This window comes from Mercenaria mercenaria, chromosome 1, assembly GCF_021730395.1.
Source record: "Mercenaria mercenaria strain notata chromosome 1, MADL_Memer_1, whole genome shotgun sequence".
In the NCBI taxonomy this organism is placed as follows: Eukaryota; Metazoa; Mollusca; class Bivalvia; order Venerida; family Veneridae; genus Mercenaria; species Mercenaria mercenaria.
The window spans coordinates 99,779,955-99,924,133 of record NC_069361.1 but is presented as its reverse complement, the minus strand read 5'-3'; the positions used below and the strand labels follow the sequence as shown (position 1 = coordinate 99,924,133).

Genomic DNA, 144,179 nt, shown 5'->3' with positions numbered 1-144,179 from the left:
CCCCCTAACTCACCTTAATTTTTGCCAATTAAAGCCCCCTTTTAACTAAAAATCCCCGGTTAAAGTTTTGCATCAGTACACAGCCTACATAAAGGGATAAAAATTAAGATTTGAAAATATTTTTTTTATTTTTTAGATCAATTTCCAACCAATGGGGCAAGCCCCTTTTGGGCTTAAAAAAACTGGTTTTAAAATTTACACGCAAATTAAAATTTTTCATGCAAGTTTTCTATCTCCAAAACTAATGCAGATATTGAATTTAAACTTCACATTTCCTTTTAGTGTTATAAAACTATTGATAGCCTAAGTCCCCTAAATCTGTAGTATTTTTGGGCAAATTATTCCCCTTTAAAAATTTTAAAACTCTTTTTTAAAAATTTTAAAATTTTTGGGGAATATTTCCCGCGTCTGGGACAATATTTTGAATAGTCAGCTGGCTGTTTACGGGCAGCTTTGTTTCCTTTTACCCAAATAGCTTTTTTATTTGCAACTTAACTAAATTGATAGGCCCCACCACATTGCAGAAAAAATTAAAATTTTTACAACAAATTATTTTTAAAGTCTGAATAATGCTTATGATTATTGATAAAAGCTGTGTTGTTTTGAAAAAAAATTTTAAAATAATTTCCCTTTTTTTTTTCCCCTTTTAAAAGTCTACCTTAATGTACTATCCGCATCGGTTAGCAGACTGACTGTTCACGACGTCCTTTTTGTCCCAAATTTTCGAACATGCAGGTATAAAAAAGTTTATGTTTTTATTGTAGTAATAGCATGAAAAAAAAAGCTTTTTCAGCACATCCCTAACTTTTGTAAAACTGAAACTCAAAAAAATTCTGATATAGAAACAAACTTACAATAAAAAAATTGAGTTTTTATAAAAATTTTTTCATTTGCTGAAACATTTTTTTTAAAAAAAAAAAAAAAGTTGGCTTTCTTAATATGAAATAGAAGATTTAAATTTTTTTGAGACAAAGTAGATTTTTGTGCTTAGTTTAAAAAAATTTACACATCAGTGTAGTCCTGAATCAGTAAAAAGCCAAAATAATTTGCTCTGTTTTTACGACAGATAGATTAGGGAGGGAGAAAGTTCCGCATGTTTTAAAATTTAGTCCAAAAAGTTTCCAAGAACTTTTTCCCTTCTGTATTTTTTGTTTTGGCGGCATGGCCCTTATAGCAGGGAACCCCGTATTCTGAAACTAAAACGACAAAGTTCAAATTTTTTTTGTAAACTTTTTGGTATCGGAGAAATTCCTGGTTTTCGGGGGAAAAAAGAAATTTGCTGATTAATGTCAAATGGCAAATGGATCATTTTTTTTGAGGTGTTTAACTCTTGCTAAACAAATCTACACATCAATAGTCCCTTTTAAAAAAACCAAAAAAAAGTTTGCCTGTCTAGGATCAAGCAGCAGTTTGGGATCCACAACACATTTCAATACTTTCCCCCATTCTTACAGTCTGGTGTAAACTGTAAAACATTCTCAACCAGACTCAAACACAACACACTTTCCCTTATTTTTTTACAAACTCCCTTGCAATTCCAACTTGGTCCCTTATAATTTCCAAGAACTTTCCATTTCTTTTCCCGTGAGATCAGTCCAAGTTCCCGTCAGCAACAAAAATCTGGAACCCTCGTACTGACGCTAGACGAAGGGTTTGGGGAAAAAGCCCCCTACAGACGGTCCGTGTTGAACGCTGCAGCTTGCGCCTGATACAGTATTATTTTACGATGTTATCGAAATATACAAAAGTCCAGCACATAAGCTAGCCCAAAAAACAAAAGTGGTCATTTTTTTCTTTTGGGTTTTTAACCCTTTTCTTCCCAAATGAAACAAATGAATGTATCTACTAAACCACAGTGACAGCAACTTTCCCGATTTCTGCTTACAACTTTGGAAAGGCCCCCAAAAAAGTAGTCATGACAGGTATGTTAACTGTCCAAGTTTTATTTATGTTGCTATTGTCAGCTAAATTTTGGTTTCCCTCACAAGGGCACAGGCACTGAAAAAACTACACTCCTTTGCGATGGATTCTTTTGTTTTATTTCTTTTGTTTTGACATTAATTTAAACATTGGAAACTGTTTGTGTAGCAAACAGCTTGCATTTACTTTGGTACTTTTTACTTTTTTTTATCAATTTATACCGTTATAAGACTTCGCCTGGAGCACTTCTTCTCTTTTTGTGTAGTACTGGCAGCTTTTCTTCTTTTGCTATATTGTGTACTTTGTTGGTTTAAAATACATTTTACATTTCATTTTTAGACGTTTTTCCCGGGATCGTCTCCCTAAATGACCCCAAAAATAAGTTTTTGTTAAAAATGACATTAGATTTTTGGGTTTTGATACAATTTTTTCCCTCCCTTTATTTCCTTTTTATTTCAGCCAGAATTTGGGGTTTCATTTTCGGCAACATTTTGCCTTTCTTTGTGGACAAAAATCTGGATTTTTATTACCTGCAGTTGATAAGTCATCTTTTCTGATGATATTTTCACCTTGTTTTTGATTTTGGCCATTTTGTTTTCCCAGTTGTGCAGCTTTGGGTTTTTATTTTTCTTCTACAGCTTTACAGAGTTCTGCTCCAGCACATCAAGCCTTTGGGGTTTATATCTTTTCTATTTTTTTTACTCCCCAAAATAGGGTTACTTTTTTAATAGGTCTTTTTCCTTGTTTAAATTTTCATGTTGGCTGTCAAAATTTCTCTGAGGTTTCTAGTTTCGATTTATAATCTTAGTGTGACGTTTTTTGTTGTTTCGCAGATAGTTGGTATATAGAATTACTCGCAAAACCTGAAAGCAAAAAAAGGTTTATAATTTCCATAAACAGACAAAAAACACAAATAATCCTGATTTGTTAACATTTCGACATGCAAAAGACATAATTTTTAATTTTATAAAAAAGATTAACAAAAAAAATTTGAAGATTTTTTGGCTCGGATTTTAATAAAATATCTGCAGTACTTAGGAATGGTCTGTTTATAAGGGACAGTTAAACACAAATAAAAAAAACAACATTTCTTTGTCTTTCTCACTGTACGTCTACCTTTCTGACAAGTCCTAATCCCGTATGAAAGAGATCAACAACCTTTTAATTTTTTGACTGAGATATGTTTTACAATATGTTATGATTTCTCCAAAAATTAAGTATCCCAAAAGTCTAAATTTCTACGTAAGACATTTATTTGGACAGAACAAATATAGACATGGACAATGAATGCATATGATAATTCAGGATTTAAAAGGACCGACTTTTAGGCTCTTTAATTTAGTCTTAAATCTTTGAATACCAATTTTCAATTAAGGATTAAATTGTTTATTTTTTCAATTTTTGGAACTCAGATTGTGGGTGGGGGGGGGGGGGGGGGGGGGGGGGGGGCGTTGTGGGTTCGCTCCCTGGTCGCATCATAGCAACGACGTGAGAAACTGGTACTATAAAGTATGTCCTTAATTTCAGACCTCCGATAATTTATGTATATTGCTTGTAAAATTATCAAAAATAGCATAAAGGTCAATATCTCTAGGCATGTTTTTTTTATTTTTTATTTATTTATTTATTTATTTTTTTTTTTTGGAAAGTGCTACGTTGTGAAATGACTCACGTCCGAATCAAGATGGCGGCGTTCCGCTGCACCTTTACTGCTTTAAGCTGAAAATGTAGATTCTATTTTTAAAGCTTTTCGCCCACAGTAGAGGTACATGCCAGAGGCGTAGCTGGCCAGAAAATCACCATACGCACACATGAATTCGTTGTATTTCTAGGGGGTGGGGTCCGGGGCATGCTCCCCCTAAAAAATTTTAAATTCTGTATCCCATTAGGTGCATTCTGGAGTATTTTGAGGCAAAATTCTAAGTAAATTTTTTAACAAGTTTCAAGAATTTTGTTACATCTAAGCATATTTCTGAGATAAAACATGGTATAGGTTTACATTAAAGGTATGATGTATTTCCTGATGAAATTTGCAGTAAAATTTGGTCGGACCTAGTCGAACTAATCCGACGTATACAGTTTGTTTTATATTGTGGCGGTGGCTGCAGAAGTCAGAAATTAATCAAAGTACTGAAAGTACAGAAAGGCTGGCTACCACAAAACACTGGATGAAATCTGTGCGGGAAAGATGTTTGCAAAATCTTAGATATTATGGGTTTTCCATATCAAACTAAGGCGATCATAGGGTATTGATGTGATGAATCTTGATTAACTTGTGAAGGTAGTGTAAGGATATTACAGACTACAAATGGTGAAAAAATACACTGTGTTTGCTTCATTGGGGATAACAGTATTAGTGAGACAAACGGCACATAATGCTCACTTGGGAATCTGAAACCACCAAAATTAATATCTTACAAAATAGTCAGGTTCCGAGAACATAATCCAATCAAACCACATAGGATAATGAACGAAATTTATAGTTTATTCGAGAAACGTAGTTTATCAAAATTAAACCATGGTTTACGGTCGATATATTAGGATTAAAAAATCAACCATGAATTTCGGATGTGAACCTGCGTTTACGAATCTTGAACCCCTGTATTGTACCCCGCCTAGGTTTATGATCTAGAACCATAGTTTACAGACGTGACTTGTATGGAAATCGTCCAATAATTAGATGAACCCAGGTTCACATTCGAAAAACTAGGATTCACGATTGATAAACTAGGTTATTCAAACTTCAAAGCATGTAAACCTATTCTTTCAAGCGAAAACAAAGGATAACGTCGTAAACCATAGTTCACACTCGTAAACATATGTCCCATTTGTAAACCCAAGTTAAAGTTCAAACGAGAAACCTAGTTTATCGAACGTAAACATGGATTCAGCGTAAACTATGGTTTACGCCTGTTGTCCTATGTTTTCCCACGAAAATATATATTAGTATTCGATAATCCTAGTTTTTCGACCAAGAATGTAATTATTAGATTGCCGCGAACCATTACTTATGGGCGTGAACCTATGTTTACAACCATGAACTTGAGTTTACGAGATGAACCATAGTTTACGAACGTGAACCTAGGTTTACGTTAGTAAAATTGGTTTCTCGAACAAAACTATAATTTTTGGTCGTAATCCTATGTTCACGAGCCAGAACCTATGTTTACGGTCGTAAACCCATTTTCACGGTCGTAAACTCAAGTTCTCGATCGTTCAGAAACTGGTTTACACTCGTGAACCCTTGATTACGCCCGTAAACATAGGTTCACACTCATGAACTTAGATTAACGACCGAAATTCATAATTCAGTTGAAAAAAAAAAGCTAGTTTAAACCTAGGTTCACGGGCGTAAACTATGGTCACCGCCCGTTATCTTATGTTTCGCTCGAAAATATCGGTAAGTATTCTAAAAAAACTTGGTTTTACGTTCGAAAAACCTAGTTTGTCGATTGTTGACTCTAGTTTTTCGATCATGAACCTGGGTTCACGTTATTATTGGGCAATTGGCGTGCCATATCCGTTTATATATGTTTATATATGTTTATAAAGAAGCAATAATAAACATTGAGGGACATAATATCAGATAAAGTATAAAGGTAGCAAACACAACATCTATACTTCGATATGCAACCCCCCTCCCCACCCACACACATACACAAACACATTTATGAATGTATGAACACTGATCAGATGGGGTGATTTTCTTGTCGGTATGAGGGAATACCACTATAAACCAGACTGTTAATGATAATGGTCTAGTCCTGTTCCTTCCCTAATATGATAATTAGGAAAATTGCCGGACCCGTAATAGTGTACCTCCTTTTTTGAAAAGTATTCCATTCCTACCATAGGCTGCTTTAACTAACTTTTTCAGGAAGGCGTAGGTTCAAGCACCACTAGGACCAATCTTTGTTCATTATATTTCTTCTTTCTAGTAAGAAAAACTGTTTTTTTTACAATTATATACTTATTATCATTGATTTGTCGTACAAAAGCTGACATTTTTTCATTTGATTAGCCATTTCTTGCTGTTTAAATTAAATTTAACCTGAAGAGTGAATGTTTAGACATCTTTGAAAATACTTTGTTACATTTTGCATAAGTTCTTGATTTTGCATCTATTCTTTTGTTTACAAAGTTTGGAAGAAATGTAGGTAGGTTTTACTTCTGCCCTATGGTTCTTTTTGAATGCAGAGAGCAAGGCTATAATTCTTAAGAGTTGGAGCTTAATTTCTATCCGATTATATTCTCTTACTCGAGGCTCCCAAGAAAAATTGTTATCGACAATTTTATTTTGTGTTTTATAATTGTTACGCAATACTTTGAGGTTTCATTTAGAAACATATGAGGTAAAATGACTTCTCTGCGATCGTTTTGCGCAATGCCTATCACTCTGAAACTTGTCTCTGTTTCAGCTGGAGGAAAAAACATAATTTATACAAGATTTACAAATAAAAGAAACAATCAAACAACAACGACACAGTAAAAGCCGTTTAAAGATGCAACACAGTGCGAAACAGTGTTAAATTCAGGACTGTATCAATTAATGCATTTGTTAAACATTACCGTTACGGGTCCACTATCTTAATAGAACCTGAAATACAGCTGTAAACGTGTGTTTAAACAAAAATCGCTTACATCTACGCCCTTTAAACAAAATGGTGACAAGGCACTTTTTGCAATATATCTTTCAGCATTCGCCAGAATGTTTCTAAAATGAATTTAGTATAGAAATAGCAAAAAAGAAAAAAAAGAAAGAATGAAAAAAATATATAGCATGGTCACTCTTTAGACATGCAACTCGTAGAATATGGTCATTTGTTCCTTCTCACGTTACTGTGGCAATTCCACGCAGCGATTACGTCCCTTAGTACCTATAGCAAATGATTTGAAAGAATAGTCTTACACATTTAGCCTTAAATATAAGACCTGACATAACTCGTATCACTATAAGTTCATTTTAATTGATATTTCATATTTCTCATTTTCCATGTTATGTCAGGTCGTCGAATAATGCGCAGTGTAACTCAAATCGACAATAATTATTGTTTCTCGGAACCAGCGTTTGTTTAATTAGCTATTTACAGACCGGGGTCATAATCTATAACGAAACGGTCAACAGTGTTGGGTTACGAAAAAGTTCCATTCATACAGACATTTCATTCATAGGGGCGAATTAATTTACCATCATTATGTAATATTTTCTAATATTATCTTTCAAGTATTTACCGTTAGAAAAATAAAACATTAATATAACATGTTAAAGCAAATAGATTTACTGAAACAGGTAAGTTTAACAATCTTTATACAACTCTGTGGCAAAACTGATAAACGTGGCAAACTATTTGAATTGCGCATGAAATGGTTTTGTGTTGTCAGTCTCAGCACCTTTGAACTTTTGTTGAACTTTACGGAATTTCGATTTATGGTTATAGTTGTCCGCTCAGCGACAGTAAGCTTGTCTAGGTCGGACCCTAATTATAGCTTTACTACAGGTATACCAGGAAGGTCCAATACGTATCAATTGTTACAGGGTATATCAAGAGGGGAAATTGTACAAATGGACATTGCTCACTTTCTGCTGCTTTTTTGAGGTCCCTTAACGCTTCAGGTTTATCTAATATCGTTTTTGGACGAAACAAAACTGAAAATGTCAAAATATGAAATCGTTCGACATCCCTGGAAAATGTAGTGGGATCCTAAAACATTTCTGCCAGCATGAAAATAGCACGATTACACCACAGGTGCCCGTCCAGTCTTGGTGCCCATATGGGTGCCGCCCCCTCAAAAAAAAAAAATAATAATAATTAAAAACAGTTTTAAGCCTAAAACGAAAAAAAAAAATTTTTTTAATTTTTTTCCCCCTATATATACCCATATATACCCATATGAGTATATATAGGGGAAAAAAGAATTTTTCCAAAAATTTTTTTTTTTCGTTTTAGGCTTAAAACAGTGTTTTTAATTTTTTTTATTTTTTTTTGAGGGGGCGGCACCCATATGGGCACCAAGACTGGACGGGCACCTGTGGATTACACACGTCTTTATCGAGTGGCATAAACGTATATAAGCTTATGAACAATATAAAACTCTTACTTATGATCAACAGCGATGCATGTAGAACAGCCAACATCATCATGTTTCAGACAATACATGTCTACATGTTTGTGACTGTGTCTGTCACAGAGTTCTGTAGGAACCATTTGTAACACCTGGCCAGGCCCTGGTTGGAACTGACTCATGTCGAGAATCTTGTGTCTGGATAAAGCAGGAACGTCATCATGAAACTTCACACAAGTTGAACAATAATAATCTTGACAATTCACACAAAACTTGGCAGCTTCCGTAGTTTTGTTTTTCTTTTTACACACTGAACACAGTAAATCAAAAGTTTCATCAGAAAGTATGTCTGTATCTGTCACTCCTCCAGTCGCCATTTTCTTAACCCAGCTAAACTATCCTACTTAATAACTTAGTAACACACTATCAATATCAATCGTGTAACTAACAAATACTTTGTTTACACTAGATAACAAATCCGCTAACAAATACTTTGTTTACACTAGATAACAAATCCGCTACGTTCATATATCTACACAACATAGATCTAAATCTTTAACCCACAGGGTATGTTTTTAAATGACAGGATAATATAAAATAACTAGTGCATAGGGTCTATATTAACAAAACGCGATACAGTTCGATTACTAGGTCATACGTGTTTACATGTTTTCAAACCAAAATTTCTCTACTTACAAAATGACCTTTCTACTTTTTGATCATGTTTTGTTTTAGCTTTAGCTCACGTTTTTCTTATACATGAGACACTAAAATATGGAACCCTGAGTTTAGGTTACAAAACACAATCTTTAATGTTTACAAACATCATGTTTACGAAAACGAACTGTAACTGTGACCTTTATTTACTAATACGGGATTAACCCATGACAACGAAATAGGGAATCTGGTGGACACATTATATGACAAATATAAATATTGCAAAACCGACGTAAGCAGCAGTGTGGTCTAGTGGTTAACACGTATGCAGGCTTACGGTGCTGGTTCGAATGCAGGACGAGCTTTTTTTTTCCAGCATGTGTTTACCTGGAGAAAGAATACAGGTAAAACTATTTCTATCATGATTTTCGCGTTACTTATACGGAGTACTTATCGACATTTTTCAGAGGATCTCATATTAGAATAGACATTGAAGATATTAAAATCGCAAAGTGAATAAAGAAAACTCTTGCAAGGAAAATAAATTAAAGTTGTGATCGTTAAAACATTATGAAGGTTAATAAAATGTTATGTTTAAAACATATCAGTAACATATTTATAAATACTCATACAAATATATTTTCTCTGTTTGCAGGTTTGTGAAAGAAAAAAAATACAAAAGACGATATAAAAAAGACCTGCAAAAATAGAATAAGTAAAAATCATTAAAAAAAAAAGAAAGGCTCGACCATACACCATTATAACGTAAACAGAATTAAAAGGTTCGACACACTATCCACTAGACTACACACCTGAACGCATCCTATTAAGAGTCAAGAATACTACAATATACAAATTAACACCACTTAACGGATAACACACCTGCTTTACCTGTTTTTGGATTTTACCAAGTACCGTTAAAATAAAATTATCGCGATCCATTAATGAACAGAACAGAACAGAACAGATATTTTATTTGACTTGTACCACAGGCACATCATCATAAAACAAATTTACAAATACAATACATATAATAAAGTCACATTTCAACAAGTGTAGATTATAATTATAATAATATTGCTCTAAACTTCTGAGAGGATGGGCTGCTATATATAAGTAACAGATGTTCTCAAAGACATAGCGTGTTTAATATATTTTGCTAAGTTTGATAAAATTGCTTTCTTATCAGTTCTTAATAGTTCAATGAATTTAAACATGCTCGGTCTAATATAGTAATATTTCTTAATATACAATTTTCTCAAATCAGAGTAACATGGGCAAATCAAAATGAAATGATATTCGTCCTCAATGTCATGCTTATCACAATATATACAATAACGCTGATTTCTCTCGCTTCTTATTATACCATACCGGCCTGTTTGAATTCTCAGAGAGTGAGAGGACAGCCTTATTTTGGTCAAAGAAGTATAAAATACTTTTATTTTTATAGATCTTTGTTTTGGTTAAATAACTTCTTAGACTACTTAATACTACTCGCGCTAGGTATTTGTAAATGTTTGTTATTATTGAGAAAAGGGGATCGGAGAGTGAAACCATTATCCGTGACAAAATAGTTGTATTGTACTATTTTATTGACCTGTCAAAACATGATTCTGGCTTTAAGGTAAAGGTCCATGTTTCGAAGAAAAAAAGTTCGAATGTCATCAAATCATAGAAAGAAAACATTGTTTTAAATTAACATATAACAGCATATAAAACATTTATATTATTGTACAAAACCATTGTCAATTTGTTCATATATGTATTGAATTCCGGAAAGGGACTACATGAAGGGGCTACACTTCTGGACAGTCCAGCGCCTTTAAAAACTCACCATTTTTAAAAAGCTGTTACATGTCTACGTTTTGATGCATTTGCAACATCGTGCGAGTGTTTAAACTTTACATAACTAGGTAAAACATCGTTTTGACAATTGTTTACATCTATTTCTTTACAAATGGCATTCTTATACCAGCCTCCTTCAAACATTGTTTGTGGGTTCTAAATATGAAGAAATACTACAAGAGCATAAGAAACGCCGATATTTTATAAAGAAGTCACTCACAAACAGGCATACAGTCTTTTTACCAAACTCGCAAGCACTTTTACAGTAATTAAGCAAGCGTGCAAACAGTCAGGAAATAACACCGAATGTTATTTCATTTACGGTTATAAACAAATTGGAGAATTTATCAATGATTTTATTTTATTTTATTAAAGAAGTATTGTTTCTTTATTCATGAAACAGTGGAATTTACATGTAGGTCATTCTTCAAGCAAGAAAATAAGTACTTTTGACGCCGACAATGTACAATTTCTGGACAAAATCAGTGATCAATCGAGTTTTTTGCTATATTTCTACCTGTCATCAGACTAACACATTATATACAGAAACAAATCATGTTTAGCTTCCAATAAAATGTAAATATATATACCTTCAAAGCAAATCAGTCACTTTAAAATGCTGTTTTTCAATTTTTAGCTTTCAGTTTATTGTTTTGATCACTCGCAAGAGGAAGTGGGGGAATACAGTCGTTTATAGGGTGTGTGCATAATTTCTTCATTTTAGCAGTGTATTACAACGGAAAACTTGTTTATTGGTATTTCGAATAAAGAAAAGATGAAAAAAGTCATTTTTAGAAAATACATTTAAAGCGATTATCGGAGTTTTCACACTTGAAACATCATTATTGTAAAATATCATAGTTAAGTATTATACGACAAGTTCAAATATTTTAAAGTTTGTAATTTCAGACGTATGGCCATTGACCAACACTGCAGTAAAGATTGTTTGAATTTTTTATCCATGCTTTTTATTATCCAAAACCCTTCCCAAGCACGCGCGCACGCACATCCCATGGTCATACATTTTTACTATTTTGTTTCTTACTTCTCCAGCCTAGTAACATCTGACCATAAGATTAGTTGCTATGGGCGTGTAGGACCACATTCGTAACAGATCGCAATTGTAACAGGTGTTACATATGCGATCTCAGTTTTAACAGAAATCAAGTACAAATGTAACAATTTTTGAGACGAATGTGATCGATGCCGAAATTTGATGTGACATCTGGTCACATTTGTCACATGTCATTTTCCATTGGGAAAATGAACAAAAAAATTCAGTTTTACATCTGAAACACATTTGTAACATGTTTTAGCTCACTTGTACGAAGTGACAAAGTAAGCTATTGTGATCACCCTTTGTACGTCGTCCGTCCGTTCACATTTTTCTAGTGAATACGATAGAGACAACATTTATTATCTGACTTTGACAAAACTTGCACAGAACTTATATATATCTATGATATCTCCGTTCCTTTTAAAAACCAGCCATATCACCTTATTCGTCTTGGAGTTATGGCCCCTGAGATGGCAATAATTACTGATTTTAGCTTTGTGAACGCGATAGAGACCACATTTTTTTTGTTTATTATGACTAAACTTGCACATAATTTATATCTCTATAAGATCTTAGTTTCTTTCAAAACACAACCGTATTGCACCATTTGACTTGGAGTTACGGCCCCTGAATTTGCTAAAAAATGCTGATTTTATCCTTGTCAACACAATGTCAAATCTAAGTTAAATGGGGAGCTGTGATCTTGATCTTGGATATTGCAACATGTATCATGATCGCAACACACCTTCTGTCCATGCTGATCATTTGTACCAAATAATTTGAAAATCTGACTATGCATGGGCAAGTTATACCAAGGACAAGAACCTATATATAACTGTATGAACGCACAAACTCCGCTATTTCACGGCGGGATTATAACAAGAGAAGGCCTATTATCTCACAGGCTGGCTCAGTGGGGTGAGGGTAATTAAAAAATAAGATTAATTTCTTTAAATCTCATAGACATTAGTTCGCAGCACAAGGTCGGGCCCTCCTAAACTTAAGGCTAACGACTCCGTCCATGACAAGTTGTATATAATTTGTCCTAGGACATGGCAACTTCCTGTTTGTCACCCTTCTTGAAACAGTTCTGGACGACGAAAGATAGCTAAACATGTATGCCGCCACCGGGTTCGAACCAGTAACCCGAGCATGTGGGTCTACATTTCAGCTAGTAGAAGTAACAGTAGCGGTAGCTGAAGTTGTAATCATATTATAGTGGTAGTGGCAGTGGATGCAGAAATGATGATAAAAACTGAGCCACGTCAGGGGAAAATTGGCATTTGGACATTTTCGTGAATTTCAGGAAAGTGTATATTTAGGCTGACCTATGCATTTATGCATCTGAATTAGGGTTTGAAATTTTCATATTCAGGTAGAATAAGCCTTCTTTGAAATAACCGCGAACGATGTGAGCCCTGAACAGACTGCGCGGATGCGCAGGCTAATCTATATAGGCCCTCACTGGTCGCAAAGCCTCGAAGATTCCCGAAGGCCCATTTTCTCATGATGCGGCTCAAATAATTTAATGGCGTCATTGACGCCGACAACGACGACGCTAACTTGTGATGGCGCTTATGGCAGTCCGATGACAACCAACTGATTTTACATTATGTGCTTCTCATGTCAAATACCATGTTGGACAAACATGATATAAGACATACTATCCCAAAATTACATGTACGCGTTAGCATATACATTGTAGTTTCTATGAGTGTACTGCTAAATTGTTTGACAAGTGTTACATTCTGAATTTTGACATCTCAGATGCTTATTAAAATAAAAAGTGAAACCTTACACATATACATATACTCGTACAAATCCTAATATCTCGTAAATACGAAAGCAGGGGTTGCAAGTTTGAGCCTCCGGTCCTCCGTACAAACTTACGAATCTTGAGTCGCATACATGTATAGATAATGGCAACATAGAATTACACATGTTTAAAATTCAACCGCTGTTTCAGTCACAACCGCTGTTTTCTTTCTTTCTTTAGCCCACCCATTGAGCTCAGTAGGAGTGCAGATCTATGAATCGTGAGTTCGATCCCCGGGTAGATCGTGACAAATTGATAGAAGGCACGTGTCCGAAATCATTCATCCTCCACCTCTGAATTATATGGTGAAGTTGGAAATTACTTGTTGAGAATACAGAATCCTGGAACACTGGCTAGGTTAACTGCCCGCAGTAACATAGAAAACAGCACTGAACCCAAAACAAATTTCTTTTTTTTTTATTTCACTGGAACATCTAACAGTTTAAGCAGAATGTTTTCTCGTATTTGTGATGTTTGATAGGTTTCTGATGTTAGGAAAATGTCCATGTATTACATAATGAAATATGTTTCTGTTACGTGCCTATGAATACAAAGATAACCTTTCTATATATGCACACTAACTGGGGAGCTAAGACCTCTTTGCCAAGGATGGTGTTTCTATCTAGCCAAGTTGCTAAATGAATTAACATTTTCAGAGCAACAGCCTCTGTATAACAAATATACTTTTTCCCCTGCGGGTATTCGCAGAGGATGCACTTTATTTGAAATTGGGTTGTCCGACTACACTCCAAACAATCGAAATATTTCCCGAACGTAAAATTTGTAGTAAAGTTAAATAAATAAATGAGCCATGCCATGAGAAAACCAACATAGTGGCTTTGTGACCAGCATGGATCCAGACCAGCCTACGCATCCGCGCAGTCTGGTCAGGATCCATGCCGTTCACTAACAGTATCTCTAATTGCAATAAGCTTTGAAAGCGAACAGCGGATGACCAGACTGCGCGGATGCGCAGGCTGGTCTGGATCCATGCTGGTCGCAAAGCCACTATGTTGGTTTTTTCATGGCACGGCTCAAATAATGTTTATTCGAACATGATGATATTGATATAATTACATGAGGGCTTTTTAATTTTTCTATAAGTTGTATTATATTTGTTTGCCTTCTGATAAAGGATTTTAATTATATTCTGTCGTTTTCTTATTTATTTTTGTAAATGTGCAGCGATACATGACTGTTCATGTATTGTCATTAACTTGCGAGATAAATCAGTTCAATTTTAACGTTGAATGAAATCATTGCAGTGTTACAGTTGTAAAAGGCTCCGCTTATAATATACTCGGTAAAAAAAGTCCTGCACAGCTGGATGTTTTCTTCATTATATCGAAAATTAAAAATTACGTGCATTTTTTGGATTTACCAAGTCAACAGATATCTGTTACAAGGACACTGGTCGGAACAGAATGAAAATCGATACATAAAAGATCAAGTTATAATAGTTTATATGCACTGAGGTTAAGCCTTCAAAAATGGCAAAATTAGCAGTAAATTTGAAAAGTGCTCAGAATAGTCTTGCTTGCATTCTTTCCTCACACACTGACCATACACACTGACAAAGTTCTGAATATGAGTAATTTATTCTATTGTTGATCAATCAAACACCCAGTAACTTAATTACCTAAAGTGACATTAAGCGCACCTTACTACACTGTTTTTGTTGAATGTTTTATAAAAGCAATTATTACATACTCGTTTCTATTCCCCGTAAAATTATACTGCCGGGTAGCGGAAACGTCAATCTTTTTCCATACACTGACGCTTGAATTTCATATCGGGTACGTGACGTAATTCTGTGTTTGTTGTTGCACTATTTTTTAATCCCCTACCACAATTGGTGGGGGGTTATAGGAATGGTCTCCGTCCGTCCTTCCGTCCGTCTGTCCGTAACACTTTCGTGTCCGCTCCATATCTCCTAAATCCCTTGAAGGATTTTCATGAAACTTGGGTCAAATGATCACCTCATCAAGACGATGTGCAGAACCCATGAGTCAGCCATGCCGGCTCAAGGTCAAGGTCACAACTCAAGGTCAAAGGTTTGAGCCTTCCATTTTGTGTTCTCTCTATATCTCCTAAACCCCTTGAAGGAATTTTATAAAACTTGGGTCTAATGATCACCTCATCAAGTCGATGTGCAGAACCCATGAGTCAGCCATGCTGGCTCAAGGTCAAGGTCACAACCCAAGGTCAAATGTTTGAGCTTTCCATTTTGTGTCCGCTCTATATCTCCTAAACCCCTTGAAGGATTTTCATCAAACGTGGGTCAAATAATCACCTCATCAAGACAATGTGCAGAACCCATGAGTCTTCCATGCCGGCTCAAGGTCAAGGTCACAACAGAAGGTCAAAGGTTTGAGCCTTCCATTTTGTGCCCGCTCTATATCTCTTAAACCCCTTGAAGGATTTTCATCAAACTTGGGTCAAATGATCACCTCATCAAGTCGATGTGCAGAACCCATGAGTCTTCCATGCCGGCTCAAGGTCAAGGTCACAACTGAAGGTCAAAGGTTTGAGCCTTCCATTTTGTGTCCGCTCTATATCTCCTAAGCCGCTTGAAGGAATTTTATAAAACTTGGGTCATGTGATCATCTCATCAAGACAATCTGCAGAACCCATGAGTCAGCCATGTCGGTTCAAGGTCAAGGTCACAACTGAAGGTCAAAGGTTTGAGCCTTCCATTGTGTGTCCGCTCTATATCTCCTAAACCCCTTGAAGGATTTTCATCAAACTCGGGTCTAACGATCACCTCATCAAGGCGATGTGCAAAACTCATGAGTCAGCCATCTGGCTCAAGGTCAAGATCACAACTCAAGGTCAAATGTTTTAGTCTTCCATTTCGTGTCAGCTCTATATCTCCTAAACCCCTTGAAGGAATTTTATAAAACTTGGGTCAAATGATCACCTTATCAAATTGATGTGCAGAACTTACGAGTCAGCCATGCTGGTTCAAGGTCAAGGTCACAGCTTAGGGTCAAAGGTTTGAGTCTTCCATTTTGTGTCCACTCGGTATCTAGGAACCTTTGAAGGATTTTCATCAAACTTAGGGTTTGTGGTGAGGAATGGCAAAAAATATATCCGGCAAAAAGTTAAGAATGCTAATAAGAAGCAAATAATTTCATTAGTCAAAATCAGTTTAACAGAAAACAAATGTTTAATTAAAGAGTACATAATAGATGTATGATACTTTGATCCTGACTAAAGAATTTATTTTCAATGGGATATGCTTACTGTAATAAGCTTAGCTTTTAAAATTAAATGCAATTAATTGAAATGCGAGGTGGGAAAATGGTACATCTTGCATGTTAATAAATATTCATGGAAGGTTTGAAAAAAATCTAAAATAAGGCATAATTTTTTTTAAAAAAAAATAGCGGGGGTGGGGGTGGGGGTGGGAGAGGGGGGTTGGGAGGGGGAGGGGTGTGACCAAGGCAAGTGGGTGACCAGGTGTGAGTGAACAACTTCACATGTTAATAATAAATATTCAGGGAAAAGAAATGAAATTCTGCCAAATGGTAAGTTTGTTATGTACAAATATGAGGATTTTTAGACAATTGAAGGGCAATAACTATAAAGTTACAAAAGAAATCAACACGAAATTGTGTGTGCACAACCACATTATATAGTGCTCTTAATTCTGTTTAAGTTTCATAGTTCTAGGTCAAATATATCAAAATTTATGATGCAGAAATTGCCATATTTATAGTACCCTATATAGTTATAACACTAGAAACTTCTAAGGGCCATAACTCTGGTGTTACTAGAGCAATCTGACTGAAACTTGATGGGCCCCATAACCTCATAGTGGTGAACATGTATATGACGTTTGAAAAAAATCTAAAATAAGGATTTTTTTTTTTTGGGGGGGGGGGGGGGGGGTGGGGGGGGGGGGGGGGGGTGTGATCAAGGTAAGGGAGTGACCAGGTGTGGGTACACAACTTCACATGTTTACAATAAATGTTCAAGGAAAAGAATGAAAGAAATTTAATGAAATTCTACCAAATGGTAAGTTTGTTATGTACAAATTTGTGGATTTGTATACAATTAAAGGGCAATAACTCTTAATTTACGAAACAAATCTGAGCAAAATTGTGTGTACACAACCACATTATGGTGATCTAAAGTCTGTTCAAGTTTCATAGTTCTAGCTCAAATATATCAAAAGTTATGATGCAGAAATTGCTATATTTATGCACCCTATATAGTTAACACTAGAAACTTCTAAGGGCCATAACTCTGGTGTTACTAGGGCAATCTGACTGAAACTTGGCGGGCCGCAAAACCTCATAGTGGTGAACATGTGCATAAGTTTTATATAAATATTCCCAACCATTTCCTAGATGTGGCTCCGGACGGACGGAAAAACGGACGGAAGAACGGTTGGATAGACGGACGGACAACGCCAAAACTATATCCCTCCGACTTTTGTCGGGGGATAACAAAATGTCGAAACGGAACCCAACAAGTACATTCTACCTTAAAGTTATTATTGAGAAAAGGGGAATTGGGTAGTTAAACCATTATCCGTGAAAAAATAGTTGTATTGACTATTTTACCATGAAGTTAACCCTGAATTACCAATAATTGACTTTTCCGATTATGTTTTCGTTATTGTTGCACGGCGCATCAGCGCCGGGCTTCTTGTCAGCAGGGGAAACTTCCCGTTCGGGAAATCATTTACGGGTTTTCCCCTACTTCCTGAACAGGAAGCTTGTTACTTATTATAGTAACATGCTTCCCGTTTGGGAAGTAAAACCACCATATTTTATGTAGGTTCGTTAAAAATGCCCGGTGCATAAGACTATACATGAGATCTTAAAATTAAATATGCCATCTTAAACTTAAAAGATATATCTAGATTTCTACCGTTCAGATTTCTTTTAAACGTCTTAGTATTGTTTCAATTTCACATTGAATCTGCCCTTTTTCTGAATGAACTGCAGAAAAGCAGGGTTTCCCGATATGGAAACCTAACTTCCCAATCAGGAAATTCTTCTTATTCATGTATTTGTGAAAAAGTGTGGTACATCTTTTTCTTATACTAAATGGAATATCAAGCCAGACGAAGTCATAAGAATCAGAAGAAACATTTCAAAGGATGATCTGGAAAAAAAACTTGATAAACTACATAAATATGAAAATCACAAAACTACAGTATAACAAAGATTGTGTTTCCTACATGGACATTTTTTTTATACAGAATGCAAAGAAAATAAAATCAAGCAACACAGACCGATACTATTGAACACATGTATACAGGTACAATAATTGATACCAAATCTTTCTTTCAGTAATAAATTTACAGTATCTTGCTTGATACAAAGTGGTATTTAGAAATACCAAAAGCAGAATGATGTTTGATGCTAGCTAGATGTTTTTCAAGGTAAAATTCTGATTTTGTTCACGAGGAATACTTAATGCTTTTCCAGATTGTTTGTATTCTTCACATGAATATTTAACAAAAAAAAATCAATTGTCAAGGTGATATCAAATGTATTTTTCAAAATGAATTTTTTTAGCAAACTTTTGAAATTCGAACAAGTAGCTTTAAATCAACTGACAGGAAAACAATTTGACATATACTGTCATACACTAGAACCAAAAATATTATTAAATTAAAGTCAGTTCTTTAGGTAACTTATTATACATGTTAATATAAAAGTATTACAAAACATAACGATAAAGTATGAAATGGGTTTACTTATAATGACATAGAAAAGATAGCAGTGACAAGTCCCTATAAGCTCATGGTTTAGTTTCAGAGTATATATTGTTTTGGAATATATGCTTTGATAGTAACAGAGATATTTGACTTTATCGAAAACTTCATTAAATCAAGGGTGTCGCCATCGCCAGCTCTACTTTTTCTTTATTATTTTTGAAGAGCAGAGATCCGTATTTGTTGAATGCAATATCTCTTATAGTATTGACAATGATAGAAACTGAACAACAGAAAAGTAAAGAAATAACATGTGTATTATGTAGCAACACATACAAGAGATCTTAAAAAGTGTGATGTGTGTAAAGTAATCTAAGGGAAACACAAAAAGGATTCAGTGAGGACAGTGAATCAGGTTGTTCAGTTCAATAAGGTGAAGCAAAGAAAAGAACATGAGCATCGCCTACGGGTGCCATCGCTCGTCTGCAAGTGCTAGCCGATATGTAAGAAAAGAGTTATAGTTCAGATTTTCTAAGTACGAAAATGCCTGTAATTTTGACAAAATGCAGGTTACAGTTATGGTTCTTGAACTATATAGTTCATAATAAGTACAATGGCTGAGTATTCCCATTCTATCCGGAAATATTGAGGGAAGATGTCAGATCAACAACAGAGCATGTCTTCCACGGCTCACTCGCAGCCACATCAAACTATATAGTTCCTAATGTTGATAAACAAGTGTGCAAAGTTTTATAGCTGTAGGTCTTATAGCTTTTGAGAAAAGGTGACCTAAACCAAAAATTTAACCAAGAAACTCAACTTTTCCAAGTACAATAAAGGGCTATCATTTTATCAATATGCATATCAGAGTTATGATTCTTGGCATACATAGTCCCCTAATCATGAAAAACATGAGTGCAAAGTTTTAAAGCTGTAACCCTTAAAATGTTTGAGAAAAAGTGGATCTAAACAAAACTTTTAACCAACTCAGACACCGACGCCGACGATCAAGTGAAGAAAATACCTCAAAGACTTTTTTTTTTAAAACAAGAGCTGTCAGTGGACAGTGCGCTCGACTTTTCTCAGTGCTTGATAGTATAGTATAAGCAATGAGTAAAACTTTAGCATTACAATAAGCATATTCTAAGTCAAGAAGGGGCCATAATTCAGTCAAAATGCTTGATAGAGTTGCCCCCTCCTTTTTACAGACTGGAGTTATGATGGTAAACAAGTATGCAAAATATGAAAGCAATATCTCAATGGACTTTGAAAATATTTGGGGTGGTACGCAAACTTTAACATTTATTCTAAGTCGAAAAGGGGCCATAATTAGTCAAAATGCTTGATAGAGTTGCCTCCTCCTTTTTACAGACTGGGGTCATGATGGTAAACAAGTATGCAAAATATGAAAGCAATATCTCAATGGACTTTGAAAATATTTGGGGTGGTACGCAAACTTTAACATTTGTGTGACGCTCACGCTCACGCCGACGCCGGGGCGAGTAGGATAGCTCCCCTATTCTTTGAAAAGTCGAGCTAAAAATCAGACAAGCTAAAAAGGAAAAGTGAGAAAGAGATTACGTTTACGTCAGAAACTATGCTTGAGTTACACAAGACAAAATCCTGGAATGTATCTAAAGAAAATATTCAAATTATTGACCCATTGCCTTTGAACCCAAACTCGTACAAGTCTGTTAAAATTCTGGGGCACCAGACACACCAAATTACGGGATCAAAACTCCATGAAAACCTGAAATTTAAAATTATTGCTCTTTATAACAAAATAAAAGAATGTCTGCTTTCAGTTTCCTGTGAAGTAACTTAAAGGCTAGGTTTCCCGATTGGGAAGTTAGGTTTCCAATTTGGGAAACTCTGCTTTTAAGCAATTTCTGAATAAAATGGTCAATTTCAATGTCAAATAAAAAAAATCAATAAGACATTAAGAAAAATTGTGAACGGTAGAAATTTAGATATATCATTCAAGTTTAATGTGGCATATTTAATTTGTAGATCTTGTGTATATTCTTATGCACTGGCTATTTTGAATGAAATGGGTCTAAAACGTGCGATATTGCTTCCCGAACGGGAAGTATGTTACCATAAAAAGTAACAAGTTTCCCGTTCAGGAAGTAGGGAAAAACCCGTAAATGATTTCCCGAACGGGAAGTTTCCCCTACTGATTATCTTTCAACACTCCTGAACTTATTTACCCAACTGCTACATTATCAATGTTTATTAGAACTTCCAATAAAGCGGAGGTTACAATCACACAAGGTAACCCAATATGTTCGGCGCAGGATGTTATGTTATTTCGGTCTATAAAAACAAATAACCAGTAAAATCACTTTACTGGTCTTATCACGTAATAAATAAAGTATCCAAAGCCAATTTGAAATCCTGAAAAGATGCCAGTTTAAGCCAAAATGCCGGAGTTAAATGTTAAACTTTACGCCAATTTCAGCAGTTATTAAGTTTATAGTCACATTTCTTTGAAAATATTGCAAAACAAAGACAATATCTTTATGGGCTACATTTATCAACCTTTTCCTTGTCATCCTTCCAAATTATAATGTATAAGTCGGTGTTTTGGCGCTGGATAAAAAAAATTGCGACGATGTTCGGGAGCAGGTTATTGTATTGTAACAGCAGTTTGATGCTAGAATGTGAAACTAGTATCACGTCAAACAGGTCTCTGATGACGATAAGATACATGTTAGCCTAATCTAAAACGATAAAAGTGTTGTAATATTATATATGCGCGTTCCGTGGCAAAGCGTAAACGTATTACGGCCCAAAACGGATAATTCAAAACGAAATGATGTCAACGTGAAAAACAACGTAGACTTAACCGCGTATTTCATTGAAATTTAATGACGTTGATGGACAATATATTCTAATATGCTTTTCTCTCTTAAAACATTCTTATACTACAATGACGTCACGTTAACGTGCGGTGACATCAATGTTTTTGTTGCGACGAAGAAAGAGGGCTACTATATATATTTTATCTATAGTTTGCGATAAAGGACATAGATCTATTAGAATTGAAATAATTTATAGCAAAACCGTGTTTTAACACTATTTATACACTCGGGCGATATCACGTAATACAAATAATTTCAGTCGGGCTGCGCCCTCTTGAAATTATTACGCCCGACGTATATCCGCCCATCGTGCATAAATAGTGTTAAAACACTCTTTTGCTATAAATCATTCCTTATTCTAATATGCTTGTCTCTGTAATGGCACGCTTACGCTAGAATGACGTCAGGTTAACGTGCGGTGACGTCAAAGTTTTTGTTGCCACCAAGAAAGAGTGCTACTAGATCTATATTTTATCTGCTCTTTTAGATTAAAGGCGTTTTGTGCTACAATAGCATTAGCGCATTTATTTGCGTTATCCCTACATTATCGAATAATTTTGTCAGATACCCCAATTGTCAAGTACAGTAATCTAGTTTCATTTCCTTATATTTAAGACAGTCACATTGTGACTCTCGCCATAAGTGATATATGCCAATACTGAACATTTTCTGCATAAGCGTAGGCCTATATCTTTTAAAACGTAACATTTCTTTTAAAAAATAAAAATTCATCTGGATAAATCTTTACATGCTTCCGAAGTCTGAAAATGATCAGGGCCAGGGAGCAGGTCTTAAAAGTTTGTATAATAATAAATGGTCTTGCTAACTGGCTGACACAACTCTTCTTGTCTCTTATTGCTAGGGGGCGTGAGAGGTGTTGCACATTTCATTAATACCTCTCATGAACAGGCTCAATCAAACCGAGTGTGCTATTATTCTTCTTATTTGCATTCTTTGCTTCCAAAGGATCTTTTTACAGATTTTATTAACTATCACAACAGCAATCTTTAAGTGCTGTAAAAAGTCTCCCCGTATTTGGATTCAGTGTTGTCTTTGGGATCATGGAGTCCATTCAACATATGTGTAATACAGTTCCGCTTAAGCCGGTGCTTGTGGGGTGGGGGTGGGGGAGGGGGGGGGGCCTGAATGAAATCACAAGAAGAACACCAGGTGCACGACTTCACATGTTATAGATCTATAGCATTCTTCTAATGTTTTATTACTCTTATTCAAATACTTTTTGAGATACAATCTTCCATAACTGTTTATGCATATTTATTTACTAAGTAAAGGGCCATAACTCTGGTCTGGCTGAAATCTCAAACAAAACACAAGGTGCACAACCTCAAATGATATTAATATTCCTTTTATGTTTCATAATCCTGAGTCAAATACTGTCTGAGACACATGTGACAAAATCTGTTAGGCCCTTTTTATGCACATTTTTGACTAAGTAAAGTGCCATAACTCTGGTCTAGCTATGTGAAATCCAAATCAAAACACCAGATACATAACTTCACATGCTGAACAAGAGCTCGTAAAACACGAAATCCGCAACCCCCCCCCCATTGATGCATTCAGTAATTGCACAAGGAACAGAAATTATTTAGTCACTGTGCACAAAAGTTCTACTGTTCTTGGTCAAAGTTACCTTGACCTAAAAATCAATAGGGGTCATCTGCTGGTCATGATAAACCTCCCTATTAAGTTTCGTGATCATAGGCCCAAGCATTCTCAAGTTATCGTCCAGACACATTTTAACTGTTCCATATCACTGACCTCAGAATCAAAAGGGGTCATCTGCTGGTCAGGACCAACCTTCCTATCAACTTTTGTGATCCTAGTCCTTAGCGTTCTTGAGTCATCGTCCAGAAACTGTTAAATGTGACCTTGGCCTTTTATCTACGGACCTCAAAATCAATAGGGGTCATCTGCTGGTCATGACCAACCTCCCTATGAACTTTCATGATCCTTGGGATCAAAGCGTTCTTAAGTTACACCTGGAAACTGTTCCGGGTCACTGTGACCTTGACCATTAGCCTACTGATCTCAAAATCAGTAGGGGTCATCTGCTGGTCATGACCAACCTCCCTATCAACTTTCATGATCCTAGGCCCAAGCGTTCTTGAGTTATCATCCGGAAACCGTGTAACTGTTCTGGGTCACTGTGACCTTGACATTTGGCCTACTGATCTCAAAATCAATAGGGGTCATCTACTGGTTATGACCAATTACCCTATCAACGTCCATGATTCTAGATCCAAACGTTCTCGAGTTATCATCCAGAAACGGATTGGTCTACATACCGGCCGACCGACAGACATCTGCAAAACAATATACCACTACTTCTTCGAAGAGGGGTGGGGGCGGTGCATAATTACAATCCTGTGAGGTTTGATGACTCTGGGCCAAATACAATCAGTTACTCATAACTCAAGTTATTGAGCAGCAACAGAAAGTTGACACTGCCCATCTACATTCACCAGTCTAATAAACAGTTATTTTTGAAAACCTGGTTGACAAGGCAGATGGACAAATGAACAGACAGAGAGATAAATAAATACATGGTGCACCTAGTGTCAGGGCCCTTACTAGGATAATGTGATCTTGGTCAACAACATTATTATGTAGGAGGGGTATATTGTTTTGCAGATGTCTGTCGGTCTGTAGGCCAATCCGTTTCCGGATGACAACTCAAGAACGCTTGGGCTTAGGATCATGAAATTTGGTAGGGTGGTTGGTCATGACCAGCAGATGACCCCTATTGATTTTGAGATCAGTAGGCCAAAGGTCAAGGTCACAGTGACCCAGAACAATTAGACAGTTTCCGGATGATAACTCAAGAACGCTTAGCCTATGATCACGAGTTGATAGGGTGGTTGGTCATGACCAGCAGATGGCACCTTTTGATTGAGGTCAGTAGGTCAAAGTCAGTGGATGATAACTCAAGACCGCTTTGGCCTAGGATCACGAAAGTTGATAGGGAGGTTGATCATGACCAGCAGATGACCCCTAAGATTTTGAGGTCAGTAGGTCAAAGGTCAAGAACACACGGGCCTGGAACAGTAAAACCGTTTCCAGACGATAATTTGAGAACACTTGGGCTTAGGATCACGAAAATTAATAGGGAGACTGATCATGACCAGCAGATGACCCCTACTGATTTAGGTCAGTAGGTCAAAGGTCAAGGTTACAGTGACCTGGAACAGTTAAAATGTGTCTGGACGGTAACTTGAGAATGCTAGGGCCTAGGATCACGAAACTTATTAGTGAGATTTATTACGACATGGATGACCCCTATTGATTTTGAGGTCAATGGGTCAAAGGTCAATTTCACTTTGACCAAGAACAGTAGAACTTTTGCGCACAGTGACCATATAATTTCTGTTCCTTGTGCAATTACTGAATGCATCAAGGGGGTATTTCGTGTTCTAAGAGCTCTTGCAATACTAAGCGGCTGGGGGGAAATTGAAAGGCAGAAATAAAAATAAGAATAACAAGTCTTTGGCTTAATTTATTTCCAGATTTTTAAACTGGAAAACAACAATAAATAACATTAGAAATAGAAAAATATAATGCATGTATGAAATTGTCAAAGTTACACAAATGAATGGGTAGATTTTCACTTCAACAAGAACTAAAAGACTTTCTTCCACACAATCTAAGGCCTGTGAAATATCAAAATCGTGGACAGTGCTGTTTCTGTGTAAAGCTATTTATAAACCCCTTGTAGAAAAACATTAGTCAAAATCTGAAAATTTATATGTACAGTAGCAGTCAAATAATTCTTTTGTAAGATGCCCCTCACATTGTAGAAGAATTCAAATAAATATCTTTTCTTTCTACATATATCTGTACACATGTTGTAATCTCAACCTCTCACACACAAATAAATTACAAAACAAGAGGGCAATGAAGGCCCTGTATCGCTCACCTGACCTATCTGACCTAAAGATCATCAAGATTAAAATTCTGACCAAGTTTCATTAAGATATGGTCATAAATGTGGCCTCTAAAGTGTTAAATAGCTATTCCTTTGATTTGACCCTGTGACCTAGTTTTTGACCCCACATGACCCATATTCGAACTTGACCTAAAGATCACCAAGATTAACATTCTGACTAAGTTTCATGAAGATACAGTTATAAATGTGGCCTTAGAGTGTTAACAAGATTTTCCTTTAATTTGACCTAGTGACCTAGTTTTTGACAATTCTGACCATGTTTCATTAAGATATGGCCATAAATGTGGCCTCTACAGTGTAAACTAGCTTTTCCTTTGATTTGACCCTGTGACCTAGTTTTTGACCCCACATGATCCAGATTCGAACTTGACCTAAAGGTCAACAAGATTAACATTCTGACTAAGTTTCATGAAGATATAGTTATAAATGTGGCCTCTAGAGTGTTAAGAAGCTTTTCCTTTGAAATGACCTAGTGACCTAGTTTTTGACCCCACCTGACCCAGATTTGAACTTGACCTATAGATCATCAAGATTAACATTCTGACCAAGTTTCATGAAGATACAGTCATAAATTTGGCCTCTACAGTGTTAACAAGTCTTTCCTTTGATTTGACCTGGTGACCTAGTTTTTGACCCCGGAGGACCCAATATCAAACTCGAGGGTAACATTCTGACCAAGTTTTATCAAGATTGGGCCCAAGTTGTGACCTCTAGAGTGTTAACAAGCGTTTCCTTTGATTTTACCTGGTGACTTAGTTTTTGACCCCAGATGACCCAATATCAAACTCATCCAAGATTTTATTCAGGGTAACATTCTGACAAAGTTTCATTAAGATTGGGCCAAATATGTGACCTCTAGAGTGTTAACAAGCTTTTCCTTTGATTTGACCTGGTGACCTAGTTTTTGACCCCAGATGACCCAATATCAAACTCGTCCAAGATTTTATTGAGTGTAACATTCTGACCAAGTTTCATTGAGATTGGGTCAAAATTGTGACCTCTAGAGTATTAACAGTCAAATTGTTGACGACGCCGACGACGGACACAGGGCGGTCATAAAAGCTTGTGCTCAGGTGAGCTAAAAATACATAGAATGAACGCGAGAGTAACTTTAACAATGCATTCCATTGATCATCATTAAATGCATACAGGTGATACAAATCAATTTAAATTATACAGTTCAGCTACCATTGAACATTATTTGAAAATGTACTTAAACTTCCAGAAAAAAAGAACTTCATGTATTTCTTCTGACAGTATTAACCCTTATCATGCTGGACACAACTGATTCTGCCTTTGCCACCAGTACAGATTATGATCAGCCTGCACATCCTTGCAGTCTGATCATGATCTGCACTGTTCGCCATTCAGAAAGTATCTTTTTGGCATGCCCTCTTTTTATCAGTTAAAGCCTCTGCCAAAATTGAAAGAAGGACAAGTTCATTATAGAAATTTAGCAGTGTAAGGGTTGGAATACTTTACAGTAGGTTAATACTTTGGCACAAACTTGACAACAATTTGACACATGTATTAAATTAATCTACTCAGATTCCAAAACCAACACCTTAATGCAGCATATACTACAGTGCAAACAAAATCATCTGTTATGTTGCAAGCATTTTTTTTTCAATTCAGCTTTGGAAACAGGATAAAAAAATTTTCCTACAACTTCTTAAAGGAAATCAACAAATGGACAAGAATTTTGGATCTTTAAATAAGTTGCACATTCACCTGCAACTTAAAATTTCACAAACAAATCTCTTCAGTAAATTCTGTTTAAGTCACAAATACGAAAACAGTTCCCACTAATGACATCAATGGTTTAAGATGTTGCCAGGGAACTCTTCACATAACTTTCATTTACAAAGAAAATTATTAATAGTAAGTTTGCCGAAATTCATAATCAAACTTCAAATATACTGTGAAATCACTAACACATCGAGGACTAAAATTTCATGGATTTCCTGGTTGAGTCCTCAAAATTTACTGCCCACAAACTAATAAAATCCATATTCAGTTTTGTTGAAACTGACAAATTAATATCCCAATGAAATAGCCAGTCTATCCACAACTATAAAAAATTTTGCCAAAGCAATAAAACATTTTCATAGTTAATTTATTCTGAAAATTCACTTCTTACCGTCACCCTGAACGACGTTGCAAGAACAGGTCAGGTATAGCAAGATCAGGTATGTTATAACTTTGACAGATCATTATGAATGCACTGTACTGGTCAAAGTAAGTATAATCAATATTATACAAAAGTTACACAAACTTAACTTGTAAAACATCGTAACATATCCAACAATCTTATATTATAAAACACCTTAACATATCCAACATCCCAAACATATTATCCTACAATCTTAAATTACATATCCTACAATCTTAAATTGTAAAACATCTTATTATAATAACATATCCTACAATCTTAAATTGTAAAACATCTTAACATATCTTACAATTTTAAATTGCAAAACATCTTAACATATCCTACAATCTTAAATTGCAAAACATCTTAACATATCTTACAATTTTAAACTGCAAAACATCTTAACATATCCTACAATCTTAAATTGCAAAACATCTTAACATATCCTACAATCTTAAATTGTAAAACATCTTAACATATCTTACAATTTTAAACTGCAAAACATCTTAACATATCCTACAATCTTTAATTGCAAAACATCTTAACATATCCTACAATTCTAAATTGCAAAACATCTTAACATATCCTACAATCTTAAATTGCAAAACATCTTAACATGTCCTACAATCTTAAATTACATCTCCTACAATCTTAAACTGTAAAACATCTTAACATATCCTACAATCTTACATTGTAAAACATCTTAACATATCTTACAATTTTAAATTGCAAAACATCTTACAATATCCTACAATCTTAAATTGCAAAACATCTTAACATATCCAACAATCTTAAATTGCAAAACATCTTAACATATCCTACAATCTTAAATTGTAAAACATCTTAACATATCCTACAATCTTACATTGTAAAACATCTTAACATATCTTACAATTTTAAATTGCAAAACATCTTAACATATCCTACATTCTTAAATTGCAAAACATCTTAACATATCTTACAATCTTAAATTGTAAAACATCTTAACATATCTTACAATTCTAAATTGTAAAACACAAAACATCTTAACATATCCTACATTCTTAAATTGCAAAACATCTCAACATATCTTACAATCTTAAATTGTAAAACATCTCAACATATCCTACAATCTTAAATTGTAAAACACCAGACTGATTGTGTATTTAAAAAATTTCAATGGTATAAAACTTATAAATAAAAGGATTCTCAAACATCAAAGAGTGGCATCAAAATAAGACAGATATATACATGAAATATCACTTCCTCTACATCAGTTGGGAGGCTATTGTTGCAGTCAATAACAAGCAAGGAGAAACATTTGGGATGTTTTGCTGGTACAGAATAATTTCCTGTGAATAACAAGGTAAGTTACGTTTATCCTCCCTAGTATCTTTGGAGTGTAGCACAAATAAATGGTTTAAATTCTGTTTACGAAAAATCTGCCAAACTATTTTTTAAGTTTTCTACAAAAAAACCTGTAAGGACATAAGGAACAAGTAACATGTAATTTAATGTGTAAATAAATCAATTCATAAAAAGTACAAGAATGAATACATTATCAAAATGAAATTGAAATATACAATGAAACAAGAGGGCCAAGATGGCTCCAGGTCGCTCACCTGAGAAACATACTGTAACAGTGTAAACATGTTTGACCTAGTTATTTCATGGAAACAAATATTCTGGCCAATTTTCATTAAGATTGGACCAAAAAAGTGGTCTCTTGAGTTTAAACAAGTATTTTCTTAGATATGACCTAGTGACCTAGTTTCTGACCCCAGATGACCCACATTAGAACTTGATCTAGATTTTGTCAAGGCAGATCATTCTGACATAATTTTATGAAGATCAATTGAAAAATACAGCCTCTATCGCATACACAAGGTTTTTCTTTGATTTGACCTAGTGACCTACTTTTTTATTACAGATGGCCCATATTCAAATTCAACCTAGATTTTATCAAGGCAATCATTCTGACCAAATTTCATGAAGATCAATTGAAAAATACAGCTTCTATCGCATACAGAAGGTTTTTCTTTGATTTGCCCTAGTGACTTACTTTTTGACCTCAGATGACCCATATTCAAACTCGACTTAAATTTTATCAAGGCAATCATTGTGACCAAATTTCATGAAAATCGATTGAAAAATACAGTCTCTCTCTATCTATCTTTCAATAATTTGATCTAGTGACCCAGTTTTTGACCTCAGATGACCCGTATTCAAACTCTATCTAGATTTCATTAAGGCAATCATTCCGACCAAATTTCATGAAGATCAATTGAAAAATACAGTCTCTATCGCATACATAAGGTTTTTCTTTGATTTGACCTAGTGACCTAGTTTTTGACCCCAGATGACCCATTTTTGAACTTGGCCTAGATTTCATCAAGGTTATCATTCTGACAAAATTTCATGAAGATCAGTTGAAAAATACAGCCTCTATCGCATACACAAGGTTTTTCTTTGATTTGACCTAGTGACCTAGTTTTTGACCCCAGATGAACCATTTTGGAACTTGGCCTAGATTTCATCAAGGTAATCATTCTGACAAAATTTCATGAAGATAAGTTGAAAAATACAGCCTCTATCACATACACAAGCTAAATGTTGACAGCCGACAGACGCTGGACATCGAGCAATCACAATAACTCATAAAAAACAATTTCAAAATGTGTGGAATGTTGCAAAATAAGGTGTAAACATTAAGTTTTCAAAGAAATATTTTTAAAGCAAATTTTATTTGTAAATTTTGTTAACACTGTAAATTTTCTTGCAAAAAAAATCATTACTTATATTACAGCAAATGTAAATGTGGTACAGTGTAACTTCTGAAAACCGAACGACCTCCGGACCAACATTAAAGTTCGGTATTTGGAAGTTTCCGGATTTCAGAAGTTTGAAAGTTTGCAGTCAAAGTGGACGTGGTGCACTAGAGTTATGTTTTCTTACACGTAGGATGAAGGGGATTATTATCCTTTACAATTGTACAAGTTATAAAGTAATTAATTAATTTATTAATTAATAATAACATATGAATTGATTAATTTATACAAACATTAAGAATAATCAAGAATGAATGATAAATTTTCATTTTTATATACAAAATAATAATAATAATAATAATAATATTTTACCATCTTTGAAATTCCGAGTTTGTCAATATTTAATTGTTGTTGATAATGCATAGCTTAATCGATTTAAGTAAATCACTTAAAAACATCGAACTTTCTTTCATTCAAACAATAAGAAAGTTTTCCACATGTAAGATATTTAATTCATCAAGTTTTCATAAATTAAAAACAAATACATGTAATTGTCGATTATTATTTCACATTGCATCAAATGATCATTGTGATTATAACACGTGTCAAAATAAATGCGCGCCGCTAATAGATTAACAAAAGAACATGTTGACAACTTGCCACGGGCATTCTTAGATTAACAACATGTTAAAGACAGGTGACAAATTTAATCCGGCAAATATTTTGCTGTTCGGTATTTGGAAGTCCACTTTAGTGTTAAAATTTAAATGGTCATTCAAAAATCGTCCGGTTTTCAGAATTCAGAAGTTCCGGTTTTCAGAAGTTAAAAATATATTGAAATAAGAACAGAAAAAAACGGGACTTTCAGTTTCGTGCGGTTTTCAAAGGTTTCCGGTTTTTAGAAGGTCCGGTTTTCGGAAGTTACACTGTATAATACATAGATAAGAATCTCCTAATGTTCTGGTATAACAAATAAAACCGTTCTTTAAAACTGCATTTTTTGAAGATAAATTCAAAGAAAACTATAAAAAGTAATTTTAGGGGAAGACTACTTTTCCCACATTTAAATATTTCTCAAAAAATGAAAGCAGACTCTTTTACCCATGTTTTAGGTATTTACCCAAATTAAACACTTTGAGGTCTATACAACATTACGCAGATAAAATTATTACATTTGTTTATACATGATTAAATTATATGAATACTGTTTCATTTTATGGATTTGCAAATGAGAGTCGTAGATTTTTTCCTTAAAACAGAAAATACAGTAAAATAAAATATTGTAGCAAAAACAAAAACAAAAAAAGAAAATTGGAGGTCTTTAAATCATTGAGCAACTCTGACTACAAAAAAAGATGGAAGATTACACTAAAAATGTGCTGGACAAAACAACTGTATTCCAGATTTCAATCAATGTTAACGTTTTTGTAAACAAAAAATGAATCTGTTCCAAAAATACAGTACATCTGTATGATAAAATCTTAAGTGTAATCACAATACAGCATTTTAAGACCTTATCACACAAGGAATCTTATCACTGAAGTCCTTGAAATGTCCTACAATCTGCCTTTAATATTCTAAAGTGATTTTAATTACCTTAAGACAATATAATTTATAAGTACATCAGGAAAGTACAAAAAGGCCTGACTATGAATATTCCTGGACATACAAAAACAAGCAGGCATAAACAGTAAAATTATGCAAAGTAGTACTGACAATACAAAGTGGATGACATACATGTATAACAAATAAATTCTGACACAAAAAATTGATAATTCTAATCATTTCTATCTCTCAGCCCTTTCACCTCAAATAAATCAAATTTAAATCTGGTATGTTACACAGTACTAAAATTTGATTGTTTATGATGATTATAAAAAAAGTTTGATTGACATTTCATTAATTCAGTAAGTATAACAAATGGTGAACAGGCTACTGAAGTTCCATAAGGCTTTAAACTTTACGTTAAAAACAGCTGTCTAAATAGATATTGTGCATAATTACATGGTAAGAAAAGCAGTTCTTTTAATACTTCACATGAACTTTAACAGTTAGAGCCAAAAAGGGAGGTAATCAAAAACAATACATTCAATAAAACTTTCTACTTTGGTTATCAGTATTTAGACCTATGAAAAAATAGAAACAGTTATCGGAAGAAAGATTTAACAAGAAAGTTCATAACGGTTAATGTGGTTGCCACATTTTAAACAAAGGCATTATGAGCCTTTAAGTATGCAATGAGGAGTCATAATTCTAACCACTAATGAGCAAAAGCAAAACTGGTGTATTTTGGACATAACAAGTTAATATATTAGAAACTAATTTGAATAAAAATATATCACATCAACAACTTTGTTTTAACCTTCAACAATACAAAAATCAACAATTTTAACGAAGTATCAAATTAAAAGTAAGACATCTACAGCATCTATGGATACAGCTACTGTAACAATAGAAATCTGTTTTTATTACAAGGGACTGAAAATTTCCTGTCATAGTAAGAGTATCTGCTATGGACCAGTGTAGACATTCATCTTACATCTCCACAAAAAATGAAATCTACTCTATAATATAAATTTATCTTTTTGAATGAAAATCATTTTTACATCAAAAACATTTCTTTAAGTAAATCAAGCCTTTCTGTTCAAAACAGGTTGACAATTTTTTCAAAGTAAGTTTACTGAAACTACTATTTTTAAGTGTTACATCACCAAATACATATCTTTCACAATAAGGGCTCAAGAACTTCACAAATGTGAGAAGAAACAGCTGCAGGTGAATGGAACTTGTTCCAAGACAAATGTGATTTTTGACAAAACTAGAGCTATCACTAAAGGTGATGAATGTACCCTCCCCCCCACTTTGTTGTCAGGGGGTACAAATATAAAATATTCAATGAAAACAGAGCCTTAGAAAAAGTGATTGAAAACAGAAGTTGATTTATTGTTAGCAACTCTAAAATTTGACCTGTTTTATCATGTTACTGCAATATAAATGCATTCACTAGACAACGCCCTTTACTCCTAGAAAAGATTCTAATATATATTGTCACAATCAGACTTTAAAAAACAGATGCATTACAAGTAGCAAAGCTTGATAGGCATTTTCTTACAAATTGCAACACAAGGAGTGAAAATTCTGAGCTGCTGGTCCTGCATTATGACTTGCTTTCTGAGAATCTGTCAAGTCCTGATAATGTGCATTAATTCTTGAAGTTTCTGGTCCATGGCATCAACATCTTCCCTTTTACCATATTACACTGTGAGGAATTCAGGAGTATATATACTGAGCATAATACTATGGATTGTAGGCAACATCGTACCAGTTTTGAGGTAAATTAGTGGGAAATAATATGCAGTTTCATACAATATAAAACCTAAGTTTACAGTATATAATGTATTATTTCCAGATCACTTCAAAACTGTTCAGATAAAGACAACAGTTTGGATCTGAGACAATGACGTGCACTGTAACAGACAGAACAGTTTGGATCTGAGACAATGACGTGCACTGTAACAGACAGAACAGTTTGGATCTGAGACAATGACGTGCACTGTAACAGACAGAACAGTTTGGATCTGAGACAACGACGTGCACTGTAACAGACAGAACAGTTTGGATCTGAGACAATGACGTGCACTGTAACAGACAGAACAGTTTGGATCTGAGACATTGACGTGCACTGTAACAGACAGAACAGTTTGGATCTGAGACATTGACGTGCACTGTAACAGACAGAACAGTTTGGATCTGGGCAATGATATGCATTGAAACTTCAAAATTGCATTTACAATAATGAAACAAAAATGGAAGAAAAACGTTTTTAGATAATGTTAACAATATGTTGATGACAATGCAGGTATATCCCCAAACTTTGTGACAATAATGCCTTTCTTCCGTTAAATAGTTAAAATGTAAGCATTCTTGATTAAAAACTGAAGTTTCCTGAATTATTAACAAGTTACAACCTGTACAATGTTATTTTACATTTCTTTGCTATATGCATGGTCTGACAAATAACCAATTACGGCCATGAACAGTGTTCTTCATGAACAGACTGCTTAGCAATTATTTAAAAGGAAAAAACAAAACAAGAGGACCATGATGGTAGAATGCCCCCCCCTTTTCCCCACACCCCCGTTTTGGTAAAACGTTTTTTTTTTATTTTTGAATGTGACTGTTTTTGGTCATGTGTCCCATTTTTGAACTGACTAAATTTTATAAAGATAAAAATTCGACCAATTTTCAGAAGATCATGAAAAATATGGTTAGAGAGGTCACAAGGTTTTTCATTATTTGCCCTTGACCTATTTTTTCAAAGGTACGGACCTGTTTGAACTTACCTTATATCATCAAGGGAACATTCCATTTTTTCATGAAGATTCATGAAAAATGGCTCAGAGGGTCACAAGTTTTTCTTTTTTTATACCTACGCTATTTTGACCGCACGTGACCAGTTCGAAAAATGAACTAGATATCATCAAGGTGAACTTCAGATAAATTTCATGAAAAATCCATTGAAAAATTTTGGCCTCTAGGAGGTCAAAAGATTTAATAATTTTGATACGACCTGTTTGACCGAATTTTTAACCCAGTTTAATTTGATTAGTTTCCCAAGATGAACATTCGGACCAACTTTAAATACAGCCCATGAAAAGTTGGCCCTCGAGAGTCAAAAGGTTTTTTATTATTTGACTATGCCCGGGTTTTAAGGCACGTGGCCAGTTTCAACTTGACCTAGTAACATCAAGGGAACTTTGGGAAATTTTAGGGAGACCCATTACAGTAGGGCCTCTAGAGGGTCACAAGGTTTTTATTTTTAGACCTACTGCCTAGTTTTGACGCACAGACCTGTTCGAACTTGCCCAGATACCCAAAGATGAACTTTCAGACCAATTTTAAATACAGACCAAAAAAATTTTGGCCTTTAGAGAGGTCACAAAGGTTTTTCTATTATTTGACCTACTGAATAGTTTTTGAAGGCACGGACCCACTTAAAAACTTGACTAGATATCATAAAATGAACATTCGACAACTTTCTCAGCCCATGAAAATATGGCCTCTAGAGATGTCACAGGTTTTTATTTTGCCTACGACCTATTTTGATGGCATGGACCATTTTCGAACTTGACCTAGATGTCTTTCAAGATGACATTCTGCCCAACTTTCATAAGATCCCAAGAAAATGTGACCTCTAGAGTGGCACAAGCAAAGTTTACGGACGCACACACAGACGCACGGACGGACGACGGACACCGCACGATCACAAAAGCTCACCTTGTCACTTTGTGACAGGTGAGCTAAAAATGCATGACAAAAAGTTAATCAAGGTTAACTAGCATGATAATATTATATATGTATCAATAACATTCCAGCACTTTTTCAGCACTTACAATATATTCTGTGACTAGATTAAAACAAATATATGTAACTTTGGCATAACTCAGTAACTGCAAAATATATAACTTTGATTTTCAATCATATAAAAAATAAACAACTAACATATCACTGTTTACTAATCTTAAAACAAATCCTAGAGCTCTACAGTCTTTTTAATACTGCTGTACAGCATAAACAACATAGAGATAGCAAAATAGCATTCAGCTAATTAAAGTATCACCAGTTTAAAGACAAAATATTTAAAGAAATCAAAACACAATATGAAGAAATCAACAAAATCCAACTGCTGCTAAATTGTTTTGATTTGGTCTAATGCCTACATATCTGTTATGTGTGAAATAGCACCATTTCCCCATCTTGAGGTAATCACATTTCTAAACTCTGCTCCCATCACCATTGATAAAATAGAAAGAACACAGTCTATTCTGTGAAAGAACACAGTCTATATAAACCAGGCACCTTAAGCATTAAACTGAGATCCAGTCTAAATAACACCATAATTCTTATGCTAGCAATATAAGGATGAAACCTTTGAGACAATAATATCCTGTGAAAATGGCCACTCAAGTTCATCTGCCCTTACCAGTGCAGTATGCGTAAAGTTCAACTAAAACAGAGCTGAAGCCGAAGGCATAATGCACCAACCATTTTTACCATTTGGCAGCTATAGTCAGTGGGAAAACTTCTGATCTCTGTTAAACCTAGTTTCACTATTTTCATCAGGAAGAAGCTGTGAATGTCCATTTCTGACTGGGAGAATTAAAGTCACAGGTATTTGATACAAGACCTCGTTTCTGAACTTGGGAGCTGTCTAGACACACACCTAGGTACTTGCTCCGTAACATGGTACCACTCTCAATACGTTCCCATTGCTGTAATTATATAAATCCTTTATCACTCAACATTACTATATTCTGTCACAACAATGGAAAGAAAGTAAATTTAGTACATAAAGACATATACAAATGATTTTTTGTATCTATCTGGAATTATCTTTTCTTATAAATGTAGATATCTATCGACCAATAATGTCAAGTTTTATATGAAGCTTGCTGCAAAACATTAAAAGTTTAACATTCCATATGTGGGGTTATTTTTGAGTACAGAATGTCTGTTGGGTTGGGCTTGGATCAGTAAGAAACAATACTGAGAAATATAACAATGTAAAAAGAGCTCGTAAAACGCAAAATGCCCCCTTTGATGCATTCTGTAACATGGTTCACACAGAACATCAGAGACAAAATTCAAGTACTTTTCAAGGACTTTTTACAATTTTTCAAGGACTATTTTTTTCAAAACCACGACCTAGTTTGAACAACTTTTATTGTTTTCATCATATAATGCAAAAATAAAACAACCATCACTTGTCACACCACTGTAAATGACATAATTGGATTGTTAGATTATGTGATTCACTATTTAGCTGTTGTTTAACGCTTTTCTTGTGACTTTTTAGAGCACTCTCTCCCACTGATGATATGTCAAGAAGTTTGTCACACGATGTACATATTATGTATTATACACTTCGTTCTGTCTGCTCTACAGGGCTTCAGCCACTGTTTATATTCGTCCTTTGTCTCCCACTTACTTGAGTAAACACATTTATTTTTCTTACTCATTTTAATTCACTGGAAACACTAGCAAATAGCAAAAAAATGCGTGTTATATTCGCCGTGTTTACCTTATAAACAGAAACGGAAATATGCAAACGGTGATAAAGTAGAAATAGCATTTTGTGTAAATATCGATAAAATGTGGCCATAGACCGCTATCATAGCATACGGGGAAATCATTGAGTGACACGATCGTGCAATTTCAAAGAATTTATTTTCATTTTCTCCGATTCATTTAAAGCCTTATTCTTTTTGCAAAGGAAAGTTACGTACAGAATGTTTCAAGGAGTGAAAGGTCAAATTCAAGCATTTTTTTCAAAATTCAAGTACTTTTCCAGGTTTTGTAGGGTTTTTGTCATTTTCAAGGACTACCATCGAATTCAAGGACTTTTCAAGGCCTGTGCGAACCCTGTGTAATTGCACAAGGAACAGAAGTTATTTGGTCACTGTACACAAATGTTCTACTGTTTTGGCTCAATGTGACTTTGACCTTTGACCTATTGACCTCAAAATCAATAGGGGTCATCTGCTGGTCATGATCAACCTCCCTATTAAGTTTCCTGATCCTAGGCCCATGAGTTCTCAAGTTATCGTCCGGAAACTGCTTAACTGTTCTGGTTCACTGATACCTTGACCTTTGGCCTACTGGCCTCAAAGTCAATAGGGGTCATCTGCTGGTCATGACCAATCTCCCTATTAAATTTCATGAATCTAGGCCCAAGCGTTCTTGAGTTATCATCCGGAAACTGTTTAACTGTTCTGGGTCATTGTGACTGTGACCTTTGACCTACTGACCATAAAATCAACAGGGGTCATCTGCTGATCATGATCAACTTCCCTATAAAGTTTCGTGATCCTAGGCCCATGGGTTCTTAAGTTATCGTTTGGAAACGGTTTAACTGTTCAAGGCCACTGTGACCTTGACCTCTGACCTACTAATCTCAAAATTAATAGGGGTTATCTGCTGGTCACGATCAACCTCCCTATCAACTTTCATGATCCTAAGCCCAAGCGTTCTTGAGTCATCATGCAGAAACCAATTAACTGTTCTGGGTCACTGTGACCTTGACTTTTGACCTACTGCTTAAAAATCAATAGGGGTCATCTGCTGCTCATGACCAACCTCCCTATCAACTTTCATGATCCTAGGCCCAAGCATTTTTGAGTTATCATCCGGAAACCGTTAACTTTTCCTGGTCACTGTAACCTTGACCTTTGACTTACTGACCTCAAAATTAATAGGGGTCATCTGCTGGTTATGACCAAGCTCCCTATCAACTTTCGTGATCCTGGACCCAAGCGTTCTTGAGTAATCATCTGGAAACGGATTGGTCTACATAAAGACCGACCGACATCTGCAAAACAATATACCCCTCCTTCTTTGAAGGGGGACATAAAAATATTTAAAAGCGAAAAAAGAAAATGGGGATACTTGGAGACAATATCAAGAAACACAGGAAACTACCAGAGCTATGCTGGACATGGCCATACCCCGGACAAAGAATGTGTTTCATGTGAAAGGGGGCCAAGAAGACGCAATATTTCGAAATAATGAATTGTTGTTTGTTTGTTTGTTTTGGTTTAAGCCTTTTTTTTCAACAGTATTTCGTATATAACGGGGGCTTTACCTTACCAGTGTTCCCTGGATCTGTTACAGTACAAGTTCGCAAGAAACTGCCAACTCCCCACTAAAATAATGAATTTGTAGCATTTTTTTTGAGAAGGAAAGGGATTTAAAGGGAATACGGGGTTAAAATTAGCAATAATTATGGTTCATACACACTGAAAATTTCTCTACTGTTCTTAACCATGCTTATAGAGTTTAAATAAAGTCCTTTAAAAAAAATCAAGTAAATTTACTAATTAACGATAATTCAAGAAGTAAAGTATGTAGAGTTATGGTTCTTTTACTCTGCACTTCCACTCTATGTCCTCTATCTTTGTATAAAGATTCTATAAAATCCCTTCAGCACTTCTAAGAGTTTTACCTTCCACATGTAAAAAAAATGATGGGAGATCGTTAAAAAAAGTAAGCACATTAAAGCCATGGTTCTTGAACTGTAGTTTCTCTCAATGTCTTCTCTCCATGGAAAAGAAAGTGTGTTATGTTTTGTTTATTTGTGATTTGTGTTTACAGAGAACTGTGAACAGAATTTTGTTGAAAAAGAAAATGGCGAGGTACAAAAAGAAAATGGCAGCAAAAGCAATGGAATCTATGTCTTTCTACTGCTATAACTAGAGCTATCACTAAAGGTGATGAATGTATCCCCCGCATGCACTGACACAGTACATTGCAATTTGATGCACACAATATTACATAATTATGTGGACTGTATGTATATAGACTGTATGTATACAGTATAGTAACAAAAAACAAAGTCTCATAACTATGCAGAATATTTATCTAAAAGAATGTAACATGCACCATGCACAAAATAGGGTTGGTATGATCACTTGTGTGAAGTTTTATTAAATGTGGTAAGGGTTTGGTTAGATTAGGCACGCACAGATTGCATATGCAGACTGTATGTACATAGTATGTTAACAAAAAACAAAGTCCCTAACTCTGCAAATTTTGTTGCTGAAAGAACCTAACATGCCCCATGCACAACTGGGTTGGTACTGATCACTGTGTGAAGTTTCATTAAATTTTGTGTCAAGGGGATGAGGGGAGATGGTGCGCACAAGATTGTGTCTATGTATATAGTATAGTAACAAAAAACAAAAAATCCCATAACTATGCAAAATTTTTCTGAAAGAACCTAACATGCCCCATGCACAACTACTGTTGTTTTCTGATCACTTGTGTGAAGTTTCATTTAAATTTTGTCAAGGGATGAGGAGAGATGGGCGCACAAATTGTGTCTATGTATATAGTATAGTAACAAAAAAAACAAAGTCCCATAACTCTGCAAATTTTTTTTCTAAAAGAACCAAACATGGCCCATGCACAACTACTGTTGGTACTGATCATTGTGTGAAGTTTCATTAAATTCTGTCAAGGGGATAAGGAGAGATGGTGCGCACAAGATGCGTCTACGGACAGACGGACAGACGGCCAGACGGACAGACAACTGAAACCAGTATACCCCCCCTTACAACTTTGTTGTCGGGGGGGTACAATAAAATAGGGAAGGCATTCATAAAAGGTTGTCACATGTAATAACTGAAGTAAGCTTGCTGACAACTCTTAACAAAGTGTCTGCAAATGATGCCGATGGCAACACCGCTCACCGTATCACAATCATCATGGCAACCTAAGAGAAACCTTGGTATTTTTTTTTCTGTGCATTATAGTATATTTATTCAGGTTTTTAAATTCTTGTAGTATAAAAAGGGCCTGTAATAAGTTCGTTCCGGTTTTTAAATGGACTTAAATGTACTTTCTTGAAAATTTTCTTGAAATGGACTTTCTTGAAAATTTACGTGTGTACTACCTAACCAATTTAGTTACTTTATCGATAAAATAATACGACGTTCTATTAGCATGCGCACCGTTTCCAAGGAGTTTGTAAACACTAGTGTAAACAAACAAGTTATGATGGCACCTGTTAATCCAAAATTTGTTGCTGCAAAAGACCTGTCACTGGAACAACAACGGGCGCAAATCTTATCATTTAAAGAAGTACTTGGGACTTAGTATTAAACACATTGCAAAGTGTATGTGCAAATCTGAGCGCTGGGAGAGAAAATGGAAGAGTAGATGGGAGAACTTTGGACATGTCAGTGATTTTGAACGTTCAAGGAGGCCTACGAAAATTTCGGGTAGGGTTATGAAAGTGATTGATAATGTGAAGTATAAACGTAGGAAATCAACAAGGAAACTTGCAAAACGTCCCAAAAACATGAGAGAAGTGTGTATCACAAAACTGTACATAATTATTTGCGAAAAAACAAAAAATGGAAGCCTTTTAAACGCCAAAAGTCAAAGTTGTTAACCAAAAATCAAATTAAAAAAAGATTAGCGTTTGCAAAGAAATATCAACACCTACAACCAGAAGATTGGGAGAACTATATATTTTCGGATGAGAGCACCAAATATCTGTTTCATTACTCCAATCATAAGAATGATATAGTGTGGGGGTCTCAGGGAGATGAGGTACTTCACGTCATTTGTACAAAGAACAGTGCAAAAGTTATGGTATGGGGAGCCATGGGGGCTTATGGTCTTTCTCGCCTTCATATTGTTCCTACTGGGGAAACAATTACAGCAGAGTATTATCAGACTCAGATCCTTGAGAAAGAACTTAAACCAGCTCTTAAAAGGTATTCGTGTACTGGTAGGACTGTCAAAAGAAAACTTGTTCCACACTCAAAGGCTGTTGTTTTCCAACAAGATGGGGCTACACCTCACACCGCATTAAGCATGCAAATGTGGTGCTCAAACAATTTACACTCTTACATTGAAAAAGATGAATGGCCTGGGAATTCACTTGACCTAAATGTCATAGAGGATCTATGGAGTGTGCTCAATACTGAGGTATCTACGGCTACGTCTAGTTTGGTGCAAGATATCTCCAACTCACCTAACGATTCGGATTCATTCTATGCCTGATCGTCTTAAAAATTTCAGAACAAGAGGACCATGATGGTCCTGAATCGCTCACCTCTTCCCACATGACCCAGTTTTGAGTATGACGTCATTTTTTCTATTATTTGACATAGTGACCTAGTTTTTGAGCTCATGTGACCCAGTTTTGAACTTGACCTAAATATTATCAAGATAAAAATTCTGACCAATTTTCATGAAGATCCATTGAAAAATATGGTCTCTAGAGATGTCACAAGGTTTTTCTATTCTTTGACCTATGGACCTAGTTTTCGAAGGTACGTGACCCTGTTTTGAACTTTACCTAGATATCATCAAGGTGAACATTCTCACTAATTTTCATGAAGATCTCATGAAAAATATGGCCTCTAGAGAGGTCACAAGGTTTTTCTATTTTTATACCTAGGCTACTGGGCCTAGTTTTGACCGCACGTGACCCAGTTTCGAAACTGACCTAGATATCATCAGGTGAACATTCAGATCAATTTTCATGAAGATCCATGAAAAATATGGGGCCCTTTGGAGGTCAAAAGATTTTTAAAAATTTTAGACCCACTGACCCAGTTTTGACGCAGTTGACCAGTTTCAAAATTTACCTAGATATCATCAAGATGAACATTCAGACCAACTTTCATACAGATCCCATGAAAAGTATGGCCTCTAGAGAGGTCACAAGGTTTTTTATTATTTGACCTAACTGACCTAGTTTTTTACAGCCCCGTGGGCCCAGTTTCCAACTTTTACCTAGATATCATCAAGGTGAACATTCTGACCAATTTTCATGAATCCATTCAAGGGTATGGCCTCTAGAGAGGTCACAAGGTTTTTCTATTTTTAAGACCTACTGACCTATTTTTTGATCGAAAGTTGACCCAGTTTAAAATTGACCTATATATCATCAAGTAAAAATTCGGGCCCAACTTTTACAAAATCCATAAAAAATATGGCTCTGAGGGTCACAACTTTTTTTTCCATTATTTGACCTAGACTACTTTTTGAAGGCACGGCCCCACTTTCAAACTTAAACCTGGGATATCTTCAAAAATAAAACATTCAGCCCAATTTCATAAGACCCATAAAAAAAATAGGGCCTTAGGGGGGGCACAATTTTTTTCTATTATTTGAGTATGACCTGTTTTTGATGGCATGTGACCCACTTTGAATTTGCCCTATTTTTACCTAAAGGGGTAAACCATTTGCCCAATTTTCATAAAGATCTCATAAATTTAAATGGCCTTAGAGGTCACGGGGGTTTTTTATTTTTTAGACCTACTGCCCTATTTTTTGCCCCGCACGTGCCCCGTTTGTTTGCCTAGATCATAAAGATGAACATTAGCCAAATTTTTATCCAGATCCCAGAAAAAAAGGGCCCTTTTTAGGGGAGGTCAAAAGGTTTTTCATTATTTGCCCAAATGACCTAGTTTTTAAAGGCACGTGACCCATTTCAAACTTGCCCTAGATATCTCAAGGTAAAAGTTTTTGCCAATTTTATAAAGATCTTATAAAAATTTTAGGGCCCTCTGGGAGAGGTCAAAAGGGGTTTTTTCTTTTTTAGCCCTACGGGCCCTAGTTTTTGTTGGACTTTGGACCCGGGTTTCGAACTTGACCTAGATATCATAAGGTAAAAATTCCGCCCAAATTTTTAATGAAGATTTGGAAATATTTTGGGCTCTGGGGGGGTTTCAAAAAGGTTTTTTCAAATTTTTAAAACCTCCTGACTATTTTTTGACGGCAGGGGGACCCTTTTAAATTGACCTAGATTCATAAAAAGATAAACCCTTTGCCCAAAACTTTCAAAAAAGACCCATTGAAAAAGGTGCCCTTTCTAGAGGGGTTCACAAAACAAAATTTTACGGACGCACGCACGACGGAAAACCCGGCGATCCCCAAAAAGTACCTTGTCACTTTGTGACAGGTGGAAAAAAGAAAAAGGTGGACTCTCTGGTATTACTATAAAATATCAATTTTCTTGTTATTTTTTTTCTGTTGGGGTATTTGGTCATTTTTAAAACCCGGAAAAACTTTTCACACCCTCTAAAAAAAATTTTTTCATTTTTAAATTCCATCCCTGCTTTGTATTGTCTGGTTTTACACTAAAACCCAATTTCCCACAATTTCTCCCGGGTCTGCACTGGTCATGGTCAGACAGAGGTCAAGGTGACGTATCTCTCCAGTCTTCGTCATGGAAAACTCCTTTAAAATTTTAAAAAAAAACCCAAAAAACAAAATAAATTAATTTTAAAAAAAAAAACCAAAGGGAAAAAATGAAATAGGAATTTTAAAAATTTTCAAAAAAAAAAAAATTAAAAAAAATAATATAAAAAAAAAAATAAAAAGTTTTTCCCCCCCAATTTTTAAAAAAAAACCCAAAAAAATTTTTTGGTTTAAAAATTTTTATTTTCAAAAAAAAAAAAAAAAACAAAAAAAAAAAAAATTTAAAAAAAAAAAAAAAAAAGGGTTTGGTGGGGGGTTGGGGGGGGGGGGGGGGGACAAGGGTTTCCTTACTTTTTTTCCTCAATTTTTATGAAAAAAGGAGCTCCAAAAGAATGCTTCAAAAAGGAATAAATACTATAACGGGTTTTCCCTCCTGTTTTTTGATATGGGAACCCCCCTTGAATGAAAGAAAGGGGAAATAAATACTATCCCGGTTTTTCCTCCTGATTGTGTATGGGAACATCCCTAAAAAGCATCGAAAGGGGATAAATACTATACCTTTTTTCCCTGTTTTGTGATATGGGGGAAATCCCTAAAATAGCCCAGCAAGGGGAAAAATTTACTATGACATAAATTTGGGGTAGGCATTTGGTTTATTTGGTAGTTGAAAATTCAAAATAACCAACTACTTATAGTTCCGTTGGTTATTCAAAATGTTAACAAGTTGTTCCTTTTTAAAAACGAATGAAAAAAAAACTTTTTTAACCCTGTTTTGTTTTTTTAATTTTAAAATCTTATTTCTTAAAATGCTTAAAACATTTAAAAAAAGGGTCCCTTGAGACCCAGTTGCCAATTCGCTTTTATGTTCAGAAAAGTTTTTTTTTCAGTCAAAAAATGGAAAAAAATTTTTTCCATATGACTTTTTTAACCCTTTTTTTCATATCAATATCTGACACTTTCAACATAAAGTCAGTTTGGAAACCAAAGGAGGCCCCAGTTGCCAATTCGCGTCCCCAAAAACCAATCCCTACTGGTGGGGCAGTTGGTTTTTTGGGGCTTTTTACATACAGTCAGTTTTTTAGTAGAACATGAAAAAAAAAATATATTCAAAACCTTGTTTTGTTTTTGGGTTTTATGTTAGTATTTATTTTTTTTTAATGCATTAAACATTTAAATGCACCAGGAGAGCCAGTTGCCAATATGAATAAAAAATTAAAATTTTAAACAAAATTTTTTGTCCTTTCTTTATCAAATCCGACCCCTTTCCCTTTGTATGACCCGTCTTGGAAACAATCGGGAGGTCAGTTGAAAATTCGCTTTTTTTCCCGCCCCCAATATAAAAAAAATTTTAATTCCCAATTTTAATATTTTTTGTTTTTTCGTATTGATTTCCGACACTTTCAATATAGGCCCGTTTTGGGAAAAACACCAAGAGAGAAAGCTCCCCAATTGGTGGGGAATAACCAACTCCCAAAGGGGTAGGCAGTTGGTTATTTCAACTTTTTAACAGCCCGTATATTTTTGGCCCGAAAATGATAAAAAGTAAATCTGGGGCATTTTTTCGTTCTTTAATGTTAATATTTTTTCCCTTTTCAATCTTTCCCAACGGGCCTCAAATTGCACCAGGAGAGCCAGTTGCCAATTGGGGTTTTTTTCCGAAAAACCCGATTTTTCAGACACATACCCCTAAAAAAAGGGCAAATTCGTAAATTGGGTCCCCCGCCAAAAGGGGGTTTGTGGTGAGGAATGGCAAAAAGATATACCCGGCAAAAAGTTAAGGATTTTAAATTTAAGAAGAAAATTTTCTTTCGTAAAATTTTCAATTTAAACCAGAAAAAAAATTTTTAATTAAAGAGTCCCAATAAAGGGATGTATTTTGACCGGGGACAAAAGAATTTATTTTGAATGGGTATGCTTACTGTAAAAGCTTGTTTTTAAAAATTTAAATGCATTTAAATTGAAAGTGAGCTTAAAATTTTAATGGAATGAAATATTGCTTTGAGGGTTTTGGCACCAGGTGTTGCTTTTTTACAAGTTATGTACATTTAAAACTTAAAAGATCAGAGTTTTTAAAAAAGAACACGATAAGATATTTTAAAAACGGGGCTGAGGGAAGGGTTTTGTCCCGTAAGTTAACATGTTAAAGGGTTTTAACATTTAAAAAAAAAAAAAAAAAGGAGGGAAATTATATATCTATATAAAAATATAGGTATAATTTATTTTTTTGGGGGTGGGGGGTGAAGGGGAAGGGGAAAGAGGAAAAAAAAAATTTTCCCCCTTTCCCTGTTATAAATTTTGTTAAAATTTTTAAAAATAAAAAAAAAAAAAGGGAAAAAGGGTGAATTTGGGAAAGGGGGGGGGGGGGGGGGGGGGGGCGAGGATGATGATCAGGGGTTTGACCCCAGGGGAAGGGGGGGGTGGGAAGTGAGGGGGGGAATAGTTAAAATTTGGGAAAGGGTTTTAAAAAAAAATCTAAAAAAATGAAAAAAAAAAAAGTTTGGGAGGGGGGGGGGGGGGGGGGTGGGGTTGGGATGGGGGGAGGGGGTGTGACCAAGGCAAGTGGGTGACCAGGTGTGGGTGCACAACTTCACATGTTTATAATAAATGTTCACAGAAAAGAATGAAAGAAATTTAATGAAATTCTGCCAAATGGTAAGTTTGTTATGTACAAATATGTGGATTTTTAGACAATTAAAGGGCAATAACTCTGAAGTTACAAAAAGAAATCCGTACAAAATTGTCTGTGCACAACCACATTATAGTGCTCTAAATTCTGTTAAAGTTTCATAGTTCTAGGTCAAATATATCAAAAGTTATGATGCAGAAATTGGCATATCTATAGATCTATAGTACCCTATATAGTTAACACTAGAAACTTCTAAGGGCCATAACCCTGGTGTTACTTGGGTAATCTGTCTGAAACTTGATGGGCCCCATAACCTCATAGTGGTGAACATGTATATGAAGTTTGATTGAAAAAAATCTAAAATAAGGAATTAATTTTTTTTTTTTTGGGGGGGGGGGGGGGGGGGGGGGGGGGGATAGTGGGGGAGGTGTGTGATCAAGGTAAGGGGGCGACCAGGTGTGGGTACACAACTTCACATGTTTACAATAAATGTTCATGGAAAAGAATGAAAGAAATTTAATGAAATTCTACAAAATGGTAAGTTTGTTATGTACAAATATGTGGATTTTTATACAATTAAAGGGCAATAACTCTTAATTTACAAATAAATCCAAATGAAATTGTGTGTACACAACCACATTATGGTGATCTAAATTCTGTTTAAGTTTCATAGTTCTAGGTCAAATACATCAAAAGTTATGATGCAGAAATTGCCATATTTATAGTACCCTATATAGTTAACACTAGAAACTTCTAAGGGCCATAACTCTGGTGTTACTTGGGCAATCTGACTGAAACTTGACGGGCCGCAAGAACTCATTGTGGTGAACATGTATATGAAGTTATAAATAAATATTCCCAACCATTTCCTAGATATGGCTCCGGACGGACGGACGGACGGAAAGACGGAAGGACGGACGGACGGACGGAAAGACGGACGGAAGGACGGACAGACGGACGGACGGACAACGCCAAAACTATATCCCTCCGACTTTCGTCGGGGGATAATAATTCAAATTTACATATATTTTGTTCTTTCGTATCAATATCCGACACTTTCAGCGTATAGGTCAGTCTTGGAAACACTTCGGAGAGCCAGTTGCCAATTCGCGTGCGAATAACCAACTGCCTACTGGTAGGCAGTTGGTTATTCGACATTTTACTGACAGTCATTGTTTTGGTAGAACATGATAAAAAAATCATTCTAACCCTTGTTTTGTTGTTGTTTTATGTTAGTATTTATTCTTTTAAATGCATTCAACAGTCTCAAAATGCACCAGGAGAGCCAGTTGCCAATTCGCGAAATGTTTCAGATAAGCCTTTTTTTCAGACACATATGAATAAAATAATTCAAATTTACATATATTTTGTTCTTTTGTATCAATATTCGATACTTTCAACGTATACGTCAGTCTTGGAAACAATCAGGAGAGCCAGTTGCCAGTTCGCGTGCGAATAACCAACTGCCTACTGGTAGGCAGTTGGTTATTCTACATTTTACCGACCGTCATTGTTTTGGTAGAACATGATAAAATATTCATTCTAACCCTTGTTTTGTTGTTGTTTTATGTTAGGGTTTATTCTTTTAAATGCATTCAACAGTCTCAAACTGCACCAGGAGAGCGAGTTGCCAATTCGCGATATGTTTCAGAAAAGCCTTTTTTTCAGACACATATGAATAAAATAATTCAATTTTACATATATTTTGTTCTTTTGTATCATTACCCGAAACTTTCAACGTATAGGTCAGTCTTGGAAACAATCAGGAGAGCCAGTTGCCAATTCGCGTGCGAATAACCAACTGCCTACTGGTAGGCAGTTGGTTATTCAACATTTTACAGACAGTCATAGTTTTGGTCGAAAATGATAAAAAAATCCGTCTAGTCCTTGTTTCGTTCTTTAATGTTAATATTTATTCCTTTAAATGCATTCAACAGTCTAAAAATGCACCAGGAGAGCCAGTTGCCAATTCGCGATAGGTTTCAGAAAAGTTGATTTTTCAGACACATATCAATAAAATAATTCAAATTTACATATATTTTGTTCTTTCGTATCAATATCCGACACTTTCAACGTATAGATCCGTCTTAGAAACAATCAGGAGAGCCAGTTGCCAATTCGCGTGCGAATAACCAACTGCCTACTGGTAGGCAGTTGGTTATTCAACATTTTACAGACAGTCATAGTTTTGGTCGAAAATGATAAAAAAAAATCAATCTAGTCCTTGTTTCGTTTTTTAATGTTAATATGTATTCTTTTAAATGCATTCAACAGTCTCAAATGCACCAGGAGAGCCAGAAAAATAATTCAAATTTACTATATTTTGTTCTTTCGTATCAATATCGACACTTTCAACGTATAGGTCAGTCTTGAAACAATCAGGAGAGCCAGTGCCAATTTGCGTGCGAATAACCAACTGCCTACTGGTAGGCAGTTGGTTATTCGACATTTTACTGACAGTCATTGTTTTGGAAGAACATAATAAAATATTCATTCTAACCCTTGTTTTGTTGTTGTTTTATCTTAGTATTTATTCTTTTAAATGCATTCAACAGTCTCAAAATGCACCAGGAGAGCCAGTTGCCAATTCGCGATATGTTTCAGAAAAGCCTTTTTTTCAGACACATATGAATAAAATAATTCAATTTTACATATATTTTGTTCTTTTGTATCATTACCCGACACTTTCAACGTATAGGTCAGTCTTGGAAACAATCAGGAGAGCCAGTTGCCAATTCGCGTGCGAATAACCAACTGCCTACTGGTAGGCAGTTGGTTATTCAACATTTTACAGACAGTCATAATTTTGGTCGAAAATGATAAAAAAATCAGTCTAGTTCTTGTTTCGTTCTTTAATGTTAATATTTATTCCTTTAAATGCATTCAACAGTCTCAAAATGCACCAGGAGAGCAGTTGCAATTCGCGATATGTTTCAGAAAAGCCGATTTTTCAGGCACATATGAATAAATAATTCAAATTTACATATATTTTGTTTCTTTCGTATCAATATCGACCCTTTCAACGTATAGATCCGTCTTAGAAACAATCAGGAGAGCAGTTGCCAATTCGCGTGCGAATAACCAACTGCCTACTGGTAGGCAGTTGGTTATTCAACATTTTACAGACAGTCATAGTTTTGGTCGAAAATGATAAAAAAAAAATCAATCTAGTCCTTGTTTCGTTTTTTAATGTTAATATGTATTCCTTTAAATGCATTCAACAGTCTCAAAATGCACCAGGAGAGCCAGAAAATAATTCAAATTTACATATATTTTGTTCTTTCGTATCAATATCCGACACTTTCAAGGTATAGGTCTGTCTTGGAAACAATCAGGAGAGCCAGTTGCCGATTCGCGTGCGAATAACCAACTGCCCACTGTTAGGCAGTTGGTTATACGACATTTTACTGACAGTCATTGTTTTGGTAGAACATGATAAAATATTCATTCTAACCCTTGTTTTGTTGTTGTTTTATCTTAGTATTTATTCTTTTAAATGCATTCAACAGTCTCAAAATGCACCAGGAGAGCCAGTTGCCAATTCGCGATATGTCTCAGAAAAGGCTTTTTTTCAGACACATATGAATTAAATAATTCAATTTTACATATATTTTGTTCTTTTGTTCATTACCGACACTTTTCAACGTATAGACCAGTCTTGGAAACAATCAGGAGAGCAGTTGCCAATTTCGCCTGCAAATAACCAACTGCCTACTGGTAGGCAGTTGGTTATTCAACATTTTACAGACAGTCATAGTTTTGGTCGAAAATGATAAAAAAATCAGTGTTAGTCCTTGTTTCGTTCTTTAATGTTAATATTTATTCCTTTAAATGCATTCACAGTCTAAAAATGCACCAGGAGAGCAGTTGCCAATTCGCGATATGTTTCAGAAAAGCCGATTTTTCAGACAATATGAATATAAATAATTCATTTTACATATATTTTGTTCTTTCGTATCGATTTCGACACTTTCACGTATAGGTCCGTCTTGGAAAACATTCAGAGAGCCAGTTGCCAATTTGCATGCGAATAACCAACTGCCTACTGGTAGGCAGTTGGTTATTCTAACATTTTACAGACAGTCATAGTTTTGGTCGAAATGATTAAAAAATCAATCTAGTCCTTGTTTGTTTTTTAATGTTAATATGTATTCCTTTAAATGCATTCAACAGTTTCAAAATGCACAAGGAGCAGTTGCCAATTCGGATATGTTTCAGAAAAGCCGATTTTTCAGACACATATGAATAAAATAATTCAAATTTACATATATTTTTGTTCTTTCGTAACAATATCCGACACTTTCAACGTATACGTCAGTCTTGGAAACAATCAGGAGAGCCAGCTGCCAATTCGGTGCGAATAACCAACTGCCTACTGGTAGGCAGTTGGTTATTCGACATTTTACTGACAGTCATTTTTTTGGTAGAACATGATAAAATATTCATTCTAACCCTTGTTCTGTTGTTGTTTTATGTTAGTATTTATTCTTTTAAATGCATTCAACAGTCTCAAAATGCACCAGGAGAGCCAGTTGCCAATTCGTGATATGTTTCAGAAAAGCCTAAATAATTCAATTTTACATATATTTTGTTCTTTTGTATCATTACCCGACACTTTCAACGTATAGGTCAGTCTTGGAAACAATCAGGAGAGCCAGTTGCCAATTCGCGTGCGAATAACCAACTGCCTACTGGTAGGCAGTTGGTTATTCAACATTTTACTGACAGTCATAGTTTTGGTCGAAAATGATAAAAAAATCAGTCTAGTTTTTGTTTCGTTCTTCAATGTTAATATTTATTCCTTTAAATGCATTCAACAGTCTAAAAATGCACCAGGAGAGCCAGTTGCCAATTCGCGATATGTTTCAGAAAAGCCGATTTTTCAGACACATACGCATAAAATAATTCAATTTTACATATATTTTGTTCTTTCGTATCGATTTCCGACACTTTCAACGTATAGGTCCGTCTTGGAAACATTCAAGAGAGTCAGTTGCCAATTCGCGTGCGAATAACGAACTGCCTACTGGTAGGCAGTTGGTTATTCGGCATTTTACTGACAGTCATTGTTTTGGTTGAAAATGATAAAAAAAATCAATCTAGTCCTTGTTTCGTTTTTTAATGTTAATATGTATTCCTTTAAATGCATTCAACAGTCTCTGAATGCACCAGGAGAGCCTGTTGACAATTTGCGATAAGTTTCATAAAAGCCCTTTTTTCAGACACATATGAATAAAATAATTCAAATTTACATATATTTTGTTCTTTCATATCAATATCCGACACTTCCAACGTATAGGTCAGTCTTGGAAACACTCAGGAGAGCCAGTTGCCAATTCGCGTGCGAATAACCAACTGCCTACTGGTAGGCAGTTGGTTATTCGACATTTTACTGACAGTCATTGTTTTGGGAGAACATGATAAAAAATTCATTCTAACCCTTGTTTTGTTCTTTTATGTTAGTATTTATTCTTTTAAATGCATTCAACAGTCTCAAAATGCACCAGGAGAGCCAGTTGCCAATTCCCGATATGTTTCAGAAAAGCCGATTTTTCAGACACATATGCATAAAATAATTCAATTTTACATATATTTTGTTCTTTCGTATCGATTTCCGACACTTTCAACGTATAGGTCCGTCTTGGAAACACTCAAGAGAGCCAGTTGCCAATTCGCGTGCGAATAACCAACTGCCTACTGGTAGGCAGTTGGTTATTCGGCATTTTACAGACAGTCATAGTTTTGGTCGAAAATGATAAAAAAGTCAATATAGTCCTTGTTTCTTTCTTTAATGTGAATATTTATTCCTTTCAATGCATTCAACAGTCTCAAAATGCACCAGGAGAGCCAGTTGCCAATTCGTGATATATTTCAGAAAATCCTTTTTTCAGACACATATGCATAAAATAATTCAATTTTACATATATTTTGTTCTTTCATATCAATTTCCGACACTTTCAACGTATAGGTCAGTCTTGGAAATACTCAGGAAAGCCAGTTGCCAATTCGCGTGCGAATAACCGACTGGTAGGTAGTTGGTTATTGAACATTTTACTGACAGTCAGTGTTTAGGTCGAAAATGATAAATAATTCATTCTTATTCTTGTTTTCTTGTTTTGTTCTTTAATGTTATTTTTTATTCCTTTAAATGCATTCAAAGAAAACAACAACAAAAAAACAAAAACAAAAAAACAATTCATTTTACGCCTTAAAAATGGCATCAACAATCTTACTGCTACATTTACGCGTCAACATTAAATCGCTCCTATTTAATATACGCACTATTGTGTGTTCTATATTACTGACTAATGGTTAGGGTTGGTTTAACATAGGTTTTATAGTGTACATTCAATGTATGCGTAAACTCAATGCGTGAGATTTAATGCCGACTATAAGTAGGTAGTTGTTTTTTTGCACGCCACAGGCTCTCCTGAATGTTTCCAAATGAAAGTGTCAGATATTGATGTGTAAGTACAAACTAAATGTTTAAATGGATATATCTAATAATATTGAATACTTCTATGACTTTCGACCGAAATAGTGAATTTTTGACAAATATAAAATAACCAACTGCATACCATTAAATATATTCACATGGCAGCAAATCACCAATGAAAATCCTCGGGGAAAACAAAGCTGCAGGTCAAGTTCAATAACACCGTTCATGAGATCGAGTTTCAAGAAGTTTCAAGTCATAAATCAAGCTGGACGAGGAATCTTAGGTCATAAATCGGTTGTGCTAATGGGGATATTACGCACCGGAATTTAAACAATGTGCAGAGTTCATCAGAGCTATTATTTTCAAATTGGTATTTTCAATAACTAAATAGTCGAGTTGAGGTGTTTCAAATTCATGATTTATATATAGTCTACTATATCATAATGAGCTGCGCCATGAGAAAACCAACATTGTGGGTATGCGACCAGCATAGATCCAGACCAGCCTTGCGCATCCGCACAGTCTGGTCAGGATCCATGCTGGTCGCAAACACACTATGTTGGTTTTCTCATGGTGCAGCTCATATAACAATGTGTTTGTTTTACACATTCCTTCTAATTATTTCACACACTGTCCAGTGTAATTACCAAAGTTGACCACTGCCGTAATCTATAGTCCCGCTGCTGAGTGTTAATGTCCATTTTATTGACTTGGGAGTAATATTAATGACATGCATCGTCTTAGCAATCTAGGACCTGATATATGATGTGGTAAATGCACTTCCGCATTTGACCTATTTACACAATGACATAACTACTCTATATAATGAACAATCCACTACGCATATTGACATAATGATTATATTATCAAACATCCTCTTCATATAATTTAATAACGACTCTATATTATACGGCATCGCAAGCTTCGTATGAGGATTTAGGGACCGTTTTCTTCTTTTTAAAAGTATCCGCTTTATATAAGAAGTACTTACTTTATGTATGGTATTTGAACGAACTCCATGTAAAGAAATATGTATTATATATAAGGATGAAACACTTAATATAAAAAAGTTTGCACTTTAAATAATGCCAAATATGCAAGCTTTTCTTTGTTGCATAATAAAATTTCAGTTGCCATTTATATTTTTCTTGTTTTGTTGCTTCTATATATCAAGTGAATTAACGTCTTATTTGTAAAATTGTCAACCAAAAACTGAATTTTCATCCGAGCCGAGGCAGTGAAGGTGTCATTGATATTGTCAACCCGAAAACTGTATTTTCACCCTGAGCCGATGCAGTGAGGGTGTCATTGATATTGTCAACCCGAAAACTGTATTTTCACCCTTAGCCGATGCAGTGAGGGTGTTATTGATATTGTCAACCCGAAAACTGTATTTTCACCCTTAGCCGATGCAGTGAGGGTGTTATTGATATTGTCAACCGAAAACTGTATTTTCAACCTCAGCCGATGCAGTGAGGGGTGTTATTGATATTGTCAACCCGAAACTGTATTTTCCCCTCAGCGATGCAGTGAGGGTGTTATTGATATTGTCAACCGAAAATTGTATTTCACCCTCAGCCGATGCAGTGAAGGTGTTATTGATATTGTCAACCCGAAAACTGTATTTTCTTTCTGAGCCGATGCAGTGAGGGTGTTATTGATTATTGTCAACCGAAAACTGTATTTTCACCCTGTGCGATGCAATGAGGTTGTTATTGATATTGTCAACCCGAATCTGTATTTAAAAACCGAGCCGTAAATATCAATAAAACACTCACTGCCATGTATTATTTAAATAATGTGGGGCGTTTAAATTGAATCACAGTTTTCTAGCACATAGTATGTTTATTTAGCTATATTAAAGCTAGTCATTCCGCTTAGGTAAAATGACAAATCTTTAATGTGGCTTGGTAATACATATTTCAACTATATATATATATGTTTCAATTTGAGACTGTTGAATGCATTTAAAGGAATACATATTAACATTAAAAAACGAAACAAGGACTAGATTGATTTTTTTAATCATTTTCGACCAAAACTATGACTGTCTGTAAAATGTTGAATAACCAACTGCCTACCAGTACGCAGTTGGTTATTCGAACGCGAATTGGCAACTGGCTCCCCTGATTGTTTCCAAGACGGATCTATACGTCGAAAGTGTCAGATATTGATACGAAAGAACAAAATATATGTAAATTTGAATTATTTTATTCATATGTGTCTGAAAAATCGACTTTTCTGAAACATATCGCGAATTGGCAACTGGCTCTCCTGGTGCATTTTGAGACTGTTGAATGCATTTAAAGGAATACATATTAACATTAAAAAACGAAACAAGGACTAGATTGATTTTTGTTATCATTTTTGACCAAAACAATGACTGTCAGTAAAATGCCAAATAACCAACTGCCTACCAGTAGGCAGTTGGTTATTCGCACGCGAATTGGCAACTGGCTCTCTTGAATGTTTCCAAGACGGACCTATACGTTGAAGTGTCGGAAATCGATACGAAGAACGAAATTATATATAAACTGAATTATTTGATGTGTATGTGTCTGAAAATCGGCTTTTCTGAAACATATCGCGAATGGCAACTGGCTCTCCTGGTGCATTTTTAGACTGTTGATGCATTTAAAGAATAAATATTAACATTAAAGAACGAAACAAGGACTAGATGATTTTTTTATCATTTCGACCAAAACTATGACTGTCTTTAAAATGTTGAATAACCAACTGCCTACCAGTAGGCAGTTGGTTATACACACGCGAATTGGCGACTGGCTCTCCTGATTGTTTCCAAGACTGACCTATACGTTGAAAGTGTCGGGTAATGATACAAAAGAACAAAATATATGTAAAATTGAATTATTTTATTCATTTGTGTCTGAAAAAAAAGGCTTTTCTGAAAATATCGCGAATTGGCAACTCGCTCTCCTGGTGCATTTTGAGACTGTTGAATGCATTTAAAAGAATAAATACTAACATAAAACAACAACAAAACCAGGGTTAGAATGAATATTTCATCATGTTCTACCAAAACAATGACTGTCAGTAAAATGTCGAATAACCAACTGCCTACCAGTAGGCAGTTTGTTATTCGCACGCGAATTGGCAACTGGCTCTCCTGAGTGTTACCAAGACTGACCTATACGTTGAAAGTGTCGGATATTGATACGAAAGAACAAAATATATGTAAAATTGAATTATTTTATTCATATGTGTCTGAAAACTCGGCTTTTCTGAAACATATCGCGAATTGGCAACTGGCTCTCCTGGTGCATTCTGAGACTTTTGAATGCATTTAAAGGAAATAAAGATAACATTAAAGAACAAAACAAGGATAAGAATGAATTATTTATCATTTTCGACCAAAACAATGACTGTCAGTAAAATGTCGAATAACCAACTGTCTACCAGTAGGCAGTTGGTTATTCGCACGCGAATTGGCAACTGGCTCTCCTGAGTGTTTCCAAGACTGACCTATACGTTCACAGTGTCGGATATTGATATGAAAGAACAAAATATATATAAAACTGAATTATTTATGTATATGTGTCAGAAAAATCGGCTTTTCTGAAACATATCGCGAATTTGCAACTGGCTCTCCTGGTGCATTTTGAGACTGTTGGGTGTATTGAAAGGAATAAATATTAACATTAAAGAACGAAACAAGGACTAGATTGATTTTTTTTTATCATTTTCTACCAAATATATGACTGTCTGTAAAATGTCGAATAACCAACTGCCTACCAGTATGCAGTTGGTTATTCGCACGCGAATTGGCAACTGGCTCTCCTGAGTGTTTTCAAGCCTGACCTATACGTTGGAAGTGTCAGATATTGATACGAAAGAACAAAATATATGTAAAATTAAATTTTTTTTTTTTTCATTTGTGTCTGAAAAATCGGCGTTTCTGTAACAGATCGCGAATTGGCAACTGGCTGTCCTGGTGCGTTTTGCGACTGTTGAATGCATTTGAAAGAATAAATACTAACATAAAACAACAAAACAAGGTTTAGAATGAATTTTTTATCATGTTCTACCAAAACTATGACTGTCAGTAGAATGTCGAATAACCAACTGCCTACTAGTAGGCAGTTGGTTATTCGCACGCGAATTGGCAACTGGCTCTTCTGAGTGTTTCCAAGACTGACCTATACGTTGGAAGTGTCTGATATTGATATGAAAGAACAAAATATCTGTAAAATCGAATTATTTTATGCATATGTGTCTGAAAAATCGACTTTTCTGAAAATATCGCGAATGGCAACTGGCTTTCTGGTGCATTTTGAGACTGTTGAATGCATTTAAAGGAATAAATATTAACATTTAAAGAACGAAACAGGACTAGATTGATTTTTTTTATCATTTTCGACAAAAACTTTGACTGTCTGTAAAATGTTGAATAACCAACTGCCTACCAGTATGCAGTTGGTTATTCGCACGCGAATTGGCAACTGGCTCTCCTGATTGTTTCCAAAACTGACCTATACGTTGAAAGTGTCGGGTATTGATACAAAAGAACGAAATATATGTAAAATTGAATTAATTTTTGTGACTGACCTATACGTTCACAGTGTCGGATATTGATATGAAAGAACAAAATATATATAAAACTGAATTATTTTATGTATATGTGTCTGAAAAATCGGCTTTTCTGAAACATATCGCGAATTGCCAACTGGCTCTCCTGGTGCTTTTGAGACTGCTGAATGCATTTAAAGGAATAAATATTATCAGCAAAGAACAAAACAAGGGTTAGAATAAATTTTTTATCATGTTCTACCAAAAGACTGACTGTATGTAAATGTCGAATAACCAACTGCCTACCAGTAGGCAGTTGGTTATTCACACGCGAATTGGCAACTGGCTCTCCTGAGTGTTTCCACGACTGATCTTTACGTTGAAAGTGTCGGATATTGATACGAAAGACCATATAAAATGTCATATTGAATGATTTTATCCATTTGTGACTGAAATAAAAGAAGCTTTTCTGAAACATATCGCGAATTGGCAACTGGCTCTCAAGGTACTTTTGAGACTGCTGAATGCATTTTAAGAAATGAAGATTAATATTAAAGAACAAAACATGGATAAGAATGATTTTTCATCATTATGTTTTAAAAGGTAATCAGACTTGCTTATACATTTTGAATAACCAACTGGCAACTAGTAATTAGTTGGTTATTCGAATGTTCAACTACCAACTACCAACTGCCTACCAACTTTACTGTCATAAATACTATACCTGGTTTTCTTCTGTATTGTGATATGGGAACATCCATAGAATAGCATAAGCAAGGGATAAATACTATACCTGGATTCCTCCTGTATTGTGATATGGGAACATCCCTAAAATAGCATCAGCAAGTGATAAATACTATACCTGGTTTTCTTCTGTATTGTGATATGGGAACATCCCTAAAATAGCATCAGCAAGTGATAAATACTATACCTGGTTTTCTTCTGTATTGTGATATGGGAACATCCATAGAATAGCATAAGCAAGGGATAAATACTATACCTGGATTCCTCCTGTATTGTGATATGGGAACATCCCTAAAATAGCATAAGCAAGGGATAAATACTATACCTGGATTCCTCCTGTATTGTGATATGGGAACATCCCTAAAATAGCATCAGCAAGTGATAATTACTATACCTGGTTTTCTTCTGTATTGTGATATGGGAACATCCATAGAATAGCATAAGCAAGGGATAAATACTATACCTGGTTTCCTTCTGTATTGTGATATGGGAACATCCATAGAATAGCATAAGCAAGGGATAAATACTATTCCTGGTTTCCTCCTGTTTTGTGACAAAGGAACATCCCAAGAATAGCTTCAGAAAGGGATAAATACTATACCTGGTTTCCTCCTGTATTGTGACAAGGGAACATCCCAAGTATTGCATCAGCAAAACCACCCATAGTGTCCATACACATGGTGCCCTGTATAATACTTCCAAATGCCTGGTCCCCTTTATCTGGTACCCTGAAATATAAGTCAAAGGTGTCTTTACTTATACAGACAGAGCACAAATAACAACTTATTTGATTTTTTTTACAAACCACAAGTATAGAACTACACAGTTATAACATTTAACAGAGGTATTAATGAGCTTCAATATACTGCCTTCACAATGTAACAATTTAGTGTGTTAAATCAAAGCTCTTATCTTGTATCATAACAACAATAACTACTATGTTTTTACTTTTAAACTGTTCACTGTAATGTGTTTCAATATTACTACATAAAATTCTTTCAAGCAATTTTCTATATTTAGCAAAATTAATGCAAACATTCATAAATAAACAATATTCATATCATGCCTGTCATGCTCAAACAGTTCATTTTGTTACTGATCTCAAACATCTCATATAAAACACTGGTATATGCCCTGGTACAACTATGTAGTGACAAGAGCACAATGTAAAGCAAACTGGAGGATGTGACCTAATTCCTACTCAACTCAGCTTTAAATCCCCCCTCCCCCCACCACCCACCACACCTAATGTTTGTTCCATCATGATCTAATCCATTACAGGGATTTTCATGAATTGTCGATCTAGATATAAACTATACATCATCCTTAAGGTCACCAAAGATGGTAGTAGAAATATTTTAAATTTTCAAAATATCTTTTATAATGTCAATCTTATAGCTATAAAATATGGATTTTCCCATTGTAGAAATTTTACCAAATTTATTGACGACAAATTCAAGAAATAAAGACAACTCCCTTCACTTATCAACTAAATATATCAGATTCTGATTAACCAATGAACATTTTCCATCCCTATCCATGTTCATTTGTCTTCCATCAAATTCTTCCAAATCCATATACTGCAACCAGCTACCCAAATATCAAAACACATCTTAAATACCCTTTAATATCCCAATTAGAGTCCCACTCAACTCTGTATGTTTTCCCCTCTAACTCCAGTCAGACAAACCCTATCTCTTCCATTCTCCCTTTAAAATCCAAATACAGTCCTACTCAATATGTTTCATACACCACATCTTCAATTCCCCTTTTACCCCCAACCCCCTCATACTTCCTAACTCAAATCAACATGTGTCTTACGTCACAGTTGAGATAGGAATGAGGTCACACCAAGCAAACAAATATCAGTAAATCAACTGATTATAATATTGATAAGGAGATAAAAAAAGAAATAGCACTAAAGGATTTTGGTGCAACATGCTACAAATCTGATCTGCTATGTATGAGCTGTGTTTCTGGCAGAAATTTTACATAATACAGGCTTGGCTCTATACATCATATTTATTGCTGCTTTCATTACATTTAGAAACAAAAAATACAAATATAAACCAGTATTCCACAATGTTTTTTATAACTAAAATATCAAATATTTTACCCATAAAAAGAGACTTTACTACTAAACACTGATAAATGCCATTATATTTTACAATGGCTTTGAAATTCATTCATTGCAAAAACAGCTAATTTCTATAAACAGAAAATGAAAGAGGCATATACCTATGGAAACAAACATAATATCAACCACAGCAAGTGTTCTTGATATACTTAACACTATCTCATAATTCGATAAAAATGCAAAATAAATGAAAGCAGTGAAAATCTGCATTCTAAATTCCTTGTGACCGAGAAATACTTTTTAAAATTAATCAATAGATTGCTGCACAATTTTTAAGTTTTTTAGTATTTGATTTTCACACAGCAGTAGTGAGTCTGTTCCAATTTGTAGATAAACCGGAATGTCATCACTCTGTGGTACAGGTGTACTTTTAATATGGTTAAGTCCATAGAAGGATCATAACTTAAACTGGAATGTGTCTGTAGGACATAGTGTGTGCCCCCCACTGGTACATTTGTCACAAATAAGGGGCAATAATTCAAATGTCTGCAGTCTGAATGGGATATAGCCTCAACAAACATTTTATGAAAAGGATTCATTTTTCTACTATGAGCATCACAAACAAAAAATCCACTATTTTGGCTATTTCAAGGGCAAAAACTCTGTAATTAGAGCTAAGATTCTCAAGATAAATGCCAAGTGTACAAGGTCACATCACGATAAAGACTCCAGCAAGTTTCCTGAATTTACATCTAATACTTTTTGAGCTAGGCACATAATTAGGTGAAAAAGTGCATATTTTTACTATTTCAGGGGCCATAACTTTAAAAACAGGGTGTGGAGTCAGCCAAAAAATTAGAGCTGTGCAAGTTTATATCATGATAAAGACTTATGCAAGTTTTCAACCATTTATATTTAAATACTTTTTGAGCTAAGTGCGTCACAAGGTGAAAATGTACTTTTTTGACTATTTCAGGGGCCATAACTCTAAAAATAGGAGGCGGACGCAAATGAAAAATAGGAGGTGCGCAAGTTCATATCATGATTAAGACTCATGCAAGGTTTCATGAATCTATATCAAATACTTTTTGAGCTAGGCATGTCACAAGGTGAAAATGTGCATTTTTGACTATTTCAGGGGCCATAATTCTGAAAATAGGGGTCGGAGCCAGATGAAAAATATGAGGTGCACAAGTTCATATCATGATTAAGACTCGTGCAAGATTTCATGAATCTATATCAAATACTTTTTGAGCTAGGCATGTCACAAGGTGAAAATTGCATTTTTGACTATTTCAGGGACCGTAACTCCGAAAATAGGGGGGCGGACCCAAATGAAAAACATGAGGTGCGCAAGTTCATATCATGATTAAGACTCGTGCAAGGTTTCATGAATCTATATCAAATACTTTTTGAGCTAGGCATGTCACAAGGTGAAAATTGCATTTTTGACTATTTCAGGGGCCATTACTCTGAAAATAGGGGGCGGACCCAAATGAAAAATATGAGGTGCGCAAGTTCATATCATGATTAAGACTCATGCAAGGTTTCATGAATCTATATCAAATACTTTTTGAGCTAGGCGTATGTGCATTTTTGGCTATTTCCGGGGCCATAACTCTGAAAATAGGGGACAGAGCCAGATGAAAAATATGAGGTGCGCAAGTTCATATCATGATTAAGACTCGTGCAAGGTTTCATGAATCTATATCAAATACTTTTAGAGCTAGGCATGTCACAAGGTAAAAATGTGCATTTTTGACTATTTCAGGGGCCATAACTCTGAAAACAGGGGGCAGAGCCAGATGAAAAATAGGAGGTGCGCAAGTTCATATTATGGTTAAGACTCATGCAAGGTTTCATGAATCTATATCAAATACTTTTTGAGCTAGGCGTGTCACAAGGTAAAAATGTGCATTTTTGGCTATTTCCGAGGCCATAACTCCGAAAATAGGGGGGCGGACCCAAATGAAAAATATGAGGTGCGCAAGTTCATATCATGATTAAGACTCGTGCAAGGTTTCATGAATCTATATCAAATACTTTTTGAGCTAGGCATGTCACAAGGTGAAAATGTGCATTTTTTACTATTTCAGGGGCCGTAACTCTAAAAATAGGAGGCGGACGCAAATGAAAAATAGGAGGTGCGCAAGTTCATATCATGATTAAGACTCATGCAAGGTTTCATGAATCTATATCAAATACTTTTTGAGTAAGGCGTGTCACAAGGTGAAAATGTGCATTTTTGACTATTTCAGGGGCCATAACTCTGAAAATAGGGGGGCAGAGCCAGATGACAAATAGGAGATGCGCAAGTCATATCATGATTAAGACTCATGCAGGTTTCATGAATCTATATCAAATACTTTTTGGTAGGCGTGTCACAGGTAAAAATGTGCATTTTTGACATTTAGGTCATAACTCTGAAAATGGGGAGCAATGAAAAATAGAGGGCGCAAGTTACATATAAGCCATGCAAGTTCATCATTATATCAAATACTTCGAGCTGCGCATCACGAACTTCGGACAGATGCACAGACAAGACCAAATCTATATGCCCCCACCACTCATGTGGGGGCACAAAAACAAGCAGGTCATGATGACCCTGAATCGCTCACCTGAGTAATATGAGCCACATGTTCAAAATGGCACACTGATGCTAAAATATTAGAAAGTAGGTCAGTAGGTCACATTCATGGTCACTGAAGGTCAGTTTTAAGATCGGTGTGCAAAACTGTACAGTCATACAAATTTTAAGGCTGTATCTTAAAAAACAAGAAAGTAGGTCAGTAGGTCAAGGTAAAAGTAAAGTGACCCCTAATTGCTTGGGGTCATGTAATTATAATTAAACAATCTAGGAAATATGATCTGATAATTTTTGAAGTATTTATTCCTATATTACTCATATAACAAGCGCCCTCCCAGGGCGGAGCCTCTTTTCTGCCCAGGGGCATAGTTTGAACAATCTTGTTAGAGATCCACAAGGCAATGGTACACACCAAATATCAAAGGCCTAGGCCTTGAACTTTCAGAAAAGAAGATTTTTATTTTTTTTCCCTATATAAGTCTATGTTAAATTTGGGATCCCCTGGGCAGGGCCTCTTTTCACCCCAGGGGCTGAATTTGAACAATTTTGGTAAAGGACCACAAGGCAATGCAACATACCAAATACCAAAAGCCTAGGCTTTGCAGTTTCAGGCAAGAAGATTTTTTAATGTTTTTTCCTATATAAGTCTATGTTAATCTTGAGACCCCCCAATGGCAGAGCCTCTTTTCACCCCAGGGTTATAATTTGAACAATTTTGGTAGAGGACCATAAGGCAATGCTACATACCAAATATCAAAGGCCTAGGTCTTGTGGTTTTGGAAAAGAAGATTTTTTAAGTTTTTCCTTTCGGTTGCCATGGCAACCAGAGTTCTGCATGGAATTCAATTCTTTGAACAATTTTGAAAGGGGGACACCCAAGGATCATTCCTGTGAAGTTTTGTGTAATTTTGCCCAGTAGTTTTCAAAAAGAAGATTTTTTAGAAATTGCTGACTGACGCACAACCCACGACGGAAGACCGACGATGGACGACGGACATTGAGCTGTCACAAAATGCTCACCATGAGCCTTTGGCTCAGGTGAGCTAAAAATCAGACACAAAAGTTTTGGAGATAGTAACTTGTAAACAAAACTTATACCAGAATTTTCTAAGTCCAAAAGGGGACAAAATTTGCCTAAAATACATGTCAGAGTTATGGGACTTTATGCGATCACCTAGTTATATAACCCTGAAGACATAAGTAAAGTTTCAAATCAATATCTGCATTTGTTTTGGAGATAGTAACGTGCATGCAAAACTTCAACCAGGATTTTCTATGTCCAAAAGTGGGCATAATTTGACCAAAATACATGTCAGAGTTATGGGACTTGACCAAGTGAGGTTGATAATTTTACCCAGAAAAATATAAAATAAGTTTCAAAGCTATATGCCTTTAAATGATAGCTAAACGTACTTGCATGCAAAACTTTAACCAAGATGTGAAGAATGACTCAAAATGATGACATGAAAGTCCAAATTTTGCTCAGTGTCAACTCTATGTTAATGATGTGTATCAAGTTTCATTTGAACTGAATGAAAACTGTAGGAGTTGAGTACACAAGAAAGTGTGACAAACAGACTGATGGACAGACATACTGTTTAAACACTCTATGCATCATGGGTCTGTTTAAAGTCTTCTTCCTGTGAACATTGAAATAAATCTTGGATAACACATTCTTGCTGTGTAACTAGGTACCCAGCCCTTTTTTTGTAAATTTGGGGAAGGGTACCAGGTCCCTTTTGGAGGGGAAATTTACGTCGCGAAATCATTGTTTGGAGGAATATTTTTGCTGAAAAGTTGTTAAAATCAGGACTGAAAATCAAAACTAATTTCATTTTTTTTTTGCAAGGGGAATTTTTGGCCAAGGTGGGGAAAAAAATATACTTTTTAGATTGGGGAATGGGGCCGAATTTCGGCCCTAAAATCAGCATAAAAAAAGGCCTGGTACCATATATCTCCACTTCAATGCTCCATCCACGTGTATTTTAGAAAGATTTCTTTTCAAATCAACAACATCAGTGTGTATTCCATATAGCAACAAGAGCTGTCACTAATGGTGACAAATACCCCCACAGCGCCTTGACCTTTGACCTGGTGACCTTGACCTTTGACATGGTGACCCCAAAGTCAATAGGGGTCGTGTACTCAATAAGTACTATTAGCATGTGAAGTTTGAAAGTCCTGGGTGCAGTGGTTTGCGAGTAAAGTGCCTTCATGCAAAAAGTTAATGTTGGCCCCTGTGACCTTGACCTTTGACCTGGTGACTCCAAAATCAGTAGGGGTTGTGTACTCGATGAGTACTATCAGCATGTGAAGTTTGAAGGTCCTGGGTGCGGTGGTTCGCGAGTAAAGTGTCTTCATGCAAAAAGTTAACGTTGGCCCCTGTGACCTTGACCTTTGACCTGGTGACCCCAGTCAGTAGGGGTCGTGTACTCAATGAGTACTATCAGCATGTCAAGTTTGAAGGTCCTGGGTGCAGTGGTTCGCGAGTAAAGTGCCTTCATGCAAAAAGTTAACGTTGGCCCCTGTGACCTTGACCTTTGACGTGGTGACCCCAAAGTCAGTAGGGGTCGTATACTCAATGAGTACTATCAGCAAGTGAAGTTTGAAGGTCCTGGGTGCAGTTGTTCGTGAGTAAAGTGCCTTCATGCAAAAAGTTAATGTTGTGACTAACGAACGAACGAACAGTTGAAAACTAATATGCCTCCCTTCGGGGGCATAAAAAGAAGAATGCTTTATATAGCTAACTTTTTCTTGCAGAGTAAATTCTGTAATCTCTCTTGGACTAAATAATGTGATATGATGTAAAAATCCTTTTCGCAGACATTCAATTTCCAGTTTCTGCCCATAACTTAACATTTTGTAAAATAAATGTACACATGCACATAAAACAGCCAACAGCAAGTCAATACAGTTTACTGTGTCTAACAGAGGAAGCTAAGCAACATGACTATACTGTTATATACTGTTATATAGGCTGGCTAAGGTGAGGTTGAATATACCTGGCTTCTTCAGGTTCGACCCCTGGCAAATTATCACTGAACAAAGAAAGTTTTCCTTAATAAATTATCTCTGAACAAAGAAATTTATCACAAGTAAATTATCACTGTACATAAGTTGTTCCTAGCAAATTATTACCAAAAGAAAGAAAGCTCTCATAAATTATCACCAAACAAAAGAAAATTTTCTTAAGTAAATTATCACTGAACAAAGAAATTTATCTCAGGTAAATTATCATTGAATAAAGAAATTTATCTCGGGTAAATTATCATTGCACAAAGGAAGTTCTCCCTAGTAACTTGTCACCAAAGAAACAAAGCTCTTTCTAGTAAATGTCACTGAACAAAGAAATTTATCCCAGGTAAATTATCATTGGACAGAGGACAAAGGAAGTTATCCCTGGTACATTATCACTGGACAATAAATGTTTTCATTGGTAAAATTCACTTAATAAAGAAATAAAAAAAAGAAAACTTGGCTAATTCTGCATAAAAATAACTTGGATTGCATTGACAAAATAGTATCTATAGATACACTATTTCTGATAAAAGAAACTTCTTCTTTTCACAGCATTTGTCAGATTGTAAATATATTTTAACTAGAATTGTGTCCGTAGGACACAGATGCCCCCACATACTGCGCCATTCTCTAATTAGTAAAGTTTTTAGTTCAGACCATCATCACATGAAGGCTTTTTGACAAAAGTCTGAGGCAAATTGTATTCAGATAAGGAACTTTGAATCCATTCCTTCTAAAAGTATATGAGGAGTTGAACATACCGAATTTCTTTACTATGGCCTATTTTTTAAAATTTAGTAAGGGCAATAATTCTAGAAAAAATAGCCACAGAAAAAAGTCCATTATTTCTGATCATCTTCACATCAAGGTCCTTCATGTGTTAAACTTTCAAGCCTATCCTTTCAATAGTTTTGACGAGTTGGACACACAAGATTTTTCTCTATATTCTATATAGCAAAACTGTCTAAGGGCCTAACTGTGGTAAAAATAGTCACAGCACAAGTTCCTTCCTTTATAGTCATCTGCAAGTCAAGCTTGTTCATTTGTGAAAGTTTGAAGCCTATCCTTCCAATAGTGTTTGAGTAGTTGGACACAAGATTTTTCTCTATATTCTATATAGCAAAACTATCAAAGGGCCATAACTGCAGGCTAATAGTGTGGGAGTAGTTGGGACACACAAGATTTTGGGATGTTGGGCAAATAAAAAGCAAACATACCATAGTGATTGAACCATATCAGAATTTACTATAATGCCAGGTTTTGGCATTTTCTTTATGATATCCATGCAGAATGCATATCAGTATATCACTTATCTTGCATTCACAGCATAATATATATACATACTCTTAACCCAGTATGTTTAACTTTACATAAATTATTTCAAGCCCAACTGTTCATATAAACTCACCTTTACCTCAAATGTGACCTCTGTAATACATGTATACCAATTAGAAAAAACCTATTTGTAACGTTCTCTTTGATATAAAACAATGAAACTAAGGGCACTATACTTGTCTGTGCTAACAGTCAAACAGGAAACATCACCAGTTTAGTGAAGGCTCAGTTCATAAAAATTTATTAATTAATGAATTCACCAAAATGTAAATGAAGGGTCAAGTATTATATATCTTCAAATGAATTTGAAACAAGATTGGTTAAATTTTCAATAAAGTCTATTTTTCATGTCATTTAACAAGAAATTTTCTTCTATCATGTCATTTTGCTCATGCTCAGTAAGGAAGTAATGGAAACATATTTTCCAATGCATTATAATTAGTAATTCCCCTCATAATAAAATTCCTAAACTTGTCAGCAAAATTTCAAATTCCTGAAATTCTCTCATTTCTTCAGCATGTTCATATTTTTTATAAAGTACCGGAAAAGAGAAATGCTTTTCAGAAAACAATAAAGCATACAACAAAAATACTGCTGGATTTCTGGCATGACCGCAGAAATAAAGTTAGTGCAGACACACATCTAACAAACACAACAAAACAACTAGATTTCTGGTATGGCTGCAGAAACAAAATAAGTGAGAACACACCTAATCAATACAATAAAACAACACAACTAGATTTCTGGCCGAGCAGCAAAAAGAAAGTTAGTGCAGATACACTTCTAATCAATACAACACAACAATCAATACTCATTCATACCTGCAGCGATTTCTATGCTAACCTGACAATACAAACTAGTCTTATATGATATTGTTACATTTTTTGCTACAAAATTCTTACAGTCAATTACATGACTCGTAATAATCTCCAGCTCACAGTTTGTTCTATATGACCGGTCTATATATTAAAGGTATGTATACTGGGCTACTAAGAAAAAAATAGAACAAAGAAAATTAATTTCTGATGTCATTTAATAAAACACTTATTGAATACCTTGCCAGTCAATAGTCGAAACTATTGTCCCTCTGTCCTTCAGACCTTAAATGGTTTTGACTGTTGACTGGTAAGCCATTCAGTAAGGGTACATTTTGCTATTTTTTCTTACTGTATATAAAATAACATGAACAACTTTGTATGTTTATTTTTTACAATTTCATATGAAGAATAATATTCCCATACTGCTTCATGACTCAAAAACATTATTATAAGATAAATGCGGTGCAAACTTTTAGACTTGTTATGCATACTTATGGCTAAGGGCCATACCTCTGGTTTGGCTGAGCGAAATCCCGAACAAAATCCCAGGTGCAAATTATCATCTCTGATGTTTCATGACTCTAGGTCAAATACTTTTTGAGGTATACACAACACAAAGTCTGATGGACAATAGACATAATGACAATGCACCCCCACCACCTGAATTTCGGGAGGTGCATAAAATTAATAATTTGCAATAAAAGATCATAGCTCTGGTTCTGTTTACAGGACTTTCCCTTCAAGAAGGATCAGATAATCTTGTAACTGTAGGTGCACAATACATATAAGCCTATGAAATCTCTCTATGTTATTTTTACATTCTATAAATATAGCATATTTGCAGGGAAACATTAAAATGAAATTAAATGACAACAGCAAATGTTGCATATTATATGTTTTCTTGCCAAACTAGTGAGAAGCTGGGTGTTAAAAGTAGTGTGGTAAGCAAAGCTTAATGTAGGTGATACGATGAACACTAGACATAGTGGTAAGCAAAGCTTAATGTAGGTGATACGTTGAAGACTAGACATACAAACACAGGCAGCAGCCTGATCTTATAAACTTTAATCTACTCTTACTACAAGCTACTTCTCCTAACTTTAAAGCTTAAGGGACAACAGAAATACAGTTTAAGCCAAGGGCATCAGACTTCTATCTTTATGATCCAATCCATCATCATGATATATCCCATAGATACCACACTTCACACAATTCCACAACCCCATCTTACACATCTACATAATTATACCAAACAGATGAACAGAATACTCATAAATACATACTTAAGTTCTGGATAGACGTTCTCCAGATACCAGCTGAATGGTTTACAGCTCAAACTTTTACGTAGAGCCATTCTTTCTGATATACTGAAAGTAAAAACAATGCTGTTGGTAGAAAAATGAAAAAAAACTAGAAAATGGTTTTGTAAAAAAGCGCATGTCTCCCCAAATGCAAAGTCCTATAGGCAAGAAGTCAATAGGGGTCAGGAGCGAAAGTCAAAGAGACACTGATGGTTGGCTGCAATAGGGATCATCTACTTGGCATGTCCAGTCATCCCGCTAAATTTCAACACTCTTGGCCTAGTGGTTCTCAAGTCACTGTTCAGGCTCCTGTGACCTTGACCTTTGATCAAGTGACCTCAAAATAAATAGGGGTCATCTACTCTGCATGTCCAATCATCCTATTAAGTTTCAACATTGTAGGTCAAGTGGTTCTCAAGTTATTTCCAAAAAATGATTTTACATGAACATGCCACTGTGACCTTGACCTTAAACAGACTGACCCCAAAATCAATAGGGGTCATCTACTCTGCATGTTCAATCATCCTATGAAGTTTCAACATTCTGGGTCAAGTGGTTCTCAAGTTATTGATCAGAACTGGTTATCAATGTTCAGGCCCCTGTGACCTTGACCTTTAACGGAGTGGCCCCAAAAACAATAGGGGTCATTTACTCTGCATGAACAATCATCCTATGAAGTTTCAACATTCTGGGTCGAGAGGTTCTCAAGTTATTGATTGGAAATGGTTTTCCATGTTCAGGCCCCTGTGGCCTTGACCTTTAACAGAGTGACCCTAAAATCGTTAGGGGTCATCTACTCTGCATGACCAATCATCCTATGAAGTTTCATCATTCTGGGTCAAGTGGTTCTCAAGTTACTGACCGGAAATGGTTTTCAATGTTCGGGCCCCTGTGACCTTGACCTTTCACAGAGTGACCCCATCATCGTTAGGGGTCATCTACTCTGCATGACCAATCATCCTATTAAGTTTCAACATTCTGGGTCAAGTGATTCTCAAGTTATTGACCGGAAATGGTTTTCAATGTTCAGGCCCCTGTGACCTTGACCTTTAATGGAGTGACCCCAAAATCGATAGGGGTCATCTACTTTGCATGCACAATCATCCTATGAAGTTTCAACATTCTGGGTCAAGTGGTTCTCTAGTTATTGATCGGAAATGGTTTTCCATGTTCAGGCCCCTGTGACCTTGACCTTTGACGGAGTGACCCCAAAATCAATAGGGGTCATCTACTCTTCATGACCAATCATCCTATGAAGTTTCAACATTCTGGGTCAAGTGGTTCTCTAGTTATTGATCGGAAATGGTTTTCCATGTTCAGGCCCCTGTGACCTTGACCTTTGATGGAGTGACCCCAAAATCAATAGGGGTCATCTACTCTTCATGACCAATCATCCTATGAAGTTTCAACATTCTGGGTCAAGTGGTTCTCTAGTTATTGATCGGAAATGGTTTTCAATGTTCAGGCCCCTGTGACCTTGACCTTTGACGGAGTGACCCCAAAATCAATAGGGGTCATCTACTTTTCATGACCAATCATCCTATGAAGTTTCAACATTCTGGGTCAAGTGGTTCTCTAGTTATAGATCGGAAATGGTTTTCAATGTTCAGGCCCCTTTGACCTTGACCTTTGATGGAGTGACCCAAAAAACAATAGGGGTCGTCTACTCCAGCAGCCCTACAACCCTATGAAGTTTGAAGGTTCTAGGTCAAATGGTTCTCCAGTTATTGCTCGGAAATGAAGTGTGACGGACGGACGGACGGACAGGGCAAAAACAATATGTCTCCTGGGGGAGACATAAATATATGAAAAAAATTTTTTTTTTCCTCATCTAAGAAGAGAGGTAGCAGGGTTTTCCTTGACACACATTTTTAGCACACCATATTTGCTTATGACCCCCAAAATGATTCTTAATGCATCATTGATGGCACAAATGCACTTGAGATCAACATTTTGGCGATGAAAATTTTCGTACCAAATCTAGTTAAGCACTGATTTTCGCATCAGTATGAATCAGTAATGTGGACTGCGACCCAAGTTTAATTATCGTGACTGTATACTTCATGGTCTGTATTCACTGTTAACTGGTCTAAACTATGTTACATAAGGTGGACTGCATCAAAATTTTATAATCAACCTGATACACCTCAACTTGATAAAATAAACCGTTTAACAAAATGGTTAAAAAAAATGTCTGTGTCGTCTGCTGTTTGCACAAAGAAAGCGCTGTGTGGTCTTTCGCATTCTCACAAACCAGAGGTTCGTCTCGGATAGCATGTCGAACATCTGATGAATGAAAATGGGCCTTTTGTAGCCACAAGGTTACGTTTGAAGTCATGCTTGAACAAACATAGCTGGCTTTTTATTGAAAACATTAATCGTAAAATGAACTTCCCAGCTGTGTTAGCATATAAACATGGTGTCAGGACACTCAGAGGCTGTTTATTTACATCATTTATTAATTTCTCTTTCCTTCTCTCTAATTAGTAATTATGATAATAAAAAAAAAATGACCCCATAAAATTGAAAATGACCCTCAAAGCCAAACAAGAAGTGGTTATGATGACCCGCTATCAAAATTTCTGAGGGATAACCCTGGATATAGTATATACATATTGTAGTATTCTTTTACATAGCCCATCAAATGAAAGTAAAAGTAAAAACTGCCAAGCCTCTTAAAAACACTTACTACATCCCACATTCCCTTAAATTTTATCTGATAAACATAATGACAAATGGTGTTTGAACAGCTCTCTGAACATTTAAGATACCCTGGCCGAATTATGTATACAAACAAGAGGGTCATGATGACCCTGGATCACTCACCAGAGTAATATGAGCTACATGTTTCAAATGTCAAACTGATGATTTTTAGAATTTTTTTGGAAGATTTTCCGATGTACAATCAAGTAACCCCTGGGACGGGGCCAATTTTATCCCGGGGGTCATGATTTGAACAAATTTTGTAGAAGTCCACTAGGCAATGCTACATGTCAAATATCTAAGATCTAGGCCTTCTGGTTTATTTTCAGAAATTTTTTGAAGATTTTCCTATGTAAAATCAAGTGACCTCTGGGGCGGGGTCAATTTTGACCCCGGGGGTCAAGATTTGAACAAAGTTTATAGAAGTCTACTAGGCAATGCTACATGTGAAATATCTAAGATATAGGCCTTCTGGTTTATTTTCAGAAATTTTTTGAAGATTTTCCTATGTAAAATCAAGTGACCCCTGGGGCGGGGTCAATTTTGACCCCAGGAGTCATGATTTGAATAAATTTTGTAGATGTCCATTAGGCAATGCTACATGTGAAATATCTAAGCTGTAGGCCTTCTGGTTTATTTTTTAGAAAATTTTTGAAGATTTTCCTATGTAAAATCAAGTGACCCCTGGGGCGGGGTCAATTTTGACCCCAGGGGTCATGATTTGAACAAATTTTGTAGAGGTCCACTAGGCAATGCTACATGTGAAATATCGAAGCTCTAGGCCTTCTGGTTTATTTTAAGAAAAATTTTGAAGATTTTCCTATGTGTTTCCTATGCCTGGGGCGGGGTCAATTTTGACCCCAGGAGTCATGATTTGAATAAATTTTGTAGATGTCCATTAGGCAATGCTACATGTGAAATATATAAGCTGTAGGCCTTCTGGTTTATTTTTTAGAAAATTTTTGAAGATTTTCCTATGTAAAATCAAGTGACCCCTGGGGCGGGGTCAATTTTGACCCCAGGGGTCATGATTTGAACAAACTTGGTAGAGGTCCACTAGGCAATGCTTCACACCAAATATCTAAGCTCTAGGGCTTCTGGTTTTTGAGAAGATTTTTGAAGTTTAGGCAATGCTACATTTTTGTAGAGCTTCACCCAAGGAACATTCCTGTGAAGTTTGGATGAAATTGGCTTAGTGGTTTATGAGGAGATGTTGTTTAAAGGAAAGTGTGGACGGAGGGATGATGGCCAGACGGACGCCGGACGGTGAGCGATCACAATAGCTCTCCCCGAGCACTTTGTGCTCAGGTGACTAAAAAAGAAGAGAATTTGCAAGCAAAATAAGTATAAACATACTCTCCAAAATCTACAATTTTAGCAGACGGCACAGCAGCATAATAGAATTCCTTGTATTCGTCCATCCACACTTCAGCTGCTCGTCTTGTATTTCTGAAACAAACATAGCACAAACTTGACCTAAAAACACTAAATTTAAGTCAAAATATTAAGTCGCCATTTCCTTAAATTGCAGACTCTTATCATCCAGTTTAGGCTAAGAATCAACTAGAGTTGTCACAGGAGTGACGAATTATACCCCCACAATATGGCCTTGTCACAGAACTAAGCCAATGTCAAAGCCGAAGTTGCTTGACCTTTGACCTACTGACCACAAAATCAACAGATGTCATCTGCTAGTCATGATCAACCTCCCTATGAAGTTTCATGATCCTTCGCCCAAGCGTTCTCAAGTTATTGTCCGTAAAAGGTTTAAATGACCTTTGACCTTTGGAACTCAAAATCAATATGGGTCATCTGCTTGACATGACCAACCTCCAGATTAAGTTTCCTGATCCTAGTCCCAAGCATTCTCAAGTTATTGTCCGAAAACTGTTTAAATGTTCCGGGTCACTGTGACCTTGACCTGTGACCTACTGACCTCAAAATCATTAGGGGTCATCTGCTAGTCATAACCAACCTTCCTATCAATTTTCATGATACTAGGCCCAAGCATTCTCAAGTTATCATCTGGAAACCGTTTAACTGTTCCAAGTCACTGTGACCTTGACCTTTGACCTACTGACCTCAAAGTAGAATTTGACCTGTATTTCATGTTGTTACACCTGTCCTGTGTACCAAAATTTATGATCCTAGGCCCAAGCGTTCTCAAGTTATCATCCGGAAACTATTTAACTGTTCCGAGTCCCTGTGACCTTGACCTTTGACCTACGGATCTCAAAGTCGAACTTGACCTGCATTTCATGATGTTACATCTGTGTACCAAAATTTATGATCCTAGTCCTAAGCATTCTTAAGTTATCATCCGGAAACCGTTTAACTGTTCGGGGTCACTGTGATCTTGACCTTTGACCTACTGACCCCAAATTCGAACTTGACCTGTATTTTCTGATGTTACACCCGTGTATCAAAAATTATTTAAATTGGTCAAGCCTTTCTGGAGTTATCATCCGGAAACCATGCAAAACCAATGGACCGACCAACCGACCGTCAAGCTTACTCCTATATACACCCCCAAACTTCGTTTTGTGGGGGTATAATAAGAGTGTATATCCATGTCCAAACCAACACTTTACAAAACAAGAAACACTAGTTTAAGTTTTGGCAGGACAATGCAAAGTAGCAGAAAATACTCTAATTCCAGAAGTTTTCATTGCACATTTGCAAACCATGTGTTAAAAGTATATTAGTAACTTTTACTTGAGGAGTTCAGACATGAACTCACAACTCCCGATATCATTGTATCTCAGACCTGCTCATACAAACACAAAAGTACTATATTCAATCCATATAACCTACAACAGAACGTATTAAAATCAATCAAGCAGAAACTCAGGCAGATTTAACAACGAAGCTCTTATGATATTACCTGGCAAATACATTTCCACTTCCACCAGGGAAGGTGTATGGATGCTGTTTCCTAAACACATGCCCCACCCTGCTGCATGGGATTATCTCTAAAGTTCCATGACACTGCCATACACGGAATGATATCTCTGTAAAATATATCGCATATACAACCATCTATCACAGCTACAGTTGTTAACATGGACATATTTCTTGCCACAGCAAAGAAGAAATTCTATGAAAGTAAAGTATGAAATCTTTAGCAACCCTGTAGCAATTATACATCAATAATAAAGAATTTGATTGCTGCATATTCTGTTGTAAAAAAATGTTGATTTCAATACCATAATATTTGTTCAGTGGTCAATAAAGGTACATGCATAACTATTGTTTGATCTATCAAACTGTAACAGAATTTTTAACTGGCCAGTACTGACCACCAATTGACCAGTCTTGACCACCTTGACTGTTTTACCAATGGTTAAAATCAGTAGTGTTTTTAACCCCTGCAACCCCAAACATTCTTATGCAAAACTGAAGTTCATAATGGAAAACTGACAAGCAGATCTGCCTTCTCAAAACTTCTGTACATCTTCCAATTCAATGTCGGAAAATAAAAATTAATACAATAAATTTTTTCAAAACTTAATAACGGCGTGTTCAAATGCTAACCTAGATTTTCTCCACCCCAAACGTCCATCTTCATGTCATATTTTCCAAGCTCTTCAAACCAACTCTTGTCTATTGTAAACAATCCTCCAGCTATCATTGGGGTCCTACAATACACAAGACTATACCATCAGAACAAATCTCCCAAACTATCAAAGTGAAACAAATAGATCTGTCAAGACCAAACTATTATTCCTTTTAAAGGCAAAACACACGTCATTTATCACTGGTTTCTTGTCTTTTTCAACCATTTTTTCGGTCATATAAACAATGATGTTTTCATTTATCACTGGTGTTGTGTCAATCATTTTTTCAGTCATATATACAATGATGTCTTCTTGTAACAATGAGTGCAATGCCCAATTTTATAGTGCTGCTTAACTGGAATATATCACTATAGACACGTGACATGATACCCCACCCAGTAACATTATCCTGACACCTGGCTGACGAGTCCTAGTACTATCCTCTTAATGCTGCGCGAAGCGAGGAAGTTGCTAGTACCACTTTTCACATCTTTGGTACGATGCGGCCAGGAATCGAACCCATGACCTCCCGCACTCCAAGCGGGCACTCTAGACTACCGAGGATGTTATAAGAAAGCAGAGAATGCAGCATTAAGATACAGCAAGTTCATTTTACTAGTTATTTCTTATTCTTTAACACTTACCATGCTGAACACAACTGATTCTGCCTTTGCAACCAGTGTAGATCATGATCAGCCTGCACAGCCATGCAGTCTGATCCTGATCTGCACCGTTTGCTCTTCAGCCAATCTTTTTGGTAAACACCCCTTTTAGCAGTTAATGGTACTGTCCAAATTGGAAGATGGACAAGTTCATTATAGAAATTTTGCCGGGTAAGGATTGAAAACTCTATTTCTCGATTTCCTACATATGAAATTATCTGACAACACTCAAGTATTCACAAACTAGAGTAAACATTTTCAACATACTGAACAAGTATTCACAAACTAGTGTAAACAGTTTCAACATACTGAACTTACATGATAGGTGCTATTGGGTTAGAAGATCTCTTATTTCTTTCTTCACTTGTCATGTAATCCCACTTAAATACCAAATTCCAGTCAAATCCTGCAAGACAAAATATTAAAAGAGTTCAATAGCAATTTATTTATTACTGTCTCCTTTTACATAATCACTAGATGTCCACAGGACACTGGTGCCTCCACTTCCTGTCTCTGTATGCATATTTTTGACTAAGTAAATAGCCATAACTCTGGTCTGGCTGTGTAAAATCCCAATTAAAGCCACAACTTCACATGGTGAATAACAATCCTGTGAGACTGGATGAACTAGGTCAAATATGTCTTAAGATAAGCACAACACAAATTGGGACTGATGGACGATCAAGATTAAATTTAAGTGCTCCTCCAAAAGTTTCATGGTGGAGGGGAGGGCGGAGAGACAGTTTGTCAGGTGCTACCACAGGTAAACTGTCATTGATAAAGCTCTGTCTAAACAGTCATAAGGTACAATTCCTCTAAATGTACTGGTTAAGATGAGAGGAATATTTTGATTGCACAGACAACCCACATTTGATTCCCAACTAGACATTTTTTTCATGATTTAACATTTAAAAAAAAAAAATTTAGAAAGAAAAAATCTAGTTCTAATATTCATAATATGACTAATATTCAATTTTAAAGAATTATATTTTTTTTAAATAGGTAAAAACTTAAGTCCAGTCTCTTTAAACACAATACTGAAGAAAAACAATATCAGATGCATGATTTTGTCAGTAAGTGATCCATTATTAAGTCCAGACAGCATACTGAGTTCACACACTGTTAACTGGTAGTTTAATTTGGAATCAGCTTAACACAAAAATCTTAACTAAATAATTTCTTACCTCCTTTGAGATCAGCTGATGCTCCAATGTATTCAAAATTGTCCATATTTATCACATCAATTATAGGACTGACCACTCTTCTCTTGTCCTGCAATGTGCAGTATTACATTGTCTTAACAGACTGGTATAATGTAAAAGTCTGTTTAGTACATACTTTTGTTAAACTAAGTATGTTACTTATGCAAAAAAACAGGAGTCCATAGACACATTTCTAGGAAGAAGTAAGTGCTTTAAAAGACTGGTAAGAAAGTTAAACCCAAAAAATATCATTACAAAGGAAACAATTTATTTTGTCTTGGTAACTTTTTTTGCTGTTTATTAAAGAATTCTCATTTTCTTTGTAGCTAATATAAATCAAGGGTAACATTCTGATATCACTTTTAAATATGATTTAGCAGACTGACCTGTTGTACTTCAAGCAGTAAGGGTTCGAGCCAGTTTGTGTTACATTCACAGTGACTGTCTAGAAATGTTAACACAGGAGCCTTGGCTGCATCAGCACCCTTAACCCTTGACCTCATTAACCCCTCCCGCTTGTTGTTACGTATAATCTTAACCTTCTGCATTCTAGCCAACTCTTCACCATCAGAGGCTGTAAAAGTAAACATGTTGCAATCATCTCAAATTTAGACAACTTGTATACTTGCAATTCTTATAGTGTGAAAATAGGGAGCAGTATGCCAGACAATCAATCTGTGTTGACATGGCAAAATATATATATATATGGTTTAGCACTGATGCTACTTGTTTACAGGTCAGCAGACAGAATATCAATCATTCGTTTGATGAAATCCTATATTACATGTGTCATTAAAACCTGGATATATCATTATTATTAAGACCTGGCTGCTTACAGTCTATTATATGTAAATGTGATATAAGTTTTCAAATAACTGAGGTTAACCTATTACTTGACTTCACATTTGTCCCGTTTATTCCAGCTGTATGAATAATTTTAGTAAATTGTTCACTCCTCATGTACATGATACATCCATGACTTGAATGCTGAAACACTGACAATTACTAAGAAGTGTTCATAATTATTCCTGGATGACACACATTCGGTGTCAATTACAACATACATGTCAATCAATATAAACAAAAACTTACGATCATTACTGAAGTCATCCACAAGAATAATTTCTTCTATCAAATGAGCAGGACTCTTTCTGAACACACTGTAAATATAAAACACCAATGAGAATCTGGATTTGACTTCAAAAATTTGTTGACGGTATAAGTAATCTGCCTAAACACTTCTTTTTTAATAAGGAAATATGACCTGATAACTTGATGCCAATGTGACATCTTCCACCTTCATTTTTAACTTTTGATGAATAGCTCCTTTACATGTTTATAAACAAACACTATGCTGACCATAAAATACAAGGCATAACTTCAATATCAGGGTTGGTATCAGGACTCTCAACCTTACGTCTGTTATGGCAAAGGCTCACTGGTGATCAATTCTGGTGAATTGTGATCAGTTCTTGCAAGGTTCACTGGTGATCAATTTTGGCCGGACTTACTGGGGCTCAGTTCTGGCTAGGATTACTTATGATTAGTCATGGCTAAGACTTGCATTATGAAGTCCTGGACCCAACTTGCGACGTTCTGGAAATCATGTAGCCTAATGACACTTATGACATGGATTTGTGTGGTAAAACTTCTGACAAATATATACCTGATGATAGTTCTAAGCAGTGCAGATCTTGCCTCATTGTGGAATGTGATAATTACTGTAGTGGATGGTAGGTCAACTGTCCAGTGTTTGGCTCTGCACCTGTTCAAAAGTAATATTAAACCAGTTTATATAACAGCAAATAAATATTTTAATGAACAGTTCAAAGCATTTCAAGGTCAAAGTTAACAGTAAAACATGGAATTTGTTCAATTAGTAGATGCCTGATACATATCATCTGCTTCTTTCTAATATCTGGAATTTAGGGCATGGTGATGTCATGGAAACAGTCTAAATCCAAACATAAATGGATTTGGATCTCATCCTTAATGTTGATAGTCACAGGCTTCAAACATATATACATGCAAGTCATCCAAGAACCAATTAATACTGGCTGAAAATGCTCACAGAAATTAAGAATTTGTTGGACCAGACAGTTTTTTCAAAATTCTTTTCCAAATCTGATCACACATACCACACATCTTTTAAAGGAAACATAAACTAGAGCACCACCTTGCGGGGCAGATGCTCATCTATTTTTTTGTCCTACCCATGATCCAAAAGTGGCCTTAGTTCTTGCAAAAAGCAATGTAGAGTTATTGTACTTGCTGTGCAGAGTCAGCTTTTAATGTTGAATAACTGCTCCAAGTTTTAAATCAATAGCTCTGACCATTAAGGAGAAAAGTTGACCCAAACGCAAAACTTAACCAAGAAATCCGATATTTTCTAAGTCCAAAAGGGGCCATAATTCTTGCAAAAAGCAGGATGGAGTTATGTTTCTTGCTGTACAGAGTCAGCTTTTGATGGTGAACAAGTGTTGCAAGTTTTAAAGCAATAGCTTTGATAGTTTAGGAGAAAAGCTGACCTAAACACAAAACTTAACCAAGAAATCTGATTTCAGCTATTGATAGTGAACAAGTGTTGCATGTTTTAAAGCAATAGCTTAGATAGTTTAGGAGAAAAGCTGACCTAGACATTAAACTTAACCATGCAACGCAGACACCGATCAAGTGATAACAATAACTCATCATTTTTTTTCTTCAAAAATTCAGATGAGCTAAAAAAACGTTATTTGGGTTGGAAATCATTAATCAGTTACCTGTATAATTTACAAGTGAAAGTTTCACATCAAATTTTATAACAAATATGTTCACTATACTGACTGTGGATGTCTCGTGTCAGGAACATCTCTGTTAGATTTAGTGTTATCACTAGCTTGTTGGTTAAACTTGTTACGACCATATGGATCTTCACCAGATTTTAATGCCTTTTTGTTGATATATACATTCTCTGGAAACTCCTCCCATGGAATGTCATTTTTCTCTTCATCATCACTGGCTCCGCCCCTGACATCCTTTTTACTCTCCCAGTTTGCTACATGACTTTCTTTTACAAGATGACTGTAAAAAATAGTTCAGTTTACATCTTTCTATGCTCATGATATACATGTTACAGATGTTTGGAGTTCATCAAATATTAATGCAGAAAAAAAAAGAACAATTTACCTAATAAAATCAAAGCATGTGTTCTTACTTGAAATGGTACTGAATTAATTCATATACACTTATAGCCAGAAACTGAGAATGAACAGGTTTTCAGTAACATATACATTTGTATGTTAATATTTAAGAAAGTTATCAGATCAATGACATGTAAAATGTCTCTTCGTAAATTTGAAATAACAAAATACTAAAAGAATCATCCAAAATCAAGAAAAACCTTACATTTTGGGGGGTATATGGTAAGTTGTTGGGACTAATGCAACATGCTTTGGTGGTTCATTCCTATCTAGTTTATTTTCATGATGCTGGAATTTCAGCTTGTCATTGCTGTTGTCAATTTCAGGTTCTATTTCTTGTGGCAGGAAATTTTTATGATAACGATTTTCTTCTTCATCTTCCTGTAAGTAAAGAAAGTTTGACTTTCTTTTAAGAATAAAACAAACACTGGTGAGCATATTTAAATATATGTATAAGGCAAACATTAGAATCAAAGTTATCCAGTGGAAAATTTAACAAGAGCTGTCCATAAGACAGTCAATGCTTGACTATTTGATTGTTGTCCCAGAAGCAGGACTATTACCCTAAATTATAAAATATCTACAGAGTTTCAATCAAGTATCTGCATCCAAATCAACATGATAGGATAAATCCAGTTTTCAGGGGTTAGCCACCAATAAATATGAGCCGTGCCATGGGAAAACCAACATAGTGGGTGTGCGACCAGCATGGATCCAGACCAGCCTGCGCATCCGCGCAGTCTGGTCAGGATCCATGCTGTTCGCTAACAGTTTCTCCAATTCCAATAGGCTTTAAAAGCGAACAGCATGGAGCCTGACCAGACTGCGCGGATGCGCAGGCTGGTCTGGATCCATGCTGGTCGCACACCCACTATGTTGGTTTTCCCATGGCACGGCTCAATTATCTGTTTCCGGTTTTCTGATGAGGGGGTATCTGCCATTACGCTATATAGCACTAGTGTTTAGTATAAGGGTGTAACAATACGCTCACCTTGTGATACAATACGTATCGCGATACAAAGTGTATGATTCGATATGTATTTCAATACATAGTTTTAGATGAAAAGACAGCAGAAACAATTTAATCTTTATTACAACTTGACAACACATTAAAATTGATCCTTTGGATAAATCTAAGATTCTGATACTGTGAAATCATTTAATTTCATCGGCATGAAATTTCGTGGTTTTGGTCATAACAGCTGTTTTGTGGGTTTTCAATTTAAAAAAAAAAAATTTCCCATAATTTCCACAGGAATAGATCTAGTTAGTACATGTATATCATTTTGTTCTTATATGTGAAACCTTCATGTGTCAAACAACGCTACCATGGTTACCAAATTTGCAATCTATGCCGCGAGAGATTTGTGAGTGATCATGTGCCAATTAACAACAGCGTAATCTATAATCATATGACCCCAATTTGCAAAACGTAATGAAACTTTGAAATATTCAATAAGAAAAGTCGGTGCCAATTAAAGTGTCAAAACCGTAGCACCTGGGATATAGTCTTGCATAATTAGCATTCATAATCGAAACAAACATAAAGTTCATCACATTGATCATTTGATCGAGTTTCAAACAAGAACTAGTTATTGTATTGCAAAAAAAAACTATCATAGACTTGCCAATTTTATGTTGCTAAAAATGTCTTTTTGCACATGATTGATACAATATAAATATTTTAGAATCATGAAAAAAAGTTCCGTGCACAGCTGATATTGAATGCGCATCTGCATCTAAAATAACAAGCTGTTGAACTTGTGCATGTGTTATTTCCTGCCGAGAAACGTGTAATGGGTATTAAAGCATGCTGCATCGGACGCAAATATAGCAATTAATTTATAATAGTTAATAGTCCCAAAGTAGTACAGTGTAACTTCCGAAAACCGAACGACCTCCGGACCAGTCTAAAAGTTCGGTTTTTGGAAGTTTCCGGAATTCAGAAGTTTGAAAGTTTGTAGGCGAAGTGGACTTGGTGCACAAGAGCTATGTTTTCTTACACGTAGGATGAAGGAGATTATTGTCCTTTTTGATTTTACAATTTAATTAAAAGTAAATGATTAAATAATTTATTACAAACATTAAGGATAATAAATACATAAATGACAAATATAAAAGGAACCACATATCTTAAACAATAGCATTTACGCAAATATTTTCCACTTACATTTACCATTTTTGGAGTTCAGAGTTCGTCAACATTTCATTAGTGTTGACAATGCTTAGTTTAATTGATGTAACTAAATTAACTAAAACACCTATCTTTCTTTCGTTCAAACATTAAAAAAGTTTTTCACACTAAGATATGTAATTTATCACGTTTTCATAATATGAATACAAATAAAAGTAATCACTGATTACTTGCTTACTTTTGCACCAAATGATCATTGTGATTATCTAGCTTGTCAAAATAAACGCGGGCTGCTGATAGATAAACACAAGAACATGTTGACAGCCTTTTTTGATTTACAGGTGACATTTTAACCCAGCAAAAATTTTGCTGTTCGGTTTTCGGAAGTCAATTTTAGTGTTGAAATATAAACGGTCCTTCAAAAATCGTCCGGTTTTCAGAATTCGGAAGTTCCGGTTTTCAGAAGTTAAAAATAAATAGAAATAAGAACAGAAAAAATCGGGACCTTGAATTTCGTGCGGTTTTCAAAGGTTTCCGGTTTTCAGAAGGTCCGGTTTTCGGAAGTTGCACTGTAGTTTACTACACGTCAGTAAATATAAACATTGCAGAGTGGGGCCGAAAAAATCAAATAACAGCCGCATTGTGCGGTTGGCACGCCACGCTACGTCAAACTTCTATTTTTAGTATCTACTTTTACTTTGACGAGCATGTCGTAAACAAACCACGGGTAAATGTCTGAATGAAATAGTTGGTTTTGTTCCGACACATACCTATGTTTATTGTTGATGAAGCCTTCATAAACTACACGAAAGCTGCAGGTCAGTACTGCCGCATGCACACAACTACGGACTAGATCGGACTGCTATGGTGTCTGTTTTGGCGACACTGAGTACAATTTACATTATCGTGGGCATAATTTGTTCGTTGGGACTTAATTTCGTGGTTGAGCTGAACCATGAAATCCACAAAAATTAATCAGCTACACTAAATAGTTGCAAGTCAACTGCAATAAAATGACCTACGGACTTTGTTATAGCAAATGCTTGTGAAGAGCCAAAGGGAAATATCCTTTGCATTGTGCCCTTCAGCGTAACTGGTCTGCTGTACAAGTCGTAGATGAGCTTGTTCCCTTCTTAGTCGTATCTTTTTTGCTTGGACGAGAACAATCAGATCTGTCAAAAATGTATGGATGATGGCTTTCGTGTGTGCTGCCATATTGGATACATTACTCGATTTATGGCACATCATTATAACAATGCCAGCATGTTGTTAAATCTGTTGTCGTCCTATACGACAGTCTTGAAACAAAACTGAGTCTATGTTTTTTATCCAATTGTCACCAGTGGCAATTTAATTCAACTGACGCCATGATTGTTGATTTTTACTTCCCTTGAATAGGAGAATGGGAATACGCGGTGCCATACCGTACTGGGCATACGTTGTATCGTAAACCGTACCGAGACCAAACGAATTCGATTTACCGTCCAATGGTATATCGTTACATCCTTAGTTTAGTATTATTCCTTTTTCAAGGCTTAAACAAAGAAAATGTATTTAAAAAATATGGCATCTAATCGTAAAACATTCTTGTAATTAAGATGCAGCAAAGTATCGCCAAAGTTTACTTTAATTTTGAAATCTTATCTTTTATTCTACACTACCTCTTCTGAAGCCTGATAGCGGTAGTGTGAAAATATTCGCATTTTTCAAGGTAAGCAAATTATTTGTACAAAGATTTTGTTGTCAAGGTTGTAGAATAGTATTTTCATGGTGAGAAAGTAAGAATTATACAAAATGCTAACTTCTGGCAAAAAGAATTGCTAATATTGTACGGTTAATCTTGCCAGTATCCCCAACCTTTTTACAGAAATACCGGCGGACAGAATTTATCCTATAATGTCGCTAAAAATCACTATAAGTCAATGTAAAACTAGGGACCCCCCGGGCGAGTCATATGTTGACCCCAGGGTCATGATTTGAACAATTTTGGTCAAGAACCACTAGCAGGGCTTCGGAAATTTTCCGGTTTGTCGGTTTTGGACCGATTTTTGACTTTTCAGACCGATTTCGTGAAGTGAAAAAACGAAAAAAATCGGTCCCGTAAAAATGGAAAAAGTATAAATTTCGGTCTGATATCTCAATACACGACCACCTGCCAAGCAGGAAATTGTTGGTCGCACCCTCAGATAATCAATAAACGTGTCAATCGGTCTGATTGTCACCTTGATAATCGGTTCGTAATTAGCACGTGACGCAATCAGCGCTCGCGGGGCACATCCTTTAATGTTTGCAGACAGCCGAATGCAATGTATTAAACATTTTTGACTGGTTTCCAAATGTTTCTGACTGGATCCAAATCATTTCGACAAGGATCCACTTCTTTTATTTAGAATCCGACGGATGGTTTATTCAAAAGGTTATGTCTGATCACGGGTCCTTTCAGTTCTAATATATTTCTTTAATTAGTTATTGTTTTATCTCTTTTAATTATTCTGTTAACAGGTGCGACAATTTTATACAGGCGGCATATAACTTTTTCTAATTCCTTTCGAAGTTTACTGAGAGAGTTGATGAATCGTCATATATAGAAAACGCTCTCTTGTCCGCAATTCGCGCATTGCATTATGGTATAACTGCTGTATGTTCTATTTATAGAACACCGGAGTGTGCTATGCCGGCAATTTTATCCTTGCAGGAAAAACATCGAAATTTAAACAAAGTAATGATCACACATAACACTAAATAACTGTCTTCATTGTATGGTAACTCGCGGTGACCGGTAACTCAGTTTTAATGAATGACATGCTTATTTCTTTACTCTATCACGTTTTACAAAATATGTAATATTGGGAATGCGGTGGGTGGGGTTGCGCCAATGTCAGGATTTTCGTTTCGGACCGATTGAGTTACCAAAATTTCCGGAGCCCTGACCACTAGAGCATGCCAAAGAATATTGAACATTGTACAAAATCCCCTGCCGGATTTGCTATGTGCTAGAACGCAGGCTCGGAGTCTGGTAAACAGCTACCCAAAGACACTTCCCATCGGCCCCTTCCCATAGTAAAGCAGCTTTCTTAGCCATCTTGACAAATGCATCCACATCATTACATTTTAATGTATCATTAGATGTTTCACAAGTGATTTATCAAAACACTTGGGAAAATACATAACTGAAGGGAGACCGTATTAACAGCAAACTTACCCACCCCACCCATCTTATGACGTGTGACGTGGGGACATCTGCTCTACTCGAAAAGACAATTTTCATTAGATTGAATGTAAAAGTCGAAAAACTATTGATTTACCGGATCTGAAGATGATTTCAGAAGAAAGTATATGATACCACAGATCCATATACTTCCAATTATAAGAAGTAATCGTTGTTTTTTACGAAACATTTTGATATCAATTTCAGTTCGACTTCATTTTGACAGTTTTACCACGATTAACCAATCACGTAACGCGTTACAAAAGAGAGACAGAATGGACCTAAAGAATTAAACAACAAGAAAGACACATGCAAATTGTTATGTTACTTACAATTACAACACTACATTGTAACTTCCTAGGTTTTATTTTCCCAGTCAATGATACAGACTATTTTGAGTCTGCAAATGGAGAGCTTTTCATCTGACTAGAACGAGTGTATTATAACAAATATATAAAGGCCACAAATTAAGAATTGATAAAATGAAGTAGATCCTATAAAATCTATGATAAGCATGCTTATCCAAGGAATTCAATCAACACAAGTCGTTGTCTAATCAAGGCAGATGTTATGTTGTTACAAGCTTGGCAACCAAGAAAAACGAGGAATATATAGTTAGAACAACTAAAATAATCAAACTATCACTATATCTGATCAGATTCGAAATGACGTACATTATATTTTTGATAAATTTTCAATTTTCATTTTTGTTGGTTGACAAAATAAATGTACAGTTATACATAAAAGAATAAAATTTAACTTTAGGAATTAACATATAGATCCAATTTGAACTAGCCCTACCAATAGTACTGTCAACTGATAAACACTTTAGAGTAAAATTACTTAATATTTAATTCAGGCTAAAAAGAGTGACTCCTTGGCAAATACTATACTAAACGGCTCTCCACAATATGCATATATAATTAGGAATTTATAAACATAAGTACATTTTCATAACATTTCTTTCTTCAGTCATGCATGTTGGTTAAAATATTAGTATTTGTGATGAAACTAAAGCTTCGATCGTTGCTTTATGACGCAAACATTTCAGTGTTTATACTCATTGTAAATACTCTTTGTAATTTATATATTATCATGTTTCATTGTTCATACTCATTGTGAATATTGTTTGTAAGGTATATATTATCATGTTTCATTATATTGTCTGTGATTCGTATATACATATTATGTATCTTGTTAATCTCTTCATGTTTTGGAGGATAAAAAGAAATAATAACATACATTTTGCACAACACAAACTAGACCAAGATATAAAAATTTACATACAAATGAAAACAGTTCTAAATAGACTCCACATAATTCAGCATTATACATTTATTGACGTTTTTTTTTGGTTGACCAGTTGCCCGAAGTACAAAAGGATTGAAAATCAATTTAGTCAGTTTTTAATAATGACATCAGAAACAAATTTCATGTATTGAACTATTGACCGGTCAACAGCACAAACTATGGACTGGGGATTTACGTAAGAAGTCATATAATAATGTACACTGAAAAATATCTGCTCGAGGTCCGAAGGACTGTGAGCTAAAAGGTTTCTATATTGACCGAGTTTGATTTAAGTTTTCTCCGGATTTTACCGTCTTACTCGTAAGCTTAGAGAACATAAACTATTCTGAGAGCCGAAGGAATTTGGCGTTGAAAATTGCAAAGAGATTTAAAAGAACAAGCCAATATATTTCTTTCTCTCATTCTATCTCTCATTCATACATGTAAGACAAACAAGACGATTGGACATACATGACAAGTGTTCACGAAGATTGTACGGACAAACACACGGATGAATTGCCACGGGAACCTCCGTTAATATCCGTGATATAACGTACATTACCGAGGATCCCCGATTGAATTAAACAGCAGGCGATAAAAACATAATAACCCTGATGGACGCTATCGGAAATTTGGCGTATGCGCGAGGGTTAAAGGCGCGCCACAAAATAACTATTCTTTTGTATTTTCCATGATGGTAATTATACATGATTTGCATGAAAATATTGAGAAATAACAAGTATCTACTAACATATTGACAGTGACGTACATAAGGCCAAGACAATGTGTTTAAATATATTATTGAATCAATGTAGTAGTGAGCACAGTACCTGATGTAATAAGGTGAGTTTAGACCACACTTTGTTTTTACAGTATAAGACAGTTATTATTCTATACTGAAAAGAGATTGACTGAATATTTTTGCAGATGTTGTGAAAACATTAGTTCAGGGAGGGCCTAAATTGCCCACCTGTAATCTTGTAGAATAGCTGTATTATACCAGTATAAAACCGTATATAAATTTTTCGATCCGTTACACTTATTTCTTATCTTAAATGTCAGGGAAGTTTCTAAAATGCTATCAATGGAGTGAAATGGAGCAAAATAGAACGCTTTCCGCTCCAGTACCAGCTTATCAGCTGTTTTTTTCCCCGATATATGTTAGTTGTTTTTTTTAGAATGTTCAGTTTGCAGTAGAACAGCTGTTACCGATGTCATCTTGTCACCTATTTTTATTTAATATTTTTACACACAATTGTCACATAACGAATAATTTACAAGCTTCGCCGTTTAATGTTGATGTATATTGATACGATTAATCAACATCGCCTAAGAGCTTTGAATCTCATGTTGTCTTTAAGAATATACGATATTAAAAGAACTGTACATTTACTATTGCTCTCTCATATAATATATGTTTGGAGTAGTCATAGATGCAAAGTTGGCATTGACAACAAATCTCAGTAAATACGGAACACCCCATTAGTAATGCCATGCACGGCGACATTGAAACAATTTTTTAAAAATTTTTTAACTAACACAACAGCAATCTTTATGTGCCGTCTGGCAGCCATAAAAACTCTGCATGTGCTTTGATTCAGTGTTGTAATATTTTCTGGTCCTTTAAGATCATTGATTCCGTTCACTATCTATGCTTAAGATGGTACTAGGGGGCATGATGGGTATTGCGCATTATATTAACTTTCATCAACAAATTCTGTCAAACCGCGTCTGCTATATATCATTTTGCTTGGTTGGATTCAATGCTTCCAAAGGGTATTCTTATAATGTAGATTAAAAAAAAACAATGCCCATGTTATAGACAAATGTGCAAGCAACTATTTAAAAAACACCTTAACTCCAAATGACAACTGCTATTGCTTCTATCTCTCAAAAATGACCAAAGCAAGTTAGTACAACCTTGTAACACCACAAATTAATTTAGCGAATTGCAGCCGTGACAGATAAAGTGGTCAACTTCCATCCAAACTTAAGCAAAACCGAAAGGTTATTCCAATCTACGCACGCACGCAAACACACGCGCACGCGCACGCGCACGCGCACACGCACACGCACACAGACAAAACAAACACACGAGGATAAAACAAAAAATAAAGGATCACGGTGAGGGCCGCCTTGGAACGGTCAGTAGTGAAACACCAATGAGGAGCTTAAACCGGTTTACGGCGCACCTAACCTCACTCTTAACCCTCACCATGTTCCAAAGTCACAGGAGTTATCACAACAAAGTATATATCCAATATTTCATCAATCAGCCTACAATAAAATTAATCATATCGATCCTTTTAATCAATTTCAAACATGGAATCAAGATAAAATGTAACCGCTGCCTAACTTCTACAAAAGTACTAACTTTGTGTGATGTAGCGGATCATTTTGCTGTTTTATCATAGAAGAGAAAATGACTGCTGATAGAAACATGTGAAAGCTGCATAATTAAGAAATAATTTATAGCAAAAGAGTGCTTTAACACTATTTATGCACGATGGGCGGTTATACGTTGGGCGAAATAATTGCACGAGGGCGCAGCCCGAATGAAATTATTTGTACGACGTATTATCGCCCGAGTGTATAAATAATGTTAAAACACTCTTTTTCTATAAATTATTACGATCCTAATATGCCCTTAATCTAAAACAGTAGATAAAATATAGAAGCGCTCTTTTTTGGTCGCTACAAAAACCTTGACGTCACCGCACGTTAACGTGACGTCATTCTAGCTTAAGAGTGTTTTAACAGAGACAAGCATATTAGAATATTAAATAAACATATGGCATAATGCTGACCGATTATAAATTTTGTTTAATGTTTACACAAACTACATATTCAAATGATATACCGTAGTATTTAACAATACTTGGAATTTTGCTAATGATTTTTTTTGTACTTTCATATCTTAGTTTACTATAGTATACTAATTTGTTTTAGCTCGATTGTTATGACTTCCACTCTCGAGTCCGCTTCCTTGAAAAACCAGCACTGGTGTCATATGAGAAGTCATGGTCGTGACCCCATTGGTGCTCGAACCCACGACCCCTGAATTGAGCGGCCGACACGTTATCTTAAATGTGAAGTCATCATAAGGAAATTTTGGAATTTATTTTAAGCGGACCCCTCAGCCAGTAACTTAAAATGGCATTGAACAGACTCCACGAATAAGACTGCATGATCTTTAAGGACCAGAAATAATAACTACATGTAAAGTTGTTCTGTATGTTTTGCGAGCACTCTTCGCATATTGCATCGTGTATTGTTCAAACTACATTTGTATATATATAAGTTATTCCGCGCGTTTTGCACGCTGCTTTGTAATATTAAAAAAAAGTTTTATTGTCGATACAATCATGCTTGCTGTTTCACCTTTTAAAAGTTACTAGTAGTCTTTTTCGTCATTTTGCATTTTACATTACAGTATTTACATTAAGTTTAAAAGCTGTTCTGTATGGTGGCTGATTTGTGCTATTTCGTTATGTCGTTATGGCGCCTCGCCGAACGGCGCCCCGACAAACGTTCGGCGGGGCGACGTTTGGCGGGGACGTTCGGCGGGGCGACATTTGACGTGGCGACGTTTGGCGGACGCCATAACGATGTTTGTCGTTGTGTCGCTGCGACAGACTGAAATAACGAAATGGCATAAATCAGCCACCATAGTTCTGAAAGAACTAAAGGACTGGTCATGTGACTTGGTGGGGTATCTCACGTGTCTACAGCGCGATATTACACGTGGTATTTTTATTTGCACTTTTTTTCCCCCAAGAAAAACACAAAATAAGACACATTGTTTTCGGTAAGAGCACAACCAACAGCGAGATCATGTGCGAAATAATTCATTTTGCACTGGAATGTCATGGCCCAATGTCGGATATATCATAGCTTCAAACTATCGTTATGATTGTATCATTTACTCACGAGAAAAACAAAGGGTCTATAAGTACGCATATGAGACGAATAGTGTGACAATTTACATATGGTAATAACAAAACAAAATTGAATAATAAAAGTACATTTATTCTTTTATCTTCGCTTTCCAAATGCCATTGTATTATTTTGTGTTTGCCCGAAGTTGTTCATGGCATTTGGATCAAAAGTTCCAGAAGTACCACCTCCATTTATAAACTTGTTAGGATCGAACGTGCCGGACCCTGAACCGCCAGTTCCTGTGCCACCAGTGCTGCCTGTTCCCGTACTACCAGAGCCAAACCCGCTACCGCCAAACCCCCTGAAAGTATGACTATAGATATACAAAAGGATTCTTTGGGAGCGTAGAACGCATCCATGCAAAATAAAACGAACTCGGTTTGATTGAAAAGTAAAAGTAATGAAAAATGAAGTCTCCAGCAACGGCTTATCAAGTAACATTTAATGGACTTCATGATCCTAAGGGACTAGAAAAATATCAACACCCGACTTTTTACGGCCACCACACGGCACTTAAAGAGTACTGTTGTGATGTTCCGCATTAAATCTATACAGTGAAATAAAACAATTCAACCAACCCGGTGCCACCAGATCCAAATCCAGAGCCTGATCCGAACCCTGACCCAAAGTTTCCAGTTGTGTTTGTTCCTGTGTTGATCATACCAAATCCGGCATTAGCACCATTTGGATCAAAAGTTCCAGTGGCGTTTGGTGTACCTGTTCCCGTGCTACCAAACCCTCCGCTACCGAAATTCTGGTTCAAGGCATTGGGATCAACTGTTAAAGAGAAGGTGCAAAATAGAAAAAATGTAATTCAAACATGTGTATTCTTCCACCTTGCAAAAGAAAATAAGATTGGTGGCGGTAAACCATTTACTTGGTCACAATTATCTACAGTTCAGACTTCTTCTGAAATGTCTGTATTTCTAAGTCTTCTTTTCAACAAAACACATTTTCCGTGTGTATCATATTGCACAGAATTCCAAGGGATTGTTGCTTGACCGGGCCCCTGGCAACCTCTATATTCCGAGGGCTTATGCAGATGTCAATACTCGAAATAAACGTAAAATGTCTCCATTCTTGCATAAAACATCGCACAGAGACAAATTTATCGTTTCTGTAAATAATGATTTCATGGTTTCCGGAACCGTTATTACTTATAGGTACTGTAAGTATATTACAGATATCAAAAACTGGGCACACATATGAACAGAAATATCAAATGCATATATTCACTATATTTTAACAATATTATCTATTTACAGAGAATTAACGGTACTTTTGCTTATTGTTACGTAATTTCATCTACTAGTTGATTTGGATACGAGCTGAAGTGCTCCGCATGCCAAGACACGAAGATCGATACGGCAAATCAGCCAGTTCTCTGTATTTTGTTTTCGGGGCGACGACAGCTGCACTAGATATGATACATTTTAAAATCCAAGCGAATATCCGACAAGGGTTAAAACAGTAAGGATACAATCAAGTCATTTTAGAATTATTATCAGTTCTAATATGAAAAACTCATGCACATTTCCGTTAAACATGGACGTCACTCCGGCATATTATTTGGCGCCTTCTAGGCACCGAGAAAGAGTGCTATCTCATTTGATGTACTATTTTATAATTAAGACGATTCAGAATCGAAATGATATAACATAACCATGTTACACTTAATTCACACAAACACTGTATCGATTATTGATCGCGAACTATACATGCGCCTCGAAACAGTGCTTCCCTATTTCATGTAATTGCTTACATAAAAGACATTTTCAGAATCGAAATAGTATATAGCAGAACCATATGTTTTAATATATCGAGCCAATACGAATGCGTGTATAATTCACTCGTGCTACGCTCTCGTGGAATTATTCCGAAGGCGTATAACCTCTTCGTATTGGCTCGATATATTAAAACATGGTTCTGCAATATATTATTTCTTAAGTAAAATTGCTAACTGAATGCGGAGTAAAGACAAATAATTGAAGCTAAACACTCTAAATGTAAAATCGTTTACTTACACTGCGCTAGACAGATTGGCAACAAAGTCAGAAATATAAGTGTTGAGGCCATATTATGCCGGTATCCGTAGCTGGAATATTGCAAAACTCATCGTGATCATGACATTATATACTACAAGATACGTCTTTATCATTTCACGCCAGATAAAAGTCATAATTAAGATATAGTCATGACATTAATTTATGATATTTTTGATATTTTAAGGTTACGGACAGGTGTTTGATAATTTGTACGCGGTCATGTTGTTAAAACGCATTGGAAATGTTTATTACTTTGCTAAAAGAAAGACGCCCTTTCTTCTTCCCTTTCCAGTCATTCCGCAGTAATCTGTTTTATTTTATCGTTTGTTCAACTCACTGCTTATTTTGGCATTTTCCTTACATTGATTACCAACATCATCTTAGCTTTAAACTCGATGCATTTTCACGAAATCTGACATTGTCCTCTAAGAATAGAAATTTCTTTCATTCTCATTCTTTCCTGTGCTATTTTGATTACTAGTATATTACGGTGTATTTGTTTAATCTATAAATCTCGACACAAAACTAATTAGACAAAAAGTGCCATTTCAATAATATCTAAATAGCACAAAGTATGTACTGCACCAGTGAATTTTGGTATTGATATCCAGTTTGGACCGAAATGGAGCTGATCGAGAGAAAGGGTCTTACATTTGGAACAATTACTTTAAAATAGAATTGTGTAACTGATAAAAATCTTGTAGGCTTGCAAGATATCAGCCGGGCTGGAAGAGCGGATGTGAATGTTTTGTTGAGATATCGATAAGTTCGGAAGAACGGCTATTAATGTATCGTTAATTTAAAATATAATGCGGGTGCGAATGTACCACTGGGGTTTTTAGAAGTTTGAAAAGGCGGATGTGAAACACAATCGTTGAGAAGTTTGGAGGAGCGAATATAGTGCATGTTTGAGATGTCAGCAAATTTGGAGTCAAGATATCCGGAAAGTTGGAGAAGTGGGAATGCATTAAGTTTAAACCATAATATTTCACTTATCAAAGGAGTCTAAAAAACCAAAACCAAAACAAAACAAATCAAAGCCTTGAGATGTCTGGTGGTTGCGGGTTTTGCTAGAGTTATTTTAATTTTAAATGCCAATCTATAAATATACACGCATAAGAAACAAATACTAATGTGCCTCATATCTAGGATAAACTCTGCCTGACCTTACATGAACAGCTGGAAGTCAGTGATGTAACCATGGGCTGGAATACCTAATCATTGACAGAACTTATATAATCTAAATGGCCAGTGTGAATGGATAGAGGATGAATAAGAACTGCTTGATAATTCATCCACATTGTTCCTGGATGGGACTACTTTGTGTAGCACATGAGCATCCTTTGGATGTGATTTGGAATCAAATAAAGATCCTACATGATTGTCAGAAATACACTTAACTTTGGTAGCGGGATAAACCCGCAACCAAAAACAACAACAAAACAAAACAAACAAAACAAGATATATTTATGTGAAATGCCTTCTTGTATATCATTGTTTTTCTAACGTTTAGAACTTACTAGGTCAATCTGAAGCTAAAACAGTTGTAAAAAATTATCGATTGTTTTAAGTAAAAGTGGTTTTCCGACATTAGCATGATACATGTATTGTAAATGATAGTAAAATATCTGTTCTTTTCAGTCTAACGACTTTTAGCTGTAACAAATCAAAGAGCATAACATTTTATAATGAAAAATCACAACTGCCTGTAGCGGGATTCGAACCCGAGCAGGTCGGGTGCCAGTCATAAGCTCTAACCACTGAGCCAAGGAGTCGACTCCCTGACGCAGTTATCAGAGATTGGCTTTAAACGTGCATGCTATGCGTAAGCGACCATAATATCAGTTCTGTTCTGCTATTCAGGACGAAAATGACACAGCACAGCACAGCACAGCACGGCACGACACAGCATCGCACAGCACAGCACAGCACAGCACAGTGTAGTGTAGTGTAGTGTAGTGTAGTGTAGTATTATATATTGTACTGTACTACACTTAATGTACTGTACTATACTCTACTGTTACGTATTGAATTAAGTTGTATTGTATATATATTGCCTTTTAGCGAGGTCAATATGAGGATTTACTGACCTAGAAAAAAGCGATATCGACCTAGGGCGTAGCCCGAGTTAGATATCACTTTCCCAGGCCATAAATCCTCATATTGACCGAGTCTAAAAGACAAAAATTGTTTTATTATAAATCAAACAAATTTAATTTTGAAATATGACTGATGCTGTCCGTAAGCAGAATGCATGTAACCCATTCCATATTTCTTATGTTATTATTAGAAAGCAAACCATGTTTAATTGAAATAAAGATATTTAATTTCGTTTATTTAAAGATGCAAATATAGTCGTTAATAAGTTTTTAAATGTCAAACACATTGCAATGTAGTAAGTGTACTAAGGCGGTATCGTTCAGAAATCATTGTGCACAAAACCAGTTTCTTATCAGTTGCAATGCTCATATTCTCTTTAAAAAAGGATGTGTTTTGAAAAAAATTTCCTCGCTGTTAAGCTTGGTGTTATGCATGACCATTGTCACGTCTTGTTGTTAAGCGTGGTTTAATGCGTAAGTTGTTGTTAAAATCACATCACTGAAAAGAGACAATTTGCTTGTCCTAATCCATAAGTTTTATTACGGATACGAGTTGACGATAATAACGTGACCGTCGAGGTACGTAGCGCCGAGTGAAGAGATCTCCGACTGTAACGGAATCGGGGGTTTACCCCTGGACATTTTTAATTATACGCATTATCATTGTGGCCTCTGGTGCAATTTTGGGTCCGGCTTCTGTGCACCAAACTATAACTAATATCTTGAACTCGCGAACTTTTGCGTCATTATTCTGGCCTTATGACACAGTTAAAAAAATGAGTACCTGTATTTAATCAAACAAATTTTGAAAGATTCAATTGCCTTTACTTATAATCATAACAAGAGAAAACAAGAGCACCGCCTTGCGGGTGCTGACGCTCATCTGATTTTTTTTGTATAATAGAAATATTGTCCTGCCCATGATTTTCTAAGTCTAAAAAGGGCCATCATTCTTGCAAAAAGCAGGATAGAGTTATGTTTCTTGATGTACAGTGTCCACTTATGATGGTGAAAAACTGTTTCAAGTTTTAAAGCAATAGCTTTGATAGTTTATGAGAAAAGTATACTTAAACATAATACTCAACCAAGAAAATGATTTTCTAAGTCCAAAAGGGGCAATAATTATTGCAAAAAGCAGGATGGAGTTATGTTGCTTGCTGTACAGGGTCAGCTTATGATGGTGAACAAGTGTTGCAAGTTTCAAAGCAATAGCTTTGATAGTTTAAGAGAAAAAGTTGACCTAAACATAAAACTTAACCAAGAAATCTGATATTTTCTAAGTCCAAAAGGGGCCATAAATCTTGCAAAAAGCATGATGGAGTTATGTTTCTTGCTGTACAGGGTCAGCTTATGATGGTGAACAAGTGTTGCAAGTTTTAAAGCAATAGCTTTGATAGTTTAGGATAAAAGCTGACCTAAACATAAAACTTAACCAAGAAAACTGATTTTCTAAGTCCAAAAGGGGCAATAATTCTTGCAAAAAGCAAGATGGAGTTATGTTTCTTGATGTACAGGGTCTGCTTATGATGGTAAACAAGTATTCCAAGTTTCAAAGCAATAGCTTTGATAGTTTAGGAGAAAAGTTGACCTAAACATAAAACTTAACCAAGAAATCTGATATTTTCTAAGTACAAAAGGGGCCATAAATCTTGCAAAAAGCAAGATGGAGCTATGTTTCTTGCTATACAGGGTCAGCTTATGATGGTGAACAAGTATTCCAAGTTTCAAAGCAATAGCTTTGATAGTTTAGGAGAAAAGCTGACCTAAACATAAAACTTAACTAGGCAACGCCGACGCCGACGCCGACGCCGACAACCGCTCAAGTGATGACAATAACTCATCACTTTTTTTTCAAAAAATCAGATGAGCTAAAAACGTCGCGCTTACTGAAAATATCGACAAGGACAATTTATGTAGAATGCACCAACATTATCGTACACGAGTGTATTTTCCCGACGGATAGACAGTGCCTAATTCCATGTTATATTTGAACTTTTGAATAGTCTGCGATATTGCGTCAACGCAAGATTTCAAGAGTTATTTAATACTGTCATGGTTCATAAGAACATGTGACATAAAATACAAAATAATATAAAATGTTAACGAACACAGAAAATTATTCAAAGTAACAGAAGAATGAAGAATGAGTAACAATTACATTGTACTCATAATATTTTCCCCACATTCCAGGATTCCGGACCAAGACAATCAGCAAAGGTCCAAAATCCCTGTGAGAATGACTAACCTCTAAACAGCCACAACTTGACCAATAATAAACAAATCTATGCATCATTAACAAATTTATAAAGAAGAAAACTGAGCACCCCTCTAGTATGTAAATATGTGTAGTTTAATACTTTGGGTTCGTTTCAATGCGCCCTATTTTATTAGCACGTCGTAGAAATTTTCAATGCTTCCAGTTTGTTTCCGGATAAGGATTTTTTATAGGACAGCATTGCTATTAGCAACATTTGGATGTAAAGTTACTTTGTTGACAGATGATATACGAGTTTACAGTTTTATACGGTTATATATCTAATTATGCGTGATTTCAATCATTATATAATTTGAATAAAGTCCAATACGTACCGTACCGTTTCGGGTGTGAATATATTCTGTACCGCTCGGAACAAATTCTTCCTAGTGTGAATATAAATGATTAAAATGAATCACGCAGTTCACAGACTATGATGAAGAAACTAGCTCTTCAGCTGTGTCAAAATTTTGTTTAATACAACACAGTCAAAACTAGTGTTCATCTATGTTCAAGTAATACCTTGTACAACGCTGGAATAGATGCAAAATTAAAGTAAATGCGGCGAAATTTCCGACAGAGACCTGTCAACCAACAAGCATATCGGAAGACATCTGGATTTTTAAGGTAACTGAAAAATCTTCCGTTAAGAACTTAAGACACCTTAAATATATTACTGCACATATACATTTTGTAGTGATCAGGTGATCATCTACTGACCACGGGCATAGTTATTGATTACTCTGTTTAATATATTATCAATCATTTGCAACTGTATATGCATTTAAGAAATACTGATAGTGGCATTATGCGCATCTTACTGCACGAAGTGTGTTTTTGGGCGATTAGCCCCAGAGTGAACAATACGGTTCAGATTCTCTTAATACCATATGCATACAAGCAACAGTAAACAATCGCCCCGAAATAGTCCTAACATTTCCGCGGAACAATAATAACATATGTATGCATATAAATATTATAGCTGTCCAATATACATAGAATACTGTAATTTCTACATGATTCTGTAAATGATTATGTCATGCAGCTCTCTGTTATCCTTTCAGATAACAGTAGAAAATATTACATAATGAAGGTAAATTAATTCGCCTCCTGTGAATGAAATATCCGTATGAATGGAACTTTTTCATCTTTGGTAAGGTAAAACTCAATGATATAAGACACACACTGTGTAATATGCAGAGATAAAGCTAATAAATCATGCAAAATGTAAGACGTATTTAACAAAAATATACAACACATCGAATTAAAATTTTATCGAAACACTTAGATTTAATAGAATTAAATAGAAACGTGATTCCAGCGACCACCTCGTTATAACTTATGACCTCGATCTATAAATAGCTCATCAAACAAACACTGGTTCCGAGCACAGTTTCATTCATAACAAATGTCGATACGAATTATACTGCGCATTATCAATTATATGTTTAATAAAAGTATTACTGTTTTGGCATATAATACAATAAATAATGAGCACTAAATATGAATAATGTAAAAGGGGTGCATAAGTTTTAAAAATAAATTCTTCCAGATCAGTTGCTATAGGTTCTACGGAAGGTAAGCGCTGCGTGGGATTGCCACAGTAACGCGAGAAGAAACAAATGGCCACATTCTACGATTTGTATACCGAAAAAGCGTACATGTTATATTTTGCTATAGAAATACTGTTTACACTTACAACAGAAACTATACACTATAATTAATATTATTTGATTTAACGGCAGTTTGTTTGTTTTTTGGTTTTTTTTGGCAGTTTTTATACTAAACAAGTTCGTTTTAGAACCATTCTGACGAATGCTGAAAGTACTGAATATTGTAAAAAGTGATTTTGGGGGGTGGGGTCGGTGGGGCGTGGGGGTAGATGTTAGTCAATTTTGTTTAAACACACGTTTTCAACTGTATTTCAGGTTATATCAAGATTGTGTACCCGTAATGGTAATGTTTAATAATTGCATTAACTTTATACAGTCTTGAAGTTAACATTGTTTTGAACTGTGTTGCATTTTTTAAACAACTTTTACCGTGTCGTTTTTTGTGTATGTTTTTTTTTTTTAAATTTTGTATAATTTATGTTATTTCCTCTTGAAAGCTCAAACAGAGACAAATTTCAAAGTGATAACCACTGCGCAAAACGATCGCAGAGAATTCATTATACTAAATATTTCGATAAAACAAATCTCAAAATATTGCGTAACAATTATAAAACACAAAATAAAACTGTCGATAACATTTCTTTCTTGGGAGCCTCAAGTAAAAGGATTCAATCGGACAGAAATTAAGCTCCAACACTGACAAATTATGGCCTTGCTCTCTGCGTTCAAAAATAACCATAGGGCAGAAGTAAAACCTACCTACATTTCTTCCACAATATGTAAACTAAAGAATAAATGCAAAATAAAGAACTTTTACCACATGTAACTCAGTATTTTCAAAGATGTTTAAACCTTCACCCTTCTGTGTCAGAGGTTAAATGCACTTTTAACAGCTAGAAACGGCTAATCAACTTTTGTACAACAAAACAGTAAGTCTTGAAAAAACTGTTTATCTTACTAGATAAAAGAAATATAATAATAAAAAAAAAACGTTTGGTCCTAGTGGGGCATGTACCTACGTCCTCCTAAAAAAAATAGTTAAAGTAGGTTTATGGTAGGAATTCAATACTCTTCAAAAAAGGAGGTACCCTATTACGGGCCTGTCAGTTTTCCTAACCATCGTATTAGGGAAGGAACAGGACTAGACCGTAATCATTAACAGTCCGGTTGGTAGCGGGGTTTGAACCTAAAATTTCCCTCAGACCGACAAGAAAATCGCCTCTTCAGTGCTGGTTTTATAAAAGCAATTTTCGGTTGCTGTGCATTTAAATGGGTTAAATTAACAATAATGCCGCATAAGTATTTGAAGCTGATGCTTTAGAAATAAAGAAATTGGACTAATAAAATAATAGTTCTTTTCTTCAGTCTCCTACTCAGTGATCTCCCTTACCTATAGGTAGAAATTTCTGAAGTGGAAGGGAAGCAACTTTTGCGTGCAATTTGACTTTAACTGCCCCGGTCAAAATAAGAAATGTCATACCGGTATTTGGAAAGTTGTTATTTTGTGCTGGTAACAGGAAAAGTTTAGTATATTGGGTTAACAGCTATTATTTCCTCCACCCCCCCCCCCCCCCTCCACACACACCACACCAACACCAACACCAACACCACACCACACAACACACTATTTCAACTAAAATTTTTTACTAGAAAGATGCGTTAACAGCTATTATCCCCCCCACACACACACATCTATTTCAGCTAAATTTTTTACTAGAAAAATGCGTTAACAGCTATTATTCCCCCCCACCCCCACATCTATTTCAGCTAAATTTTTACTAGAAAAATGTGCGTAATTCCACTTTAATATTTTAGCAAATGCACTGTTGTTATATTCCTTTCCCAGTTGATTTCTTTTGTATCCAATTTTTGGTTCTTAGACCCCTCATTAAACACCCAGTCAGGAGTGAAAAAAATGCTTGTGTCTAAAATGCTTCTGTTGTTTGTACTGTTTTGTCATTATCTCTTTTATATTGCTAAGCAGTTTCAGATTATTGAACGCACTGCTCTCTTCCCTCGACATTTATACTTTCGTTATTTACTAAGGCTGTATGAATGCTTTTATGATGATAGTTTTTTAAAAATATATTTTTAGATGTCAAAAGAACTGGCAAACCTTCAGAAAGGGGACTGGGAACCGGCTTATGATGACGACGAAATAGAAAAGGATCTTTTATTGCAACTTCCAAAAGACCTTGACATTAACAAATTCAACCGTGGGCAAAAATTCTTCAAGAAAAATCTTGGTCAATGTTTGATAGCAATGATGATGTCTTTAATTTGTGGACTGAGTATCAACCGATTTTTAAAAGTACTTGTATGCACTGGTATGTCATCCACGTCGGAATCGTCTTTTAAACGCTACATGAGTACTACAATGCACGTGCTAAAGTGGCATTATGGGAATGTTTGGAACCCATCGTCGTCTGCTTTTAAGTCAATCCGTTCTGTGAGAAAAATGCATGCATACGCGAGAAAATTCATGCACAACAAAGAAAATCAAAATGAAAAACAACATTGCTGCTCTGAAGTTGGCCATACTTACTTATCGCAGTACGAAATGGGATTGGTTCAAAGTGGTTTTATGGGTAGTATTGTCATGTACCCTGATAAGTTTGGAATTCGCTGTTCCATTGATGAACTGGACGATTATGTTTATTTCTGGCGATGGATAGGTTATTTATTAGGAATAAAGGACCAGTTTAATATATGTATTGACGGCTACGAGAGGGCGGATGCCATTTGTCATGCTATCGAACAGGAGATTCTAATTCCTTCACTGTATAACCCACCGCCGCAGTTTTATCCAATGTCAGAAGCTTTTACGAGCGGATTCAAATTCTACCCGGTTGCAAGCGTTAAAAGCATTATTGCCACGGGTTTTCGACTTGTTCATTTGAAGTGTCCGTTTTCGGTTTCTTTTGCAGATAAGTTAAGGGTTTATTTTGCAAGAGGTTTCCTTTCTTTTCTGTTTTATTTTCCATCATTTACTTATTATTTGAACAGAACTATTGAAAGGATGTACCAGTGTCATCGATTCACTTAGATCAGTTAATTAACCGTTTTCAGCACATTGATATAGAGTTTATGACGTGAATTCTTCGTGAAAAAGAAACCGATAGGGAGGGAAACGGAGCGTAGCGGAGTGACCGACCGAGGTTTCTTTTTCTCGAAGAATTCTCTTCATGGACTCTATCTGACATAGTGTGAAATCTACGTTTGACCAATCAGAATTGCAGTCAGTCGTGTCGGATTCTCCGCCTACCTTTGACTAACAAAAATTGTGTCGGCTTCCTTTGAAATACGACGAAGGGGCGGTCATAAGGAATAAGAAACCACATTATTTGAAAAATAACTCGCTCTGATTGGTAAAAAAAGGTAGGTTGCACACTATGGCAACATTATTGTTTGTGGCAAAATCTGCTAGTGCAAAGCAAGAACGACATAGGCAAAACCTGAGATTACCAAAGTTTGAGTTTCAAAATGAAACTTGTAATACGTAAAGGGCCACAGAACAGTTCCACGTTTATTTGACTGATGCCTTGTTTGGTTTTTTAGAAGTTATTTTTAAAGTGGTGTAATTTTCATTTGCAGTTGCAGTCAGGGTATTAACTACAGTCAGATTTAGGTATACATCAACGCTGTAAGCCAATGTATCCATTTGAATAGGTTACATGTTGTAAAACTGAGTACTTAGCATTCTTATTGAAACAGATGGAGACGTAAACAAACTTTACAGTTCTCAATATTTTATAATATTTATTTATTTAATATTATTACTGTATAAGAGAACGTTACATAAAATGTTATTTTTTTGCATTTAATGTCTTGTTGTATTACTGTTTCTTTACTATATGTAAAGGCCTTACGAATTACGAAGCTTAAGTATACAAACAATGAACAATGATCCTACCTTCGTCTGGGAATTGCCCCCAGTAACTTCATTGTCATAAAAACGTTCTTGTTGAAATGAATGTATAACTACATGATAACAAAAACAGTCAAATATCTAAAAGAAATTGAATCAAAGATGTCCAACTTCATGTCACGTCATGTAATACATCTCGTATTATTTTTACTGTTTAATATTTAGAAACTTTTGGTATCAATTTGTGCCGTTTAATAAATCGTCTGGCTCTACAGGAGTCAGACATGTTCAGTCTAGCTTGTGCGTTGTCTTCCTTTGTCATGTCATAAATAGAACTGCAGTGGCGAGAGAGAGCAAATATAAAAGAAACCCTCCATACATTTTGGAGGGGCAAAAAAGTCTTTCCTACACTGGAGGGGAGCCGGTGTTTTTATTTGACAAAATTAGCTCTCATATTTTTATCTTTTTAATTATATAAGGCCGTTGGCTTAAATTCACTTGTCCCTAGATAGTTCTATTCAGTTGCCTGTCCTAGTCTGCAACAATGTCGGGAGAGGCACATGTGATCATCCTCCACCACCAGGAGCGGGAGAGTCGCCATATGACAATTTTGTCGGCAATGTGTTTTTGACCATTTTCTTTTGAATGTAAATGTACCACTTCTGTTTGGTTTGAATGTCTTCCTATTTTATTCATTTCTGTTTGAATTCTCCCTAATCACAGACCCGTCATAATACACCTAGTACCAAAAAATCACTACGAGCATATTCTAATGGTTCAAGTAGAAAGATGCATCACGTACTCCCGTAACTTAGTAACAAACTAGAAACAATAATATGAGTAAGCAAACAAGGTAGTACAAAGAATATGAACAATGAATACCGGTAGCAATTAAAAGAAGTAAAGAAAGAGCAAACATATAAATATTTTACTCTGAAAAAAAAAACAGTAAAATTTGCATGATATCGATGTATGTTTTGTAGTACAACTTAAGCATTTGTGTTATCACCAACATTACGCGTAATGACTCTGCTTCAAAAGCAATTAATGTCTCATTTAAGGTTTATTAGGGCCGTTCTTCAACAATATTTCAGTTTATGTAACTGTGAGCGGGCAGTAAGCCTGTCCAGCGTTCCTGGATTCTTCATCTATGCTTAACCCGTTCTCCGCAAGCAACCTCCCAGTTCTCCACACGGATGAGGCGCGGAGGGCAAATGATTTCGACGCAGTGTCTTCTGTCATCGCAACAGAGAACATTCGCCTTACATGAGGATCGAACTCCTGACCAACGATCCATAGATCTGCGCTCTTCTGGCTGGCAGTATGCACTCCAGTCGAGTAATTACAAAATTAAAAAAAAACCAAAAAAAAAAAAAACCCCGAAAACAAACAAAATGTTGCTTTATTCAGTGTTGGTGGATTAGGCTAATTGATATGTTTTACGTCAGATTTTCAATCTTTTTTTAACTTAATCAAAGTGAAAATACCCAGAAGGTATCGTTAGTTTCAAAGGCTTTCCTGTCTTGCTTATGTATGCTGCATCTGAATAGATACTGCTCAAAATATAACTATACATTTAGTCACAGTTTTTGAAATCATGGCCCTTGTGTTCTTATCAGCGAAATCAAATGTCCAATATATATGAACTAATATATTGCTTATCTTACAATAGTCCTAATATGTGAAGTTTAAATGAGGATACACATATATCATGACAACACACCTCGTTACCAGGATTACAGATTATTGTAGTAAAATGTATGCATTCTGTTTCTGTCTACACAGAATACAAAAAACAAATATCAGTGAGTATTAAAATGTATCTTATTAAGTATTTTTATTTGAGGTTTTAATAAGGCATTTAAGGGTTGTTATTTTTCGTATAAGTAAAATCATACACAGTCATACAATTTCTTTTGTAAAGCAAACGCTACCTTGACCCTAAGTTTGACATTGACATCTGAGGCACTCCAATTCCTTATTACTAAGTTTCAAATATCTAAGTTAAAACCAAAGCAAGATCTGACATTGATTTTGGCCTCCAGCTGTCAGACAGGGTTTACGTCTTGCACATATCCGTCTCACTGTGGCAAACATTCATGCCGATAAAAAAAAATCCAAAAAGTAACAAAAGAAAGAAACAAAAAGAAAAAACAACACTTTACAAAAAAAAAAAAAAATCCCCCAAAACAACAACAACAACAATAACTTCAAAACCCTTCATACTGAGGCAAACATTTCTGCGAAAGACATGCCCTTGGCACACCGGGCAAGATTTGATGGCCGGAACATTTGAAGACCATGTCGAGATTTCCGCTAGTGGACTTGACAAAATTCCCCAAGATGATTTTTTGGCCATTCTTCGGCCTACTTTCCTAATAGAAGAACGCGAGTAAAATTTATCTAACCGGTTTAAAGTTTTACGTTATAATTTTCAGATGTATGCATCTCTTCCGGGCTCATCATTTTCAGCTTAGTTTCCTATGGAACACACGACTGGGCTAAACACAAATCAAACAGCGATACCTTTCGGCTAACAGCGTCGCTTCAAGCTGAAAACGGGAGTCATGAAATGCTGACGTCATTCCTCTGCTACACAAACGACGTCAAATTTTTCCACACACTTCGACATCGACCGAAAATTTTCGAAGCCAAATATTCGGAGACGGACTTTGTTTTCTTGACAGTTGGCAGTGATATAGAAAACATTTTGAATCGCGGACATATACCAAACCAAAAACCTTGTTTTACTATGAACGATACGTTCTTGTATCATTGCTGTGGATATTCGCCTTATCTAAAGGAATCTGGGAAAAATTTGATAACGCGGGAAACAAACTTTGTGTATGAAAGACATGTTGTAACTGATAATTACATTCGCATAGAAGACTTTATCAATGGCAAGCCGGAAATGGTCGACTTACTGATAAAATTCAGTTTAGATACGTCAAATCAAACAAAAACTGACGTTGTTTGCAAACATCGGTGTCGCGGTGACGTCCCTGTCGATAACTATCCGGAGATACATATTTACGTTGACACGCAAAATGCAGACAGAAATCTTACAAAGAACGCGTTTCACTGGTACTTATGATGTGTTGTTGAGTTGTTAAATTTGTTCACTTTTCAACCTTGACCTTTTGTGCAATTTCTTTACAATTGGTAACTGGTCTGTCGAATGATATGTATACAGACTTCCCACACATTCGATATGTTTACATTTAGGAAATTGTCTGCTATACACCTGCTATCTACTATATAACGCTGACCGCAAGTAGGGGACAATCAAAGCATTAAAAGTGTCGTTGAGTGTGGTTTGGTAGACCTTTCTGACGCATGTCTCGTACTTAATGACCAGTAGGGAAAACTTCCCGTTTTGGACATCAATTTACGGTTTTCCCTACTTCCCGAACGGGAAACTTGTTACTAAATATAATAACTTGCTTCCCGGGAAGTAAAATCATAGTAGGGAAAAAGTCAGTGGTTTGCTTCCCGAACAAAACGACAGTAAGGAGTGAAGCCGAGAATATTTGCATTTACAGTTGTATAGTCACTTCTACATAATAATGAAATAAAACTTTCTAGACTCGAGAAAGAAAACAAACAGAATAAACGTTTGCGATGAAGAAAATAAAAAACAGTCATATCATATATGTTATAACTTATAAAGATATCAGCATGTCTTCTTTATGAGTTCCGCACTTACAAATTATATTATCAATGCACTTAAGAAATAAAATGTTTGTAAAATTAATGATCAACTACAATACTGCCAGTGACGTAATCATAGGCTGGACTTTCTTATCATATTAACAAGTCAGAATGGGACTATTTAATGTCGCGGGATGTGTTACATTTTAGGTTTACAGTAAGGATTGTATGATTTTCATAAGTATTTTTTATTATTCTGGTCTAGGTAAACCCCACCCATCCAGATCTCTGTGAGAGACGGGGGTCCTTGACTGATGGCTTCTGTAGTAAATGAACCTTTATTTTGATTTGATTGCCGCCAGTGTTCAATATCTAGTGAAATTTTAGTTTCATAAAAATATCGTTTCTCCAGATTTTAAGCTAAACAGTGTGTTTTGTGAAGATGTTATTCTTAGACTGTACTGCGAAAATGGTAACGTATTGAAATATTGTATCACTGACTACCATTCAACATTCTCATCCATCTGAGGTTCGTCGAAGTCCCCGAGACGAACGTCCAACTAAGGAACCATGGTAGACCTCTGGTATTCGAGAATGCCATTCAGTCGCACTCTAGCGAGGCTAAGGTTTTTATGATTATGGTTTTACTGAGTATTTACCTTTAAAACAGGTTTAACAAAAGAAAAATGTATTTCAGATTTGCGTTTAGAAAAAAAACCTATTCACTCAGTAAATAAAAATAGTTGATTGTTTCAAAACGCCACAGTAAATAAAATGAACTTTAATATCGACCTTTATTATCTATCTTCCCTTCTGGCCTATTAGTGGCATAGTTTTGACCTAACAATGAACTTTTACAAAAGATTTTACATAATCACAATATGGCACGCTCGTACGTTTAGACCCTGATAAAGCCTTACTGGCGTAGCAGACTATTGCTATCTCATCAAAGATATTGAACACATGTCTCGACTCGGCCAAACCTTATGACACTATAAATACAAAAAAAGTTTGGACCACACGTCAAACACCGGAAAATTTATTTATTTATTTGGGTTTTACGGCGCACCAACACAGTACAGGTTATATGGCGCCAAATTGGTTCCACATCTCAGTTACATCGAAATAAAAACATGAGGTATGGAATCAAAATTTGCATACCTGCTGGAATCACAGAGTTACTGCAAAACCAAGTGTTAAGACCCTATTAGTCGCCTCTTACGATTATGCAAGGGTAAGGCAGTGGTTCAAATTCTTTTCATACACAGATCGTCCCAGAACCACATGGGGCAACACCGGAAAAAGTTTACGGAAAAAGTTTATTTAGAGACCGGTTTCTGAGTATTCTACTCCTTCATCAGGCCAAACCTTATTAAAACTTGGCGATAAGGTCGACTTGTATGGAACCTCAAAACATATTTTCTACATTTTAAAAACTATTTTGTAAGTAAATCATGCCCAGTGATGGTCTCAGTGACGAAGTGGCAACGTAGGCACCAGTAAAGTTGCAAATAGATAGAAACGATTCAATAGAGAAGCCAATGAAACTGGTCGCGTTATCTTACACGTGGAGCACAAGTTAAGTAGAGCTGCATACAGATCGACTTGAAATTGACTTCTAAGACTACACTGATGGAGTACATGTAAAAAAGATAGGACTTTTCAGAGAGGCAGTTACAAAACACTGCCCTACTGATCAGATCCATAGTACACCGTGAATTAAGACATGTTCCATGTGGACGTTTTACGAATAATTCTGTGATCAAAATCAGGCTAGTGTAACGTTGGCCCGTCATTACTCACTAGAGTGCCTAGTTGCAGGACTGACATTTCAGTAGTGAACCTGTCCAGCTAGAACATGGAAGTCAAAATTTCTTACGTTCCATCAAATACATAGGTTTATCCACAGGTGGCTATGGAAGCCCTGGAGGGACAATTGATTTCCGTACTTACCACTTCTAACTTCCACACTTCTGACTTCCAACTTCTGATTTCCAACTTCCACACCTCTTACTTCCTTCCTCTTAACTTCCGCACTTCTGACTTTCGACTTCTGATTTCCAACTTCCACACTTCTTACTTTCGCACTTCTAACTTCCTGACTTTCGACATCCACACTCCTTACTTCCGACTTCTTGCTTCCCTCTTCTAACTTCCGCACTTCTGACTTCCAACTTCCAGCTTTCCCTCTTTGGAAGTCGAAAGTAACAAGTGTGGAAGTTGGAAGTAAGAAGTCATGAAGTTGGAAGTCATAAGTGCGGAAGTCAAAAGTGTGAAAGTTAGAAGAAGGAAGTAAGAAGTCAAGAAGTAAGAAGTTAGTGTTGAAGTTGGAAATCGGAAGTCAAAAGTCAGGAAGTTGGAAGTTAGAAGTCAGAAGTGCGGAAGTTAGAAGTAGGAAGTCAAGAAGTTGGAAGTGCAAAAGTTAGAAGTGGGAAGTACGGAAATCAATTGTCCCGCCAGGGCTTCCATAGGTGGTAGTAGCGTAACTAGGATACAGTATGGGTCCATGAGCCATATACACTTAAATATATTACAATTATGTTTTCTAGGAAAAAAATGCCAAAAAGTCATTTTGATTTTTTTTGCTCCTGTGACAATGAACCATATTTCTCACAGGGGCAAACAATTTTCGAAATGACTTTTTGGCATTTTTTTTTTCTAAGAAAACATTATAATTGTAATATATTTAAGTGTATATGGCTCATGGACTCATACTGTATCCTAGGTACGTTACTGCCACCTGTGGGTTTATCGTGCTTTGAGGCTTTATTTTGCAAGTCCAAGATAACAAGAGCTCATCGGACATGAAATGCCCCTCCTTGATGCATTCAGTAACTGCACAAAGAACAGAGATCATTTGTTCTACTGTTCTGGTTCAATGTGACCTTGACCTTTGACCTCAAAAACAACAGGGGTCAACTGCTGGTCATGATCAACCTCCCTATTAAGTTTCGTGATCTTGGGCCCCCAGCATTCTCAAGGTATCGTCCGGAAAGGGTTTAACTGTTCCTGGTCAATGTGACCTTGATCTTTGGCCTACTAATCTCAAAATCTATAGGGGTCATCTACTGGTCATGACCAACCTCCCTATCAAGTTTCATGATCCTAGACCCAAGCATTCTCAAGTAATTGTCTGGAAACGGTTTAAATGTTCAGGGTCACTGTAACCTTGACCTTTGACCTACTGACCTCAAAATCAATAGGGGTTATCTGCTGGTCATGATAAACCTCTCTATCATCTTTCATGACCCTTGGCCCAAGTTATCGTCCAGAAACCGTTTAACTGTTCCTAGTCTAGACCTTGAACTTTGACCTAATGACCTCAAAATCAAAAGGGGTTATCTGCTGGTCATGACCAATCTCCCTATCAATTTTCCTGATCTTAGGCTGAAGCGTTCTTGAGTTATCGCCCGGAAACCGTTTTACTGTTCCTGGTCACTTTGACCTACTGACCTCAAAATCAATAGGGGTCATCTGCTGGTCATGACCAATCTCCCTATCAATTTTCCCAATCAATAGGCCCAAGCATTCTTGAGTTATCGCCCAAAAACCGTTTTACTGTTCCTCGTCACTGTGACCTTGACCTTTGACATACTCATGTAAAAATCAATAGGGGTCATCTGCTAATGATGACCAACCTCCCTATCAACTTTCACGATCCTAGGCCCAAGCAATCTTATCATCCGGAATCCGTTTAACTGTTCCAGGTCACTGTGACCTTGATCTTTGACATACTGACCTCAAATTCGTTAGGGGCCATTTGCTGGTCATGACCAACCTCCCTATCACCTTTCATGATCCTAGGCCAAAGTGTTCTTGAGTTAACATCCGGAAACCGTTTAAATGTTCAGGGTTACTGTTTGTTTGTTTTGGGTTTAACACCGTTTTTCAACAGTATTTCAGTTATGTAACGGCAGGCAGTTAACCTAACCAGTGTTCCTGGATTCTGTACCAGTACAAACCTGTTCTCCGCAAGTAACTGCCAACTTCCTCATATGAATCAGCGTTGGAGGACTAATGATTTCAGACACAATTTCGGGCGGGTTTCAGGGTCACTGACCTTGACCTTTGACATACAGATCTCAAAATCAATAGGAGTCATCTGCTGGTCATGATCAACCTCCTGATCAACTTTCATGATCCTAGGCCCAAACATTCTCAAGTTATAACCCGGAAACCGTTTAACTGTTCAGGGTCAGTGACCTTGTCCTTTGACATTCAGATCTCAAAATCAATAGGGGTTATCTGCTGGTGATGACCAACCTTCCTATCAACTTTCATGATCCTAGGCCCAAGCGTTCTTGAATTATCATCCGGAAATTATGAAGTTCCTAACACCACCATTAAAATCTTTAAACTGGTTTATATGAACGGCATTGTCATATATCGATGGACCAAACAGATAAAACTTTCAAAGCTGTCTAAGATGGTAATTGTAAAATTGAGCTCACCGTCTTATCAGCCTTTCGAGCCAATTGCTGTAAAACTGTAAAGGCAGACTCAATCGTGTCCAGCATGGTAATGACTAAAGGTCTTTTCATAAGCAGTCATCTTGGTATTATTTCTGAGCAGCCACATCGAATTCGGATCTCTACTTTATATACAAGTATATAGGAGAGATACATCCCTTTAGTAATTTTTTTTTTGCCTATTCAAGAGACCTTTAGCTACTTTGGCAAATTCTAGCTTGTCCCTGGAAGCCAGTATTCAAGCAGAATAAAGTAGACTTTCTTCACTGCGGTAGGAGCTCACCTAGAGATTGCCTCAGCTAGTAAGCTATTATTTTCTGACAAGAACATTTTGTGGCCTCTTTTTTGGCCAAAGAAGGCAGAATTATGCAAAGGTCTGAATATTTCCACTATCTGCTGATGGATCATCCAAGAGAGGTTTGAAAGAAAATGCAAACATAGAATTCTATTGCTCTTTGAAGCAATTGTTGATATACAGAGGACAGAGAGATTGACAACACAGGAAAACCTATCACAGCATCTCGACTGTGCCTTTGTTTCAAATAAGCGATAAATAAGTAACAAATGTACTCTTGATTGTTCCCTTAGTATTAATTTCATTTTTAAGCACTTACAAAAAATACGCAACATAATTTAACAAGGTTACAATCTATAAAACATTTTCTACAGGGGAAAATGTCCTGAAATCATATCACCACATATACAAACATGCATATCACTGACTTTTATACAAGTGCTACAAAACTCTGATTCATTACTTTTCAGACTTCTAAAGGGTATACATGGAACAGTCTGACATTTAAAACTTTGTTAAACTATCTCTACAGAGATAGTACAAAATCATAAGATATTTTATCAATTCTGAACACAATTTTAATATAATAGCAACATAACATATCAAAATACACCTAAAATTATAATACACATTGAAAATACAAAGAGACATTATTGCTTTAAGGAGGAAGAAATGCATCAACAGGTTGAAAAGTTTTGCAGGAATAAGGTATGTATACTCCTTTTGTTATCAAATTCAAATTGCAAGATGTAGCAATTATTTTAACAACAGAACTAGTTTTGTAACGAATGTAATACATGAAAATTTGCAATTAGTCTGAAAATACCGGATATTTCTATTCACAAGACACATCTATACCCGAACATTTCATTCAATGTAAAAGAACAGACAGAATGTGATTCACCATACTTGCTATTAAAACCTTGAAAATCACAAAACAGCCAATCACATATAAACTATTTTAATTTAATTGGTAGCAAAATATTTGGAAAAATCAAAAGGAAATTTCATTCTCTAGCAACATTTTGACCCGATATATAAAATCAAACAACAAAACAGACATATTTTTACAGAATTATGCCTATCAATTACAGACTCGGGAATTCATTTTTACTGTCCAAATTTTACTTGTGTCTAACTTGAACCATAGCTCTCCTATCACATTTATAGCAAAATAATGATGATAGATGATGGCAAAAAAAAGTATGTTCATTAACGAATCGCAATAATTCCTGCTTCTAGAAGTTTTTCTATCTTTGATGCTACATCTGGGTTCTTCAGGTGCCTGAAAAAACACACACAAATAATAAAAAATTAGGAAGAAAACTGCAGTTGGCTTTTCTTAAACGAATAAATGCACAGAAAATGCTTTTTGTAAAGTCATGTCTCCCCAAACCTCATCTTCATTTTAATTCCAAGCTAGCATTTCTGGAAAAGACACTATTTGGACCAGTATCCTATCTGGATATTTTTTCAGTACTTCCTAGAAAAGATCTCATCCCAATCACTGTCATAAATTATTTTACTTGTATTATTTTAATTCTTTTTTTCTGCCAATCTACTTTTATAAAAACTCAATAGGTTATTTCAAATATTTACTAAAATGTCTGGTTTTGATTTTCCTGCTCTGTGTAAAATTTTGAGTTTATGAATTTAAGATAAGGCTAAGTTCTGATCAATTTGGATATGTGCAACAAATCAACAAGTTTGTTTTAAGCAAGTTTTTTTTAGCTCAGTCACAGACAGAAAAGGGAACTTTCCCTCTTCTTTTTTTTGTGGGGTGGGGTGGGGGGGGGTGGGGGGGGGGGGGTAATTTATGTCCCTCCTTTGAAGCCTCAGGATGGTGTACAATCTTGGCCTGTGAAAACAGATCCTGTACTACATAATGTGGAATGCAGCCAGTGTTAAGAAATCATGGAAGGTAAATGTGTTCAGAACATGATGCAGATTAATATTACTTTTATGTACATATATTATTCTGAATTCCTGAATGGTATTATTTGTAAATAGTACCATCAAAAGTATTACTCAAACAACAGTACTTTCCCTGCTAGAGGTTAGCAAGAAAACTAGAACAAACTAATGAAGAACTAGAAAATGCTTTTGTAAAAAAGCGCATGTCTCCCCCAATACAAAGTCATATAGGCAAGAAGTCAATAGGGGTCAGGAGCGAAAGTCAAAGAGACACTGATGGTTGGCTGCAATAGGGATCATCTACTTGGCATGTCCAGTCATCCCGCTAAATTTCAACACTCTTGGCCTAGTGGTTCTCAAGTCACTGTTCAGGCTCCTGTGACCTTGACCTTTGATCAAGTGACCTCAAAATAAATAGGGGTCATCTACTCTGCATGTCCAATCATCCCATTAAGTTTCAACATTGTAGGTCAAGTGGTTCTCAAGTTATTTCCAAAAAATGATTTTACATGAACAGGCCACTGTGACCTTGACCTTTAATAGACTGACCCCAAAATCAATAGGGGTCATCTACTCTGCATGTTCAATCATCCTATGAAGTTTCAACATTCTGGGTCAAGTGGTTCTCAAGTTATTGATCGGAACTGGTTATCAATGTTCAGGCCCCTGTGACCTTGACCTTTAACGGAGTGACCCCAAAAACAATAGGGGTCATTTACTCTGCATGAACAATCATCCTATGAAGTTTCAACATTCTGGGTCAAGAGGTTCTCAAGTTTTTGATTGGAAATGGTTTTCCATGTTCAGGCCCCTGTGACCTTGACCTTTAACAGAGTGACCCTTAAATCGTTAAGGGTCATCTACTCTGCATGACCAATCATCCTATGAAGTTTCAACATTCTGGGTCAAGTGGTTCTCAAGTTATTGACTGGAAATGGTTTTCAATGTTCAGGCCCCTGTGACCTTGACCTTCAATGGAGTGACCCCAAAATCGATAGGGGTCAATTACTCTTTATGATCAATCATCCTATGAAGTTTCAACATTCTGGGTCAAGTGGTTCTCTAGTTATTGATCGGAAATGGTTTTCAATGTTCAGGCCCCTGTGACCTTGACCTTTGATAGTGACCCCAAAATCAATAGGGGTTATCTATTCTTCATGACCAATCATCCTATGAAGTTTCAACATTCGGGGTCAAGTGGTTCTCTAGTTATTGATCGGAAATGGTTTTCAATGTTCAGGCCCCTGTGACCTTGACATTTGACGGAGTGACCCCAAAATCAATAGGGGTCATCTACTCTTCATGATCAATCACCCTATGAAGTTTCAACATTCTGGGTCAAGTGGTTCTCTAGTTATTGATCGGAAATGGTTTTCAATGTTCAGGCCCCTGTGACCTTGACCTTTGACGGAGTGACCCCAAAAACAATAGCTCCAGCAGCCCTACAACCCTATGAAGTTTGAAGGTTCTAGGTCAAATGGTTCTCCAGTTATTGCTCGGAAATGAAGTGTGACGTACGGACGGACGGATATGTCTCCTGGGGGAGACATAAATACATACTCTTTTAAAGCATTTGGATCTTTTTGCATTTGTTCAAGTATAAGTCTCATGGCTGGATCACTCAATATTTCTTGTATTTCTGGGTTCTCCATCGCCCGTTTTCTAACTGCCTCTGGGTCACTGTTCTCCTGTATCAATGAGCTTCTGTATCCTTGCTGGGCCTCCTACAAACACAACAAAGTCATATATATACATAGGATTAAGTTATTTGTTTTGTATATATATATGATGTTGTAAGGTCCCTGTCACAGCCATGATCGGTCTATGCCAGCTGATTATTTCTGATACTGCATGATGATCAATCATGGCTTATTAATGGCTGCTTGGCGATATATGACCATTTTGTGCCAATTCCCTGTAAAACCCAACTCACTCACTTATTAATGGCTAAGGATAAAACATTACAGAAGACATTAAGTAACACTTTTTCTCAAGTTTATCCCTTATTTTTAGCCACATTCTAGTTATTTTCAGAGTTAAATTAATTACTGCACAGTGCAGTGTTCCTGAAAGTAATGAAGAACCCAGTATATAATATCATACAAGTGCCAACTTAGTGGAAGGATTATTAACAATTTTTACTATGTGAAATTTTCTGAGAATGTCAAACTGTTACAAATCGAGGGCTGAGCACAAAACTGTTGTATCTTGTCCTTTACTTATATACAGTTACAATTATTTCTTGCACAGCCTTCAAAAAATGTACAAATAACAGGCTGAGTATGTCCTGAACTTTTATGACTATCTCCTGTATTTTTTGTTTTGCTGTGTAATTAAGCTGAAAAATAGAGGTGCATACTTACTGCACAGTTAGGATCCAATTCAAGAGCTTTCTGATACGCTAGTGTAGCTTTGGATGTTTCTTTCATTGCCGTAAAAATGGCTGCTTTACGTAAATAGCCTTTAACTGAAAACAGAAATTACGGAAATATCATCATTTTTTCTATTTTGTAATTTTGTATACCAGTAACAAATCCATAAATTTTATTCTCTGTTCGTTGCTGGTTAAAATATCCTATTCTAATAATGGTAATTTGTTATCAAATAATCATAAACTGCATAGTGTAATACAATGGTATTTTTATTACCAGTATTAAATACTACAGTGTACATATTACCAAATGTGGTATAACACAATTGTGAACTTATCATCAGCTGCACTGTAACAGTACGGTGTACATATTGCGAGTTGTACTGTGTAACACAATGGTGTACATATCGTAAGCTGCATTGTGTAACACAATGGTGAACCTATTGCTGGCCACATCTTGGAACACAAAGGTGTAAATATTTTAAGTTGCACTGTGTAACACAATGGTGAAACCCACTGCTGGCCACTATATGTAACACAATGGTACAACAACATGTAACACAATGGTACACCCATTGCCTGCCATACCATGCAGCATAATGGTGTACCTATTGGCAGCCACACCGTGAAACACAATAGTGTACCTATTGCCAGCCACACCATGTAACACAATGGTGTACCTATTGCCTGCCACACCATGTAACACAATGGTGCACCTATTACCAGCCACACCATGTAGCGTAACGGTGTAAGTATTGGCAGCCACACTGTGTAACACAATGGTACACCTATTCAGTATTGCTAGCCGCACCATGCAGCATAATGGTGTACCTATTGGCAGCCACACCATGTAACATAATGGTGCACCTATTGCTGGCTGCACTAGGTAAGACAGTCTGTTACCAATAGTTTTATAAATCTGAAAAGCGTATTGAACAGGCTTTAAATAGTAACCAGGCAACTGCCATCAATAAAAAATTAAAAGAATATGAGTAAAAATGTATAAAAAATATTTTAATTTTGATCTTAAGGATGGCTGTCTCCCTCAAATATACAAACTGCTATGGGACTTCAATATAAAGAAGTTTTATCAGGTTAGTCTAGTAAAATGATATAACACTCACTAAAGTTTGGTTCCAGTTTAATACATTCATCACAGTCTCTGAGAGCGAGGTTAAATTCCATGAGTTTTGTATAGCATGCTGCTCTATTGCTGTATATTTTTGCATCCTGTGGGTTCCTTTTGATAGCTTCTGTGTAGTGTTTTAATGCCTCAGGATATTTCCCTAGAACAATAAAATCTTGTTTAAAGCTGAATATACCTTAAGAAATACTAATATTTTTCTTAGTAACAGCTTTTTACAGAACACACGTCTTCTGTGATGACCTGTCAGAGGTAACTGGGTATGTAATTTTCACTCTCTAGAATGCTGTGACATTGATATTTTACTTACTGATCCCAAAACAATAGGGGTTATCAAACCATGGCAATCATTCAAAAATGATCTACCGAAAGACATTAGGAAAACAAGAGCTGTTTGTAAAACATGTATCTCCCAATGACAGGTAGTCCCATTTTCAGTCCCTCAATTACTATTACCTTGACCTACTAACCCCCAAAACATTAGAGGTCATCTACTTCATAAGCCCAGTCATGCTATCAAGTTGGAAGATGATGGGTCAAGTGGTTCTCAAGCTATTGAGCGGCAACTGTTATCAAGGTTCAGGCTCCTGTGACTTCTCCTTTACTTACTGACCCAAAAAAACAATAGGGGTCATCTACTTCATAATCCCAGTCCTGCTATCAAGATTGAAGGTTCATGGTGAAGTGTTTCTCAAGTTATTGAACAGAAACTATTTTCAAGGTTCAGGCCCCTGTGACCTTTGACCAATTAACTCCCAAAACAATAAGGGTCATCATACTCTTCTTTGAAGTTGGGCATAATAAATTATACTCCTCCTCTTCAGAAGTAGGTGGGAGGGGCTAAAATATAGCAAGTTTTCCGCTAGGCAAGAACAACACCCAAACTTGAATTCTGGTCTAACGCTAAATATTAACTGAGCTACTATGCTGCTTATACAAGTTTGTATATCAAATTGTTAAGTTTTTATTAATGACATTACTGTGAAATCATTATTATTCGTGGGGGATTAATTTTTGTGGATTTCGTGGTTGAGTTCAACCACGAATTTAAGTCCCAATGAACAAATTATGCCAATGATAATTTTTAATTGTACGCAAATTAAGTCGACAAAAAAGACACCGTGATAGCTGTTCGATCTGATCCGTATTTGTATGCATGCAGCAGTACCAACCTGCAGCTTTCGTGTAGTTTATGGAGACTCCATCAACAATAAACATAAGTATGCGTGGAAACAAAACCGACTATTTCATTTAGAAATGTACCCGTGGTTTGTTTATGACATGTTTGTCGAAGTGAAAGTAGATACTAAATAAAGAAGTTTGACGTAACATCACGTGCCAACTACACTATAATACGGCTGTTAAATGATTTTTTTTCGGCCCCGCTATGCAATGGATATACACTAGCCTGTATTTTTAATGACATGTAGTAAAATACTACGACTTTGGAACTATTAAATATTACAAATTAATTGTAAGATTTGTATCCGATGCATTAATATCTAATTTAGATTACACGTTTCTCGACAGGAAATAACACATGCACAAGTTCAACAGCTTGTAATTTTAGATGCAGACGCGCATTCATTTTGCAAAAAAAGAAAAGGGGGACCAGTTTATAATAGTTTATGCAAGAATTATTATGGTTATACTAGCACTACATTATTTAAATCTATAATAGTGTGTTTTAATTTGCGGTACAATAAGTAGTTATTGTTTAAAACACGATCAAATGATCAACTTTAAATTTGTTTCTATTATGAATGCTAATTGTGCAAGGTGCTACGGTTTTGACACTTTTTTTTTGGACACTTTATAATTGGCCCCGACTTTTCTTATTGAATATTTCACATTTTTTAAAGTTTTACAAATTAGGGTTCGTATAATTATAGATAACGCAGTCGTTAATTGGGACCTGATCACTCGCTAATCTCCCACGCCGTAGATTGCAAATTCGGTAACCATGGTAGCGCTGTTTGACACGTGCAGGTTTCACATGTAAGGACAGAAGTACTAGTAGATCTATTCCTGTGGAAATGATTCCCCCCCCCCCCGCCCACCCTAAAAATTGAAAGTCCACGAATTTACGTCCCCACGAAACATCCGTTTTGGTCAAAACCACGAAGTTTCGTGCCATTGAAATTAAATGATTTCACAGTATGTTTCACAGGAATAGAAAACATCTGATGACTCCAAATGCATATAAGCTGGACCCAAGATCAGGTGCCAAATGTTCAAGGTTGGAAAATACGCAGCTAGACTGGAACTCAAACCTGGTTAAGGTTGGAGACCATTCTCAGTAAGCAATCTTGCCATTGGTCAATTACAAACCTGAGTAGTCTCCATATTTGGTATTACATCCTAAGAACATGAAAAACCAGTCCCCTTCAGATGCTCTGCAAACACAGTTAAATTACCCCTTACACAAATTCTCTCAAAACTATGAATCAGTTTCTAAACATAACAGTAACAAAATCTTAATCCAGGTAAAAACTAAAGCTATCACTAAAGGTGATGAATGTACCCCCCGCATGCACTGACACAGTACATCGCAATTTGACGCACACAAGATTGCATAATTATGTGGACTGTATGTATATAGACTATATGTATACAGTATAGTAACAAAAAACAAAGTCCCATAACTATGCAGAATATTTATCTAAAAGAATGTAACATGCACCATGTACAACTAGGGTTGGTACTGATCACTTGTGTAAAGTTTCATTAAATTGTGTGAAAGGGTTTGGTGTGTAAGGGTTTGGTAGATAAGGCACGCACAAGATTGCATATGCAGACTGTATGTACATAGTATGTTAACAAGAAACAAAGTCCCATAACTCTGCAATTTTTGTCGCTGAAAGAACCTAACATGCCCCATGCACAACTACTGTTGTTACTGATCGCTTGTGTGAAGTTTCATTAAATTGTGTCAAGGGGATGAGGAGAGATGGTGCGCACAAGATTGTGTCTATGTATATAGTATAGTAACAAATATAGTATAGTAACAAATATAGTATAGTAACAAAAAAACAAAGTCCCGTAACTCTGCAAATTTTTTTTCAGAAAGAACCTAACGTGCCCCATGCACAACTACTGTTGTTACTGATCACTTGTGTGAAGTTTCATTAAATTGTGTCAAGGGGATGAGGAGAGATGGTGCACACAAGATTGTGTCTATGTATATAGTATAGTAACAAAAAAAACAAAGTCCCATAACTCTGCACATTTTTTTTCTAAAAGAACCTAACATGCCCCATGCACAACTACTGTTGGTACTGATCACTTGTGTGAAGTTTCATTAAATTGTGTCAAGGGGATGAGGAGAGATGGTGCGCACAAGATTGTGTCTATGTATATAGTATAGTAACAAAAAACAAAGTCCCATAACTCTTGAATTTTTTTTTCTAAAAGAACCTAACATGTCCCATGCACAACTACTGTTCGTACTGATCACTTGTGTGAAGTTTCATTAAATTCTGACAAGGGGATAAGGAGAGATGGTGCGCACAAGATTGCGTCTACGGACAGACGGACAGAGACAGACAGACAGACAGACAGACAACCCGAAACCAGTATACCCCCCCCTTACAACTTTGTTGTCGTGGGGTACAAACATGACTCTTGTGTTTCAAACTTTAACCAGCTGAACACATTTAGTTGCTGGGACTATCTAGACGGTTTGATAAATGTATTATGGGAAAGAAGCACAGTACAAAATCTTACTTTATATATACAGACTTCTTTGGAACATGCCTCTGAAAATTAAGAATTGCCATTTCTTTTTTAAACTAATCAGTTGTTAATGTGATATTAAGACTTGATAAATACCTTGTTGATAAAATTCGTTCCCTTTAGTTTTCTCCTCTAATGCAATCTCTGGGTTTATGTATGCAAGTCTTTCCTTCTCTTTCTTCTGTTTCTCAATCTGTTAATAGATTTTAACCTTTACCCTCCTAAATTTCTAAAATGGACTGGTCCATCATTCAACCTATTATTCAAACAGGTTTTCACTGAAAATTTACTGACTGAATAGCGAACAGTGCAGACTGATCTTGGTCTGTACTGGTCGCAAAGGCCGAATCACTTGCCACCAGCAGGCTAAATGTTAAAAGCATTCTCAGATTTCAATATGGAGTAAATCATCAATAATCATGGGACACTCATTTTTCATGGCTGCATCAAGCCCTTTTATTTCTTTATCTTTAAAATTTGAAATTCTCTGTTATGTAAAAAACAAAGCAACACAATGTTACAAGATTTCACAATCACAGTAAATTATAAGCAAGTATCGTCAACATCCCTCATTCTACTGTACTTTTGAAGATATTTGTGCCGTTTTCTCCTGTTAAGACATACTGGCTTATTGGCTTATATGAAACGCTTCATGACGCACCTTGAAACTTTTTCATACGAAGCCCTATGTTACTTGTCTGACTTACTTCTAGAACTAGTTTAGCTATATCTGGTGCCCTGTGTTCTGATAATGATTTGTTCAGGTATCTGATTGCATTTTCTTCATCCTCTTTCTTCAAATAAGCCTTCCCTGTTCTTGCTAGTGCTCTGGAATGACATACATTGCTAAGAATAAATGAAGTTGTTCGGGATCCATAATAACATATATATACTTTCAACTGCCCTCTACACGCATAAGAGCACAATGTTGGTACAGATTGGGGAATGTACTGATTCTACTATTAACAAAAAGGTTAAATATGATTGGTATCACTTTTGAGCACTGAATCAATCCTGTATTTGGCATAAATCTGCATGGGAAAAAGCTGCATACATATCACAGTAGACTGCCAGGATTTTTTTCTGACTGTTGACAAATTGCATTTTCGGCAACCTGTTCTGTCAGATCTTTCTGTCATGTCAGTTGAGAGGCCTGCCTCCAGTAAGATCATATCAAAACAGTTATAGGTAATACGGTGACTTTATAGCAGTTGATAGTGGAGGAAGACCTCAGGTGCACGAGTTTCAAGTGTGGGTACACCTGCCCGCTTAGCTCAGTAGGGAGAGCGTTGGTCTACGGATCGCGGGTTCGATCCCCGGGCGGGGCGTATGTTCTCCGTGACGATTTGATAAAAGACATTGTATCTGACATCATTCGTCCTCCATCTCTGGTAATTCATGTGGGGAAGTTGGCAGTTACTTGTGGAGAACAGGTTTGTACTGGTACAGAATCCAGGAACACTGGCTAGGTTAACTGCCCATTGTTACATGACTGAAATACTGTTGAAAAACGGCGTTAAACCCAAAACAAAATCAAGTGTGGTTGGCACCTAGGTAGAAGCACCGACCCTCTGTAAGTTATCTGGATGGCTTCCATGCATGAAAGAATTCTACACCTAAAAGATGTTTTTAACCCACAGTAGTGAGTGGCTATTGATTCCTAGTAAGTGACCGTAGCCATTTAGGCACCCACTATGGCCCCCTAATTTCAATTTTGCTCAGACTAAAGAACATTTATATCATTTACATAATACCAGCATGTAACAAAAAAAATTATTAGCTTTCAGCAGCAGAACTGTGTACTCTGTGATACAAAACTAACAAGAGTTGTCACAGGAGTGACGAATTATACCCCCACAATATGGCCTTGTCATAGAACTAAGCCAATGTCAAAGCCGAACTTGCTTGACCTTTGACCTACTGATCTCAAAATCAATACAGGTCATCTGCTGGTCATGATCAACTTCCCTATGATGTTTCATGATCCTCGGCCCAAACGTTCTCAAGGTATTGTCCGGATAAGGTTTAAATGTTCTGGGTCACTCTGACCTTTGACCTTTGGAACTTATACTGGACGCCCATGACAACCCCTATGGACCTGTAATTTTACCTCGGAATATTACCCAATCTTAGTACCAAAAATTTATTTAAATCGGTCAAGCTCTCATATCATGGACGTTAATTCTTTCCGTGACGAACCTTGAAAACCAAAGTCCACTGAACACCGGACAACTAAACTCACCTCATGTACCCCCAAAACCCCCCATCCCCCCCCCAAACTTCGTTTTGTGGGGGTATAATAACCTACAATCATTTTACATCAAAATTTTACTGTGTGAAAACAGTAGAATCTTCAATCATCCTATGAAATTTGACAATTTTAGGTCAAAGTGTAGAAAAAGTTTTCAGTCTCAAGGTCACAGTACCTTTGTTCTACTGACCTCCAAAACATTACCGGCCATTTACTAAATACAGCCAATCATCACATGAAGCTTGAGGACTGCTGGTAAAGCATTTTTTCGCGACTAGAAACCATTTTTTGTATAGAGGTTACCATGACCTTGACCTATGACATACTGATCCCTAAAACTAGAAGGGTCATCTATTGACCAAAGGTTATCATCCGATGAAGTTTGACTACCGAACGTCAAAGCATTCTTTAGATATCGAGTGGAAAGTTCAGTGTAGAGGTTACTGTGACATTCACCTTTGACATACTGACCCCCAAAATAAGAGGGATAATCTACTTACCACAAGCAATCATCCTATGAAGTTTGATGACGGAGGGCCAAGCAATTTTTAGTTCTCAAGCAGAAACATTTTTGTCTCAAGGTCATTGTGACCTTGACCTTTGATCAATTGACCCCTAAAACAAGTTTGACTATTGTGATACCAAGCATTCTCTGCTTATTGATTGGACAACAAATGGTCTACCACCTGACTGACAGACAAGCACAATGATATACACCCTCTTCTTCCAAATGGGACATAAAAATGACAAAACTCTGGACCAATGCACTTTCTATAGATAAATTTGACAGTAATTGTAACTGACACTAAAACCATTATATTCAACATGCTTATGACAATAAATAGTGTAATCAGACAAGGTTAAATGATCATACTTAGCAATAATGGTAAAGTCTGCCCTGTTTTCACGTCCAACTTCCACTGCCTTTTCACATATTGCTATACATTCATCATACTTCTTCTGTTCAAAGTAAACAGCTACAAAAAACAAAAGGAATATATCAATAACTTCTAATGTTTTTGTAGATTGTTTTGTTTATCAGCATTTTTGAGAATTGTCCATGTTTTTAACCTGGAACTGCCCATGGTCTCCTTACAAGAACTGTGCTGAGTATTCCAGAGCAGTGTTTGCCTGTTCCCTAGCTTAAACCTGGCAAAAACCAAACACTAGTCAGTAATTTGTATCAATGGATTTCATGGCCGACTGTTACATGTGAGGGGATTGTCAAAATTCCTAAACTGCAACCACAGTCTCAGGTATCGGTCTAGATACACGTAATGAATCTGTCAAACATGATCTTACAAACCTCCCTTTTCCCCGAGATGGAGACCAAAGTTGCAGCTGATGTACCTAAGTTTCAAGCTGTAACAATGGTATTTTAAAACATCATAATCTATTTCAGTTCTTTCCTATCCTGTCAAAACTTACAGAATAACTTTCTTACCAGCTTTGTTGTTTAAGTATGTCATCTCAGTGGGGTCAAGGTCAATAGCCTCATCATAATGTTTAATTGCTTCCTCAAATTTCTTTTCCTTGTATGCTGCATTTCCCTTCTCTTTTGCTGCTTTTGCCTGTAATAGTCAACAGTATCTTTTTAATCCCCCTAGCAGTCCAGAATGATACTGATAAAATTACTGTGAAACCACAGGCATGAAATTTTATGGTTCTGACCAAACATCTGTGTTGTGTGGGGATTCAAACGTGTAGGTTTCAAATCTTAAGACACGACATTGTGTCTGAAATCATTAGTCCTCCACCTCTGATAATTCATGTGGGGAAGTTGGCAGTTACTTGCGGAGAACAGGTTTGTACTGGTACAGAATCCAGGAACACTGGTTAGGTTAACTGCCCGCCGTTACATGACTGAAATGCTGTTAAAAACGGCGTTAAACCCAAAACAAACAAACAAACAAACAATTAATAGGAATGTGTTTCTTTGTTTGTTGGTATTTTATTCCACGGACTGATGCAACCACAGCAATTTTTTTTGTCACATTGGAAAAAGGACTGGTATGAATTGGGAAGAATCGCGGCATAGGCCTGTACTTATTATAAAATTACGAACAAGCAATCATTAATATCTGCAAAGTTAAAATTTCTTTTGCATGTACAAGTCAATGAAATACCAAACAAATAGACAATCTGACCAGTTTTCTTTGCCTTTTGGGGAATTTTTTGCTTGAAAATTGGGGAAAATTGTCATTTTTTGAATTGGAAAAAGGTCCTTTTACAAGTGCTTTTTTAAAAAAAATCGCTGAACCATAATATTATAATCCTGAAAAGGGCTCCACATGAATATTAATTACTTCAAAGCAGCTAACAACTAAGAAAGTATGCAACTTGTTAATAACTGTGTATGACACAACAAACACATGCAATTAGACATCGGTGCCCCCACATCCTGTCACTGTACTGTCACCTGTTACTTGTTGACAATTCAAGACAAAGAAACTTTTAAATTACCTTATAAATCTGCAGGATGAGGTGGGGATGGATGTATCAATACTACAAAACACTAGATAAAAGGAGCTCAATGCAAGAAGAGGGGGAAGTAGGAAAGAAACCCAGCATATTTTTTGAGATACGCATGACAAAAACTTTCAGACACTCAAAGTCAAAGACAATAACTCTGGTCTGAATGCGTGAAATCCTAAAAAAGAAACCAGATGCACAACTTCATATGCTGCTTAATAATCCTATGAAGTCGGATGATTTTAGGTCAAATTCATGCAAGACAAAAATTTGGATAGACAGACTGACACACAGACAATGGTAATTCTAAATATCCCCCAAACCCTAGAAGTTCTGGGAGCACAAAAACAATCAAATTAAAAGCTAAAAAGAAACACACTAATCACAACAGCTAGTGCAAAAAGGTCAAGCATTTAAAAGTGACACAGTGAACACAAAAATAAAATATACAACAAGTTACTCTACGTGCAATGAAATAATCGAAATAGTGGGTTATGGTTGGTAAAACATTTTAATTAACACTGCAACAACAGTTTATATCTTCTACATGCTACTTCAACGAGTCTTTACTAAGCTTTCAAGGGTGAAACAAAACTACAGAAATTATCATGAAAAGTATCAAGCGTAATTTCAACCTTTCTACCAGTTGTACTATATTAAAAACCTTAACACCGATTTCAATAAAACATGTAAAACAAAAAAAGAGAGGATAAAAAATATATGTATCAGGCAGGTCTGCACACGATAATTAATTTTGCTCAAGTATTTTTTTTTTAGATTTAACGTCTTTTTCATAAAATTTTCCATTCTATCACCTTTTTCTGCTCATCTGAGACTGAACTTTCATTGCTTTTATTTTGTTGGGAGGAATTAGAATCACTTGAGGACTGAGGCTTTGAGGTAGAAGACGGAGGCTCTGACGTGAATTTCGATGACGACGATGGTTTAGGAATATCATCTGGATCATCAAATGTCTGCAGATCAATGCCCAAAAGAACTCCTAAACATGCTATCATCCGTGAATCATTTACATTTCTGAAATGAAAATTAATACAATGTATAACATTTCAAACAAACACAAGAGCTGCCTAATGTCAGAGAGCTAACTTGACTATTTGAAACCCTTCCTACAAACAGAATCTTTCAACAAGAGTTCAAGCAACCCATTAAATGAAGGCTCCATAGATTTTCAAAATATTGCATTAACTTGCCTTCAAGAGAAAAGTATGCACAAACAGCATTACTGTTTGCAATGTACATATACTATGGTTAATTAGCAATTAGGTACATGTAGATGCATTGTAATGAGGACCCCTAAAATTTATGGTCCGACCCCCACTATTTTGCATTATGCATCCACTGGACCCCTAAAATTGAAAAGCGATGTAAAACCAAGTATTCATATCACCCTCACTAGCATGTAATATCTACAAACTGTACAGGTCAGGAAATTATGAAAGTGAACATACTGCATGCTACCACTGAGTCTCATCAGTTCTATTTGTTGTCTAAACAATGGATCCTTCAAGTACTCCCGTGTCTTTGGGTTGGCTTCCAGTTTCTGCATGACATCAGGCTGGGTAAATGGGTTACCAATAGCAGAGCTGCCCCCAGGACCTGAAATTCCATGGAAAATGATCTCAGTAAAATATTTAAATCTCAAATTCTCGTAAGCTGTTTATATGCAGCAACTAATGTGCTTACATTTCCGTAGCTTTCTGTGATACTGATTTAAAAGAATTAATTTTCCAATAAATCTATATAATTATAATTAAGGCTTGTAAATAAATATAATCATACTCTGCATATTACTGACAACTTATCATGGATCAGAAATGGAGGATGATTTCTCAACACAAATCAGAAATAGAGGATAACTTCACATGTATTAGAAACATGCGGGGGGGGGGAAGCAACTTTCTAACATGAATCAGAAATGGAGAACAACTTCCTAACATGAATAAGAAATGGGGAACAACTTCCTAATACAATTCAGAAATGGGGGACAACTTCCTAAAATGAGTGAAAAATGGTGAACAACCATGAATCAGTTACTGTAATGGAGGACAACTTCCCATTGGAGGGCATGAATAAGAAATGCAGAAAAAGTGATTTAATAATCCCAGAGAACATTCCCGTTAGTCAGGACCAACCTTGTAAGTACTTACCTGTCAGATTTGACTCTGCTTCAGCTAAACCATCCTTCAATTGCTGATTGTCTGGTTCAATCTTGAGACCTTCTTCAAAAGCAATCTTTGCCTCTTCATATCTTTTCAGGTAACAAAGAGCTGTTCCTTTACGAGACCAACCCTGCAATATTTTTATTAGAAAAGTTATACAAGGAACTAGTACACAGTTTACAGCTCACTCAACTTTCAAGTAATATAACATTTAACAACAGTTTTTTCAATTACTTATCTCCTTAAAAAAGATCATGCGGTACCAATACATGTAAGCATTTACGAAAACAAGAGCTGTCAGGACAGCAATGCTTGGAAGTGTTACAGATTTTATTGGCAATTCAAAAGTCTGGTTATTAAAAATGTTAAAACACAAGCTGTCTGTCATACACATATTCCCTTCCCTTTGGATGTAACTGGCTGTGTCATTTTCAGTCTCAATTCTGTTGTGACCTTGACCTTTGATCTTTTGACCAATAAGACAATGAAGTTTGATGGCCTTAGGCATAAGCATTCTCCAGCTATTGATTCATATGCACTTTGGTCTCCAGGTCACTGTGACCTTGATCTTAGACCTGCTGACCAAAAAAGCAAATAAGAGTCTTCTAATGACGACACAAAAATTATGCTATCAAGTTTGACTTATTCTCCAATTATCTGAAAAACTGTCAGTCTCAAGGTCAAATTGACCTGAACCTAAAACATACCGACTTCCGAAACAATAGCAGTCATATACTGTCCATAGGCAATCATCCAATAAATTGTGACAACTAAAGGCTCAAGTATTCTCTAGTTATTGATCAGAATTCAGTGTCTATTGACAGACCTACCAACAACACAGGAGCACAGTGAACAAGTGTGTGAGGTTTTAATCCATTTCATCATATCGGTTCACACAAAACTTACAGAAATCAGACTGTGTATGCCGTCAAACCTATGAGTGCAACAGCTCTATCTATTCTTTAAATAATCAAGCTAAAAACAGAGCCAACCTTTATCCAATCAGGTCTCATCTGAATAGCTTTCTCTGCATCTTCGATAGCTTCGACGTAGTTTCCTGCCTTTGTGTGAGCTGCTGATCGGTTGCTATACAACACTGCATTGTTGTCAAGTGTCAGAGCCTCGGTATACAGCCTCAAAGCCTCCTCATATTTACTTTCAGCTAACGCTTTGTTCCCTTCAACCTTCAACTGTTCTGCCTATAGGTGGGGTTCAATAAAACACAGGTCAACATATAAAACTAGCCCCAAATTACAACCCAAAGGGCTAGTAAACGTAGATCTGAGCTTGCAAATTGTGAAAGATATGATAGAAGACTTCAAGTAAGTTATTTTTGACATTTTATATGATATGCAGGTTGAAACTGTGTTTCTTTATAGATAAAAGAAACCTGAGAAAGGCCATCAATTTTTTATTACCTTTCACTTTTACAAAGAATATAACAAGAGCTGTCAGCTGACAGTGCGCTCGACTATTCTCAGTGCTTGATAGTATAATATAAGCTATGAGTAAAACTTTAACATTACAATAAGCATATTTTAAGTCGAAAAGGGGCCATTATTCAGTCAAAATGCTTGATAGAGTTGCCTCCTCCTTTTTACAGACTGGAGTCATGATGGTAAACAAGTATGCAAAATATGAAAGCAATATCTCAATGGACTTTGAAAATATTTGGGGTGGTACGCAAACTTTAACATTACAATAAGCATATTCTAAGTCGAAGGCCATAATTCAGTCAAAATGCTGATAGAGTTGCCTCCTCCTTTTTACAGATTGGGTCAAATGGTTAAACAAAGTATGCAAAATATGAAAGCATATATCTCAGTGACTTTGAAATATTTGGGATGTATGCAAACTTTAACAATGTATTTAAGTCAAAAAGGGCCACTATTAGTCAAAATGCTCAATTGGAGTTGCCTTCTTCCTTTTTACAGACTGGGTCATGATGGTAAAACAATATGCAAAATATCAAAGCATATCTCAAATGCCATTCTCAAAATTATTTGGGGTGGTACGCAAACTTCAACAATTTGTTCTAAGTTCAAAAAGGGGCGCACAATTAAAGTAAAAATGCTCAATAGAGTTGCCTCCATCCTTTTCACAACTAGGGGTACCTGATGGTAAACAATATGCAAAATATCAAATCAATAATCTCAATGCATTCTCAAAATATTGTGGTGGTACGCAAACTTTAACATTTTAATTTAAGTCGAAAAGGGCATAATTCAGTCAAAATGTTGATAGAGTTCTCTGCTCTGTAATACAGATGGGTCATGACAATATGCCAAATTATTGACAAGCATTTCTCAATGGACTTTTGAAAAATGTTGGGCAGTGAGTAGTCGCAAACTTTTAACATTACAATAACATATATTTAAGATCAAAGGCTCATAATTCAGTCTCAACATGCTGATAGAGTTTCCTCCTCCTTTTTTACAGACCTGGGGTACATGATGGTAACAGTATCAGCAATAATCTGTGAAAGCAATATCTAATGGACTTATAGAAAATATTTGAGTTGGTGGTATGTCAAATCTTTAAAATTTATTCTAAGTCAAAAAGGTAGGTCACAATTTTCCAGATCAAATTGACTCAATAGAAGATGTGTACCTGTCCTCTCCTTATTTACAGACTGGGTCCTGATTCGTTTACAAACAGTATGCAAAATATCAAAAGCAATATCAATGCTTCTCAAAATATTGGGTTTATGCAAACTTTTAATCATTGTTTTTAGTCGAAAAAGGGGCATAATTCAGTCAAAATGCTGATAGAGTTGTCTGCCTCCTGTTTACAGACTGGGGTCATGACAAGTATGCAAAATATGAAAGCAATATCTCAATGGACTTTGAAAATATTTGGGGTGGTCACCCTTTTTACAGACAAGGGGTCATGATGGTAAACAAGTATGCAAAATATGAAAGCAATATCTCATTGGACTTCGAAAATATTTGGGGTGGTATGCAAACTTTAACATTTGTGTGACGCTCACACTAACACTCACGCCGGGGCGAGTAGGATAGCTCCCCTATTCTTTGAATAGTCAAGCTAAAAATTGAAAGGGTTTTCTGCCCCCAAAATGGCCACAAACACTGAATAGTGTAACTACAGAACGAGGTTTCTTTTTATCAGGATTTGAAAATGACACAAATGGTCTTAACAGGAATTTATGGGGTTTGTTAGTAACCCTCCACATATAAATGTGGGGTCAGTATGATAAACAGGATCTGAGGTGTTAGTGTTTGAATTGTAAGCTAAAAATGTTAATATGAATAGTTATAATATGCAATTATCTCTATCAATGGGTATCTGGTCTGTGTATAGAAAAAGGCACTTTATTAATTAATGTCACCATGCACCTTGCATTATTTGGTAAATTTTCCCTTTTAGTCATTGTCCTTTTCCTCCCAACATCCTAACGTTTGTGCATTACAGTAAACATACATACAGCTTTGTATATATAGTCACTAACTTACTACTTGCATTTTTTTTAAAAGTCAGTCATATTCTGATATCCAATAACAAAACTGCCATTCTAACCACTAATCTGATATACTTTATTTTTGAAAACCTTGTTGAGTTACAAACTATACAAAAAATTGTTTATAATAACATCTTTAAAGCATTTTATCTTTGAACTACATCTCAAGGTGCTAGTTTATGAAACACTGTTCAATGTAAACATAGCATCAATAAGTTTAGATTTTCAGATAGACTCAATTTAGTTTGTGTGCAACTTTCCTTTATATACCACTATTTCATTCTACATAAAGAATTGTAAAGTCACCGATTTGAGTGTTTCTTGTAAAAATTTAATAGCAGGATGGCAGCATTTTCATAACTTCTATATAAAACTGCTTCCCATTTGAATCTGAACTTAATAATGCTAATACTTCAGTCTGGGAGAACTTGTCAAAAGTCTGGAAAACTAGTGGAAGAAAACAGCATGTTACTGTACATTAAACACTTACCGGTACAGAGAAGTAGGCAAGACCAGTAAATGCGGATAAGTAGAATTAACTTTTTGAAAAAAACTTGAGAGGTCCATGCCAGCATGCAATAGACCAAACTTGGTGCAATTGTGACAAGCAGTTTCCGAGGAGATGGAAGATGTTAGATGTTTAAGTAAAATGTTGATGCCAATGAACAGACAGATGAATGATAGATACCGGGTGATCACAAAAACTCACGTGCTCAGGTGAACAAAAAACATACAGATAATTATTCTAAGGTAACTTAAACAATACTATAACAATAAATAATTAATGCAATAATCATCACTCAATATTTTCTACTTTTGATTTTCTTTCAAGCCGAGGAGAAAAAAAAAAAAAATATAATGGGAAATTTCCTTACTGTAATTTTTAATTGAAACATAGCAGCTTTGCGGTGGAATGATGTCAGGCTATCTTTAAACCTATCAATAAATCTGTGTTTCATATTTTTTCTTGAATCTGCTGTACACTTCATGAAATAGTAACATAATTTTAAGAAATTTAGTTGAATTTGCAGTGTTCTACTTTCTCTGACTGTGCATTGACTCATCCAAATGTGTTGTCTAAAATTCTTTACAGTATCATGCAGGTAAGGTGTTTCAATTTGCCAATTTTCACTACAGCGCTTGTATTTTGCAAGCAAGCGTATTTTAACTAAAATAGCCTACAGATTGCTGGACATAAAACAGGCAATGGTTCAACATGCTCTACCAGCTTATGTTATTATAACCTGGTTTCAACATAAAAGATTCACCAATTTCTACCAAACACTGTCATTTTAATAATCATAAATGTCATCTAAAAGGGCACAATATCAATGTGTGCATGATAAAAATGTGTTTCATACAAACAGTCAAGTATTTGAATCCTGTTGTATTTCTCCTCAAAATAAAGAGTGGTTTGTAAAAAATATTGACAGGTACAATTTGACAGCTGTAAAATGCGCCAATTGTTTAAACACTACGTGAATATTCATTATCAATTTTTCAAGTACATATTTGTCTTAGGTAACTCAATCTTCTCTCACTCCCTTGATTATTCCTGTTGTTTCTGCATAATTTTAAAACTTCGTGGTAAATATGTATAAAGACAAAAATGATAACCGCATATCTAGACTCCTGATCTAGGTGTTCACCCTTATGAAATGGTAAAAAGTTGTAAAAATGCCATGAACATACCCATTCGAGGGAAGTACTTATTAGATACTAGTTCGCAGGATATTAGCGGTTTTAAAGACCTATAATCGCAATTAATTCGCCTGAATAACTTAAGAGATTCTAATATTTTGTTAAAGTACTCATGTTTTCAGAAGGCAATTGTATAATCAACTAATTTGTAATGTTATCTGTAAGGTCACAGTATGAGTATACTACTTTCTCATAGTACCGGTGCTTCCATGATCAGTGTAAACAGTTTTTCTCACGAGACTTTTATGTTAGCCCAGCCTACTGGATGTTGGCACAATTAGCAGAGTAAACTGGAAGCCGTTCTTCCATATCGCACAACTTTTTGCGAAAATGTGAGGATTACTGGTGATTTATTTACCTTTTTATTAAACAAGAGGACCAAATGGTCCTAGGTCGCTCACCTGAGAACAGTTTGATCAAATTTAATGAATATCATGCTTAAAATGCGACCCATTTTGCATAGGCAAGGCATTTCTTTGATTTGACCAGGTGACGTCGTTTTTGACCCAACATGACCCATATTTGAACTAGACCTAGCTTTCATCAAAACAAACATTTTGATCAAATTTCATGAAGATCCACTGAAAAATGCAGCCCCTATTGCATACACAAGGTTACTCTTTGATTTGACCAGGTGACCTAGTTTTTGACCCAACATGACCCATATAAATTTGAATTTGACCTAAATTTCATCAAAGCAAACATTTTCATAAAATTTCATGAACATCCTGCCTAAAATGTAGCCCCTATTGCATTCACAAAGTTTTTCTTTGATTTTACTGGGTAACCTAATTCTTGACCCCAGATGACCCCTATTTGAACTCGACCTAGATTTCATCAAAACAAACATTCCGATGACATTTCATGAAGATCCACTGAAAAATGCAGCCCCTATTGCATACACAAGGTTATTCTTTGATTTGAACAGGTGACCTTGTTTTTGACCCAACATGACCCATATTTCAACCTGACCTAGATTTCATTAAAGCAAACATTTTGATCAAATTTCATGAACATCCTGCCTAAAATGTAGCCCCTATTGCATTCACAAAGTTTTTCTTTGATTTTACTGGGTGACCTAGTTTTTGTCCCCAGATGACCCCTATTTGTATTTCACCTAGATTTCATCCAGACAAACATTCTGATCAGATTGCATGAATATCCAGTGTAAAATACTGCCATTATGGCATACACAAGGTTTTTCTTTTATTTGACCAGGTGACCTAGTTTTTTAAACCAAGATGACCCATATTCGAATTTGACTTAGATTTCATCCAGATAAACATTCTGGTCAAATTTCATGAAGATCCGATGTAAAATGCAGTCCCTATTGCATACACAAAATTTTTCTTTGACTTGACCTAGTGACCTAGTTTTTGACCCCAGATGACCCATATTCGAACATGACCTAGATTTTATCAAGGCAATCATTCTGACTAAATTTCATGAAGATCAATTGAAAAATACAGACTCTATCACATATGCAAGGTTTTTCTTTGATTTGACCGGCTGACCTAGTTTTTGACCCTAAATGACCCATATTCGAACTTGACCTAGATTTCATCCAGATAAACATTCTGATCAAATTTCATGAAGATCCATAGTAAAATGCAGTCCCTATTGCATACACAAGGTTTTTCTTTGATTTGACCTAGCGACCTAGTTTTTGACCCCTGATTACCCATATTCGAACTTGTCCTAGACTTCATCAAGGCAACCATTCTGACTATATTTTATGAATATCAAGTGTAAAATGCAGCCCCTATTACGTACACAAGTTTTTTCTTTCATTTGACCGGGTGACCTAGTTTTTGACCCCAGATGACCCATATTTGAACTTGACCTAGATTTCATCCAGACACACATTCTGATCAAATTTCATCTGGTGAAAAATGCAGTCCCTATTGCATCCACAAGGTTTTTCTTTGATTTGACCTAGTTTTTGATCCTGGATGACCCATTTTCGAACTTGGCCTAGATTTCATCATGGTAATCGTTCTGACCAAATTTCATGAAGATCAAATGAAAAATGCAGCCTCTATTGCATACACAAGCTAAATGTTGACAGACGACAGACAGATGGCGGACATCGAGCGATCACAATAACTCACCGGAGCATTGCTCAGGTGAGCTAAAAACATTTAAATTTTGGTCCCCAACCCATGTGTCAAAACCTCTATATTTCCTGTAAACAGTGTTTATCATCTGGAATTTTTAGCGAATATATCATACTCTGACAGAATGCTGATGACGTCACCAAACCGGAAGCCAGTTTCTATATTTTAATAGGACATTTCTTAGAAATGGAAGTATGGTAAGCCGTTAAGGCAAAATTACAGCAATATGCAAAATATAATGATATCTAATTAAGCTCCAGTACAACCTGCGCATTTGATATATGGGTCTGTCATTTAAAAAAGATTTCGGATTTTAATGTATATTCTCACAAGATAACTTTGCTACTCTTTAATATGGTAGCAGGTGAAATTCTTGCCAAAATTTTAGACCTAGATAGATCTAGGTCTAAAAGAATAGATCTACATATCACTTGTTAAAAGTATATCTTTGGTAATATGCACTCTAAATGTTGGATTGTTCAGTGTCGTTTTTGTGTTGAAATTTTTTTTCATTTGTCTGAAATCATAGACTCTAAACTTAACTGAAGTATTGGGAAATATTTATATAGTTGTGTATCAAGCTTTCCATTTAGCTGACACTTTTTTATGATTACACCATGGGAAACAACTTAAAATTGACTTGTCAGATTTCAACATGGCATCATACTCAGCGGAAATTAAATTAATAAACAATAACTAGATAATTAAAGTTTTCAATTCATTATAATAATGAGGAAGGATGTAGGATGCAGCAAAGGAATAAAAAATTGACGCATTGGCCGAGAGGGCTAAGACTCTTTCCTACGGTGGTGAAGGCCCCTGGTTCGAATCCTGGCTACTCCCATTGCGGTGTGTCCTTGGGCAAGGCACTTTATCCCAATTAATTGCCTCAGTCGACCCAGCTGTAAATGTGTACCGGTAACGTAGAATTGGTTTTTAACCGTACTTAAAATAGGGTTGCTCAAAAGCTCTATAGAGCTCATGTTGTTTCACAAAGCGACGGTAAATAAAATTTACCTTTACCTTTGAGATGAATTGTTTTCTTGAGTTTCATGAGAAACCTTGCTAATTACAACCAGATGTTTTGGACCAAATTAGAGCAATCAAAAGACCGAAGGTAAAATAAAAATGTAAATATGCTACTGAAGGACAACCATATTTCAGTCGATGTTTTCGTATTGTAACTGTTTCGCTGTGCCGCATTTTTAGCAACCTGGGACTTTCAGCAGGAAGGCGATTGTTTTCTGATAGATATTTCATGAATGGGAAAGCGTAGAGACTTGTAGTCGTTCTCATTTTGTAACTAAATACATATTGAAATAGTAATAGTTTTGAGTAATTTTCTTGAGAATTTATTTCACAACTGGCCAACGCCTATTGCTCACAGACTCGAGCCTTGACCAGGCTGGGCACATCTCCCAATCGGGGTAAATTACCTCGTTCGGGGTATATTACCCCGATCGGGATACAACTAGAACAATAGAAATGCACAAAAAAATTGATATTTCTTTTTTCTTTAAAGTTCTAACATAAATATTTTTACTAAAGCTTTATATCATCATTACAAATCAGGGCTCCAGATAATTTTTTTGGCCTATGAGTATTTACTCATCAAAATTCTTGCGAACGAGTAACATGGTAAAATCTGAAATTGACCAGGAGTAATTTTACTCCTGAAAATTTGTAAATGAGAAAAAAACAGAAATCAGTTTTATTACATATTTATTGGGTGTAACATATGCACCCATGCATTTGTTTGCAGTTCAGTTTCTATTCAGCATTAAAGTTTTTGCATCTTTTTCTCCACTGGCTTGCTTTGGCTTCACTCTCACTGCCAAACCCAATAGATTTCATGTACGTTTTTATATGCTAAAATATTAGCAGACATGCGTATATGCATTATTTCAAAGCGTAATTTACGCTAATACGCATCTTATCTGGAGCCCTGACAAATATGCCGATGTACCATTTGATCAATTTTGCATATGTTAAAAAATGGTGAAAATCTGAAATTTTTACAACAAAAATCTGTTAAAAAAATATGATATTGTCAACTGTTTATATCATACGAAGTTGACCTGAGAATATGAGCATTAGCACTTTACTTAATAAAAAAGTTATCAACAATTTTGTACTTTTCTATTGTTCTTCTTTTACCCCGATCGGGGTATATGCCTCTTTCTCGTAATTCCGAGCCTTCTCATTGACACGAGCCTTTGGAAAATTTGCACTTGCAGCTATTTCCTGTTTCTAAATTTTATGTATGTTGTACCAAATCATATGAGAGATAAACAAAAAAAAAAAAAAAAAGAAAATAGAATTACTTGCATTAAAATAGAAATATACCCAACAGAAAATTTTGGCACAAAATTTGCTTATCTAAAATCATTGGGGTAATAAATAACCTTCTTACAGAAAACAGAAAGCACTTATTTTAAAACTTTTTTGTCCGCTAACACAATAATATATCTGTTCTTAATTTTAACAAAGAACTTTTTCAAAAAGACTTAATTTTTCAGAGCTAGTACTAATGATTGCAAGTCTCGGTTTTAACGAGAAAGAATCTGGCTGTTTCAGAGGGTTAGGGTCATCATGTGAAAGCCTAAATTATTCATTTACAAAAATCCTTAGAATTTTTCTTCATGGGGATTTTAAAAGTTTAGATGTTGGAGTATCAAACTATAGCAAAAACCCTTTTGAAACTTAAATCTTCTACTGACCAGCACTGAAAAACCAGCTTAGGGGCTCGGAATAACGAGAAAAGGGCATATTACCCCGAACGAGGTAATTTACCCCGATTGGGAGATGTGCCCAGCCTGTTGACCTTGTGCAGGGCTTTTTCACCCTATCTCACGGGGCCGATATTCGGCCCCATTCCCAATGCCAAATATGCTCTATTTTTCCCAATCTGGAGCAAAAAATTCCCAATCCAATGAAAAATTTCCCAACTGAAATCAGTTACTTTCTGTTTTTCAATAATAATTCTTGCACAATTAGTTTTGTTTGCCAAGTAAACCAAACAAAATGCTGGAAAAACCAACTCGTTTCTATTTTTAGTAACATAATGTCTGCAACCTCGGCAAAAAATAATTGCAAGATTTTGCTAAAGAAATGTATGATTTGTATGCAAAAACCTCTCAAAATGCATCAAAACACAAATATTAATTGAATAAAGTACCCAAAACATGTTGACAGGTAGTTCTTATACCATTAAAATCAATTGTCACATATTTTCGCGACCCAGTTTTTACACTCGAAAATACAGGCATTTTGCCATTCTACTTTTTGGATAATTTCAGTTATAACTTTGATGAAAACAAACTGTAAACAAAAATTTTAGCATGACAAATAAAGAGTTACTGTATTTTTAGGCAATATTGGAACACAATCCTGAAAAAAAAATTCTCAAAATTTCACAAGGGGATACTGTCTACAAGTAAAATTTGAAACTGAAAATTTAAACTAATATATATTAATTAAAAACACTTAATTTGTCAGTATATTTTCCCAAATTTGACAATTTACCACGTTAAAAATTCCCAATATGACCAGGGGCCTTTTTCCCAAAACCCCCTGATTGTGTAGATGGTATATCCTGTTTTCTCATATTCTCGGGGGCCTAAGGGGTTGTTTTTATTCCCAGTAACACAGTCACCATTTCATAAACAGCATTTGGGTGTTATTTTGTAGAAAAATCACTTGTCTTTCAGACTGAGTCATAAAATATTACAGAAATTATCCCATTTAATTATTTTGTTACTGTATTTGATACCACCCTCACCCGTAGAAATGGACCAAGAGTTTCTCGTATTCCCGTGGAGTTAGATTTGACTTTTCTTCACAAATAAGTTGTAGAATTTAAAACATTAAAATTACCATTGTGTAATAAAAAGATATATTCTGTAGTAAATACATCAAGAAATATGACAGTTAATTGCATAATCAATAATTTATGGCAAATTTGCTAACCCCACCAGAAAACAATAAGGATTTTTTTTTAAAAATTGAGTAAAATGCTGATAATTTCGTCAATATGCGTTCAAATCACTTGAAATTTTCAGTGTGTCAGTTTTGTACCATTCCTGTCTAGAAAATAACAAACATTAAATTATTTGACAACATTAAGGCAAAAAACGAGAATATGAGAAACCCTGAGAATACGAGAAACAGGGATATATCATTTGAAAGGGGCTCATATTTCACCATGTATTTTTTCATTTTAAATTGATTTAGGATGAAAATATGTTGTTTTTTAATCTGTCTGGTCATATTGCTTTCATCCATGATCCAGGTCCGATACTCGTGCCTGTGATTGTGGTAAGGACAGACATGAAAACTTCAGAAGAAAACCAGACATAAAATGACCTAAATCATTGCGAAAAGAAAATTATCGTTTTCTTATATTCAATCACATTATCAACGTAGTATGCGATAAATTACTGATAAATACCTGTTGTTTCTTTGTATCTGCCATGTTTTCGGGAAAATTCTAGAATATAATGGGAGTAGCCTCCCTTCGCCGGTGGAACCAAAACACCTGAAAAGACTTTTATTTAACCCAAAGAAGATTGGTCGAAAAACTGGGTGATGAATTTCACAACCTCTTTTAATTGTACACATTTTGTAAACAGTCGACGTAAATGTATTAAACCATTTTATTATAAGTATCCTAATATATTGAAATTTGAAGAACTTATGAACAGTAGAAATAAAACACTTTTAAAAAATCTACTGTACTTTCAACTTTACTTGAAAGAGTTTTTTTTACCATGGATGCCAGACGCTTAATTGAATAATACTCCAATTGTGGACGAACAGTCTAGAAAAAACATTGATGAATTGCTTTAAGGAAGTACAATTACAGTTTAATTAAAGGATGAGTTTCATATCAATACCGACAATCGATGTTATTATAAGCTAAGACTTTATTCGTACAATACAATACAATACAATACAATACAATACAGTACAATACACTACACTACACTACACTACACTACACTACAAAATACAATACAATACAATACACTAGAATAATTATCTAAAGTACGGAGAACATTAGCTATGTATATATTTATGTTAAGCGCATATAACCAATCTGCACGATTTACCAAACATGCAGTGCATATAACAAATGTTTGTCCGTTGATTATCTGTGCGATGATTTACCAATCCTTGCACAGGATAAATTTGCCCTGCACGATTTACCAATACCAATTTTATTGGTAAATATCATCCATATTTTATAAGTGCGGACCCAATTACCAAACGCGCAAGGCAGAAACCCTGCACATATAACAAATGTAAAATAAGGCTGTCCGATTTACAAATCCTTTTGCAAATAGCAAAATTTGTTATTTGCACTGCGCAATTTATTAAATGCGCAGATTGGTTATTTGCACGTAACATAATCAAATAAATTTTGATTTCTACATCTACATCTTTTACCCAACCGACGACTTCCGACTATCACTGGGCGGAGCTGTCAGTGAAACAGTTGTTAAAGAAATGAATATGTTACAACTGTTAAGAGAATAAAAGCTAAAACGACAGTATGCTACAGTTAAAATAGGACAGAAGCTATGCAATTTCATGTTGGCCACCGCCAGCCTCTCTCTAAAGATACTGAGGCTGGGGCTGTATTTGAAATAGGTTGGTAGGGAGTTCCAAAGTTGGACGGTCCTTGGGAAGTAGGAGTTACGGAGTTGGTCGACCGCAACTGTCTGTGCCCTTATTTTGTAAAACATAACTAATGAGTTGAATGACCTTCTGTATTGGAGTGTATTCCATTCTAATTATTTAAAATCTGGGTAAAGCTATTAGTTAGCTGTAGTCGTACATGACGTACCTGGCAGCTTACCTTTGAACATTTTCAATTTTACTTGAAAGAGTTTTTTGCCATGGATGCCAGACGCTTGAATAGTACTCCAATTGTGGACGAACAAAAATGTTGTAGGCAGCAATTTTGACCTTTTTATTGTCAGTTTTGACATTACTTTGTATGAAGCGAAGATCTGATGTATATAGATAACAAAGCAAAAAACATGCGTACCAACATATAAGATATTACACATATATTATCACAATATGTGAGGTAAAGAGATTGAGTAGTAGGGAAAAGAGACAATATGTAAAGCTAGAAAATCGAAGAAGCAGCAAGATAATCATCGGTAGGAATCACTCAAGAAACAGATCAGTAAAGCCTGTAGAACAGCATATAATGCATACATAACAAACATTATCAGTCCTAATGCACAGCCAAACCAAAAAAAAAAAAAAGGATCTGGGGATACATCAAAAGCCAAAGAATGATAACAGTGTAGTTGCTTCACTCAAATCAAGGACAGGAACCACACGTGCAGACAGCATAACCAAACCAAACATATTGAATGAGCTGTTCTTCTCGGTCTTCAACAAGAATAAAGATACTGCATCCATACTAGACACGGGAGAAAGTCCAAAGTCACCAGTGAACCACATCAAAGTCACTATTGAAGGTGTACGGAAACTACCTGCTGATATAAAACCAAGCAAAGCTGCGGCTCCAGACCAGATACCAGGAAGGCTGTTGAAAGAACTCTGAACCGAGTTAGCTCCTGTGCTAACATCATTCTTACGGACCTCTCTGGACCAAGGTGTTATCCCAAACGATTGAAAGACAGCAAGCGTGATACCAAGAAAGGGGATAGAAACAAGCAGGAAAGCTATCGACCCGTCTCTCTGACAGCTATCATATGTAAGACACTGGAACACATAGGCAGCATCGCTATCACACATCACACGAATTAAAACTCAGTATTAACAGATGCTCAATATGGCTTCAGAAAATGAAGATCCCGTGAGACACAGCTGATTCTTATCATATAAGACCTGGCCAGCACCAGCGATTACATGGGAATTTTTAAAATTGAAGTTTGGTCATATTATGAACACCGGAACATGAGGTTTTGTTTCTAAACTATCTTAAAATGCATCAAGAGAAAAAAAACATGCATAAGTCGGTAATCGAACCTGGGTCGCCGCGGCAATAAACATTTCCTGCGGTCTTGACTAATACACCACGGAGGAATACGTATTTAATGGCCGTTAAATATAACGTTTTGTAACTAAGGCAGTTTACTTCGGTATCCCGTTACAAACGCATTTCAATATTGAATGGAAAGAAATAGTAAAAACAACTAATCCTTATGTGTTTTCATAACTTATAATCACTAGTAACTAACTTTCAAGGCCTTCTTAAGAAATATAGCAACTATTTTCTGATATCTAAAAGAAATCTGTTTTTTTCGTTGTCGCACGAGGTAAGAGCATTTAAGACCTGTGGGAATTGCAATAAGTCGTGCAATATGTCAACAAGTATTTTCAAATTTCTAGCACATACACAAATGAGAACTCAGTGAAATAGAAAGTCGCAATACTTTGTAAAAGAAAAAACAACAAAATTAATACAGACAGACTAAGTTAAACTTTTTCAGTTTCCTACTAGGGATCTGTAAAATTTACTATTCATAAAATGGAGTATGTTCTTTTTTACTAAATCTTTCCATTCTGGCGAACGTTTCAAAATGAAAAGTGACCATTAGTGGTAAGTTCTGTGAAACATTACAGAAATCAGACTCATCGTCTAGTTACCAGAATCAGTGCATTTTGTTTAAAAACACGTTTTGCTTCAACAGGGAGTTGTATGGCATCATCAGTTTTTGTTTGTAGTGGTTGTATAAACATATTAACTACACCATAGCTTTTAAATTTTGCAAAATGTGTGTCAAACTGACAGTGAATCAAAATACAATATGTAAATTTTAATGAATTTCTTATTACTTTTTAGTATTGTTTACATCTGATCAATTTATAAATATACAGTCAAATAATAATATGCATTACCACGAATTAGCATAAACGGTATTCCCAAACGTTCATCTTCTTATGTATTTTACTCGTACAAGTACGTGTTTTACCTACATACTGTTTTACCTCCATTTCTTTTTATCTGTGGATGTAAATGAACTTTGTTATGCCCCCGAAGGGAGGCATATAGTTTTTGAACCGTCTGTCGGTCTGTCAGTCTGTCAGTCTGTCCGCAATTTTCGTGTCGATCCATATCTTTGTCATCGATGGATGGATTTTCAAATAACTTGGCATGAATGTGTACCACAGTAAGACGACGTGTCGCGCGCAAGACCCAGGTCCGTAGCTCAAAGGTCAAGATCACACTTAGACGTTAAAGGTCATTTTTCATGATAGTGCATTCGTGTCCGGTCCATATCTTTGTCATCCATGGATGGATTTTCAAATAACTTGGCATGAATGTGTACCACAGTAAGATGATGTGTCGCGCGCAAGACTCAGTTCCGTAGCTCAAAGGTCAAGGTCATACTTAGACGTTAAAGTTCATTTTTAATGATAGTGCATTCGTGTCCGGTCCATATCTTTGTCATCCATGGATGGATTTTCAAATAACTTGGCATGAATGTGTACCACTGTAAGACGACGTGTCACGCGCAAGACCCATGTCCGTAGCTCAAAGGTCAAGGTCACACTTAGACGTTAAAGGTCATATTTCATGATAGTGCAATGATGGGCGTGTCCGGTCCATATCTTTGTCATTCATGCATGGATTTTAAATTATTGGGCATGAATGTGTACCACAGTAAGACGACATGTCGCGCGCAAGACCCAGGTCCATAGGTCAAAGGTC

General features: G+C 35.8%; 5 protein-coding genes and 1 long non-coding RNA gene across 7 annotated transcripts; 2 read left to right on the top strand and 4 right to left on the bottom strand.

Moving 5' to 3' along the window:
* Positions 1-25,397: 25,397 nt before the first annotated feature.
* LOC128547010 (uncharacterized) lies at positions 25,398-34,854 on the bottom strand. Its single transcript, XR_008366256.1, has 2 exons — positions 29,944-34,854; positions 25,398-29,797 (listed from the first exon to the last, which is right to left on the bottom strand). It is a non-coding gene; the product is annotated as an uncharacterized LOC128547010 (long non-coding RNA).
* A 24,557-nt stretch (positions 34,855-59,411) lies between these two features.
* On the bottom strand, positions 59,412-86,851 carry LOC123528951 (polypeptide N-acetylgalactosaminyltransferase 2-like). Of its 2 annotated transcripts, XM_053518513.1 has the most exons (14): positions 86,693-86,851; positions 81,459-81,634; positions 80,898-81,134; positions 79,738-79,836; positions 79,164-79,231; positions 78,458-78,645; positions 78,054-78,141; positions 77,188-77,275; positions 76,185-76,288; positions 75,535-75,661; positions 74,007-74,099; positions 69,930-70,013; positions 68,650-68,671; positions 59,412-59,539 (listed from the first exon to the last, which is right to left on the bottom strand). In XM_053518513.1, the coding sequence occupies exons 1-13, from the start codon at positions 86,783-86,785 to the stop codon at positions 68,662-68,664; spliced, it is 1,455 nt and encodes a 484-aa protein (XP_053374488.1). In that variant the 5' UTR covers positions 86,786-86,851; the 3' UTR covers positions 59,412-59,539; positions 68,650-68,661. The 2 variants fall into 2 exon arrangements, with proteins under 2 accessions (XP_053374488.1, XP_053374486.1); XM_053518511.1 differs by lacking the exons at positions 59,412-59,539; positions 68,650-68,671 and adding an exon at positions 63,435-65,115.
* Positions 86,852-91,823: 4,972 nt separating this feature from the next.
* On the bottom strand, positions 91,824-93,900 carry LOC123564012 (uncharacterized). Its single transcript, XM_045357260.2, has 3 exons — positions 93,849-93,900; positions 92,403-92,601; positions 91,824-92,125 (listed from the first exon to the last, which is right to left on the bottom strand). The coding sequence occupies exons 1-3, from the start codon at positions 93,898-93,900 to the stop codon at positions 91,921-91,923; spliced, it is 456 nt and encodes a 151-aa protein (XP_045213195.1). The 3' UTR covers positions 91,824-91,920.
* Positions 93,901-98,356: 4,456 nt separating this feature from the next.
* On the top strand, positions 98,357-103,999 carry LOC123528961 (uncharacterized). The gene is made up of 2 exons (XM_045309079.2): positions 98,357-98,849; positions 101,931-103,999. The coding sequence occupies exon 2, from the start codon at positions 101,931-101,933 to the stop codon at positions 102,879-102,881; it is 951 nt and encodes a 316-aa protein (XP_045165014.2). The 5' UTR covers positions 98,357-98,849; the 3' UTR covers positions 102,882-103,999.
* A 1,371-nt stretch (positions 104,000-105,370) lies between these two features.
* On the top strand, positions 105,371-108,145 carry LOC123528969 (uncharacterized). Its single transcript, XM_045309091.2, has 2 exons — positions 105,371-105,508; positions 106,142-108,145. The coding sequence occupies exons 1-2, from the start codon at positions 105,415-105,417 to the stop codon at positions 106,795-106,797; spliced, it is 750 nt and encodes a 249-aa protein (XP_045165026.1). The 5' UTR covers positions 105,371-105,414; the 3' UTR covers positions 106,798-108,145.
* A 4,247-nt stretch (positions 108,146-112,392) lies between these two features.
* On the bottom strand, positions 112,393-140,059 carry LOC123528977 (stress-induced-phosphoprotein 1-like). Its single transcript, XM_045309104.2, has 13 exons — positions 139,932-140,059; positions 129,178-129,384; positions 128,174-128,315; positions 127,475-127,622; positions 126,821-127,040; positions 124,978-125,104; positions 124,408-124,510; positions 121,990-122,110; positions 121,379-121,475; positions 117,528-117,689; positions 116,396-116,499; positions 115,593-115,756; positions 112,393-113,403 (listed from the first exon to the last, which is right to left on the bottom strand). The coding sequence occupies exons 1-13, from the start codon at positions 139,953-139,955 to the stop codon at positions 113,331-113,333; spliced, it is 1,692 nt and encodes a 563-aa protein (XP_045165039.2). The 5' UTR covers positions 139,956-140,059; the 3' UTR covers positions 112,393-113,330.
* Positions 140,060-144,179: the final 4,120 nt, after the last annotated feature.

Excerpts from the sequence above, each read along its gene's own strand:
- LOC123528951 (XM_053518511.1), bottom strand. The coding sequence starts at position 86,785 with ATGTTTCGTAAAAAACAACGATTACTTCTTATAATTGGAAGTATATGG. Across the intron at positions 77,276-78,053 it reads ATCAGCTGATCTCAAAGGAG|GATTTGACTGGAATTTGGTA; the intron begins GTAAGAAATTAT and ends TTTGTCTTGCAG. Across the intron at positions 76,289-77,187 it reads AACCCAATAGCACCTATCAT|GACCCCAATGATAGCTGGAG; the intron begins GTAAGTTCAGTA and ends TGTGTATTGTAG.
- LOC123564012 (XM_045357260.2), bottom strand. The coding sequence starts at position 93,900 with ATGGCCTCAACACTTATATTTCTGACTTTGTTGCCAATCTGTCTAGCG. Across the intron at positions 92,602-93,848 it reads GCCAATCTGTCTAGCGCAGT|TTGATCCCAATGCCTTGAAC; the intron begins GTAAGTAAACGA and ends TCTCTTTAACAG. Across the intron at positions 92,126-92,402 it reads TTTGGATCTGGTGGCACCGG|GGGGTTTGGCGGTAGCGGGT; the intron begins GTTGGTTGAATT and ends TCATACTTTCAG.
- LOC123528961 (XM_045309079.2), top strand. The coding sequence starts at position 101,931 with ATGTCAAAAGAACTGGCAAACCTTCAGAAAGGGGACTGGGAACCGGCT.
- LOC123528969 (XM_045309091.2), top strand. The coding sequence starts at position 105,415 with ATGACAACACACCTCGTTACCAGGATTACAGATTATTGTAGTAAAATG. Across the intron at positions 105,509-106,141 it reads AATACAAAAAACAAATATCA|ATGTATGCATCTCTTCCGGG; the intron begins GTGAGTATTAAA and ends TATAATTTTCAG.
- LOC123528977 (XM_045309104.2), bottom strand. The coding sequence starts at position 139,955 with ATGGCAGATACAAAGAAACAACAG. Across the intron at positions 128,316-129,177 it reads TGAGACCTGATTGGATAAAG|GGTTGGTCTCGTAAAGGAAC; the intron begins GTTGGCTCTGTT and ends AAAATATTGCAG. Across the intron at positions 122,111-124,407 it reads GACTTTACCATTATTGCTAA|AGCACTAGCAAGAACAGGGA; the intron begins GTATGATCATTT and ends ATGTCATTCCAG.